General features: G+C 40.1%; 2 protein-coding genes across 4 annotated transcripts; one reads left to right on the top strand and one right to left on the bottom strand.

The window, feature by feature from the left end:
- Positions 1-9,587: 9,587 nt before the first annotated feature.
- GPALPP1 (GPALPP motifs containing 1) lies at positions 9,588-55,757 on the bottom strand. Of its 3 annotated transcripts, none has more exons than XM_030813351.1 (9): positions 55,545-55,757; positions 39,436-39,568; positions 37,584-37,682; positions 35,012-35,096; positions 28,786-28,917; positions 28,273-28,437; positions 23,219-23,317; positions 15,773-15,991; positions 9,588-9,965 (listed from the first exon to the last, which is right to left on the bottom strand). In XM_030813351.1, the coding sequence occupies exons 1-8, from the start codon at positions 55,630-55,632 to the stop codon at positions 15,773-15,775; spliced, it is 1,020 nt and encodes a 339-aa protein (XP_030669211.1). In that variant the 5' UTR covers positions 55,633-55,757; the 3' UTR covers positions 9,588-9,965. The 3 variants fall into 3 exon arrangements, 2 of the variants coding, with proteins under 2 accessions (XP_030669211.1, XP_030669213.1); XM_030813353.1 differs by lacking the exon at positions 9,588-9,965 and adding an exon at positions 14,350-14,535; XR_004030164.1 differs by lacking the exon at positions 9,588-9,965 and adding an exon at positions 16,219-16,321 and having other exon boundaries at positions 15,902-15,991.
- Positions 55,758-55,803: 46 nt separating this feature from the next.
- Positions 55,804-106,145, top strand: NUFIP1 (nuclear FMR1 interacting protein 1). Its single transcript, XM_030813350.1, has 10 exons — positions 55,804-56,263; positions 63,100-63,170; positions 64,939-65,037; positions 65,807-65,869; positions 66,491-66,567; positions 79,686-79,778; positions 86,379-86,572; positions 95,883-95,999; positions 101,725-101,957; positions 104,080-106,145. Exons 1-10 carry the CDS (start codon positions 55,852-55,854, stop codon positions 104,194-104,196), a joined length of 1,476 nt encoding a protein of 491 aa, XP_030669210.1. The 5' UTR covers positions 55,804-55,851; the 3' UTR covers positions 104,197-106,145.
- The last annotated feature ends 20,455 nt before the right edge of the window (positions 106,146-126,600 follow it).

Raw genomic sequence — 126,600 nt, 5'->3', positions numbered from 1 at the left:
GATTTGACACTGCACTCTACCTTTTCACCACACTGGTGTTCAAAACACACAACAAAGCAGCTCCCCCGACAAACTGTCATCAAGGCCTTTGAACCTGTGGTTGTGGGAGGAGTGATGGGGTTGTAATGCACACAGGGAAAGAAGAAAAGAAATGGGATGGAGAGAATGGTCTGACTTTATGAAGGACTTCTATGACATTGGAATAATGAACATATCCTTCAAAATGAAAGAAATCTAGTTCTCATCTCACTTACTGAAAGCACAAACCCAAATTCTGACAGATTCTGGTAAAGAAGCCTTTTGATAAATGGACCCTTTTATTCAAGATTTGCCTGGGCATTAAAGCTGCTAGGACAGACAATGTATATGAACTGGGATATATACAGATAATGCATATATCTGTATATACACCATATTATATAATGTATATGATGGGATCCAGTAGTGCCCAGCACACCAAGGTGATTACAAGGTAATTAGCATGTGTCTGCTGAATGAATGACTGATTAAGTCATGACTCTGGAGGTGTGGTAAGAGGGTTGGGGAGAAAGATGTGGAGGATCCTTCAGAAATTAGTCTAACATAGGAAGCCCTATGAAAAGGCCTTCTCTTGAACATTTTAAAGCATTGGCAGTACCCAGAAATTACTTAAATGTCTGTAAAACACTCACCTAAACAATCGACATCACTTGACCATATTAACTAGGGCTAACAGTCCTTCTAATTGCCACAGCCCCACCAGCTTCTAGATGGTAATGGCCCAGCCGGTTTCAATGGGTCTCCATGGTTACACTCATGCTCTGGTTTCCATGGTTACATTTCCAGGTCTCTCATAGGAGTTTGATATATATTTGAAATTTAAAAGGATTTTTTTTCCTTTCTTGTCAGCCTACACAGAAATCTAGGGTTCAGAGGTCCAGGATGAAAGTTTCAGTGACCTCTTGGGAGGTTACCAAGGAGGAAATGGTAAGATTTGTGACAGCTGTGATCTATCATGGAATAAGGAAGAGAGCACTCAATTGGGAAATACTGTGGAGCTAGAATGATAACCCAATATTTTATGAGCCTTAGTGTTTTGCTTAATTAGAGGAGGCGGAAAAACTGGGCTGAGAAAACAATACCTATTGTTTGGATACGTGGCTCCCAGCGCTAGGAGTAGGATGTTGTGCAGCGGTGGGGGTGGGGGGGCTCTCTATTGAATTCCCTTTAAAATGATCATTTCTTTACCATAACAGTGTTGTGGCCTCCCTGCACTCATTCCTCCCTCAGTCCTCATTCAAATCATCTTTCTTGGCTTACTCGGCTAAAGCAGGCATCTGCTGCAAAGTACCAGCCGGAGCAAGACTTAGTTGGCTCCGGCTTTTCTCGGCGGAGGGAGACAGGTGGAACTCTAGTGCCTCCTTGTGGAATCGCTAACATTTCCAGGTCTACCTCACCTGGAAAAGAACTCAAGTTTGTACTGTTAGGATTTAAGAAATCTTTCTCCATTTCTTTTGATGTATCCATCCCTCCCTCCCTCCTACAAAGTTCACTGAGTATCTATTATATTTCAGCTAGGCCCTAGAAATAATACTAATAGAAAAGATAGGATATTGCCTTCACACATTTCATAATCCGTTGCAAAACAAGTAAACAGCTCGTAACAGTCCCAAGAGCTAATGGAAGAATGACAGTGGGGTGACCTACTGGCTGGGAAAGCTGTGTAAGCTATCGAGCTAGAGGACTTTTTTTTTTTTTTTTTTTTTTGAGATGGAGTCTCGCTCTGTCGCCCGGAGTGCAGTCGCGCGATCTCGGCTCACTGCAAGCTCCGCCTCCTGGGTTCAGGCCATTCTCCTGCCTCAGCCTCCCTAATAGTTGGGACTACAGGCCCGCGCCCGCCAGCACGCCTGGCTATTTTTTTGTATTTTTAGTAGAGTCGGGGTTTCACCGTGTTAGCCAGGATGGTCTCGATCTCCTGACCTCGTGATCTGCCCGCCTCGGCCTCCCAAAGTGTTAGGATTACAGGCGTGACCCACCGCGCCCGGCGCTAGAGAACATTTTTGAGCTGGGTGTTCAAGGATTCTGTCCTTCAAGGTTGAAAGATGAAATAATGCAATGTTTTATCAGTAGGGGGACTTTGTCATCAAAATAAACCAGAGAATAACATGTAGTAATTCCTGTCTTCATTTGGGTTCATATGCTTGCTACCTTCCAAACAGCTCTTCAGGCAGAAGCAGGTACACAGGCAGTGCTGGTGGAAAAACCTGAGAAGCAGCTATCAGTATTAGACCACATACGAAAGCCTCTTCAGGACATTTGCAAGCATCCAGAGCAGAGATGGTAGGCACCTCCTTGCAGAAACAGGCCCTGCACTGGGCAGGGGGAGGGAGGGAAGCGGTGTGAGGAGGGTGGCAGAAATGAATGACTTTAAGTAGGTGAGTAATGTCATCAAATTTGAATTTTACAGATTTGTTTCTACGGCATTACATTCATAACCAAGTTCCAGAATGACTCTCCAGCCCTGGATTGGGCGACTTCGTTGTCTGTGCTTCTGATTCATAGAAAGAGGGAATATTAGGGGAAGAGGTTGGAACATGACAGCTACACTTACTGGTTTCTTGCGCCTTCTGCCAGAGATATTCTTTGCTTCTATAGGCAGATTTTGATTTAAAGCAAATTATTGAATTCTCCTTTGGTCCTGCTGTGTGTGTTTGAAGTGCTCGTGGATCATCCAAGTGGAGAGAGCACTGAGTAGGCCCTCCTTACTTTTTTTTTTTTTGGTAACAGATGATTCTACACTTCAGTATTCTTATTATATCTTGGAGATGGATATATAGAACTGACTCATTCTTTTAAATAGCAGTGTAGAGTAGAGGTAGAATGGAGGTAACAATGTATTTAACCAGGCCCCTTTTAATGGGCTTTAAAAGGCCACACCACTGGGCGTGGTGGCTCACGCCTGTAATCCTAGCACTTTGGAAGGCCAAGATGGGCAGATCACGAAGTCAGGAGTTCGAGACCAGCCTGGCCAATGTGGTAAAACCCCGTCTCTACTAAAAATACAAAAATTAGCTGGGCGCGGTGGCGCGTGCTGTAGTCCCAGCTACTCAGGCGGCTGAGACAGGAGAATTGCTTGAACCTGGGAGGCAGAGGTTGTGGTGAGCCGAGATCGCGCCACTGTAGGGAGACAGAGCAAGACTCCATCTAAAAAAGAAAAAAAAAAAAAAAAGCCACATATTTGACCAGCAATGCATGAGAGAGCCAATTTCCCACACCTGCTTCTGTGAATCGTGTTCAGATTCTTTGCCCACTTATCTATTAGCTTGCTGGTTCTTTTTTATTTTCTTATTTTTATCAGCTGTTTACATGCTAAGAACTTAGGCTTTTGTCTGTGATGTGAGTTGCAAATATTCGTGTCTTTTGATTATGCTTCCTATGCAGAATTTTTCTTTAATATATACCAATTTATCAATGTTTTATTTTTAAATTTATTTTTATTTTTTGAGACAGAGTTTTGCTCTTGTTGCCCAGGCTGGAGTGCAATGGCGGGATCTTGGCTCACTGCAACCTCTGCCTCCTGGGTTCAAGCGATTCTCCTGCCTCAGCCTCCTGAGTAGCTGGTATTACAGGCATGCGCCACCATGCCCTGCTAATTTTGTATTTTTAAAAGACAGGGTTTCTCCATGTTGGTCAGGCTGGTCTCGAACTCCTGACCTCAGGTGATCCACCTACCTTGGCCTCCCAAAGTGCTGGGATTACAAGCGCGAGCCTCCCTGCCCAGCCTATCGATGTTTTATTTTAGGGCTTCTGGATGTTATGTTATTCTTAGAAAGTTCTTGCCAATTTCAACATTACCAAAAAGACTTTTATTTTGTATCATATATATATGATACAGTTGCGGTGGCTCCCCCTGTAAACCCAGCACTTTGGGAGGCCAATGCAGGTGGATCACTTGAGGTCAGGAGTTCGAGACCAGCCTGGGCAACATGGTGAAACTCTGTCCCTACTAAAAATACAAACATTAGCCAGGTGTGGTGGTGTGTGCCTGTGATTCCAGCTGCTGGGGAGGCTGAAGCAGGAGAATTGCTTGAACCCGGGAGGTGGAGGTTGCAGTGAGTTGATATGGTGCCACTGCACTCCAGCCTGGGAAACAGAGTGAGACTCTGCCCCAGGGGAAAGAAAGGTTTACTCTATCTGGAGCTTATTTTGATTTACAGAGATCTAATGTATTTTTTTCCCCCACATGTCTACCCAGTAGTCTCAACACCATTTATTGAGTAATCTATTTTTTTTCCCACTGATTTGAAATGCTATCTTTATATATATGTCTGTTTCAGAATTTGCTATGGCAGATGAGTTTTCTGTTTGTTTGTTTGTTTTTGGGTAGAGTTTTGCTCTTTTTGCCCAGACTAGAGTGCAATGGCATGATCTTGGCTCACTGCAACCTCCGCCTCCTGGATTCAAGTGATTCTCGTGCCCAGCCTCCTGAATAGTTGCGATACAGGCGCCCACCACCATGCCCGGCTAATTTTGTGTTTTTAGTAGAGATGGTGTTTCACCATGTTGGTCAGGCTGGTCTTGAACTCCTGACCTTAGGTGATCCACCTGCCTCTGCCTCCCAAAGTACTGGGATTACAGGCATGAGCCATTGTGCCTGGCCAGCAGATGAGCTTTAATTCCATCTAACCTTGTCCTTGAAGGAAGGTTCATTGTTTCTGTTGTTTTGTTTTTGAATGTGGGAAAGCCTTGAGCATGTTTGTATGTGGAGGGAGAAGAGCAAGTGGTCAGGGAGAGGTGCAGAGGAGACCCAGATGGGACCATGAAGGGAAGATGGGTTATGACAATTAGTGACAGATCCAAAGAGCTGACAGGTGTGCCTACCTCAGCAAGGGAGGAGGTAGGAGCTCTGCATTTTTCCAGGAGTTTTTGGTATGATGTGAGGTAGCATCCCTTCCAGCTCACAAAGCCGTCTCTCCCAGTTTGTCAGTCCCCTCCTGGGCTGTCTTCTTCCCTACCTGCTCTGGAATTCATGTTAATCACTTAGATGTTCCTAATGGGCATTCTACTCTCTTAAGTTCCCAGCCTGGATCAATGCTGCAATTCACCTTGGCACAGTTGTGCTGACAGACATGTCACACTACTGTTTCTAACCCAGGCCAGGAACTTTAGCTCTGTCGTCTGCTTGTCTTTGTTTTGGTCCCTCTTACTTGGGCTGCAGTGTTTATTCCAAACCTTTAAGCACCCCCGTCCCCCCAATTCCTTACTATCAGCAAATGACGTGTCTTACCTGGGTAGAATGCAGGCTCTCCGCCTGGTGTCTGTGGTTGGGATTCAGCAGGTTGAGAAACTGAAATTATATGTTAAAATTTGGGTAATGTTCTTTTTTTTTTGAGAGAGGATCTTGCTCTGTTGTCCAGGCTGGAGTGCAGTAGCATGATCTTGGCTCACTGCAGCCTCTGGTTCTGGGTCTCAAGTGATCCTTTCACCTCAGCTTCCCAAGTACCTGGGACCACAGGCATGCACCACCACCCTCAGCTAGTTTTATTTTATTTTATTTTTTTGTACAGACGAGGGCTCACTATATTGCCCAGGCTGGTCTCGAACTCCCAGGCTCAAGTGATCCTCCTGTCTTGGCCTCCCAAAGTGCTGGGATTATAGGCGTGAGCCATGGCTCCTGGCCTAATGTGCCTTTTTGAGAGAAAAACATCTGTAATTTTCATCAGATTCTCAACATCCTGAAAGGTTAAAAGCCTCTGCTCCAACAAATTGAATATACCAGGTCTGATCTCCCTTAACTTTATGGCCCTCTACCTCCAAGTTTATCACTGCCCATAACCATCTTTATCTGCTCTTCTCTGGGTTTGGAGGGGGTTGGGCCCCTCTCCCTGTTTATTCTGGGCCAACCCACTATACATCATCCCATAACTCTAGCCTTCCCGTCGGATCTGTTTTCTCTCTTAGTTACTCCAGCTCTCCCCTTCCATTGCTTCTTCTTTTCAAACTGGCTTCTCTCACTCCTAAATGTACCATAACAACAGCAGCAACAACACCCACAGGACACTTTGTATTCCTCTCTCGTTCTGTCTGTTTTCAGCTCATCCCTAGCCATTCCTAGTGCCTCCCCTCTGTGACCTCAATCAGTGTCCTTCGCATATCTCTGTTCTCTGCTCACCACATTGCATAATTAGAGCTATTTCTGTGTCTCTGTCTCTCCCATTAGACTGTGAAGCTGAGGACCATGTCTTTTATATTTATCTCCAGACCAGTCTCACACATTGAGGAAGCTCGATAAATATTTGTAGACAAGAACTACTAATCAATTTAGTTGTTCTTCTCTAGATCTTCTTTTCTTACCATGTTTTTTCTTGAGGTATCAAAACTAGAATAAGAAACAGGTTTTTGTTTTTGTTTTTTGAGACGGAGTCTCATTCTGTTGCCCAGGCTGGAGTGCAATGACAACGATCTCAGCTCACTGCAACCTCCACCTCCTGGGTTCAAGTGATTCTCATGCCTCAGCCTCCTGAGTAGCTGCGATTACAGGCGTGAGCCACCATGCCCAGCTAATTTTGTATTTTAGTAGAGATGAGGGTTTCACCATGTTGGCTAGACTGGTCTCAAACTCCTGACTTCAGGCGATCTACCCGCCTTGGCCTCCCAAAGTGCTGGGATTACAGGCATGAGCCACTGCATCTGGCCAAGAAACAGTTTTTTAGATAGATCCACCATAGGTTTGTCCAAGTGTAGCACATTTTTTTTTCTTTTGTATTTCTTTTCTCTCTTCTATTATCCAATATTCTACTAGCTTTTTTTTGGCTATAGCTACCCACCCCCCCTTTTCTTTTGCATTATTACTGAGAACTCAAAGCTCACACTCTAATAGGTATAATTTGTATTATTAAATGCCTAAATTAATGTCATTGCTCATACTGAAGTTCAACTGCTTACTAGGCAGTATAAACAAAGCTCATTTAGGAATATTTACCTATGTAAGAAAAAAAATACCTTCGCCTTTTTTTTTTTTTTTTTTTGGGACAGAGTCTTGCTCTGCCACCCAGGCTGGAGTGCAGTGGCGTGATCTTGGCTCACTGCAACCTCCGCCTCCTGGGTTCAAGTGATCCTCCTACCTCAGCCTCCTGAATAGCTGGGACTACAGGCACGTGTTACCATGTTTGGCTAATTTTTGTATTTTTGGTAGAGATGGGGTTTTGCTATGTTGGCCAGGCTGGTCTTGGACTCCTGACCTCAAGTGGTCCCCCCGCCTCTGTCTCCCAAAGTGCTGAGATTACAGGTGGGAGCCACCATGCTTGCCCTTCTATTCTCTTTAGAATAATATATTTACAAGTTATCTAATGGCCATGTATGGGAGGCCAGCAGGATTATAGCATCATATCTGATTGCTAATTATAAACAACCATTTATTAAATACCTACCTCTCTACAATGCTTTAAGAATTCCTTTTCGAACTACTCTATGTCTGGCTTTTTACTGATTGTAGTTTCTTTCTTCCTCTTTATGTTTTTGCCTACCCAGAATACATTATCTTCTTTTGGTAACAGTACCTCCAGTTTCCTTTAGGGAACCATTACGGTGCACAGAGGCTAGAGAACTGCAGAGCAAGCTGAGGAATGCAGTGGCCTACCAGTGCCCTCAACCAATGATAATGGTTAGCTGGGAGCTGCTAACTCTAGGCCCCTTGGGGGTGAATCTGGTTTCGACTATGGCTAACCTCTCTCCAAGCCTCCTGTCATTGGACATCTCATATCCAAGAGACACGATTAATTGGCAGAGTCAGGCAGGCTTCCTTGCTATTGTTTGGGTTGGAGCTGGTAATCCTTCATATTTTTTTTCATTTCCCTTTCTTCTTTTTTAGATGGAAAGGCTAAATAAATCATTTTGAATTGTACTGTGATTTATAAATTGCAGCAGAATGTGGTGAATAAACTGACAGCTCATTTCTCATCTACCTTGTTTGTGCTAAATGTACTTCTTGATGTCAGAGGATGTGATGGAAGCAAATCAGGAGGGAGGAGCAGGCATTTTAGAAACAATGCCATCTTACTGGGCGGCACCCACCCTGGCTGAGTCATCTCTGAAGCATGTTGATGTGTGCATGTGCCCCATCCCCTCTGCACGTGAAAATTCATAACCATGAGACGGGACTAGCAGATATCTAATGAAAAGGGGGTTCACAATGGCCAGGTGCTAACATTGGTAGACCTGAGATGAATGGACAGGTTAGGTGGATGAGACCTCAATTTGATAAACACAATGTCGGTATTCTCATTAGAAAACTAATGGGAATCAAAGGTGAGACGGAGCCATAGCATCAGATGTTTTTGCCTTTATAGTATGTGTAATCTTTGTTTCCAATGATAACATTTCCACTTTCTTTTAGGGAACTACCCTGCCAAGTCTTTGTTCTAGGTTGTTTAGATAGAGTTTAACCCATCCTTTGGCTCCATGGGTGGAGATAGGAACTAGCCTGGGCTATTGGGTGTTTTATCTCCTGTCCGTGTGATTGATTTTGGGTGAACAAGTGACCAAAGGTGGGCCAATCAGCATCAGTTCTTGGACTTTGGCAGGAACTACTGGGAAAGAGCAGCTTTCTTTTCACTGGTTGGTTAAACTGGCAGAACGTCACTTTAGACATACTGCTATCCAGCTTGTCACCAAAGAACTAAAGCTTCAGGGCATTTGCATATGTGATCAGTCACTTTTCACACTGCTAGCTTTTCATTTTTTTAGGTTTCAGCTTAAATGACACATCTTCAGAGACTTCTTATCACCCTAACTAGATAGAATTCCCATCCTCAACTACTTGTTCTAGTCTCTCACTACCCTGTTTTCTTTGTAACACCTATCAACAATGTGCAATTACTTGATCTTTTTTTACTCAGATCTTTTTCTGCTCTCCCACTAGAATATAAAATCACAAATCAAGGAATCTGCTTTACTTATCTGTGAATACCCTATAAGGGACCAGCACAGAATCTTCTCCCAGGGAGGAAGACTATGCCTGCCTGGTTCACCATTGTGTTCTTAGCACCTAGCATACACTGAGGCATTTAATAAATGTTTATTGAATAAATGAACAAACATATAAGTTCCTCAAGAAATACTTATTATAGGGAAATGATCTGAGAAAGCAAAGGCTCTCTTTTTGACCCTACATGTTCAGATTCCTATCATTCAATGCTTAGCTTTGATGTTGCAAAGCATCTCTTTTGGTCACTTTCAATTTGGGAGGTAGAGAGACCAAACCAAACCAAAGAAACTCATACTCAAACAATCCAGATAAAACCTACCCACTGTTACAGGTCCTGTGATATGAAGAATAATAGAATCGTGGTTATAACCCAGTGTCACAATGCTCTCAAGAACATTTCCAGTTTGTCTGTGTTTCTAAATAAACAGATAATATCTGTATAGTTACATCAGGATAATGAAAACCTGGCAAGCGAGTTGGAGTTAAAGTTGTTGTTGTTTTTTACAATAGCCTATAATGATCTGGTTGGCTGGAATAAACCTTTACAGAATATTCTCTTTACCAATACTGCCTGCTTCAGAAAAGCTAACAATGTTAAAACAAAAATAAATACTACAACTTCTCAGATATAGATAAAACTTTATTTATACATAAAAAATTACACTTTAGGAATTCTGTTCCTAAAAACATTCTCTTAGTAAAGCTCAAAATGAAAAGGTTGAAAGGGGCAGTGAACAGCTTTTTAACTGTGTACATACTGCAGTCACAAGCAATTTTTTAAGCTGCAAAAATCACCTCTTCTAAGTAGCATGAGCTTTTGAAACTGCAGACTTAAATCTCACGATGGCATCAAAAGCCAAAGCAAAATAAATCAATATTCTGAAATAGAAGACTTGGCTGTCGATGTTAATTGGGTGCTATCTCCAACCACTTTCCATCATGTTACTTCTTCCTCTTAGGTGTAACTCAACAAATAACTTTTTTCTAATAATACCTATCACTGCATGGAAAAAATGAAAAGAGAAGTGATAAGGGCCTCCTATTAGTAGTTTAATATTAACATTATCTACCCTCAATAAGAAACAAAAAATGTCATAATGTTTTAGGATAAAATTATTTATACAATAACCACTGATCTATTCTAAAGCATGTAAGCCTTGGTACCATGCAAATCTCAACCTCACTTTTTTTTTTTTTGGAGATGGAGTCTCGCTCTGTGGCCCAGGCTGGAGTGCAGTGGCGCGATCTTGGCTCACTGCAACCTCTGCCTCCCGGGTTCACGCCATTCTCCTGCCTCAGCCTCCCGAGTAGCTGGGACTACACGCGCACGCTGCCATGCCCAGCTAATTTTTTGTATTTTAGTAGAGACAGGGTTTCACTGTGTTGCCCAGGCTGGTCTCGAACTCCTGAGCTCAGGCAATCCACCTGCCTCGGCCACCCAAAGTGCTAGAATTACAGGCGTGAGCCACCGCACCTGGCCAATCTCAACTTCACTTCTAAATAAATCGTTAATTCAAAGAATCATTCAGGCCAGGCGCGGTGGCTCATGCCTGTAATCCCAGCACTTTGGGAGGCCGAGGTGGGTGGATCACCTGAGGTCAGGGGTTCGAGACCAGCCTGACTAACATGTTGAAACCCCGTCTCTACTAAAAATACAAAAATTAGCCGGGCACGGTGGCAGGCGCCTGTAGTCCCAGCTACTCGGGAGGCTGAGGCAGAAGAATCGCTTGAACCCGGGAGGTGGAGGTTGCAGTGAGCCGAGATCATACCACTGCACTCCAGCCTGGGCAGCAAGAGTGAGACTCCATCTCAAAAACAAAAAACAAAACAAAGAATCATTCAATGTTAAGATGATAAATGTTAAGTGGTTGCTATATCTAAACAAGATTAAAAACTCTTAGATCAGGGCTTTTTTCTTTTTTTTGAGCAAGACTTAATTTACTATGTTGTGCCTAATACAAAAAGGATTTTTTTTTTTAGACGGAGTCTCGCTCTGTTGCCCAGGCTGGAGTGCAATGGCACCATCTCGGCTCACTGCAAGCTCCGCCTCCCGGGTTCATGCCATTCTCCTGCCTCAGCCTCCCGAGTAGCTGGGACTTCAGGCGCCCGCCACCACACCCGGCTAATTTTTTGTATTTTTTTAGTAGAGATAGTAGACCACCGTGTTAGCCAGGATGGTCTCGGTCTCGATCTCCTGACCTCATGATCTGCCTGCCTCAGCCTCCCAAGGTGCTGGGATTACAGAGGTGAGCCATTGAGCCTGGCCAAGGATTTCATTTATCTGGTAAGGCAGTCTTACTAGGGGTGTAGCCACCATCTCTCGTGTTTTGTTCACCTCTCCTTACTTCCCCACTTGCTAAACCCAATAACCCCACCATTTACTTACCAGTAATGTGGTTACTATTTGAAGCATCTAAATCTATTGGAGATGACAATTTAGAGAGCTGGACAAAAATCATATAATTTCAAGTATAACAAACTTAAATGGCGCATTCAATGGTTAGAACATTAAAAGTATCTGCTCCATTATATGAACTTAGTGTTGCTCTTTTTTTCTTCTTCATTTTTAAATTTCAAAAGAGGCCACACTCCTATGACACTTGGCCAAGAAATGTAGGAAATTAAAAAGTCCTTATTAAAATGTCTCCTGCCAGATGGAAAGGAGACTTGATTCAGTTAGGCCTTTTGCATCTTTGGAAGTGGGGAGGGGATGAAATAAAGACACCTTTCCATCCTGTGCAATAACTACTTTGTCCTTTTGTTGTCAATATTCTTGTATTGGGATTAGTCTCTCTGTGGGGCAAAACAACCTCTGAAACTGGCCTTACATTTTGTTAAAATTATCCTCAGGTTGGCATAAAAGAGCATTAGCTCCAAGACCAGTAAGGTAGTAACTCCTGCAAGCATTAGGCGGAAAGCAGAGGTTTCTCTCCTTCATGCCAAGGTCATGGTCACCCCAAAGGTGAGGGATGAAACAGTAAATATATAATACAGAAATATCCCTATTCTCTTTAAATGAGGAAAACAAAGAAAAGTAAGTATCCAAAGATAACAATTTTACTTTAAAAAATACAAATTTCTCAAAAATATATGTTAAGAATTTACATAAGGAAGAGGAGCTAGAAAATACTTTTTCCTTTCATTGGGAAAAAATTATAACAAAATTAAATTAATGCAATGGAGACACTCTTGTACAAAATTTTGTGTTCAGAAAATACTGCTCATTAAAAGTGACATTTTTAGTCAAAAGGTAGCTCTGTTCAATTTTGAGTACACAAGAAGCTTTTTCAATTTGCTTAGGAGAATAATTCATCTATTTATTTATTTCTTTCTTTATTTAGAGATGGAGTTTCACTCTTGTTGCCCAGGCTGGAGTGCAATGGTGTGATCTTGGCTCACTGCAACCTCTGCCTCCCAGGTTCAAGCGATTCTCCTGCTTCAGCCTCCTGAGTAGCTGGGATTACAGGCACCCGCCACCAGGCCCAACTAATTTTTATATTTTTAATAGAGACAGGATTTCACCATGTTGGTCAGGCTGGTCTTGAACTCCTGACCTCAGGTGATCCACCCACCTCGGCCTCCCAAAGCACTGGGATTATAGGTGTGAGCCACTGCGCCCAGCTAATTCATCTTTTTAATAGCAATGCTCCTTTAGTTTGCTATGGTTTACACTGACGCTATGGAAAAAATATATTGTACTGCTATTATTAGACGAAGAATAATTTGTACCATCATATAAACAGTATACTGTTTTCATAAAGCTTACACGAACTGGGAATCAGAATCTTTTTCCATTAAAAATTTGTGTCTTGGCCAGGCGTGGTGGCTCATGCCTGTAATCCCAGCACTTTGGGAGGCCGAGGCAGGTAGATTACCTGAGGTCTGGAGTTCGAGACCAGCCTGGAACAATATATAGTGAAACCCTATCTCTACTAAAAAATACAAAAATTAGCTGAGCGTGGTGGTGCATGCCTGTAGTCCCAGCTACTTGGGACACTGAAGCAGGAGAATTGCTTGAACCCAGGAGGCGGAGGTTGCAGTAAGCCGAGATCACGCCACTCTACTCCAGCCTGGGTGACAAAGCAAGATTCTATCTCTCAAAAAAACAAAAATAAACAACAACAAAAATTTGTGTCTCATCAAAACTAGAATACTAGTGGAACAATTGGGATTAATCTGCAAGAAAATATAACTTATAGAATTGGCATTTATTTAACAATAGTTTAACAGTTTAAATAGAATTTCTCATCTTATAAATTTATCATCTTAAGAGGCAGTGCTTAAAGCATTAGAAACTTATTTATTTATTTATTTTTTTGAGACAGAGTCTCGCTGTCGCCCAAGCTGGAGTGCAGTGGCGCAATCTCGGCTCACTGCAGGCTCCGCCCCCCGGGGGTTCACGCCATTCTCCCGCCTCAGCCTCCCGAGTAGCTGGGACTACAGGCGCCCGCCACCTCGCCTGGCTAATTTTTTGTATTTTTAGTAGAGACGGGGTTTCACTGTGTTAGCCAGGATGGTCTCGATCTCCTGACCTCGTGATCCACCCGCCTCGGCCTCCCAAAGTGCTGGGATTACAGGCGTGAGCCACTGCGCCCAGCCTACAAACTTATAATACTCCCAATTAGAGGGGTTATGATTATAAATTTTCCATTTCCATTTTTGTATTCAGGGATTATTAAATTTTTTAAAAAGGCTATTCATGATTGATATGACTCCCGTAAATTAGCTAAAAAAAAAGACATGACCCCGTAAATTAGCTACAAACTGTTAAGTACAGTATTTAAATGAGTAAAGTAAAGTTGTCCCAAAGCAAAGTTCCAGGACTCAGAAAGCTTTGGTTGAGATCATAGAGATTGAGTCTTACAGACTTCACACTGCTAACAGTTAATGGCATATCTTATCCTGATTGCCTCCCCTAGAAATACTAACTATTAAAGTTGGAAAAACCAAAATAGTTTTTCCTTAGCACATGAGATAACCCAGAGATCTTTCTGACTTAAAAACAATTAAAAAAATTAAATAACAAATAAAAAGCCCTGAGTGCTAAAACAAGCAAACTGATTACAAAACAGGCAAAACCCCATACCCTCTATTTTCAAGTAAATTTGTATTCACTGGCTGCAGTTTAAAGGGAAAAAACAACAAATTTCAAAGTCATGGATTTACAGGAAGGACTTGACACACTGACTCTAGGGCAGGTTAGGTATATTTCACGAGGAGGTCCAGGCTGTGGTAGAGATTTGGTGGTCAGTCCTGACCAGACCTTAGAGGGTACTTGTGAGACACCACAAAAATCAGGGGGAATGGAAGCCTCTTAAAATAATTATTTGAAGAAAAGCCCATAATTCCCCATACTTCCACAGAAGCTAAAGGCACATAGAATATTCTGTTCTACATAAAAAACATTCGTTTTATGTTTCCACATGACCTTAAAAGGACACACAGAACAAGGTAAATTTGTATGTTTGTTAAGATTAAAGTAATCTCTAATCTTAAGAAGCCAAAAACAAAGAAATAAAGATGGACAAAGAGTATTCTTCAACTTTTCTTCATTTCACAGGGAAATCCCCCTGAGGTAAGAATAAGAAAACTCAGTAAGTTGGAAAAATTTCTAAATTTAACTATATTTTCCTCAAAAATCACATTTGAATATTGATATAGGTTTCATACAATTAAAAATCATAAAGATTTTAAGAAGCAACCTCAGCTTTTATGTAATTTCTTTTCTTCTCTTTTTCTTTCTTTTTTGAGACAGAGTCTCTCAATCTTGTCACCTAGGCTACAGTGCAGTAGCAGGATCTCGGCTCACTGTAACCTCCGCCTCCTGGGCTCAAGCAATTCTCCTGCCTCAGACTCCCAAGTAGCTGGGATTACAGGCGCGTGCCACCACACCTGGCTAATTTTTTATATATATATATATATTTTTAATAGAGATGGGGTTTCACCATGTTGTTCAGGCTGGTCTTGAACTCCTGACCTCAGGTGATCCACCCGCCTCAGCCTCCCAAAGTGCTAGGATTACAGGTGTGAGCCACTGGCCTCTTTTTTTTTAAAGAGACGAGGTCTCACTTTGTTGTCCAGGCTGGAGTGCAATGGCACAATCACAGCTCACTGCTGCCTCGAATTCCTGGGCTCGAGGGATCCTCCTACCTCAGCCTGCCGAGTAGCTGGGACTATAGGTGTGCTCCACTGCACCTGGCTAGTTTTTTGTAGATATGGGGTCTCACCATCTTAAGCAGGCTGGTCGCAAACTATTGGGCTCAAGTGATCCTCTCACATTGGCTTCCCAAAGTGTTGGGATTACAGGCGTGAGCCACTGCACCCAGCTTTATGTAATTTCTTAATCACCATTCTGAACCCTTGTCAGATTGGGCTATGGGTGAATATTGAAATAGTTTTGAACCTTAACTTATAGGGGACCTTTCTAAGCAACAAACATTTCCTAGTTGGGATTTTGTTTAACATACAAACTACCAGCAAGCCTTTCTTCATCTTTAATAAAGCATGCATATTTACTCAAGTATCAAACCACACCTTCCTTTGCCATTTCTCATAAGCTGAATTTTTATTTTAGCATTTTTAATAGCAATGCCCTATCAGGTTATTATGAGGGATTTTTCCAGTAAGCCATATTTTTCATCCCACAAGGCTGACTTTTCAAAAATCACTGTTTACTTATAAAAAATATATAATTTTTAATCTATTATAAAAGGAAATAGATTTCAGCACAATTACTAAAGACAACAGAGTATTTAGAAAAGTTCACATTGATCAGTATTAAAATATACCTCACTGAAATATACTTACTTATAAAAACATATTGCCTTTGCCATGTGAAAATCTCGTGTTTAGTTCTCTAGATTTTTTTATTAGGGCTTTTTTCTGAGCTTCATCAAACCGATTAACCTTGAGATCTTTATCACGGTCAAATGGTATTCTCTCTTGAGGCTTATTTTTGTCTTCAGCAGCCTTACTCTTTAACTTTTTATGATGTATGTCCATAAGAGATTCTGACCTTTTTGATTCCTGGAGAGAGCAGGAGAGCAGAAATAAAAACTATAGTTTGTATAGATTATTGACAGAATATGACCATGAAACGGAATAATTAGATAGTAATGGTGCACATTAAGGAGGGCTATTTAGAAACCCCAATAGTTTTTTTTTTTTTTTCCAAATCCAAGACAGCATTTGTAAAGAAAATATGTAATGAAAATCATTATGGTTATTTAAATACTAAACATCAGAGTACAAACCAAGAACAGGGGTGTGAAAGAAAGAGCAATCATATTGTCACTTCATAGATGTGCTGGTCTTTGAAGGCTAAATGGATGGATAGGAAGGCAAGGCACTGTCAGGCTGAAGCAAAAACAAAGGTAAAAGAAAAGTAGTAAGAACACGGATGTGGCAAAATTCAAGGCCTGTGCAGCGTATTTTGGCATGTTCCATAAGCTAGGATAATTTTTGTTCCTTTCAGTTTTCTGTCTTTCTCTTTTTCCCTTAATTCCCTCATTTTTTTTTTCTTCTTAGCTAGGGTAGGTGTTCACATTTTCAGATGTATCTAGCAAGACAAGGTCTGAGCAAAAACAATTGATTTAATAAACTAGGGATTGATTACACTGAGTAAGATTACACTGATTGATTACTGAGACCACTGAGTATTGACTAAGGTAAAGGATGGAACAGTCCTGGATGGAAGGAGCAGGGAAGGAGATGGAAAAGGAGATGCAGGTAGTACAGACCAGCAGCCTTCAATCTGGGGTATACGTATCCCTGGGGGCTACATAGAGTAGAGTCTATGGAGTATGAAGGCATGGGTAATTTTAAGGTTATTTTTCCATGATTCTCTACTTCTTCATGTAGTCTTTCTTACAATTGATTTGGCCTAGATTACCTCTTGTGAAGATGCCATCCCTTTCATTATAGCCCTTTCTCACTTAACAAAGGAGACTATAGAATATTGTTTAGGAAAGCAAAAGTCTTCAGGGTATGAGACAAAAAATCTGAAATACCGGTATGATTGAAACTTCCTTTAATCAAGAAACTGTAAACACAGGAGGGTTCTGTGTCCTTCTGGGTCTGAAACACATTTCTCCTAAGAGTGTAGTGTCCTTTAGAAATGGATATTTTACCTTTTATTGAAATGTTCTGAATTCAGATATATTGAAGAGTGGGTAATGGAAGAAAAGACAATTTTTGCTTAACAACCATATCTCTTCCAGGCCCCTCCTACTGCCAAAGAATGTATTTGAGGGGGAAGGGGTGAAGAAAGCTCAGTAAAAGCAAAATAACAAGGCACTAGTAAAAAATGCTGAAAGTGACAGTATCTTATTTTATCCAGAAGGTAAAATGGCACCTAGATCAGAATTCAAAGTGTCATATGAATGGTCATTAACACATTTATTTGAATGGCAAAAGTGAATCAGAAAGTAAGTCTGGTCTGGCTGATCTGACAACCAGAAATGACTCTGTCAATTAGATTATGTGACAGACATGTCTCATAAATTAACTGAACTCAGTCTGGAGCCATAAGGTTTTAGCAGAATGTCCAAAAGATACATTAGTAAATATGTATTTAAGTTGACACTATTCACATTTTCCTATTTCTGCTCAATATACTGGGTTAAGCAAAGTACTTCTTAAGTATTTTATAAATATTGATAAAGTCTTTAGAAACAAACTGATTAGCAAATCAAGTGCTTTCCAATTCTTTATGTTCAACAAAATTGAAGGAGGTAAAAAAAAAAAAATTCTCAAATATTGCTAAGAAAAAATAGGTAATCAAGGCTGGGCGTGGTGGCTCACGCCTGTAATCCCAGCACTTTGGGAGGCCGAGGTGGGTGGATCACCTGAGGTCGGGAGTTCGAGATCAGCCGGACCAACATGGAGAAACCCCGTCTCTACTAAAAATACAAAATTAGCCAGGCATGGTGGCGAATGCCTGTAAACCCAGCTACTCAGAGGCTGAGGCAGGAGAATCGCCTGAACCCAGGAGGTGGAGGTTGTGGTAAGCCGAGATCGTGCCATTGCACTCTAGCCTGGGCAACAAGAGCAAAACTCTAAAAAAAAAAAAAAAAAAATAGATAATACATGGAGCATGGAGAAATAAAACTTAAAACTTAAATTCCAAATTCAGAAAAATCTGCATTGCAATAATGGTCCTGCTGCTTTCAACACTGGTAACAATGGGCAAGTAATTTAAGTCTCATTTCCCCAGCTGTAAAATGGTAGTAGTCATAATAATAATTTCTAAATATTTGAGGGAGGGAAGGAGGAGTTAAATGATCTAATGAATACAAAGGATTTAGTACGGTGTTGGCTATATAAGAAACAATGAATAAATGCTAAATGTTAGATATATTGAGCATTTACTATATCCTCACAACATCTCTGTAAATTAAATGTTGTTATTCTCATTATACAGACTTGGAAAGAATGAGAAAACTTATTAATAGGATCAATGTGGAAAAAAAATCAAAGGAGATCCTAATGACTTGACAGTTAAGAGGCTATTAATAGTAGTTTTTGTAAATAGATCAATATGAGGTTTAAGAGAATAACTCAAATTGTTCAAAGAACTGAATGACATCGCTATAACAAAATGGGTTCATTCTCATTTACTTCTTTATAAAAACCTGGTTTCTTAACTCTTAGAAGTATAAAAAAACACAATTGATGGTAAAATCTGTCTTAATTTTTTTTTCTTTCTATTTTTATTTCAATAGCTTTAGGGGTACAAGTGGTTTCTGGTTACATGGATGAATTGTACAGTGGTGAAGTCTGAAGTTTCAGTGTACCAGTCAACCGAGTAGTATACATTGTATGAAACCTGTCTTATTCTTGCAATAAGTAATATTCATCCAAAGACCAGGAACTAACTAGAAAAAAAGTCTTTCACTAAAAGAGTAAATTAAATTTACATTTTACTTTTTACAGAGTCTTGCTCTGTCACCAGGCTGGAGGGCAATGGCGGGATCTCGGTTCACTGCAAGCCTCCTGAGTTCAAGTGATTCTCCTGCCTCAGCCTCCTGAGTAGCTGGGATGACAGGTGCCTGCCACCACGCCCAGCTAATTTTTGTATTTTTAGTAGAGAGGGGGTTTCACCATGTTGGCCAGGCTGGTCTTGAACTCCTGACCTCATGATCTGCCCGCCTCGGCCTCCCAAAATGCTGGGATTACAGGCATAAGCCACTATGCCCAGCCCTTATGATGAAAAATTTTAGATGTCAAATTTAAAAATACAGTTTTAGGGCCAGGTGCCGTGGCTCACACCTGTAATCCCAGCACTTTGGAAGGCCAAGGCGGGCAGATGACCTGAGGTCAGGAGTTCAAGACCAGCCTGACTAACATAGTGAAACCCCATCTCTACTAAAAATACAAAAATTAGCTAGTATGGTGGCATGTGCCTGTAGTCTCAGCTATTCGGGAGTCTGAGGTAGGAGAATCACTTAAACCCAGGAGGTGGAGACTGCAGTAAGCCGAGATCACACCACTGCACTCCAGCCTGGGCAATGGAGCAGAGCAAGACTCAGTCTCAAAACACACACAGACACACACACACACACACACACACACACAGAGTTTTAGGGGATACCAAGCAAAAACACTTGAAGACTGCTGGTCTCCGGCACTGATGGGTTGAAAAGAAATATAGATTGCCTGTCCTATCATAAATTTAGTTAATCAAAACTGCCAACTGTGGGTCTCAGAAACCTTGCTTTTACCACCCAAGTTCTGATAGAGGTGATCCACAGGATGTGGAACCTACTTGTGGTTCATTCTTTCTAGTAGTTTGGTATTAATAGGAGATAGGATGCCAATACAAAGGAGTGTAGTAAGGTGAATTTTAGGATGGAGAACCATATATGTAGCATTATATGTATGTATAAATGTAAAAAAGCTACACTATCAAAACTTGATCTTTTAGCTCCATTTCTCCACATTTCTCCTCCCTTCCCTTGCTTTCACATCTTTCCTTGCTAGCGAGATAATAACTCCTTAGTGAGGTAGTAATGATGAAGGTTGACAGGCTAACAAGAGTTGGAAGGGGAAGGCCTAAATATATAACAAAGACCTGGAGAAAACAGAGAACAAAGTTTGAGCAGATGTGTGGAGATGTGAGAAAGAATGGAGTTGTAGGGATCTTACTACTTTACCTAAAGCCACTACTGAGGAAAATGATTTATAATGATGAGCAAAATTGTATGTAAGGTAACAAAAAGCAAACAAAAATGGAGAAAATGGAGAAAGATGTCAGGTTTCAATGTACTGATTCCTTATATTAGTAAATTAAACATCAATAGAGACAGAGGAATACATTAAATCACTGGACTATTATTATACAATCAATCCAAACAATTCAAGTGCTCAAATTCATGATGATGAAAGAAATAAACTTTTATATCAGTTGTTTCAGGTGTACTACTGTTGGTCTGATTTAGGATAATTTGCACATTGTGACACACAGGACCAGACTAGTGCTAAAATATAATAAAATAATAAATAACACCTAGAAGCAGTTAATTCACTGAAAATGAAAAGCTGAAAGCCAGCTGATGTAAGAGATTAATCTGCTAAATGACTAATTTGCTGACTTCCACATTTAATCATTTAACACAAATGTTTGCATTTGCTAACAATATACAATATTTAGAGCATTTTTTATTTATTAAAAAAAAAAGTTTTTTAGAGACAGGTCTTGCTCTGTGTAGACCCTGCAGTGGAGTGCAGTGGTGTGGTCATAGCTCACTGTAACCTCAAACTCCTAGGCTCAGGTGATCTTCCAACCTCAGCCTCCCAAGTAGCTGGGACTTTGAGTGTGTGCCACCACACCTGGCTAATTTTTCACCTTTTTATTTTGGTAGAGATGGGGTCTTGCTATACTACCCAGGCTGGTCTCTATCTCTTGGCCTCAGAAGATCCTCCCGTCTCAGTTTCCCCCGAAGTGCTAGGATTACATGTGTGAGCCACCATGGTTGGCCAAGAGCAATTCATTTTTGAATAAGATGGGTTTGTAACAGCTTTTGAAAACTGTCAAACTTCTACTTGATTGGTTTTTGTCTTCATTAAAGTATTTTAAAGACTGCTCAATTTATCAAAAGCTAAGGTTTCTAGAGTGGCTTAGTTTTAAGACTATATTAACACTTTGAATAGAAAGTATCTGGAATTTCAGCTTTCAGGGTTCAGATTAGAACCCTAATTTTTTGGATGCATTTTAAAGTAAACTGTAAACATCACTACATGTCCCCCTAAATACCTAAGCATGCAATTGAGTTCAATATTTGTTTTATATATATATATTTAAGATAAATATACATATGATAAAAACTCCAATCAAGATCTGGAACCTTTCTGCCACTTCAGGCATATGCTGTTTCCTAGTCAAATTCCATATCCCTATTCCGACTATTAGCATTCTGATTTTTTTCCCACCATAGATGCATTTTGCTTATTGTACAGCTCCATATAAACATAATAAGAAGTATGTACTTGCTTGTGTAAGATTTCTTTCACTCAGTATGACTATGAGATTCATCTATGTTGTATTTATTTGTAATGTGTTCCTTTTTATTGGTGAGTAGTTTCATTTATACCACAGTTTGGTTTTCTTTCTCTTACTGATCAACATTTGAGCTGCTTACAGTATTTAACTATTATGAATAAAGCATCTATGAACATTCTTGGATAAGTTTTTTTGAGGCTATTAAGAATAACATGTTCAACTCTTCGTGTGCATATGTTTTCATTTGTCTTAGGTAAATACCCAGGAGGAAAATAGCAGGGTACGTGTCTGTTTAGTTTGATAAGAAATGCCAGTTTGGAAAAAGGCTTAGCTTATTTATCTTCAGCCATTGGTCTTTTCGTACATAACTCATTATAGCTCTAAATTTTCCCTCTAAATACCGCTTCATATGGCATCCCACACATTGTGATATGTTGTATTTTTGTCATTCAGGTCTACATTTTTCTAACTTCCATTATCATTTTTTCTTTGATGCAAAGTTTAAATTTTGAGTTTTTCTGATTTCCAGTTTTTTTTTGTCTTTTTTTTCAGACAAGGTTTCGCTCTGCCATCCAGATTGGAGTGCGGTGGCACAGCCATGGCTTGACTCAACCTATCTGTCCGCCTCAGCATCCCAAAGTGCTGGGATTATAGACATTGGCCACTACTACTGGCCATAGTGAGTTTTTAAGTTATTCTGAATCCAAACTTCAATTCTTTGTGGTCAGATAATTTGGGCTGAATGATAGTAATTCCTTCGATTTTGTTGATATTTGACTTCTGAGCTGGTCAGTTTTCATAAATACTTCAAGTGGCTAAGTTTTTGGTCAATTTCCCAAAATGTTTTAAGCATGCTTCACTGTGGTACTGGTCAATATATATAAAATAAATCAAGCTAACTATATTTTAGAGCTTATGGAATTTTCTTTAATACACTGGGAACAGAAAATAATTTTCCTAAACACCTTTCAGGGACCAATGGGTTCAATAATTTACATTTATTCTTTGAGCAAGGACATTTATCGTTTTTTCTTTTTGGGCAGGCACCAACCAACATTTACCATTTTTTTTTTAAGACAGAAGATAACTAAATAATATGCCAAATGAATACTGACTGTTTAGTCTATAAATTTAGATTGAACTACATTCAAAAAACATTTTTTCTCCCATATTTAAATATTTACATCCAACATTCCAAATCTGTTTATAATTTAAACATTTATAAATGGAAGATCTCCATGAGTGTGTAGGGGTCTTGCTTTCTCTCATCAAGTGTTACCTATCTGTAATAATTAGATTTCTGCTAATTTAATACGTAAAATGTGAATTAGAAATATTCATGAAAAACAAGAATTTTATAAAAAAATATATACATATGCAACATAGTTTATTTCAGGATAGATGTATAAAAAGTGCATGGTAAAGAGGTAGGCATATAAAAGAAAGAGAAATAAGTAAAAGAGAAAAAAATAAACAGAGAACTAAAAGATGGGGAAAAAAGGCTATATATTTTGTTTCTGGCTTCTTTTTTTTTTTTTTTTTGAGACATTAGGCAGGGAGGCCTTCAAGTGATCCTCCCAACTCAGTTGGCTAATTAAAAAAAATTGTTTTTAGAAACAAGGTCTTGCTATGTTGCCCAAGCTGGCCTTGAACTCTTGGCCTCAAGTGATCCTCCTGCCTCAGCCTCCCAAGTAGCTGGGATTACAGGCAAGAGCCATCACACCTGGCTCTATATATCTTATTTTCTTACTTACATTGTATGAAGATACCTGCTCAGCCAGTCTCTTATCTCTTCCTGATAATATATGTTCTTCATCTTTCTTACTGGATGACTTCCTTGCTTCTTGTGTTTCCTAAGGAATGAACACAGATAACACATCACTGAATCATAAAATTAAGATAAAACAAAAAATAAATGTTATTTTTACTTAGATTAAGTAACAAGAGACACAACTAAGCCAGGTTTGTGAAATCCCTTCTGATTAGAAATATTAACATACTTGGCCGGGTATAGTGACTCACGCCTGTAATCCTAGCACTTTGGGAGGCCAAGGTGGGTGAATCACCTGAAGTGAGGAGTTTGAGACCAGCCTGGGCAACATGGTGAAACCTTATCTCTACTAAAAATATAAAAGTTAGCCGGGCATGGTGGCGGGCGCCTGTAATCCCAGCTACTGGGGAGGGTCAGGCAGGAGAATCGCTTGAATCTGGTAGGCAGAGGTTGCAGTGAGCCGAAATTGTTCCACTGCACCCCAGCCTGGGAGACAGACTGAGACTTGGTCTCAAAAAAAAAAAAAAAACAAAAAAAAATCAAAATATTAACATACTTGATAAGGGATCAGTTACTGCTCTAGGCTATGATTTTCTTGAAAACAAGGAAAAAAAAAACCCCACCCCACTCAATCGACCTATTTATTGAACTTAGTATGTTTGACTAACAGTGGTGAGATGTAGAAGTGAAAATAAGGCTTAAAAAGATATCCTACATTACTGTTTTCAAAAATAATAAAATCACCCTGGAGGGGGAAAAAAAACAAAGAAAAGGAAATAAAAGGTGTACATTTTGAAAAAAAAAAAAGAAAAATTGTGTTTATTCACAGATCCTAGCACTGTGTAGCAAACTGTGGACTGCGTAGCAAACTCCAGAGAATTTACCAAAAAAACTCCTGGAACTACTAAGCAAGTATAGCAAAGTTGCAGGATACAAGATCAATATACAAAATATATGTAGCAAACTCCAGAGAATTTACCAAAAAAACTCCTGGAACTACTAAGCAAGTATAGCAAAGTTGCAGGATACAAGATCAATATACAAAATATATGTAGCAAACTCCAGAGAATTTACCAAAAAAACTCCTGGAACTACTAAGCAAGTATAGCAAAGTTGCAGGATACAAGATCAATATACAAAATATAACAGCAAGAGGCCGGGCGTGGTAGCTCACACCTGCAATCCAGAGGCAGGCAGATTGCCTGAGTTCAGGAGTTCAAGACCATCCTGGGCAACATGGCGAAACCCTGTCTCTACTAAAATACAAAAAATTAGCTGGGCATGGTGGTGAGTGTCTGTGGTCCCAGCTATTCAGGAGGCTGAGGCACAAGAATTGCTTGAACCTGGAAGGCAAAGGTTGCATTGAGCTGAGATGGTGCCACTGCACTCCAGCCTGGGCAACAGAGCAAGATTCTGTCTCAAAAAAAAAATATATATATATATATATTTTGTTTCAAATTCCAGAAACAACTGGAATTTGAAAGAAAACTATCATTTATATTAGCACGCGCGTGCGCGCGCGCGCGCACACACACACACACACACGAAGTGCCTAGTCTAACACATTTTAATTTGAAAAAATGTTACAGTAATACTCTAGAGCATATGCTCCCAAACAGGAAAGGGGAAGGCCCATATAAAAACTACTGAAAGGCGGGCGGATCACGAGGTCAGGTGATCGAGACCACACTGAAACCCCGTCTCTACTAAAAATACAAAAAAATTAGCCGGGCGTGGTGGCAGGCGCCTGTAGTCCCAGCTACTCGGAGAGGCTGAGGCAGGAGAATGGCGTGAACCCGGGAGGCGGAGCTTGCAGTGAGCCGAGATCGCGCCACTGCACTCCAGCCTGGGTGCCTGGGTGACAGAGCGAGACTCTGTCTCAAAAAAAAAAAACAAAAAAACAAAAAAACAAAACTACTGAAAACCACTGGTCTCTAAGCATATTCTTATATTGTTTTTATTTGCTTAGGAGGCCTCATGGACTAAAACAACACTGTATTTAATAAAGTAAGTTAAAAACATAGAAATAGCTCATTTCTACATTTTCCCAGAAAATAGATGTTTTACTTATGAAAAAAGAAAAGTGATGTTATGGTACAATGGAGATAAAACCCTAACCATTTAATATTAAGAGGTAGTAGATATCGTCAAGACTGGAAAGTGAGGACATAACTGATCTCATTCAATTAATGTATGTAAAACGTTTTCATTACTTTCTAAAGAGCAATCTTCTTTTTTTTTTTTTTTTTAGACGGAGTCTCGCTCTGTCACCCAGGCTGGAGTGCAGTGGCACAATCTCGGCTCACTGCAAGCTCTGCCTCCTGGGTTCACGCCATTCTCCTGTCTCAGCCTCCCGAGTAGCTGTGACTACCAGCGCCTGCCACCACGCCTGGCTCATTTTTTGTATTTTTAGTAGAGACAGGGTTTCACCATGTTAGCCAGGATGGTCTTGATCTCCTGACCTTGTGATCTGCCCACCTCAGCCTCCCAAAGTGTTAGGATTACAGGCGTGAGCCACTGCTCCCAGACAAGAGCAATCTTCTTTTAGGCCATATTGGCTAAATTAATGTGAGAACAGTAGAGGTATGAGAGGTATGCTGGAAAATCAAATATAAGTAGGATGGAGTGGAGGGAACCTATCAAGAAGGAAATATGGCTAAGATCTGTTATAAAAATTAGTCATGAACTTTACACAGGATCAAAGACAACAGAAAATGAATAGCTCTGTGATACTATATAGTTTGTGACATAAATATATGTCTGTGGTACTATATTCTGTAATGTAGTATTATATAAAATTTAAGACTTATTAATCCCTTTATGAGTCCACTGTAAATACTAAACAAAACATTTCAGCACAGCAAAGAATGACCAGGTCTAAAGAACTCAGTCATAGGGATTAAAATCTCTTAGGTTCAAACAATATAGCCTGGTTTCCATGTGTTCCATTATTCCATGATATTTTCCTCCAAGGAAGACTCCTTACATATCTGGCTGTAAGCTAGACATCTATTCATCTACAATGAGAAACAGGATACAAAAAAGAACAAATAAATATGGACACAAATAAAAAGGCATGTAAGCAAGGGAATTAATTGTATTTTTGGAGATAATCTTAAAGGCTAAATTATAAAAACTCCAATAAATAATTATTATTTCAAAACCAGCTAAGAAATAATAGGCATTCCAACACCACCCTTTCAAGGTTTTTGTGGCTCTCTTGGATCCACATCCTTTGCTGCCTGTCTTGCCCCTATGTGTGTTGGTTCACCTCACCTTCCTATTATAACTCTCAGATTCTCTTTAATCTTAGGACAAAAAAGAAATTATGTATAATGTTGCCCAATATGCAGGCAGGGTGCTCAAGTGTGGAGACTGAAGCATGCCCTCCACACTTTAAGGGTACCACTGTTTATTTCACAGGCAATTCTCCACTAAAATGGAAAGTCCTTAAGGAGCTCTTGACTCTTTCTATCACCTGCAACCAAATACAATTCCTAACAAAACAGGGAAATCGATCATTACAGATTGAAAACAGAAATCCTGACAATTCTAGGTACTTATGAGTAATATAAACAGAGCTAGTGGAATGAACTAAGTGTGGAACTGCTTTGGTCAGAACTGATGAATTTATAATCATAAGGTGACAATTAGTCAAGCATTTGAGAATTGAATGGGATGTCTTACAGAAATTAAAACCTTTAAAGAGAGGCTGCGCACAGCGGCTCATGCCTGTAATCCCAGCACTTTGGGAGGATTGCTTAAGCCCAGGAGTTTGAGACTAGCCTGGACAACATAGCAAGGCCTTGTCTCTACAAAAATAAAAGATAAAAAAATTAGTTGTGTGCCTGTAGTCTCACCTCCTCAGGAGGCTGAGGCAGGAGGATCACCTGAGCCCAGGAGGGTTGATCCTTTGAGGCTGCAGTGAGCTATGATTGTGCCACTGCAGTCCAACCTGGGTGACAGAGAGACCTTGTCTCTTAAAAAACAAACAACCAAACAACAAAAAAAAAAACAAAAAGAAAAAACCAAAAACCCACAGGTGGATTAAATTGAAAGAGTAGTACTGGGGATACTGGTTTAATTCCTAATACAAAATGAAATATTTTGTAATAAACAGAAAAAGATTCAAGAAGAGAAAATTAAAAATAATGTATTTTATGGATACAGATTTTTGTTTTTTTGTTTTTTTTGAGATGGAGTCTCGCTCTGTTGCCCAGGCTGGAGTGCAGTGGCGCAATCTTGGCTCACTGCAACCTCTGCCTCCTGGGTTTGAGCGATTCTCCTGCCTCAGCTTCCCAAGTAGCTGGGATTATAGGCTTATGCCACCGTGCCTGGCTAATTTTTTTATTTTTAGTAGAGACAGGGTTTCACCATGTTGGCCAGGCTGGTCTCAAACTCCTGACTTCAGGTGATCCGCCCTGCCTTGGCCTTGGAAAGTGCTGGGATTACAGGCGTGAGCCACTGCGGCTGGCTGGATAACTTAATGTATTAATGACAGTGGTTCTTGTCTATCTTGACAGTAACATGAAGCTTTGTGCACCTGAGATATGGTGATTTTGAGAGAGATTCTCTAGGCACCATTTAATTTGCTAGGTTAATCTGCAGCTTTTTTTTTTTCTAAAATATTTTAAAAGATACATGTTCATAAAGATAGTATGGTATAAAAAGACCAGGGAATCTGGAGCTAGAAAGGTCTAAAAGGAAATTGTTTTTCATCACTTACTAGCTTTGTGACCCTAGAAACATTGACCTCATAGAGGATAGTTTCTCCATCTATAAAATAAGGTCATCATACCTATGTCTCAGAGTTTTCTTGAGGTTTAAATGAGACCGTTTATTGGGAAATAGTACGTAAACAGTAAGCAACTGGTGTCACTTTCCTTCCTCATACTCTTCCTCCAGAGGAAAATCTGCATTATCCTTTTGGAATCATAATTTTAAAAAATAGTACCCTTGAATAATTTTGCATTGTATCTTTTCAAAATCCAGCCAACATGAACAGAAATACATGAACAAACAAACAAAACCTCTCACCTTAGCTTTCCTTTCCCTATCAGCTGGAGTATCTGTCCAGATTGATCGATCTCCAGATGTGTCATCAGCTCTTCTCTTAAAAGTCCTTGGCCCAAGACCAAAGTCTTTCATTTCTGGAGGAAGTTCAGTCATCCATGACTCTCTTACAATGGGTTTAGATGAATCCTTTAAGAGAAAAAAAATAACGCAGCATGGAAAATATATATCGTGTATAAGATGAGTACATATATATGTACAAGCAACTGTGTCATGCAATTGAAGTTTTAAAGTTACTCAACAAACTCTAATATAAAGGATTGATGTTTTTGTCACATATATTTGTCATATACGTTACAAAGACTTTCATCCAATTTGTTATTTTTCGTTTAGAGTTTCTGGGTTCTAACTCCTAAATTAAAAAAAATGTTATACATAAAAACAAAATATATTAAAAGTTATATAGTTTAGTGTTTATTTCTAAAATCTAGATTTTTAATCTATTTAGTGTATTTCTTAAAGTGCTTTTAAACTTACATCATCTCCTTTGGTCAGTTTTTCTTTCATTCTCTGGGCCCTTTTTTCAAACTCTGTCGTTACATTATAGTTAACTGGTCCTTTTGCAGGCATTGGTCCAATAACATCCTCATCTTCACTGCTGTCCGTTTCCTTTTAAAACAAGACATTACTTTTAAACCAAGAGCAGAGCTACAGGTTATAAAAATAATTCTAAATTACCTGCATTTAACTGAAACTTATTATCCATAAAAACTAAAAAAGTAAACAATGCATTGCTGGCTCATCACTGAACCACGAGGACTTTTTCCTCACCTTCCTCAAGTGCCTAGCACAGAGATGACAAATCCATGGTATGCAGACTCTCTCCCACCTCCTACCTCTCTTCCTGTGTCCATGACAGACCTCACTCTCTTCCTGAAGGACGTAGACTTAGAGCTCTTCTCAACATAGTACAATAATTAGACAATTATATGCTATCCTGTGGCTTACTCTAATACACACACACACACACACACACACACACACACACACACACACAAACACACTCTTAATAACTATGGATTTTGTCATACACCTCATTTGATCCTTGTAACAAAACTGTAAAATGGCACTATTTCTGATTTCTTTTTTTTTGGAGGAAACTTAGGCTTAGAGTGTAATAAAACTATTATCTAAGAATCAAATATTCCAAGATCAAGGCCAGTATATTTTTTCTATGTATACAACAGCAGCCTCTCTATTATTTTATCTCAACTGTTAGTGATTTAGCTTTAAGTGTTTCTAGCTTATATCTACAATAGTAAGCTTTCTGATGTTACAGACATTATGTTAAATGTATTTATAACCCCCTACAGATATAAATATTTGGTGATGCAAAATGTTCAGATGTAAAAGCTATAATGAAATTTTAAAACTATGAGACATGAAAACAAAATAAAACACAAACTCTAAGAGTCATGGTACCAATACAGTATTAGTGGAATAAGCTAATGATAGTCTCACTTCCATCTTAATAAGAGATGGTTTAATAAAGGTAGAATTTCAGCATGTCCTGGTAGGATGATGCCTGCAATTTTTTAGAAATAAGTATCACTTATGTTCAGGGGCAAATGAAAGCGGGGATGGAGAAGCAAACAGAAAATTAGGCCAAACACACTAAACTGAAAATCAGAAACAGAATAATATGCCCAATTCCTATCTATGGGTATTAAATTATTTTGGTGTCCTGGATGAGTTATTTCTTTTAATAAAAAAAATGGTGCACATTTTATCCAGAATTACAACAGAAACTAGGTACCCTACTGGTTTATACTCTGCGCTGACTTTGTTGAAGGCCTCATTTGCCATTGTACTAGCCCTGTGACTTCAGGCATGTTATTTAACCTTTCTAAGCCCTGGTTTTCCTCTCTTTGACATGGGAATTATAACAGCTTCTACCAATAACTACTCTATTGCCAAGAGAAGCCTGCATTTTCTTTATCCTCTTTAAAGCCATACCCTTCTTAGGGAACTGGGGCCTTCTTTAACACCTGGGGAAAAATATTGGTCATTCTAGGCCAGTCACTAAAAAAAAGTAGTAACTATTGTATGGACATGTTTACAAAATACTACAAAGTAGTCATTTCGGTCTTATTCTTCTTGCTCAGCTGACTGGTTTAGGCATGGACACATGACACAATTCTTGTGAAATAAACACAAAAGGTCTGTAGGAAACTGGTAGAGGTTTTCCTTTCTCTACAAAAGAGGCACAGGGAAAGGACCATTCCTCTTCTGTGTCTGGACACTGCCAGCTGCTTGCAAGTCTTAGAACTTTGGCAGGCTTCTTGAATGATGAAGGCAGTCAGCCTAAGTCTTAGAACTTTGGCAGGCTGCTTGGTACGATGAAGGCAGGATTAACATACTGTTAATTCTCTTACAGAGCAGGAAGGTAGAAAAACTGGAGCCTTTGATGGTATCATGAGGCGAATGAATTAATCAAGCCTGGGATGATCTTACCTCTTGACCTCTTATTATGTATGAAACATATTTTCCTTATTTTGAGAATACAGAACATACATCACCAAGCAAATTAATCCATTTGCTAACTAAGTAGGTTAAGATAAAGTTCCATTTTGAGTTGGATTTTCTGTTATTTGTAGCTGAAGGCATTCAGCTGATACACTACCTCCCTGGATTGTTGTTTGGATTAAGTTAAGTTTATGCTGCTGTTGCAGTGTCTGGCTTGTGGTAAGTGCTCAAGAAAGGTCAACCATTAGTATTATTGTGTATGTCTTAATTTGGGGGTATATGCCGGGAATGAGGCTAAGAAAAGCCCATCTTTGAGAAACGAAAATCTCAAAACTGAAAAAGAAAGGTCTTTTGAAAAAAGGTTCAATTAAAGGGAAATTATAAGGCAAACAATCAGAGCAAGAATACCTCACATATGGACCTACAGTGTAATCTCTGTCCCAGCCTGACCCTCGCCTTCTACCAAAAGAAGCTAGGGAATGTAGAATGTGTACCACCTAGGAAATGATGTAAGCTACTCATTTGCTAACTAGGTAGGTTAGGACAAAATTCCAAGTGTGAATTATGCTACTCCTTTGAAAATTTTTTTCCCCAATTTTTTATTTTGAAAAATTTTGAACCTATATAAAAGTGCTAAGATGAGTGCAATAAACACCAGTATGTCCTCACTCAGATTGACCAACTGAGTGGCACATTACATTTTAACACATTCATTTTTTTGGTTTGTTTTCTGTCCCTCTCCCCATGAGATAGACACAAACACACTTTTTTTCAGAACCATTTGAAATTAGATTACAGATAGAATGACAAGGCTCTAGGCAGAAGCAAATTTCCTTGCCACCTTCCTAGGGACAGTGGGTTACGTTTCTCTAGTCCTCTAGTCCCCTTGTCCTCCTTTTACAGACAGAGCAGAACTTTGAGGCTGCAGGTTTTATGCACGGTGCTCAATTCAATTTCCTCTGGCTGAGTGAGCCAGAAGCCAAGGCTCCTGTTCTCAGATTCTCTAGGGTTTATGACTGGGTTCTCTAAAACGACTGTGGTCCCCTGCTACATAAACCTGTGTCTGGCTTTGAATTCCCTCAATGTTGTTCGTATGTGTGGATTTTCCTTTCTACCTTTTGAGCTTTGCTGTGTTTTAAACTAGTTGTTATTTTATTTCTTCCCCTAGCACTCCTTTGTGTTCACGGCAGGGAAAGCCTAGCCTGACGATGTCATCTCAGTCTTCCATATGGCTGGAAGTCCTTCCTCTGGTAATTTTTTCTTCAATGCCCTTGTTAGAAAGGAGTCCTCATACTTAGCCTAAATTCTTCAGTTATGCTCATGGCATCCATAGTGGAGGCAATAAGAACAATGGTAATAATGAGAACTATTTTAAGTTGAATACTTGCTGATATGGTTTGGCTGTGCCCCCACCCAAATCTCATCTTGAATTGAAGTTCTCATAATCCCCATGTGTCGTGGGAGGGACCAGGTGGAGATAATTCAATCATGGGGTGATTTCCCCCATCCTGTTCTTGTGATAGTGAGTTTGTTCTCACAAGATCTGATGGCTTCATCAGGGGCTTCCCCCTTCGCTGGGCACTCATTCTCCTTGGTGCTGCCATGTGAAGACGGACGTGTTTGCTTCCCCTTCCACTGTGATTGTAGGTTTCCTGAGGCCCCCCAAGCCATGCTAAACTGTGAGTCAATTAAACCTCTTTCCTTATAAATTACCCAGTCTTGGGTATGTCTTTATTAGCAGTGTGAAAACGGACTAATACAACTACTATTCTGATTTAATCCTTACAACAACCCTATGAGGTAAGTGTAATGACCTGCATCTTACTGATCATGAAGCTAAGCTTACCCAAGCTAGGCTCAATGCAAAGCTTTGAACAGCTCTTACCTACTTTCCTCACCTTCTCTCTCACCATTCTCCCTGCATTCTCCATTCTAACCATATTGAACTTCTTTAACCCTAACTTTCATCCTCTCCACACCCTCTTTTGCCTTCAAATAAACCATTTGCTCTCTCTGGAACAATGTTCCTTGCCTTCTTTGCTGAGCTAGCTCCAGTTCATCAAACTTCAGGTTAGTAGACATTCACTCAGATAAAAAGACCTTTTCTTTTTTTTTTTTTTCTTTTTGAGACAGGGTCTCGCTCTGTCACCCAGGCTGGAGTGCAGTGGCATGATCTCAGCTCACTGCAACCTCCACCTCCTGAGCTCAAGCCATCCTCCACCTCAGCTCCCAGGTAGCTGGCACCACAGGCATGTGCCACCGTGCCTAGCTAATTTTTTTGTATTTTTGGTAGAGATGCGGTTTTGCTATGTTGCCCCGGGTGGTCTTGAACTTCCGAGCTCAAGCAATCCACCCGCCTTGGCCTTCCAAATTGTGGGATTACAGGCATGAACCACTGAGCCTGGCTGAAAAAGACTTTTTCTCATTTTCAGATTAGATTCCCCCATCATGGTTCCATTTATATTTTGTCTCATCTTTTGAATAATTGACAATGTTAGAAACTGATGTATGTATTCCCCACTACCTTGTAAGTGTGATGAGGTCAGGCACTGTGTTTGATTCATTCATTCATTCAACAAATACTTCTGAATATCTACTATGTATAAGGCACTGGTGATAAGATAAAAAATATCTCTGTTCTTATGGAGCCACATTCTAGCGGAAAGAGGCCAACAATAAACAAAAAGAAGCAGTAAAATTAATGGTATCTTAGGTGGTAATAAATACTATGGCGAAAATTAAAGAAGGGAAGAGGAGGTTAGCATAGGTTTAATTTGGAGGCCAGAGATGACTGTATTGGAAAGATAATATTCCAACAAAAAACTGAAGGTCTAGGAGGCCAGCCACTTAGATATGTAGGAGAAGACCATTTTGCATAGGCTTGGACAGCAGGCCTAAAGGCTCAGGAGTAGGAACTGGCCTGCTGTACTTGAGGAGGAACAGCAAGGAGCCCAGTGTGGTCACATCAAAGCAAAAGATAAAATCAGAGTGCTAATGGAGGCCAGACTGTATAGGGCCCTAAAAGGACTTTGGTTTTGACTTAGGGAGAGGAGGAGTAATTTGGTGGTTTTGAGTGTTAGTGACATGATCTGACTTTGATCTGCCTGTTTCATTTGGACCCCTTCAGCTGTTGTGTTGAAAAGGGGTAGTAGAGGAGGAAGGGCTACATAAAGCATGAAGACCAATAAAAGGGGTGAAATTTGATGGTTACTTGGACCAGGGTGGGAGCAGAAGTGGCTGAGTCCTGGATGTCTTATGAAGATAGGAACAAAATAATTTGTTGACAGATTCATTTCTGTGACTATGTGCCTGCCACACTGTGGGTATTCTATGAGCATTTGTTGAAAGAATAAGTAAATGACTCTGAAATTCATAATTTTAACCACTGCATTATACATCCTTTGAGTAACAACCTCAGTGTAACTGTTGAATTCTTAGTGGAGATAAACAGGATTCTCTGGAATATATGAATTCATATATAGGAAGGCACTGCAGTATAACAGATTGAACAGTGATTTAAAGTCATAAGAACTGGGTTTGTGCCATGGCTTTGATCAGTAAAAATTGTGTAATCTTGGATAAGGTACCCAATTTTTTTGGTCTTTAGCATTTGTAAGGTGTAGATAATATCTATTTCATGAAACTGTGAAGAAGATAAAATAAGGTCCACATACAGGGAAAATGCATTACAAATTATAAAGTACTCCACAAATCTCAACTCTTGTTAAGGAGAAAAACAGCCTTTATACTTTACTCCAAAGTCATTTGGTCTATCTTTTCCTAAAATCATTTACCCACCAGTGCATTTTTTTATACACAGGTACCAGCGCTTGGTTAGGAGAAAGTAAATTTCAAGGTAAAGACCATTGTTAAAAAGCTCTTCAACCTTCTCTCCTAAAGGCCAAATCACAATCATTCCTTAAACTTTTCTTCATGTTCCATCCTTCTAACACCTTAAAGTCCCCCCTTCTAACACCTTAAAGATAAGAAGTATGAATAGGTAACACCCCGTCCACTCTGTTATTTTCCTAACAGAATCTCAGGTTTGTGAACAGCTTTTTATTTCATCTACTTATGTTACAATCTTAAATTAATCTGAATATAACTGAGTCTTACATTACAGTTGAGTCCAGTGGTTGTAGTAACTGCATGCATAAAGTTTGGAGTTTGTTACAATACATCTTATTCTTTCAATGAAAACTTTCCAAACCTTAGACTTGAAATGGGATGATGATACCTGTTGTCCTGGATCATCTCTGCCCTTGTCACTTTTCTGTGTAGATTTAATGAAACCAGGTGGCAATGCAGGACCTATTATGGGCCTAAAAAATCAAATGTACTTTTATCATTCTCCCTGACTTTAAAAAGCAGTTTTCAGAATAAAAGTTCACAAAAATAATAAAGCCAAATAGTGACAAATGTTGAAAATAAGAATTTTATTTAACACTTTATTTTTACTAGTATTACCTAGTATCTTTCTGCTAGATGTCTTTTAAAAACCTAATTTTCACATTTGAATTTTCTACTTGTTAGTCAATAATTAGAGACTAAGCCAATAATTCTCAATCTTTGTGACACTGGCATATGCACGATTCCTAAAAAGAACTATATTAAATAAAAATGGCAATGTTTTAAAAAAATTGATGTACTGAAATCTGTGATGGTCTTTTTTTGTTTTGTGCCTTGGCTTTCCTTCAGTTTTGAGATTCATTATCCCATGAAAGATACCTTAGGGGCATTATAATTATGGTCAGAACTACCAAAGTAGAAATTGAGTTCTTCTAAGGACATATATAGCATATGCAGACAATGCCAGCAATCTGCAGTCTATATAACATGGCAGTATTAAAAATCTATACATTGTCCTCATAATGATGTGGAACTGTAGAAGAATGCAGCTAGTTCATTAAGACCCACAGAAAGGGAAAAGGGTACTGTGCTAACCACATTTCAAGCAGTGCATCTGTTTCCTTAAAACAATCCTGGTCAGTGTAAGTCACTCCACTTTTAAGATGAGCAAAATCATGTCCAAGATTAACACAATTAGTAAGTGGCTGAGCTAGAGTTTAAACCCTGGTCTACTCGATGTCAAAGTGCATTTTCTTTCCAGCTGCCCTACTGCCACATAATGAGGCAACTGTCATCACTTCAAAAGAGAGACTTGCCTTAATACTGGGTCTTAAAAGGAGACAGCCTTACTTTATGAAGGAAAAAATTAAAAAGATAAAAATAAAAAATAAAAAAATGCTCTCTTTCACACTTTTAAGATTCCTCATCCTTGCTTTTGTACAAATGTTTTCTCCATAGTTATCACTGTGCCAGTGTTACCAACCCAGATGGCACTGAAGTCCTGAGCTAAAATTTCCAGGTTGCACCATGTTCTATCAGAACCTCACAGACAGGCATCCTGGCAGGGGAAAAAACAGTACTGACAGTCAGAAAGTCTGGGTTCCCATCCTGACCATTTAATAATTTCTTGTCTTGATTCATGAAACTGCTTTGAGCAGAACAATTTGCTTATGAAAGACAGGGAAGTTTGGCACTGTTAAAAAGATAAAATTAGGTATCATTTATAAGCTATGAGTACAGCATAGGATTTTTCTGAGTACAATTTTTAGTAATCTACAAATGCAATTATAGCTTAACTTTCTGGCCTCAGGGGATTGGTGGTGATAGAATTACTGGTATATAAAATCATAAAACATAGTAAAGGAATAAAACCATGGCATGTTATGATACTATAAAAGGTTTCTAACTCCAATATATAATGCCAGCTGTTTATTTTACACATATATTTTATTATTGCCAAAATAATATTCTCAAAAAAACTGCTATACATTTAAGTAATGTGTTTTCTTAAAAGGAATGTTACATCCTAGGGGTCAGCAAACTTTCTATAAAGGGCTAGATAGTAACTCTCAGGCTTTGAGAGCCACAGGTGGGTCTCTGTGGCATATCTGTCTTTGTTTTTTTAGCTACTCTCAAAAATACAAAAATCATTTTTAGTTTGGGGACTGTAGATTGCCTATCCCTGTATATCTAAAACAACTAAAGTTAATGGAAGTTAGGAGCTGCTAAATGTGATTATAAACTTTGAATATAAAATAAAAAGCCTTTTCTGCTTGTTCTTGCATATTGGTATACCGTATTATGAATTATAAACAATTTGATGTGCGATCTTATATTTGGCATTTAAAAATTTTACAATGCTGGGAAGAAGACAGGAATAAATATTTACTATATACTTACTCTGTGCCAGGCTCCATATAAATTAAACACACACACACAAAGTCTAGGTATATAACTATGAAACCTCAATCATCACAATTCTGTAAAGTACATGCTGTTATCCTAGCTTACAGATAACAAATTTAAGATTCAGAGAAGTTAGTCCAATTGTCTAATATGGCACATGGGGATTTGTTTCTTCTGTTGATAAATAATTAAGAAAACAACTGAATTAAAAGTCAGAACATCAAGATTCTAGCTCTAGGTCTGCTACTGTGTGTGTGACCTTGTCTGTTTATAAAGTAGGGAGAGGGATGATCCACCTCGTTTACCACAAAACACTTTTGTGAATATCAAATAACAGATGTGGAAGTTTTTTGTAAACTATGAAAGTGTCATAAACATGTAAATAATTATTTTTATTCTAGGAAACAACTTCTTTTCCCGATGAATGACCCATTTCAAAATGTTATATAAATACTTCAGTTAAAACATAATTTCAGACAATTCTTTAATTCATCAAAGATTCATTAGTTAAAATATTTAAAGAAAGACTAGCCTAAAATATTACACATTATCACCTTGGAGGAGAATCATCCTGCTTTTTAAATCCAGGAGGAAGGGCTGGTCCAAAAAACCCATCATCATCATTGTCATCATCCTGATTTCTCCTCTGTTTTCTGAAAACACAGTAGTATAACTTTATGCATACATGTCAAAATTTTTTTCACAAAAACACATTTTAATTTTTTTTTTAAAAAAGCATTAAATCTAGTTGTATAAACACTGCAGTAAATTAATCTTGCCAAATAAAAACTGGATACTATGATAGTTCTTTTTTTTTTTTTTTTTTTTTTTGAGAGGAAGTCTTGCCCTGTTGCCCAGGCTGGAGTGCAGTGGCGTGATGTTGGCTCAATGGAACCTCCCACTCCTAGGTTCAAGCAATTTTCCTGCCTCAGCCTCCCAAGTAGCTGGGATTACAGGCAAGTGCCACCACGCCCAGCTAATTTTTATATTTTTTAGTAGAGACGGGGTTTCACCATGTTGGCCAGGCTGGTCTCGAACTCCTGACCTCAAGTGATCTCCCTACCTTGGCTTTCCAAAGTGCTGGATTACAGGCGTGAGCCACTGCACCTGGCCTATGACAATAGTTCGTAACTAGTCTTTTCCTGGAATTTATTTTTGGCCTAAAATACAGATTGGTTATTTCTTTACAGCAGTAATATATCACTATTCTATATTTTCTGTGGTATTAAAGATTCCCCTCAATGAAGTTTCAAAGTCTATTGGTCAGATGTTTCTCAGTAAAAAGTTTATGACTGTGACTTTTATTCTCATTTAAGGAAGGGTTTTAAGTTGCTATTTCCACTTGATAATATTTAAAAGGAATCAAAAAACCTTGTTACTCAATAATAAACAAAAATTTGACTTCTCATTTACATAGACGCACAGTGGGTAACGCCAGATTAGAAGAAAATCATTCAGCTGGGCACAGTGGCTCACGCCTGTAATCCCAGCACCTTAGGAGGTGGAGGCGGGTGGATCACTTGGGGTCAGGAGTTCAAGACCAGCCTGGCCAACATGGTGAAACCCTGTCTCTACTAAAAAATCCAAAAATTAGCCAGGTATGGTGGCACACACCTGTAGTTCCAACTAGCTACTTGGGAGACTGAGACAGGAGAACCATTTGAACTTAGGAGGCAGAGGCTACAGTGAGCCGAGATCGCGCCACCGGATTCCAGTCTGGGCTACAGAGTGACTTCGTCTCAAAAAAAAAAAAAAAAAAGAAAACCATTAGTTTATTTAAAGAAAACATACACTGCACATATAATTTTAAGAAGAAATTCTATGGTTTATGTAGCCTATTTTGTCACTTCAATGACATCTTAACAAAAATCATTTATGTAAGAGTTTATTGGCTGGTGTGGTGGCTCATGCTTGTAATCCCAGCACTTTGTAAGGCTGAGGCGGGCAGATCACTTGAGTCCAGGAGTTTGAGACCAGCCTGGGCAACATGATGAAACCCCATCTCTACAAAAAATACCAAAAAATCTACAAAAAATACAAAAATTTCCTGGGCGCCTGTGGTTCCAGCTTCTCAGAAGACTGAGGTGGGAGGATCGCTTGAGCTTGGGAGGCAGAGGCTGCAGTGAGCCAAGATCGTGCCACTTCACTCCAGCGTGTGCGCCAGAGTGAGCCCGTCTCAGGAAAAAAAATATATATATATTGAAATTCTAGATATCTCTATAGCTGCAAACTACTAGAATAAATTTCTTTGTAAAAGGTATAGTTCAGGATGAAATGCCACACAAAATGATTTCTCCTTGTGCTGTATAAATGGAAATATGATATTCCTTTACTAGCTATCTGTTCCAGCCAACTTATACTAGCTCTGAAGTTTGGTCTATCATTTAATTTAATTAAATGACTGACCTTGCAGTTGGACCAATGTCATCTTCTTCAGATTCTTGATTTCCTTCTTCGTACAAAGAACTACTGTCTTCATCACTGTCTGATGAATCTGAATTACTGCTTTTATAATTAGGGGGCAGAGCTGGTCCTGCAACTAAAGAAGACTTGTTGTTTGTCATCACTAGCCACTACTGTTTCAATGAACCCTTCTAGCTGATATTTTCACTTTCTTTTCTGAAATAAACAGCACTGGCTGTCTGTCATTTATTATTCACTTTAATCTCACTTGCTGTTGTTTGTGTACAGTGGTTTTGTCTTTCCAGCTCTAGGAAGGCAGAAATCATGTCTTACACAATCTCTTTCATGAGATTCACAAAAGCTTTGTTAATATCTGAACTTATAAACCTGAACTTATAGATATAGCAATAGCATGTAATTTCCTTGATAATGTGCAGTTTTTGCCCTGGTTGGTGCACCTGCCAAAAAAAAAAAACAAAAAACAAAAAAACAAACAAACAAAAAACCCCAACAGCTTCATGATTTTTTTTTTCTTACACTTTACGGTAGAACCACTACTTTAAAAAAAAAAAATCTTTCCTGGCATTTTCTTGGTTAGTTTTCTTTTTGAGATGATTTTCCAAGCAGAAATAAAAGTAGAGTCACTCTAAGTTTTACTGCTTGCCAACAGAGATACAGAGAAGAGAATGAGGCTGCACTGTAATGGGGATGTTAGAGAGAGTGCTAAGGGTCTTCTAGGTCCACTTATCAGAATGATTTGCTCTCACTTTACATCTCAGCAAAATTACAAATTACTACATGGTGTCACTGCAGTGTCATGATGTCAATGATGATGTCACACAGACACAACTGTCCAGGTTGATCCTAAATAGTGATGATAAAAGGCTACTGTCATAGTTCCTAAGGTTGGATATTTATCAGACTCCCTAATATATATATATATATATATTTTTAAAAGATTCATGGGCCCTTTTCTCAGATATTCTAACCCAGTTGGCCTGGAGGAGGGCCTGGAAACATGATTTTCCAAAGAGTATTCTGGGTATGCCATTCATTCAATATTGTAGTAATAGTAATATTTGTTACTACAAAAACTTAAGTGTAATAAGTAAAAAACAAATAACATGGTTTGAGTTCTTAGGTGTTATGAATTGTTTTAAGAGACATACACATTATTCTATTTAATTCTGATAAAAATCCTATAAGGGAGGTATTATTTCTATTTTACAGATGAAGAAACTGAGGCAGAGAATTGTCAAGTGACTTGCCTAACTTCATATAACTAAATAGTGGGGCTGGTATAAGAACCCAGGAGTCTGATTTCAAAGCCTATATCCTTAACCACTATACTAGCCAATATTCAATAGTCAGCAACCATCCATCCAACAACAGTTATTAAGTAAATACTTCTAGAGAAACAAACATTAAAAGAATTAAGATCAATTCAGATAGTGTAAATGCTGCTATGAAAATAGGAAAAAGGTGATACTGTATATGTGGGAGGGTAATTTTAAAGACAGCGGTAAGGCAAAAATCTCTCTGAGAAAAAGACATTTGAATGGAGACTTAAATGATGAGATGACAGAGGCCATGGATGGAGGAACAGCCAGTGCAAAACTCCTATGCAGGAAGCAAGCCTGATGTGCTTGATGGACAAAAAGGCCAGTGTGGCTAAAGAAAAGCAAAATGACGAGATCAAGTTGGATGGTATAAAGGGGCCAGACTCTTGCTTTGGAGTCAGACTCTGTGCTTTGAATTCCAGGTTGGCCACTTACTAGCTGTGTGATTTGGATAAGTTACTTAACCTTCCTATTACACTCTTGCTTTGTAAAATGAGGTTAATAATAGTTTCAACCTCACAGGACTGTTGTGAAGATTACATCAGTTAATATATGCAAAGCACCTAACAAAGTCTTTGGCATATAGCAAGTGCTCAATAAATGCTAGTACAGGCTACAATAAGGAGTTTGGACTTCTCTTTCCCTTTCCCTTTTCTGTTCCCTTTCCCTAAGAGGCAAGATCTCACTGTGTTGTCCAGGTTGTAGTGCAGTGGCTATTCACAGGTGCGATCCCACTGCTGATCAGCATGAGAGTTTTCACATGCTTTGTTTCCGACCTGGGCTGGTTCACCCCTTCTTAGGGCAATCTGGTGGTCCTTCACTCCCGGAGGTCACCATACTGATGTTGAACTTAGTGTGGACGCCAGATTGCATAGCACACTATAGCCCAGAACTCCTGGACTCAAGCGATCCTCTTGCCTCAGCTTCCTGAGTACCTGGGACTACAGGCATGCACCACCACATCCAGCAGGAGTTGGGATTTTAATTACAACAGGCAGTCATTGGGAGGTTGTGGGTCAGGAGAGACATGATATGAATTACCAAACAAACAAACAAACAAAAAACTGTCTGCTTGTGGACAACGGACAAGAGAGATCAGCAACAGGGGATATGCATTAGAAAGCTGATAAAAAACGGTTTGGGCCAGGTGTTGTGGCTCATGCCTGTAATCCCAGCACTTTGGGAGGCCGAGGTGGGTGGATCACCCGAGGTCAGGAGTTCAGGACCAGCCTGGGCAACATGGTGAAACCCTATCTCTACTAAAAATACAAAATTGGCTGGGCGTGGTGGCGTGCGTCTGTAATCCCAGCTACTTGGGAGGCTGAGGCAGGTGAATTGCTTGAATCCTGGCAGTGGAGGTTGCAGTGAGCCGAGATCATGCCATTGCACTGCAGCCTGGGCGACAGAGCAAGACTCCATCTAAAAAAAAAAAAAAGAAAAAAAAAAAGGTTTGATTTGCAACATACTCTGATGGAAGGGCAAAGAGGACTGCTAATGGTTTGGATGTTAGAGGTGAGAAGGAAAAAAAAAAGGAACCAAGGATAGGTCTTAGGTTTTGCGCCTGACTAGCTAGGCAGGTGAATGGCAATGCTATTCTCTAACATGGAGAAGGCTGGGAAGAAAATAGGCTGGGAGGGGAGAGTTGAGAGTTCATTTTTCACATTTTAAGTTTCATACAGCCTTAAAAATTTAGGTGGTGCTATCAGTGGTACTTGGGCATACTAGGGTGTATAGGGTGTGTAAGTCCGTTCTCAGGCTGCTATGAAGAAATACCTGAGACTGAGTAATTTATAAAGGAAAGAGGTTTAATTGAGCCACAGTTCAGCATGGTTGTGGAGGCCTCAGGAAACTTACAATTATGGTGTAAGGGGAAGCAAACACATCAAACACATCCTTTTTCACATGGCAGGAGGAAGGAGAAGTGCAGAGAGAAAGGGGGAAAAGCCCCTTATAAAACTATCAGATCTCATGAGAACTCACTCACTATCACAAGAACAGCATGAGGGTAACCACCATGACTCAGTTACCTCCCACTGGGTCCCTCCCACAACATGTAGGGATTATGGAAACTATAATTCAAGATGAGATTTGGGTGGGGACACAGCCAAACATTATCACAGTGTAAAGCTCAGGGGAGAAACTAAGGCTAGTTTTGGAATCGTTGGCCTATTTCAAAAAAACTTTTCCTATCTCTCTTGGTGCATTACTATAGAACAGACTCATAACATGCCTTAGAAAAGAATAACTAAGGCATGATGCATTACAGCAAAAAGAGGAAAACATCAAGCATCATGGATGGGATTCCTATCTCCAACTGCTGTTTAGGGTTTACTGAAAAAGACTTAATGTCTTAGTACGTAAGTGTTCCCCAATTATAAATAGAGACTATATGTGACCTCTAACCTCATGTGTGACCCCATAGGAGTGATTGGCTCTTTTCATCTTCTTGATTCTAAGTACATTAAAGAGGGAAGATGTTTTTTCCTCTTCTGCTTCTTTCTCTTCTTATATGTGACTGCTATCAATGTAATTTATCAATTGTATACTATTGGTCAATTTTGGATAGGTTTGTATCAAGAAAAATTTTTATTATTCTTTTATATATTTTAAGCAATTAGTTGTGTAATATGCTCTAAATATGTGCTGTTCTTGGTATTATAATATACATACATAACATTTTATTTATTTATGTATTCATTCACTCATTTATTTATTTCGTGATGGGGTCTTGCTCTGTTGCCTGAGTTAGAAAGCAGTGATCATGGCTCACTGTAACCTTGAACTCCTGGACTCAAGCAATCCTCCCATCTCAGCCTCCTGCGTGGCTAGGACTACAGGTGTTTGCCACCATGCACAGATAATTTTTAAATTTATTTTATTTATTTTTTTGAGACCAGGGTCTCACTATGCTGTCCAGCTTGGTCTTGAACTCTTGGTCTCAAGTGATCTTCCTGCCTTGGCCTCCCAAAGCACTGGGATTACAGGCATGGGCCACCCCACCTGGTGCTATTACAACTAAAAAAATTGCTTTGGATTTTTAAAGAAACAAATGGGATATACATTTTTTAAAAAGATAATAAGCAGATGAAGATAAAACTCATCTAAGAAATCCTGGCCTTTTAAAAATAATCACAGGAAAAATAGTATAAAAAAGTAACATTCAGCACATAGTACCATTGATTTCTATTTGAGTTGTGTCAAAATAAACAACTATTTCATCATGAAATGACAGAATATTGAGATGGCAATATAAAAAAGAAAAAAGAGGCCAGGCGCGGTGGCTCATGCCTGTAATCCCAGAACTTTGGGAGGCCAAGGCAGGCGGATCATGAGGTCAAGAGATCGAGACCATCCTGGCCAACATGGTGAAACCCCATCTCTACTAAAAATACAAAAATTGGCTGGGCGTGGTGGCATGTGCTTGTAGTCCCACCTATTCAGGAGGCTGAGGCAGGAGAATCACTTGAACCCGGGAGGTGGAGGTTGCTTTGAGCCAAGATCACGCCACTGCACTCCAGTCTGGTGACAGAGCGAGACTCTGTCTCAAAAAAGAAAAAGAAAAAAAAAGAAAAAAGAGAAGAATATTAAAAGTATCAGTCAGTATACGCCACAATACAGACCTCCTAACAAAAGTAAGGACATGTCTGGCTTCACTTTTTTATAGATATCCTTCTTAACTATGAATAATCTCAAAAAATTATTTTGGGAACATGTAATGAACTATTCCGTATCTCTCCTAAGGCAGTGATGCTTGTCGTAATTAAGGAGGCTCTCCTATTGCAATGATAATTTTCCAAACAGATTATAAATTCCATGAGAACAGGAGTTATGCCTTCCTTATATTTCACTTTATTTCCCTTTTCATATCACACAGAATTATGCATACAAAAAAATGAACTCAGTATAATACACAAAATCTCATTACAGATCGGCATTAACAGATGAACATCCACAACTGATTTTGATGACTAGGAACGCTAACTTGAACCCCGATGAAATGAAATGTTACTCCCCCAAACCAATTCTATTCTTCTCATTAGTAGACCTATATTACAAAAAAATTATATGGTATTATATTTAAGATTGCAACAATAAAATTTTGTGAAGTTTGCTTCCTTGTTATACACATACTTTCACAACAATCTTGATTTTGCCTACTGACCTGCAAGGTCAAAAGTACAGTTGTCCCTCGGTATTCTTGGGAGATTAGTTCCAGGACCAACTCCCCAGTTTGCAGCTACCAAAATCTGTGGCTATGGCCTTGGTTCCACATCCCTTGAACATTGTACTTGCAATCTAGAGTTGGTTGAACCTGAAGACTCAGAACCTGCAGACAGGGTCAACTGTATTTACTATCTGGTCCTTTACAAGAAAAGTTTGCTGACCCCATGACATAGTTAAGTCATGCAAATATAAAGAAGGGGCACCCAACCCATCTTTTACAGGCAGTAGATAGTTAACATCAAAGAATGTTTCCTAGAAGCAGTGATGTAGGGGTGGACCTGAGTTAGCTGGGCAAAGAAGGTGGGGACTGGAGGAAGAGTAGTACAGGCAGAAAGAAAAGCACCTGCAAAAGCCTGAAAGCAAAAGAATCATCACATTTAGAAAACTGAAAGGTGTTCAGGATGGTTGTAACCAAGAGAGGATAGAAAGAGGGGCCAGATGTTGCTGTGAGGTCAAGGAAGACTAGGACTGAAAAGGGAGCCTTGAATTGGTGAGGGTCTCAGTGGACTGGTGAGGGCAGAAATGCAATGGGTTAAGGAGAAAATGGAAGACCCACAGACAGTGAGAAAGAAAAAGCGGCAGCTAGAGGGGGATATGAAGTAGAGTTTTCTTCAAAGATGGGAAAGATTTGAATGTTTTGGTTAAATGCTAAGGGCAGGTGGCCCTAAGGACAGGGAAGGGAGTCAGAGTAAAAATGGAAGGATTAGCTTTAGAAGGAAGCAGTATACCTCTTCCATTGTTACCAAAGGGCAGACAAAAAGCTTGGCATGGGTTCAGGAAAGTTTTTAGATATAGTAACAGAAAATTGAGGAAGTTATCTCATGATGGCATCTACTTGTTCAATGAAGTAGATGGAAAAATAAAAGTTTTAGAAAGAAAGGGAAAGTTTTAAAAAGCCATGGTTGCAGATTGGGGAACAGAAGGGAGGAGAAGCCTGTGAGGATTACTGGACAGACCTATGGACCCAGTTAGGGAACAGGCTAACTTTTAGTAGCATTAGCTTGTTGAGGCATGAGGTTTCTTCTAGCAGCATTAGGCAGCCTGGCTGTAGGCTCACGAGGGGTAAACACTTGGACTGATCCAGGGCTGGGCTTTTGTTAGATGGGTTTGGCAGAATACCCAATGGGATAAAGCAGTTGAGAGCACCAGCAAGGGAGTGGATGAATGGATGGACCATGGAGTCTAACAGGAGTAGGGATGCAAGCACTCCTCTCAGATGGAAGTACTTAGGGATAGAAGTACTTAGGGATGGAAGGCTCAATGAGGTTAAAAAACAAAAATAAAAAGCAAATGAAATGGGAGTAACTTGAGTGGGAACAATGAATGAATAAGGGGTTCTTGCTGAGAATGAGATTTGAATTTGAGTTTTTGGAGCTGGAGTAGGGTAGACCCCCTATTCCAGCTTAAAATGTAGGTGAAATTAGTGGAGGTGAAGGTCACTGCAGATAAGGAGACTGGAGTTATGAGTCAAAATGGCCAAGGCTCCACTCAGCTTCCATAGAACAGCATATGGAGTGTGTGGACTGCTGTTGTGAAAATATTTGCACCCCAGGGTTTCTAATGACATGACTTCGGGGGACATTTCCCAGCAGTCAATTTTCAGAGTATTCAAATGAAGTTAACTAGTTCCATCTCAGACCTGTGTGCTCCCTCTCCTGTTTACTCTGGTCATGCTTGTCAGATCTCTTTCTGGGACAGGAGAGTGTGAGGAACACAGGGCAGATAACAGACTGGATTCAGGAGTCTTCACTTGAAGGTAATCCTGACACCTGCTACCACATGGAAGAACCTTAAGGACATTATGCTAAGTGAAATAAGCCAGTCCAAAAAAAAAAAAAAAAGACAAATACTGTATGATTCCACTCAAATGACGTACTTACAGTAGTCTAGAACAAGACCTTGTCTCAAAAAAAAAAAATATTCCTTAAGAGGGGCCCAGGATTTATGGGGGTTGGGGAAGCCAGGACCTGCATGAATGCAGCTAACCATAACCCCAAAGTGCTGGGATTATAGGCATGAGCCACTGCGCCTGACCAGGAATTTTTACTCTGTCCTCTAGATCATTCCACTCAAATGATGTACTTACAGCAGTGACCTTCACCTCCACTAATTTCACCTACATTTTAAGCTGGAATAGGGGGTCTACCCTACTCCAGCTCCAAAAACTCAAAATCAAATCTCATTCTCAGCAAGAAGACTACTACTTACAGTAGTCAAATTCATAGAGACAAAGTAGAATGGTGCTTGTCAGGAGCTGGAGGGGGGAATGAGGAGTTATTATTTAATGAGTAGAGTTTCTGTTTTACAAGATGAAAAGAGATGTGAATATGGTGGTAATAGTTGCTCAGTCATCTGAATGTATTTAATGCCACTGAACTGTACATTTAAAGATGGTTAAGATGGTACATTTCATGTTATGTGTATTTTATCACAATTTTTAAAAACTGAAAAAAAAAAAAAAAAAAAAAAAAAAAGAGGCCGGGTACAGTGGCTCATGCCTGTAATCCCAGCACTTTGGGAGGCTGAGGTGGATGGATCACTTGAGCCCAGGAGTTCGAGACCAGTCTGGCCAACATGGTGAAACCCCATCTCTAATAAAAATACAAAAATTAGCCAGGTATGGTGATGCATCCCCGTAATTTCAGCTAGTCAGGAGGCTGAGGCAAGAGAATCACTTGAATCAGGAGGCAGAGGCTGCAGTGAGCTGAGATTGTGCCACTGCACTCCAGCCTGGGTGACAGTGAGACGCTGTTTAAAAAAAAAAAAAAATCCCCTTCCCAACCATTAGATTTCTTCCAGATTCCATACAAAGGATTATGGTTAGCTGCATTCATGCAGGTCCTGGCTTCCCCAACCCCCATAAATCCTGGGCCCCTCTTAAGGAATTTTTTTTTTTTTGAGACAAGGTCTTGTTCTAACACTCAGGCTGGAGTGCAGTGGTGTGATCACACAGCTCACTGCAACCTCAAACTCCTGAGCTCAAGCAATGCTCTTGCCTCAGCCCCCCGAGTAGTTGAGACTGCATGTGCACGCTGCCATGCCTGGCTAATTTTTAAATTTTTAGTAGAGATGAGGTCTTACTATGTTGCCTAGGCTGTTCTTGAAGTCCTGGGCTCAAGTGATCCTCCCACCTTAGCCTCCCAAAGTGCTGGGATTACAGGCATGAGCCACTGTGCCTGACCAGGAATTTTTACTCTGTCCTCTAGTCGGCCAAAAGGAATCTACTGAGTACCCACTTTGTGCTGGGTACCCTGCCAGTATTGGGGATTACAGAGGCTTAGGACGTGGTTCCTTTCCTCATGGTTTAGTGGGGCAAACCAGCAAACAATCCAGCACAATAACTACAGATAGAGAAAGCCACGTGTGCTCCCATCCCTCACCACAAACACTGTGGTCTTGGCACCAGCAGGACCAGCAGCAACTGGGAGCTTGTCAGAAATGCAGAATCTCAGGTCTCACCCAGATCACCTGAATCAGAGTTGGCATCTTAACAAGATCTCTGGGTAATCCATGTACATGTTCAAGTTTAAGGTGCACTGCTACAGAAGACAGAAATAGGGTGACCAATTGTGCTGGTTTGCTTGGGATTGAAGGGCTTCTTGGGATGTGGGATTTTTAGTGCTAAAACTGGGACAGTCCCAGGGACTGAGGGGGTAATTTAGTCTTTGCTCCTGAACTTATAATACATTAAAATCCTGTCAGGGGAGGAAAGAAGAGACTGACTAGAACATTGAAAGACTTTTTTTAGAAGTTCATATCATTTTTTAAAGAATCTGATAGGAACTCTCATTGGGAATCATTAAACAAAGACGTTAGATAAGCATCTAAGTTCTTATATAAAAACCTTCACCCCATGGGTGGGAATATCATCACTTAAAAGAAAGAATAGAGTATAAAAAAAAAAAGAGGGCTTAGGAGTCAGCTTTCAGAATCTTTAACACCTGAAGGTTTAATCGAAGATAAACTATTTGAGATGAAGAAGAGCTGCCCAAAGAGAAGACAAAAATGAGGGGAGTATGGTATCACAGAAACTGAAAGAAGAGGGGGTGTGTGTGTGTGTGTGTGTGTGTGTGTGTGTATGTATAAAGATAGGGGCTTGAGTCGGGGTGCGGTTGCTCACGCCTGTAATCCCAGCACTTTGGGAGGCCAAGGCAGGAGGATCACCTGAGGTCGGGAGTTCAAGACCAGCCTGACCAACATGGAGAAACCTCCTCTTTACTAAAAATACAAAATTAGTCAGGTGTGGTGGTGCATGCCTGTATCCCAGCTACTTAGGAGGCTGACGCAGAAGAATAGCTTGAACTTAAGGCAGAGGTTGCGGTGAGCCGAGATCGCAACATTGCACTCCAGCCTGGGCAACAAGAGCAAAACTCCATCTCAAAAAAAAAAAAAAAAAAAAAAAATGCTCTCTCTCCAATGCCTCACATTTCCAATTATCTAACGATATATATGATGTGATATTCTGAACAATGAACCTAAATCAACAACAACAACAAAAAATCACGAATAAATAATTTCAAGAATACTTTTATTAAGAAAACCATGTATATTGGAAAACTGTGTGACTTTATATTTATCATGTGAGGAGGCCCATAATACCTGAATCCCAAGATTAAATTTTGTACTGAGCTCTGAAAACTAGCAAAATGAATGAAACTAAGGGATGGGAGGGAGCACTCAAACCTGAGGGAACAACATGAAGACTTTAAGGTAGGATGGGACACGGTGGGCAGCAGGAACAGAGAAGACCAGGTAATCCAATTCTCCTGCCTCAGCCCCCTGAGTAGCTGGGATTACAGGCATGCAGCAGCACACCTGGCTAATTTTTGTATTTTTTAAGTAGAGATGGGGTTTCTCCATGTTGAGGCTGGTCTCGAACTCCTGACTTCAGGTGATCCACCCACCTCGGCCTCCCAAAGTGCTGGGATTACAGGCATGAGCCACCGCGCCCGGCCGCGAGACAGCATTTTTTTTTAGAAATTAGACTCTAAATTCAAGTTACTTTCTCTCTCTCTCTTTTTTTTTTTTTTCTTTTTTTTGAGACAGGGTCTCACTCTATCACCCAGGCTGGAGTGCAGTGGCATGATCGTAGCTTACTACAACCTCCAACTCCTGGGCTCATGTGATCCTCCCACCTCAGCCTCCCAAGTAGCTGGGACTACAGGCATGCACTACCTGTATTTTTTGTAGAGATGGGGTTTTGCCATGTTGCCCGGGCTGGTCTTGAACTCATGGGTTCAAGAATGCCTGCCTCAGCTTCCCGAAGTGCTGGGATTACAAGCATAAACAACCATGCCTGACCCAAGTTTCTTAAACCTAGATGCACAAGCCAATAAGCATATGAAAAGGTGCTCAACATCACTAATCGTTAAGGAAATGCAAATCAAAGCAATGAGATACCACTTCACACCCATTAGGATGACTATTATAAAAAAAAACAAAACAAAGACAAACAGAAATTAACAAGCACTGGGAGGATGTGGAGAAACTGAGACCCTTGTACAGTGCTAGTGGGAATGTAAAATGGTGCAGCTGCTGTAGACAACAGTATGCTAGTTCCTCAAATTGTTTTTTTTTGTTTTTGAGACGGAGTCTCGCTCTGTCGCCCAGGCTGGAGTGCAGTGGCGCGATCTTGGCTCACTGCAACCTCTACCTCCCAGGTACAAGTGATTCTTATGCCTCAGCCTCCCCAGTAGCTGGGACTACAGGTCCCAGATCACCTGAATCAGAGTTGGCATCTTAACAAGATCTCTGGGTAATCCACCACGCCTGGCTAATTTTTGTATTTTTAGTAGAGACGAGGTTTCACCATGTTGGCCAGGCTGGTCTTGACCTCTTGACCTCAGGTGAGGTCACCTGCCTCGGCCTCTCAAAGTGCTGGGATTACAGGTGTGAGTCACCGTGCCCGGCCTCTCAAAATGTTGTAGAATTACCACATGGTCCAGCAATCCCATTTCTGGGTATACGACCAAAAGAAATGAAAGCAGGGATTTGAAGAGATTATTTGTACACCCATGTTCATAACAGCATTATTCACAATAGCATACATAGCAACTCAAGGGTCCAGCAAAAGATGAATAAACAAAATGTAGTCTATACAGTATATACATACATGGAATATTGTTGAGTCTTAAAAAGAAAGGAAATTCTAACGTGCTACAATAAGTGAAGCTTGAAAAAATTATGCTAAGTGAAATAAGCCAGTAACCAAAGGACAAGTACTGTATGATTCCATTAAATGAAGTACCTAGAATAGTCCAATTAACAGAAAAAGAAAGTAGATGGTAGTTACCAGGGACTGGGTCAGAGGGGAGAATGGGGAGTTATTGTTTAATGGGTATAGGTTTCAGTTTTACAAGATGAAAATAGTTCTAGAGATGGATAGTGGTGATGACTGCACAACAATGTGACTGTTCCTAAGTGCCACTGAACTATATGCTTACAAATGGTTAATATGACAGATGTGTATATTTTACCAGAATAAACGAAAAAAAACTAGATGCATATATATGGTTGCCTGATTTATAAGGAAGGTGACAGTGGAGAAAGGATGGTCTGTTCAATAAATGGTGCCAGGATGCCCTTACAGGGGCAAAAAATTTTCATCCCTATCTCACACCACACACAAACATTAATTCCAGATGAATTGCAAATATAAATGTGAAAGCTGAAACAATAATGCTTTTAGAAGAAAACACAGAACAGCTTTATAACCTTGGGGTGGGCAAAGATACCTTAAATAGGATGCAAAAAATTCTACAATAAAAGAAAAAAATTAAAAGTCAGAATATATTAAAATTAAAAACTTATGTTAATCAAAAAATACCAACATGAGTGAAAAAACAACCACAGAATTAGAGAAGATATTTCTGATACACCTATCTGGAAAATGACTCATATCCAGACTATAAAAAGAACTCTATAAATCAATATGAAGACAGACAACTCAATGGAAAAATAAGCAAATGATTGAACACAGCATGTATTCACATGGTCAAATCACACATGAAAAGCTGGTCAATTTCATTTGTCATCAGGGAAATACAAATTAAAACTACCATGAGATATTGCTACAAACTACCAGATTTAAAAGAAAAAAACTAAGTATTAGAATGTGGAACAACTAGAATTCTCATACATGCTGAGAACTTTGGTGACTTTAGAAGCTGGGAGTATCTACCATAAGACATATACTACAATGCATAGCAGCACGTTTTATAACAGCCTCCAAATGGAAATTACTCAAATGTCCATCCAATGTAAAATGGGTAAACTGCAGAACATTCATCCAATGGATGACTATATAGCAATGTAAAAAAACAACCTATAATAATTCTATTTGTTTAAAGACCAGATTATGAACTTCAACAATCTATAATAATGCTAATCTACATAAATGAATCTCACAAAGTAATGTAGTACCAAGATAGGAAGCCAGCTACGAAAGAGAAAACATGCAAAAAGAATCTGTGATGTTATAAATCAAGACAGCAGTTACCCTTTGGTTGTAGGAGGGGTGGTGATGCAGGTAGTAACTGGAAGATGGTCCAAGTGCAGCTTCTATGGTGTGATATAGTGGATGTGAAGGCCATTGGTACTGGCAAACTTCTTAAAAATCCAGATAGATGAAATAAAAATGATATATGAAGATTTTTTGGCAACTGTTTTAGGTTCAGCCATCTAGGCGGTTATGAAGGGAATGGAATTACAGCAGGGGAGATTATGTGTTAAAAATGACACACTACGTTTAAGATATTGTGCTTGACGAAAAGAAGTCATTCAACAAATACATACGAAGAATCTTTCTTTTTCTTTTTTTTTTTTTTTGAGACGGAGTCTCACTCTGTCGCCAGGCTGGAGTGCAGTGGCGCGATCTCGGCTCACTGCAACCTCCGCCTCCCAGGTTCAAGCAATTCTCCTGCCTCAGCCTCTCAAGTAGCTGGGACTACAGGTACGTGCCACCATGCCTGGCTAATTTTTGTATTTTTAGTAGAGACAGGGTTTCAACATGTTGGCCAGAATGGTCTCGATCTCTTGACCTCGTGATCCGCCTGCCTCGGCCGCCCAAAGTGCTGGGATTACAGGTGTGAGCCACCGCACCCGGCCCCAAGAATCTTTTATGTGCCAGGCAGGTTGTAATACAACTCCTTCAAGTAGAGGGCAATATACACATTACACATGCACAGCCTTAAGTGCTGGGGGGAATGGAGGAAGAACACGTAAAAGAAACAAACAGAAGAGAGTAGACAAAGAAAGATGTACTTGACATAAAGCTGGTAGAATGATGGAAGCAAACTGTAACAGAATTATCTATGCAGGAGATGGTGGTTGCTTATCTGCAAATCCTGCGTTGGTTTAAAATCAGGGAATATGGGCCGGGTGCAGCGGCTCGCGCCTATCATCCCAGCACTTTGGGAAGCTGAGGTGGGCAGATCACCTGAGGTCGGGAGTTGGAGATCAGCCTGGCCAACATGGGGAAACCCCGTCTCTACTAAAAATACAAAATTAGTAGGGCACAGTGGCATGCGCCTGTAATCTCAGCTACTCAGGAGGCTGAGGCAGGAGAATTGCTTGAACCCGGGAGGTGGAGGTTGCAGTGAGCTGAGATTGCGCCACTGCACTCCAGCCTGGGCGACAGAGTGACACTCCGGCTCAAAAAAAAAAAAAAAAATAAATAAATAAATAAAATAAAATAAAAAATAAAATCAGGGAATATGGTGAACCAGGAACAACATACACATAGGAACCCAACTAGCTAAACTGGTTAAGCACACCTTTCTTCAACCTTGGTCGAATGGAACCTTTCTTGCTAAAATAAAGTCATTATTTTTTATTTTATTTTTTTGGGACGGAGTCTCACTCTGTTTCCCAGGCTGGAGTGCAATGGCACGATCTCAGCTCATTGCAACATCCACCTCCTGGGTTCAAGCGATTCTCCTGCCTCAGCCTCCTAAGTAGCTGGGATTATAGGCGCGTGCCACCACGCCCCGCTAATTTTTGTATTTCTAGTAGAGATGGGTGTTTCAACATGTTGGCCAGGCTGGTCTCGAACTCCTAAACTCGTGATCCGCCCACCTCGGCCTCCCAAAGCGTTGGGTTCACAGGCGTGAGCCACCGCACCTGGCCTTATTTTATTTTTTTAAAGCTATCTCCTACAGGAAGGAAAGCATAATTTTTTATATTTACTTTTATTTATTTATTTTTTTGAGACTAACTCTCGCTCCGTCGCCCAGGCTGGAGCGCAGTGGCACTCTCGGCTCACTGCAACCTCCGCCTCCTGGGTTCAAGCGATTCTCCTGCCTCAGCCTCCAGAGCAGATGGGATTACAGGGGCCCGCCACCACGTTCGGCTAATTTTTGTATTTTTAGTAGAGATGGGGTTTCAACATGTTGGCCAGGCAGGTCTCGAACTCCTGACCTCAAGTGATCCGCCCGTCTCGGCCTCTCAAAGTGCTGAGATTACAGGCTTGTGCCACCTCGCCCGGCTGGAAAGCATAATTTTTAAAGTGGTTATGACAGAAACTAGATTGGAAAGGGGCCTGTAGTAGAAACATGGCCTCCGGGTAGACCAGGAAGAAAAATTACATTCAGAAATGGCAGGGTTACTCTTTCAGCTTTCTCGTCTCCAACTGGGTTCTCGGTGCTAGTTTACAGATGTGAAGAAACATTAAAGCAGATAGGTATGCATGCCGGAATCCGAGAAGCATTTGTTTCGTATATGCCAAGTGCCTGTTGCATGTTCAGGTAGAAGACCATAGTGCAATGGTGAAGGCAGATTATGTCGACAAATTATTCAAATACAGTGTACTAAATATGCAATGTAATTAGGAAAAAACCCGAGGGCAAAAAGAAAGGCATGACAATGCTTCGGGGAATTTGGAAAGGTTTTATTGGTGTGACATTTAAGTTGGGCCTTGAAGGACGGGGAGAAGTTTGTCAGTCATGTTTAGAAATGCAACCAGAGGAAGCCCAGAAGCCTAGAGCGTTAAGGAACTGCGCAGCAACTCAGACTGGATTGAGTATTGGGCTGCGTTTGTCAGATGCACTAACAGAATGAGAGACTAGGAAGGCAGGTAGGGGGCTGGAGAGAACAGGATCTGCAAGGTTCTTGTAATCAGAAGGCAATATGGCACAGAGGTTAGGAGAACCGCTTCCTTCTAAGTCGCGCTCCATGATCTAACAGTATGATCTAGACACTGGCATGGGCTTGGGCGTACCCATTTGCAACATCGGAAAATAGTTTTTTTCTTATACGGCTTAAATGACTGAATGGGTATCAGTCAGTTAGGGCAGCGTGCAGCTCATATTAAGGCTAAATGAGAATGTATTGTCATCACGAAGCCAAACCACGCCAAAGCTCGGTTTCTAGGAGGGTCCCCCAGCCTCCTCCCCACTGCTACTGTTTGGGAAGAGAAAAGTTCTCTCGGGTCGGGCCGCGCCCACTCCCCACTCCTGCGCCCTCCTAGGCCTCCGACTTTCTTCAGCTAGCAGGGCCCGGCCAGGGAGGGGGTAGATGGGCCTGGTGGGCAGCGGAGACGCCGCCGCTTACCAGGGCTCGGGTCCCGCTCTTCGTCCTCTGCTGTTCCGTGGGCCTTGAAGCCGGGCGGCAGGGCCGGTCCGATCAGGTCTCTTGCCATCCGCGGTGGCGGACACCGGTCACAGATACGAGTCTATCCACGAACGTCAAACCTATCCAAAAAGAATCCCGCGATCAGCAGCGAAGAATGGCAGGTTTCCCGGCGCCGACCAATGACGTAAAGCCTGTGGTTGGCTGAGCCGTGTGGTTCACTGTAAAGGAAGTGACGGCTAATGCTTGCTCCACAGTCGCGTGCTAGACTCCTGACCCTGCTGGTGGTATGGCTGAGCCGACTAGTGATTTCGCGACTCCTACCGGGTGGCGTGCGTCTCCCGAGCTGACTCCCACGGTAGGGCCCCTGAGCGACACTGCCCCGCCGCGGGACCGCTGGATGTTCTGGGCAATGCTGCCGCCACCGCCACCACCGCTTACGTCCTCGCTTCCCGCAGCCGGGTCAAAGCCTTCCTCTGAGCCGCAGCCCCCCATGGAGGCCCAGTCTCTCCCCGGGGCGCCGCCCCCCTTCGACGCCCAGATTCTTCCCGGGGCGCAACCCCCCTTCGACGCCCAATCCCCTCTTGATTCTCAGCCTCAACCCAGCGGCCAGCCTTGGAATTTCCATGCTTCCACATCGTGGTATTGGAGACAGTCTTCTGATAGGTTTCCTCGGCATCAGAAGTCCTTCAACCCTTCAGGTAGGCTATTTTTCCACGTGGTCGACCCCTTTACCTTTTTCCCCCGTTCTTTCCTCTCCCCTTTCTCCGTTTCCTCTCTCCACTCTGCCCTGCCTCTGCACTCTTGGAGTCTGGTCATCAGTATCTCAAAACAAAGTGAGACCCCCATCTCTACAAAAAAAATAAAATTAGCCAGGCATGGTGGCATGCCTGTGGTCCCAGATGCATGGGAGGCTGAGGCAGGAGGATTCCTTGAGCCCAGGAAGTCGAGGCTGCTTTATCAACTAAGTTTATATAATATTGTAAATCCTTTATTCTCAAAATATGTCTGACTAGAATGTTTTCCTGTTGCCTGTTAATTCCATTTAGCAGTTATTTATTGAATTCCGACTGTGTACCAGAATCTGGGTATATAGCAGTGAGCAGAACATACAAAAAATATTATGGAGCTTAATATTAATATCTCTCGTGTAGGAAGACAGACAATAAGCAAAATAAAATATTGTGCATTAGAAGGTTATGAGTGCTGTGGAGAGAGATAAAACAAAGAAGAATGGTAAGTAGTGCAGGGTTTTCTTTTTTTCTTTTTTTTTGGAGACAGTGTCACTCTGTCTCCCAGGCTGGAGTGAAGAGTAGCGCGATCTGCTTCACTCCAGCCTATGCAGTCTCTGCAGAGAGGCTCACTGCAACCTCTGCCTCCCGAGTTCAAGCAATTCTCATGCCTCAAACTCCCGAGTAGCTGGGACTACAGGCCCGTGCCACCACACTCGGCTAATTTTTTATATTTTTAGTCGAGAGGGGGTTGCCCCGTTTTGGCCAGGCCTGTCTTGAACTCCTGAGCTCAGGCATCCGCCCGCCTCGGCCTCCCAAAGTGTTGAGATTACAGGCATGAGCCGCCGCGCCCGGCCAGGTAGTGCAGTTTTAAATGTCATTGTTAGTCATAAGGAAGGTGACATATGAGCGAAGACTTCAGGGAGGTGAGGGATCACAGCCATGCATACAACTGGGAGAATAGGGGTACAGGGGTACAGGCAGAAGGAACTGCAAGTGCAAAGGTCTTGAGGCTTAGAAGCTATACATCAGAATGGGAACCAGTGTGGCTACAGAGAACTGAGTCTGGAGTATAATTGTAGAAGATGGGGGAAGAGGATAAGACCTGGTATGTCCTTGTAGATCGTGGGACTTTGACTTTTACTGTTGTGAGGTGGGTAGTACAGGGGATTGACATGATCTGATTTGTGTTTTAAGAGGATTAATGTGTCTGTTGGTGGGAACTGACTGAAAGGGAAACCGGTTAGGAAGCTATTGTAGTTACTTTTCTAAACAAGAGATATTGGAGACTTGGACCAGGGTGAGGCCCAAGGGATGGTGAGAAGTAGTCGGATTCTAGATCTAGGGATACCTTGGAGCTCTTGTGGGTTCAGTTACAGACCACTGCAGTAAAGCAAGTCACACAATTTTTTTTTTTTTTTTGGTTTTCCAGTGCATGTAGAAGTTATGTTTTCCTGCAGATCATATAGGGCAAAAAAGTTATTTTTACATTATACCATAGTCTAGTAAGTGTGCAATACCATTATGTCTTAAAAAACAACTTACATACCTTGATTAAAAAATACTTTAGGCTGAGCAGGGTAGCTCACACCTATAATCTCGGCACTTTATTTATTTATTTATTTTAATTTGTTGAGACAGAGTCTCTGTTGCTCAGGCTGGAGTGCAATGGCGCAATCTTGGCTCACTGCAACCTCCACCTCCCAGGTTGAGGTGATTCTCCTGCCTCAGCCTCCTGAGTAGCTGGTATTACAGGTGCCCGCCACTACGCCTGGCTAATTTTTGTATTTTTAGTAGAGACGAGGTTTCACCATGTTGGCCAGGCTGATCTCGAACTCCTAACGTCAAGTGATCCGCCCTCCTTGGCCTCTGAAAGTGCTGGGATTACAGGCGTAAGCCACTGCACCCAGCCTAATCTCAGCATTTTGAGAGGCAGAGGCAAGAGGATTGCTTGAGCCCAGGAGTCTGAGACGTGCCTGGGCAACAAAGTGAGACCCCCGACTACAAAAAAAATAAAATTAGCCAGGCATGGTGGCATGCCTGTGGTCCTAGATGCATGGGAGGCTGAGGCAGGAGGATTCCCTTGAGCCCAGGAAGTCGAGGCTACTTTATCAACTAAGTTTATATAATATTATAAATCCTTTGTTGTCATTTCAATAGGGTTCACAGCATCTTCACCAGGAGTAGATTCCTTCTCAAAAAAGCACTTTCTTTCCTCATCCATAAGAAGCCACTCCTCATCCATTAAAGTTTTACCATGAGATTGCAGCAAATCAGTCACATCTTGTGGCTCCACTTCTTTTTTTTTTGAGACAGAGTCTCGCTCTGTTGCCCAGGCTGGAGTGCAGTGGCGTGATCTTGCCTCATTGCAAGCTCCGCCTCCCAGGTTCACGCCATTCTCCTCCCTCAGCCTCCCTAGTAGCTGGGACTACAGGCGCCCACTACCACGCCCAGCTGATTTTTTTGTATTTTTAGTAGAGATGGGGTTTCACCATGTTAGCCAGGATGGTCTCGATTGCCTGACCTCGTGATCCACCCGCCTCAGCCTCCCAAAGTGTTGAGATTATAGGCATGAGCCACTGCGCCTGGCCTCTCCACTTCTAATTCTAGTTCTCTTGCTGTTTCTACTCCCTCTGAGGTGACTTCCTCCACTGAAGTCTTGAACTCCTCAAAATCATCTATGAGGGTTGGAATTTCTTCTTTCAAATTCCTGTTAATGTTGATCTTTTGACCTCCTTCCATAAATCATGAATGTTCTTAATGGTAACTTGAATAGTGAATCAAAACCTCCTTTCTAGAAGGTTTTTAATCTACTTTGCTCAGATCCATTGGAGGAATCACTATCTATGAATCACTGTGGATTTCTTTCAGGAACCTTTCAGCCAGACACGATGGCTCGCAACTGTAATCCCAGCACTTCAGGAGGCCAGAGCAGGAGGATACCTTGAACCCAGGAGTTTGAGGCTGCAATGAGCTATGACTGCACCTTTATATTCCAGCCTGGCTGACAGAGTGAGACCCTTTCTCAGTAGTTGCATTCACAACTTGGCTAGCCGTTTGGCACAAGAGGCCTGGCTTTTGGCTTGTATCAGCTTTCAACATGTCTTCCTCACTAAGCTTAATCATTTCTGACTTTCTTTTTTTTTTTTTTTTGAGAAGGAGTCTTGCTCTGTTGCCCAGGCTGGAGTGCAGTGGCGCAGTCTCGGCTCACTGCAAGCTCCGCCTCCCGGGTTCACGCCATTCTCCTGCCTCAGCCTCTCCGAGTAGCTGGGACTACAGGCGCCCGCCACCATGCCTGGCTAATTTTTTGTATTTTTAGTAGAGATGGGGTTTCACTGTGGTCTCGATCTCCTGACCTCGTGATCCGCCCGCCTTGGCCTCCCAAAGTGCTGGGATTACAAGCGTGAGCCACCGCGCCCAGCCTCATTTCTGGCTTTCGATTTAAAATGAGAGACATGCGACTCTTCCTTTTGCTTGAACACTTAGAGGCCATGATAGGGTTATTAATTGGCCTACTTTTGAATATTGTGTCTCAGAGGATAGGGAGGCCTGAGGAGAGGGAGAGGAGAACCACCGGTTGGTAGAGCACTTAGAACATACACAGCATTTATAAAGTTCACCATCTCATATGGCCATGATTCATGGTGTCTCAAAACAATTACAGCAGTAACATCAAAGATCACTGATCACAGATCAGCATAACAGATGTAATAAAAATGAAAAAGTTTGAAATATTTCGAGAATTGCCAAAATGTGACACAGAGACAGCACATTGTTGTTGGAAAAATGGTGCTGATAGACCTGCTTGATGTAGGGTTGCCACAGACCCTTAGCTTGCAAAAAGCTGTGTAAAACGAAGTGCAGTGAAATGAGGTGTGCTTTTATACCTTAAAGGTGATTTACTGCATGATTTACTGAAAAACAAGATATATGGGATGCAAGATAAAGAGGAGAGAAGGATAATTTAAAGTTTTTTTGCCAAACAATTGGAAGGATGGAGTTGCTATTAACTGAGATAGGTAACAATGTGGATGGTGCAGATTTGGAAGGAAGTCCAGGAATTAAAGTTGGAATACATTTGTGTCAGGTAGAGATATTGAATAGGCTTTTAGCTATTAGTCTATACTTTCAGGGGAGATTTGTGGCTGGAGCTACAAATTTGGGTGTTGACACCATACAGATCATATTTCAAGCTGCAAGATTATTCATTTAAAACCATTCTCCAACTTTGCGTAAAATTCAATTCTGCGTTAAACTGAATCCAAACAATTAGTGTTTTGTTTATTTTTATTTTATTTATTTATTTTTTTAAATAGAGTCTCTCTCTATCACCCAGAGACTCTATTTTTTAAATAGAGTCTCTCTCTGTCACCCAGAGTGTCACCATCTTGGCTCACTGCAAGCTCCACCTCCTGGGTTCAAGGGATCCTTCTGCCTCAGCCTCCTGAGTAGCTGGGACTACAGGCACGCACTACCACGCCTGGCTAATTTTTTGTATTTTTGGTAGAGACTGGGTTTCACCATGTTGGCCAGGCTGGTCTCAAGCTCCTGACCTCAAGTGATCTGCCTGCCTTGGCCTCCCAAAGCACTGGGAATACAGGAATGAGCCATCACACCTGGCCCAAACAGTTAGTGTTTATTGTATAGCAGATGCTGATAATACAGACTTGGCTAAGTCAGATGAGATGTTCATAAGTATGAATCAAAATACAGTGTGACTGATGATAGAGGCATATAATAGCTGATTTCAGAATGTAGAGGAAATTGAGAAAAGCTTTTGGAAGAAGTGTCTTAGGAGATGTATAGAATTTGGGAAGAGATGTTTCCTAGGTAGAGAAAGAGGTGTCAGTACAAGGCAAGTTCTGGAGATTGCAGGGTTCTGGTATGACTGAAGCAGAGTATGTGAAAGGTATGGGGGAAGGGTAGGGTAAGAAAATAAATTAGAATCTCATGGAAGGTCTCTAGGAAGCTGTCTTAGTTCCTATTGTGCTGCCATAACAGAGTATGACCTGCTGGGTAATATATAATGAACAGAAATTTATTTGGCTCATAGTTCTGGAGGTTAAGTCCAAGATCAAGGGGCTGTTGAGGACCTTCTTGCTGCTGCATTGTGACATCAAGAAAGGCATCACATGGTGAGAGAGAGTGAGAGAAGGTCAAACTCATCCTTTATTATTATTACTTTTTGAGACAGGGTCTTGCCCAGGCTGGAGTGCAGTGGCACATATATGGCTCACTGCAGCCTCAACCTGCTGGGCTCAAGTGATTCTCCCATCTCAGCCTCACAAGTAGCTGGGACTATAGGCACACACCACCAAGCTTGGCTAATTTTTGTATTTTTTGTAGAGACAGTTTTGCCAGGCTGCTCAGGTTGATCTCAAACTCCTGGGCTCAAGTGGTCGGCCCGCCTTGGCCTCCCAAAGTGTTGGAATTATAGACATCATGCCAGCCCCTCCCTCAACTTTTTTTTTTTTTTGAGACGGGGGAGCCAGGTGCAGTGGCTCACGCCTGTAATCCCAGCACTTTGGGAGGCCGAGGCAGGTGGATCACTTGAGGTCAGGAGTTCGAGACCAGCCTGGCCAACATAGTGAAACCCTGTCTCTACTAAAAAATACAAAAATTACCTGAGTGTGGTGGCACATGCCTGTAATCCCAGCTACTTGGGAGGCTGAGGCAGGAGAACCACTTGAACCTGGGAAGCAGAGGTTGCAGTGAGCCAAGATTGTGCTACTGCACTCTAGGCTGGGCAACAGGAGCGAAACTCCATCTCCCCCGCCAAAAATAAATGAGTAAATAAATAAGAGACAGGGTCAGCTGGGCATGGTGGCTCACGCCTGTAGTCCCAGGACTTTGGGAGGCTGAGGCAGGCAGATCGGTTGAGCCCAGGAGTGTGAGATCAGCCTGGGCAACATAGTGAGACCCCATCTCTATAAAAAGAATAATTTTTTAAAAAGAGACAGAGACAGGGTCTTGTGCTGTTGCCCAGGCTAGAGTGTAGTGGCATGATCATAGCTTACTGCAGCCTCAAACTCCTGAGCTCAAGTGATCCTCCCACCTCAGCCTCCACAGTAGCTAGGACTACAGGTACATGCCATCATGCCAAGCTAATTTTTAAATTTTTTTGTAGAGATGCGGTCATGTGAGGTTACCTAGGCTGGTCCTGAACTCCTGGCCTTGAGCAGTCCTCCTGCCTCAGCCTCCCAAAGTGCTAGGATTATAGGCATGAGCCACCACACCTGGCCCATATGCAAATTTTTGAGCCAAGTTGTGACAGGATTGAAGAATTTTTTTTTTTTTTGGTGTCAGTATACAAGGTTTGTTGGAAGAGGGGGCTTAGGAACTGGAAGACAATATAGGAGTAATCTGGTGGAAGATCAGAATTTCTGACTTGGGGCATGGTAATAAGAATGGAAAAGTGCAGTGGGATTTGAGAGGAGATATATTTCACAAGGTTCTGTTTTCCTGGTGTGAAATTGATGCTGAAGGAGCAGTGTTGGGGATTTTACTGGTTACATTTCTAATATTTGAAATAACAGGAATTTCATCAGGTTAGGTTGTCCATTTCTGCACTTTGATGCCTAAAGTTTCTGTGGACATATAATCACACCAGTCTTTCTTTGTTTGAAAAATAGTCATTTGGTAGACTAATCTTCATCTTTATTATTTTGTTTGAACTACTATTCTTCCTAGAAGGGTAGTTTACTAGTGTTTTTACTGAAATATTTGTAACATGCTATAGTAGATAAAATTTAATTATAATTTAAATAATTGTTGCAAACATTTATGGATCTTTTTTTTTTTTTTAGTTAAAAATTCTTATTATCCACGAAAGTATGATGACTTCAGCTTACCTCCCAGTAGGAAACAGAAAAAAAAGGTATTTGAAAGATGTTCTTGAATTTGACCCCTTGCTCCCTATGTTAATGTTTCATATCTTGCATTTCTGTCATAACTGTCTTCAGTGTTTTGCTTCCATTATTGATACAGTGGAGCCTTGCTATAAAAAGGAATTTTATGGTTAAACATGAATATAGCAAATTGGGATTCAAAAATAATATTTACCTAAATTTTTTTTCTTTTCTGTGGTTTTAAAAATAGATGTATATTTGATACTTTTATTTTATCTTATTTTTTTTTGAGATGGAGTTTCACTCTGTCGCCCAGGCTGGAGTGCAGTGGTATGATCTTGGCTCACTGCAACCTCCGCCTCCTGGGTTCAAGCAGTTCTCCTGCCTCAGCCTCCCAGAGTAGCTGGGACTGCAGGCGTGCACCACCACACCTGGCTAATTTTTGTAGTTTTAGTAGGGTTGGGGTTTTACTATGTTGGCCAGGCTGGTCTCGAACTCCTGACCTCAAGTGATCTGCCCACCTCCGCTTCCCAAAGTGCTGGGATTACAGGCGTGAGCCACCATGCCTGGCCATATAGTTGATACTTGAACAACGCAACAGTTAGGGGTGCAGTCAAAAGGTTGTGTGTAACTTTTGACTCCTCCAAAACTTAACTACTAATGGCCTACTGTTGACTGGAAGTTTTACCAATAATATAAATAGTCGGTTAATATATAAATAGAATGGTGTCCACATATATTTTATACTTTCATGACATACTTAACTTTTTTTTTTTGATATTTCTAAGGCTATGTGGTTTATCTGTGAGTTTTTCCAAATTGTCACAAATCTCCAAAAAAATTTTCCAATATATTTATTGAAAAAATTCCTTTTATAAGTGGACCCTTGCAGTTCAAACCTGTGTTGTTCAAGGGTCAGCTGTAGTTATTTTTTTCTAAAAGATGAGCTGCTGTTTTTATTCTATTTATTTTCAGATCATTTCATCATATTCTGTACTGAGTCTTAATTAGATAACCAATTTGCAATCTGCTCATAATTTATATTAGCACTATTTGGATAAAAAAATTTAAAATTATGCCTGGGTTTCACCTATATATATATATAGATATCTATAGATATATATATATCTAGATATATATAGATATATATATCTAGATATATATTATAGATTTATATATTATATTTTTATATTTATTTATATTATTATATCTATATATATCTATATATATATATATATATATATATCTAGATATATATATATATTTATTATTTTTTTTTTATATTTTTATATATATATATATATTTTTTTTTTTTTTTTTTTTTTTGAGATGGAGTCTTGCTCTGTCGCCCAGGCTGGAGTGCAGTGGCGCAATCTCGGCTCACTGCAAGCTCCGCCTACCGGGTTCACGCCATTCTCCTGCCTCAGCCTCTCCGAGTAGCTGGGACTACAGGCGCCCGCCACCACACCCGGCTAATTTTTTGTATTTTTTAGTAGAGACGGGGTTTCACCGTGGTCTTGATCTCCTGACCTCGTGATCCGCCCGCCTCGGCCTCCCAAAGTGCTGGGATTACAAGCGTGAGCTACCACGCCCGGCCTCACTAATATATTTGTTAAAAACAAAATGAAAGAAAGAAAGAGAGTAATCTCTTCATTGGAAATATACTCACAAGCTTCTCCCACATGAAAGGGTTATTGGAAACATCAAACTGTGTATTACTACAAAGATAGTTATGTTTTTGTTATTGATTAGAGATTTTTCACCAAAAGCCTAATTCCTCTCTGTTTTTGTTTGCAGAAAAGAAAGGAACCAGTTTTTCACTTTTTTTGTGATACCTGTGATCGTGGTTTTAAAAATCAAGAAAAGTATGACAAACACATGTCTGAACATACAAAAGTAGGTTTTCTTAGTTGTCCTGAAACTGATGTAGCAAAGTGGCCTTCTTCTATCTGTATATTTGGTAGAAATTCCAAGCTTGTTTTCCTTTAAAGTTTATAGTTTCCATAGAAGTATAGTTAGACAACTTGACAGATAGGGGCAGTGACCCTGGAGTTTGAAAGTGGGGATCCCACTGCTTCAGGGACGAGGTAAGGTGGTAGCAAAAAAGGGTGCTCTGGCGGCTTTTTGTATGTGTGTACCTCTACTGCTTGGGAAGAGGCTGTCCTCCCCTCTAGTTACCTTGTGCATCTTGATGAGTTCTTTCCCCTTTAAGTCTGCCCTTGACCATTAAACCATACTGTGTAATGTGGCCGTGCCTATCACCCTCAAAGGCTGGTCCACACCTTGTCAGGTACTATCTAGAAAACTTTAACCAAAATGTTTAAAAGGTTAAAAAGGAAGCCTTTGGTTTTGAAAGGTTCTTTTTCTGTTTTTGGGAATGCCCCTCAACTTTAGGAATTAAGAACTTTTCACAGGTTTATTGATGTATGCCTTTGTTCAAATGGAGAAGTAAATAAGATATATTATTGTGCCATGTACTCTGAGAATGTCATTCCTTTGCCTAAAGGCAGCCCTGTTTTGGAGTCATTTTTGTATGCAAAGATAATACTATATAGATGGGATAACTATGTAATACAGCCAGAATATGTCTGTGTATGTATAGTGGGGTAAATTTAACATGGAAAACATTTATTAAATAGTTTTTTTTTCTTTTAAAAACTCATAGTGCCCTGAAGTAGATTGCTCTTTTACTGCACACGAGAAGATTGTCCAGTTCCATTGGAGAAATGTAAGTTCTGTTTTTTTATCCTATTTTTAAATACATGCTCTTTTTATTGATCTGTTATCTTCACATCTGTTCATTATATACCTAATAATAGGTAACACTAATGGCGTGCTTTGTAAGGATTTTGACATCATTTATTCAACTTTTTCCTCACAAACAACTATGGTTGTTTATATTGGCCCCATTTAAAATATTTTTAAAAATGAATTGCCCAAGGCCTGAGAATTGATTCTTGGACCTCAGTTTCTTGACTCCAGATTGTATACTGCTTTACTACACCATGCTGCTAAGATTGTCACGTCTACTCGTATCTTTAGTGGCCTCTCTAGGTTTTGATTGGTAAGTCATTCATTTGGGTGTTCAATGTCGTTGGAGAGAATGGGTGACATATCTACTTTGTAATCAAAATTATGTTACCCCTTTTCCCTCTATTAATAGCACTAATTAAATACATGATAGATTCTTCTTCTTCCTTTAAAGGAAAAGTTATAATACAGATAGATACAACCTGCTTAGTTTTAAAATTGTATCCAACGTTAAGTTTACTTGTAGAAACAAAGTCTCCAAATTAGTCAAAAGCATATGATGTTGCCTCCTGATGTTCAGCAGGCTTTTTCCCCCTAGATGCATGCTCCTGGCATGAAGAAGATCAAGTTAGACACTCCAGAGGAAATTGCACGGTGGAGGGAAGAAAGAAGGAAGTGAGTAGAGTTCAGAACTGGTGAAATAACTATTTTACTCTGACAAGGCTTATTAATGTAGTTAAATTCATTGAATTCCCTTAGAATGTTGGAACTAGGGAACAGGACCATAAGGCATATTATATAAGACTATTATTGAATGTAGTTTTAGGAAGACCTAATAAGAACTCTTCATTTAAGTAGCAAATTGCTCTCCGGGGGGGGCTACTGCATGTCACCTGTTATATGTTCAGTGGTTGCGGCAATAATGGGTGGGTACTCTTACCAAAAAGTGTATTATACAGAAGTGTATTATCACAGAACAGTACATCTGGCACATCACCACCCATGTCAGTGGATTTAAACTGAAACCTTAAACTAAGGTGAGCTAAGTACAAATGTAACCTGCTGCTCACAAGAGTTTGAAGTATCTTTCTTGATCTTTAAGGATAGTTCTTCTTGTTTTCATGCCAGGCTTACGTCTAAATAAGATCTACAGGTGCTAAGAATAAGAGATACAGGTGCTTGTTCTTAACAATGAGAAGATCAGGAATTCATTCCTATAATTAAAGAAATTTGAGCATCACCATGTAACTTGTGGTTTCACACTTACTAAGGAAGAAAGTTTAGTTGATGTTTAGCTGTAATATACTTAAAATTCCACTAGGGCACTGTTATACTGCCTTCTCAGAAAAGACTAGAACACTTCATCCTCAAGCAGAAGACTATGCAGAACTACTGTAATGATCAGTTGCACTTTTAAAGTCAACTGCCCTTTTCCTGGAATTAAAAAATGAAGACAGCCTGGGATGAAAACAAGAAGAACTATCCTTAAAGGTCAAGAAAGATACTTCAGACTCTTATGAGCAGCAGGTTACATTTGTACTTGGCTCACCTTAGTTTAAGGTTCAGTTTAAATCCACTGTCATGGGTGGTGATGTGCCAGATGTACTCTTCTGTGAAAAAGTTAGATGCTGCCCTTTAAGGCTTTAGAGGTAATTCTGAGGGAGACCAGCAGAAGCACGAAGATTCAGAACTAACTGAGAATAAATATAATTCAACAAAAGTGTATCAGGTATTAATACTACGTGCAAAGGAAAGAGTTGGATAAGGGTGAAGGGACAATTAGAGAAATTCAATTTTTTTGTCACTAGGCTGGAGTGCAGTGGCACAATCTCAGCTCACTGCAACCTCCACCTCCTGGGTTCAAGTGATTCTCCTGCCTCAGCCTCCCAAGTAGCTGGGATAACAGGCGTGCGCCCCTACACCTGGCTAATTTTCGTATTTTTAGTGGAGATGGGGTTTCGCCATGTTGGCCAGGCTGGTCTCGAACTTCTGACCTCAAGTGATCTCCCTGTCTTGGCCTCCCAAAGCGCTGGGATTACAGGCGTGAGCCATCACACCCAGCTGAGGAATTCAATTTTTAAACAAGTCGGGTCCAACCAGTCAACGGGGACTTGGTGGACATAATATAGCATTTCAAGAGCATCTGTGGCTAACAAATGAAGGAATCTAGGCCACCTGTAGTAGAGTATATTAGAATGCCTTTTTCCTTTGATCTCTTTGGCAAAATCTTACTTATCTTCTAGGCCTGTTTTAAAGGTTGCCTGACTTACCACTCTCTCCTTACTTTTCACTTCCTCTATGTTAGTGCTACCAGAGTGCCAGTCTATAACAAAAGAGCTTGTACCAGAATGTAAATCAGTATATTACTTCCTTTATTGATAAGAAAAAATGAAAAAATACCAGCTGAACTAAATATCATGTTTAGTGACGTAGTTGATTTCTACTCTGGTGTGTGTGGATTGGCTGGTTGCCAGTCCCTGAAACACACTACCCTAAAGCATTATTTACTACCTCCTTTGCAAATACATAGCTTATTTATACAACCATAGTACGTTTGTCACATTACATTGTAGTTGGCCCTGGTCTTATACATCTTTGATTTTGCTGTGCTTTGCACAGTGCCTAGAATTTAGTATGTGAGAAATACATATTTGTTGACTGAAGTACTTTAATAGTGTAGTGTGGGAATACTTAACCTTGGCAGTGATAAGGGAGCCTTACCCAATTGCAAGGTCAAACTTAGAAGTTGAAGGAGTGTGGACCATGCTGTGGTTTAAATGTGTCCCCCAAAAGTTCATTTGTTGGAAACTTGGTCCCCAGTGTGGCAGTGTTGAGAGGTGGGAACATTTGGGAGGTGATTGGGTCATGAAGGCAGAACCCTCATAAATGGATTAATTCATTCATGGATTGGTGGATTAATGGATTAAAGGAGTAGTGAATTATCAAGGGAGTGGGCTTGTTATCATCAGAGTGAGTCAATTATAAAGATCAGTTTGCCTGTCTCCTCTGAGCCCCCTTGCCCCTCTGCTGCCTTGGGCCTCTACAGAGAGTTCCCACCCAGCCTCCAAAACTGTAAGAAATAAATTTCTTTTCTTTATAAATTATCCAATCTTATGATGTATTCAGTTATAGCAACATAAAATGGACTGAGACCATGAAGTAGTTTGACATAGGAATTTTGAAGCACAGTATCTGAGGTTCCTTGGCTTCTGTAGGTAGCTTCTTTATAGATACAAGGTTTTCTCCTCATGACGCCACTCCCCAAGTAGCTGGACTTTTTAAAAAATGTTTTGTTTGTTCTGCTTGTTTCTTTTCTACCTGTTGGTTGTTTCTTCTTCCTCCTCCTCTTGTTGTTGTTGTTTTTCTTCTTCCTCTTCTTCCTCTTCCTCCTCTTCCTCCTCCTCCTCCTCCTCCTCCTCCCCTTCACCTTCACCTCCTCCTCCTCCTTCTCCTCCTCCTCCTTCTCCTCCTCCTTTCTTCTCCTTCCTTCTTTCTTCTTCATTTTTTGCATAGAGCAGTAATCAAACAAGAAGTTAACTCCACTTCCTTTCTGATATGTACATTATAAAGAGCTGATGACGATGGTATGGAAGATTGTATCCTGCTGGATGGGATGGAAATGGCCTAACTGCTAAGACACTAGGTTTTTTTCCCCTACTGCTGAGCCTGGACTTTGATCAGTTAGAGGTTGGTTCAACTCATTGGTGTCAGTCCCTTTTATAAATGTTTAATTCTCTGGAGGGGAATGGTAGCGGTTACTAGTCAGCATTGATTGTAAAGCAACTTAAAAGTTATCTAACTAAACTGTTAAATTTCTGAAGCATTGAGATTACTGAAGGGCATAGGGAAGGTCTGAAGTGACTTCCTGATTTGCCAACTTTGGTTCTTCTATCTTGTGGTTGTATAAATTAAATCATTTAAACTGGGAAATGTGGAACCGCTATTAAATTAATGGTAACCAACTTTACTCTTTTCTACGATGTCTATAGCACTTTCACTCTCCCACTATCCTCGGCTATTCCCTCGCTCAGCATATAATAGGAAGGGGACTTCATCTAGTCTGGAAGATTAGGGTGTTTCATGACAAAGGCAGGGGTAGCTGAATTCAGAACTAACTAGGAAAAGATAAGGGGAGGCAGGGATTAGTGGTCAGACAGAGGTTAGCATGTTTAAGGAACTGTAAGTATAGGTAAGAGAAAATAGAAGCTTTACAAAGATGGCAGTTGTGGGGATGGAGAGAACCAGGTGGATGTAGAACATTTGGGAGGTGAAAATGGGCAGTGTTTGGGGATTAAATGATTGTGAGGTTGAAGAGGAGAGAGGTTTTAGGAGACTTCCAGGTTTCTAGGCTGAGCACCTCTATGAAAGGGGGTTCCTATTACTGAGGCGGTGAACACTGGAAGAGGATGGGGTTTGGAGGTATTGGGTTGGACATTGTTGAGTCTGAGGAGATCCTGAGGCATCTATTTGAAGATGTTGTGTAGGCACTGGGACTTGGACCAGACTAGACTGGAGATAGTCTTTTGAGTCATGAAACTGGGAATATGGAAGAGATTCCCCACAGAGACAGGGTAGAGTGAAAAGAGAAGGTAGCCTCATATTGAACCTTGATCCCTTCCAACATCTGAAGGTCTAATAGAGAATAAAATCCAACAAGCCTGCTGAGTGGGAACCAGAGAGGTAGAAGAAAACTTCCTCTGGAAGCCGGTGGAGGGGAAAATTTTGAGAAGGAAGATATGGTTAGCAGTGCAGATTACAATGGAAAGGTCAAATAAAACAAAAACAAAAAGTGAGTGATGTTGTGACATACACAGGGCCTCCTTGATGAGGATTCCAGATGATTACTCCTTGGCCCTTCTTCTTTGAGCTCTGTGCCATCTGTCTTCAATTCTCACGCCCTCCCCAGGGATTGATTGCCTTTGTCACTTGCCGTTGGCAGTGACAACACAATTCCATGCAGTGGAATTGTGTATATTTTGAATTCATTCAGTACCTTTTCACTTTCAGGTTTCTAATGGCCAAGCCTGAGCAACCAAGTGATACCCTGTATCTACAAAAATAAAAAATTAGCCAGGTGCAGTGGTGGGCAGCTGTAGTCCAAGCCGCTCAGGAGGCTGAGGCAGGAGGATCCCTTGAGCCCAGGAGTTTGAGGTTGCAGTGGGCTATGATCATGCCACTGCGCTGCGGCTTCGGTAACAGAGCGAGACCTTGTCTCAAAAAAACAAAAGAAAATAAATTTCCAGTGCCCTTCACCTTCATGCGGTTTCAGCCACTTACTTTCATGGCCACATCCTGGATTCTAAAGTTGGACATACTCCTCTTTCCATCCGTCCGGCTCACTGTCACCTCTACCAGGGCTTGGAATAGTTGAGGCTTCCATCCACTTTACCTTGTTTTTCTTTCATCTTCCTTCTTCCTTCACTTCCCTTCCCAGCCTAGTTCACTTCAGCTGCTCTAGTCGATATCTCAGCTTCCTTCTTCCGTCATCCTCTGTTGCACTCGTCTGGCAAAATCCCAGCTCTGGCTCAGTTGCTACATCCTGTTCAAGAAAACCACACAATTGAAATGTAGTCTGCAAGTGAACACTTGGCAGTGCTATCTGACTTAAGGAGTTGACTTGACCAAAGAGAAGTTTAGGGTATTTTCTTTGTATTTGTTGTTTTGTGGTGCAAAATTAGATGTTCAATATGCATATGTCTCTTAGTTATGTAGATGACTGTGTAGTGTAAAACTTAAAAGTTTGTTAAACTGATTTTATTTTTAATTGGCTAAAATGCCCGTGAAAATAAAACTCCATAGAACTGGCAACCAGAATCCTATAATGTGGGCTTAACTTGTCTTTTCTGGTTATTTCCACATTATTTGCTTATAGGGGCTTTTTGTCTCAGTCAAACTTGTTATTTATCATATCTCATACCGGGTTTGTGAACTTTCGCCCGTTTAGTTTTGTTCATGGTGCCGCTTCTAGAAGATCTTACCTTCTCCATCTTTAAAGTTCTGCTCATTGCTCTTAGCTCATCTGAAATCCATCCACTTTTGGGGATATTTTTTCTTATCTGCCTAGAGAAATGTCTTGCCCTTCTTTGAATATGGTATCTCCTTTCTGCCTCTTTAGCACAGATATCCTTTATTATGACCCTGTTGGTGAACTTCTTTGCATATGTGTCTTTTATTCTTGAATTAAGTGTGAGCTCTGAAATGTAAGAACCAACTTTTACCTGGCTGCTTCTATCCCATAGTGCCATAGTTATAGGGAATGCTTGTAAATGTTAGTGTGTGTAAATGGCGCTTGAAGATATTTTTCTTATGGGTATAATTCTGTTTTGATACACACAAGTAAGTGGTTGGAGAAATCTTACTGAGACTTGTATTTATAAGTCATGTTTGAGCTATATCTTTGTTGTTTTTAGAGAAATTAGGCAGAAATGTTTTGATATGATTAATAATTATGCTTGGAAATTATAGTGTAACTAATAGTACTTAAACTGCTGTGGTTTTGAACATTTAAATTCTCACTACATAGGGTAGACCATCACCGGGACAAACCAAATACATCCATATTTTAAAGTATTAATGGCTTTTCCCTACACGAGTGTGAACTATGCCCCCTTGTGGTTTTGTGAACAAATGATTAAAGGAAAAAATTTCCACTGGCTACAGAAACTTGAGGAATGTTAATATTTGAAGATGGAAACTAGCTCAGGCAGCATGTATTTATATAAAGTTCCTGGTAGAAGACTAGTTTAGTTTTCTAATGTTAGCAAGAAATCTCACCAACCTTTCAATATATGTTAACAGACATTTTGCTTATCTTTGAATAACTTCTTGACAATAGTTTAGTTTGCAAATTAGAGGTAAACATTCAGTATTTGAAAGGACAGAGATTTTGCTATATGTGGCTGAGTTCACCAAAAACAGACACAAGTAACTTCTTGCCTTTAGGGTTCTCACTGTAGTGTGAAATGAATAAATATACATGAGGTGGCCATAAGACCACAAGTAACTGAAGCATTAATTTTAGCTATGTAGGGATAATCCTGACTGGTCAAGGGATATTTGAGTTTTTGGAGGGGAGGGGCATCAATTTGTTTTTCAAGACTTCCTATAAGAGGTGATGTGCCTCCCTTCCCCAATTTATCTTAATGTATATTGTACATATAGTGAAATTCACCCTTTTTAGTGGATAGTTCTGACAAATATATACTGTCATATAAATACCACCAGAATCAAGATATAGAACAGTGTTTCTTCACCTGGAAAAATTGCCTTATGCCCTGATGGCAGCCTCCCCTCCACCCACTGGCAACCACTGATTTATTTTTTGTTCTTATATTCATACTTTTGCAGAAACATCACATAAATGGAATCAAACAGTGTGTGGCATTTTTAGTCTGACTCACTTATTTTTAGTCTGCATTTGAGAGTTATCCATGTTGTTCCATGTAGCAGTTGTTTGTTTTTTATTGCTGAGTATTACTCTTTTCCATTGTATGGATGTATCTCAGTTTGTTTATCCATTCTCAGTTGTGTGTTGTTTCCAGTATTTAGCCTTTATATAAAGTCTTCATAAACATTCATGTGTAGGGTTTTGTTTTGAATATAGGGTTTTATTTGGCTTGGATAAATATCCAGGAGTGGGATTGGTTGGTCATGTGGTAAGCATATGTTTAACTTTATGAGAAACTGCCAAACTGTTTAGGAGGATAGTTTTAAATCAAGATATGCCTATTTGAGCATGGAAAGTATTCAGATAAAAGGAGATGGTAGAGTGCAGTGGTGCTTGCATCAGCTAGTCATGCTCTAGGAAATGGAATGGCAACCTTACTACCATGGCTTAGTGCAAAGAGGTGTCGTTTTCCCAAGGTTAAAAAAAAAAAAATCCAGGGCTGCTGTTGCTTCATGACAGTACCATGGACGTAGGGTGTCTCTTGTTGCACCGGAGTAGGTGGCTCTCCTCTTGTCTGTCACCAGAATGTTCTTGCATATGCAAATATTAAGCCACAGAATAGGCAGAAAGAAGAGAAAAAGACAAAAGGTACATGTAGCCTAGTTTCCCCCCTTTTCATTGGGAAAACAGTAGCTTTGTTTTTAGTTCCAACCAGGAGATAATTTATATGGATCTCATTGGCTAGAAGTGGGCTGCTTGACCACCTTCAGTGGCAGTGGAGTTGATGGGATGGATGCCCGAAACAAAATTGTTAAGGAATGGGGGAGAATAGGCAATTAGCAGTGTTTGCTTTAGTTCTTGGTGGCACAGTGGAATTTCAAAACTATAAGTGAATTTTGGAAGCAGCTCTGTCCTTCTGAATAAAGGATTGGCTTGAGCAAGCATTTAATAGGCTTGTTGGTGACTCTTTTTATGTAGGACAGGTGGGGGCTGAGGGGATAGAGTTTAGCTCTGGTTTCCAGAGGTAATGCTATGACAGCAGGCAGAAGTGCCTTGGAAGAGGAATGGGCAAAATCTGTTGAGGGAATAAGTGAGGTTATAGGTTTGTGAAATTTAGAGGTGTTTAAAGAGAATGAGGAAATGAGGTGAAGATGGCAATTTTGGATGAAGTTATTTGTACCTGTGATGTTGCTTTGTTTAGTAAGTGCTCTGAAAATTCTCTGGGCACTGGCTGAGTTCATCTGAGGTTCTTCCATAGTTTCTCAGGTTCTTGCTCTTTAACATATTCTGAAGAGTTCATATATATTTTTTCTGTATGTATATTTTATTAGAGGATATGGGAAATACTGCTCTTCTTTTGGTTTGTTTGATGGATTTCTCAAAAATACACAAATACTATCCCCACTAGCAATTTTTAAAAAACCTATTATGGGCCGGGCGCGGTGGCTCACACCTGTAATCCCAGCACTTTGGGAGGCCAAGGTGGGCGGATCACTTGGGGTCAGGAGTTCGAGACCAGCCTGGCCAACATGGCGAAACCCTGTCTCTACTAAAAATACAAAAATTAGCTGGGCATCATGGCACGCACCTGTAATCCCAGATACTTGGGAGGCTGAGGCAGGAGAACTGCTTGAACCCGGGAGGCAGAGGTTGCAGTGAGCCAGGATCGCGCCGCTGTACTCCAGCTTGGGCAACAGAGTGAGACTGTCTCAATAAAAAAACAACAAACAAAAAAAACCTGTTACAAAAATATACTTACTTTCTACATTCCTGTCATTCTCAATTTTTAAAAAATATTACTTGAACTCCTAAAAAGAGGAAGTTCCACACTGGTGTGACAGAGTAGTCCTCATTTCATGAATTTAATCTTTGTGTGATAGCTACATTCTTTCTGATGAAGCCACTATATTCTTTGACGTGCAGGAAAAATAAGGTCTTTATGTAGTTGCTCTACTAGGAAAACTTGTGAAAGATTTCACAGAATAAGAATTTTAAAGCTTAAAGAAAACTGAAGGTTTGATTGGCATATGGCTTCCTTATCTTTGACAAAAGTACATCTTTGTCTTTACTTCTACATCTCTGTATTTTTCAGGTTAGTCAGACTCAGAGGTACCGAGTGTATTTAATTTAATAACTTTTAAGGCTTTCCATTAATAACCTTTCCCCTACCTCCCCCAAAAAGCCACCAAAAAAAATGATTTTTTCTTAATTCCTGTCCTATGCAGTACCAATGCTGTATGATTTGGCTTTAGGGAAAATGAGTGGTAGACGTTTGTTTCCAAAACCTTGCTTTTATTATAGAAACAGTGGAACATTTTTCACAGCAGACTGGGAGTCCACTAGGTGGAGTAGTTTTACAATTTATTTCAACGCTTACTGTGGCTTTGAGGAAATCCTTTTGTTTCCCTGGTTCATACAGAATTCCAACACAGGAGATCTGCTCCTAAAGAATGCTATATCTTTTTGATGTTCAGAAAGAAATAAAAGTACAATAGTGTAGCTTGTGTGGAAGCAGCTGTGGTTCAATGACAGTGGGAAGAGTAACTGTGTTTTATAGAACAGGCAGAGGGGAAAGGCCAATATATGGGTTGTGATTTGAGCATGAGGAAAAAAATTGGAGAGAATAATGTGACCAGAATGGTCTGTGCTAAGATAGTGGTCAGCACAGTTTGCCCATGTGTTGGCTCTGTAGTGCTTAAAGATTGTCACTGGAGGCATAAGGTATAGGCAATGGGGAAGGTAAAGAAGAGGTAAAAAATGAAAGAAGAGAGGAAGGAAAAGAGCATAGTTTCAGGACCATTTCCTCTTAGTGAACTGAGGAAAGATAGAAGTACAGGTAGAAAATGATGTTAGTAGATAAAAATATAGAAAAACCAACTGTGAAAATTTCCCTTGTCACGGTCTTTATAACTTCATATTATCCATTCTCTAACAGGAGATATTGGACTAAGCTTTACATGTATGTAACTGCAATGTAAGACATAATTTATATTTTTTTCAATAGTCTTTGGATTTGTTATTTCTTGTACTTTAGGAACCTGAACTCCTTCATCAGAACTCCTTTTTTTTCGTTATTCATTTATCTCAGCTTCATGTTGGTGGAGTGGGGCTTCCTACTGTTGTTTGTGTGTGTAATTAGGTCTTGTGTTTCTGATTTTTCTTTTTTGGGATAATTTGCTTTCTAGCAACCGTTTTTCCCTCTAGTTTTAAATATCTGGATTCTGTGTAAATAAGAATGTAAAAATTTTGGAAGAGGATTTTACTGATTTCAGCACCAAGAAAAATAAAATCTTACAACTTTTTAAAACTCTAATCTTACTTTTAGGAAAGTGATACTTAATTTTAGGAAGACAAGTTTCCTTACCTTTAGGAACATGATACTGCACTCTGCCCGAAAGAGAAAATTAGCTGTTTTGAAAGGCTTCCATCAAAGGAGTTTCTACACATCACATCTTTGGTGATTCACTTAGGGAACTCTTTCTTATATCTTACCTAAAATCCACTTGCTATAACAAGTTTAAATTCTTTACCAATGAAAAGGAGTTACGTAGCATCTGCTCTCTGGTACGTAGTACACTGTAGTGCCAAATTTTATCATGTAACATATCGCCCAACATGGTAAGAGTCTGCAATACTCTGCAAAAATGTTGAAGAAACTTAAGTAATAAGTAAATTTGAGAATTGTGGAGGGTGCTGAGTAGCTGTGAGTTACGTGTCTCACCACTGTGAGGCCTGTGAAAGTCATCACTGTTTTTCTCATTTCTACTTCTGCATATTCTCTTCAGTTTGAGAACAACTGGACCATCCTCTCTGTAAAACTATTTTTATTGTCGCTTCTCATCTTCTTTTAAAGGCTGCAAATAGTTCCTTTCATCTTTCTTTGGAGGTTTTATTTTTCATCCTATTAATCATCTTTGAGTCTCTTCTGAATCCCTTCCAAGTCTTTTTTTTTTTTTTTTCTCAGTGTTCCTTTAGTTTAGAAGTACAGAATCTGACTGCTTTTGAGTATCCTGGAGGAAGATTTCACACTCGTGCAAGTGCCAGAGTCTACTTCATATAACCTTAGATTATGTTTGCTTTCTAAAAATGTAGTCATGTATTGCTTGCTGACTGTCAGATTTTTGTCTCCTATGACCTTGATCTTTTCCTTTTATGTTTATTTATAGTTTGTACATTAATCATCTTTTTTTTTATGGAGTCTATTTTTCTTGACTGGGTATATATTGCTTCACACTGTCCTCATTGAAATTCATTGCGTTTTTCTCTGATTACTTAACCATTCACTCAGTGTCATTTCCATTCCTGTCTTTCAGTATGGCCCACCCATAGGCTTTATATATTGTCTGTGCTATTCAAGTCAGTAATGCAAATGTTAAAAAAAAAGGCAGAAGGTAGAGAAGTGTCCTAGAAGCAATGGCAGAACACATTGGTTGATGTTTCTCCAGACTTACTCTGATCAGCAGCCAGACGGGGTAGTAGAGAGCTGTGTTCCCTTCCTTCTGTGTTTTTTATACTCCTAGAATCTATTACCCTCATCCTGAAAGTTTGGTGTCTGCATCTCCACACAGCTGTGCAGAGAAACAAAGAAAGCAATTCATCTTGCACACTTCTGTCAGATTTCATCTTAATCACTGCTTTGTACATATCTCTCCCTGTTTATAACTTTCTGTGGCTCTCTATCACCTGCTGAATTAAAATATAAACTTTCTAGTTTGGTATTCAAGACACATTTTGGCCTGAGTCTCCCTTTCCAGTCTGATTGCCTGTAACTGTGTTTCATACCACATTAACTACTTGTCATTCTCCAGATAACTCTTTCATTTTTTTTTTTTTTTTTTTTTTGTGAGACAGAGTCTTTCTCTGTCGCCCAGGCTGGAGTGCAGTGGCGCGATCTCAGCTCACTGCAACCTCCGCCTCCTGGGTTCAAGCAATTCTCCTGTCTCAGCCTCCTGAGTAGCTGGGATTACAGGCATCCGCCACCACGCCCAGCTAATTTTTTGTATTTTTAACAGGATGGGGTTTCACTGTGTTGGCCAGGCTGGTCTCGAACTCCTGACCTCCCAAAGTGCTGGGATTACAGGCGTGAGCCACCATACCCGGCCTGTTTCACTTTCTGAAGTCTTGGTTTGTTTGCATTGTTTGGCCTACTTGACACACTCTGATTTCTGTTACCATTTAAGACCAATTTCTTTCATTTCTTTTCTTTATGGATTTTTCCAATTAGATATAGTCTTTCCATTCCACCCCCACCCCCCAATCTTTATACCCTCTTGGGTACTTTTGTCTTATGTTATCACTATTTGTGTGCTTTTCTTATCTTCCTGTAGTATTTATTTTTATTTATTTATTTATTTATTTATTTATTTTTTGAGAGGGAGTCTTGCTCTGTCACCCAGGCTGGAGTGCAGTGGCACGATCTCAGGTCACTGCAACCTCCACCTCCTGGTTTCAAGAGATTCTCCTGCCTCAGCCTCCCAAGTAGCTGCGATTACAGGCGCCTGCCACCACACTTGGCTAATTTTTGTATTTTAGTAGAGATGGTATTTCACTACGCAGGTCAAGCTGGTCTCGAACTCCTGACCTCTAATGATCTGCCCACCTCAGCCTCCCAAAATGCTGGGATTACAAGCGTGAGCCACCGTGTATATTTTTTGAGAGCTGTCTCCTCCTCATCTTGGTAACTTCGATATACTTAGCATGTATTTGCATAAGAAATTGAATAGACTTGGCCGGGCATGATGGTTCACGCCTGTAATCCCAGCATTTGGGGAGGCTGAGGCAGGTGGATCACCTGAGGTCAGGAGTTCAAGACCAGTTTGGCCAACATGGTGAAAACCCATCTCTACAAAAAATACAAAAATTAGCCGGGCGTGATGGCAGGTGTCTGTAATCCCAGCTACTTGGGAGGCTGAGGCAGGAGAATTGCCTGAACCTGGGAGGCCGAGGTTGCAGTGAGCTGAGATCACGCCATTGCACTCCAGCCTGGGTGACAGAGCGAGACTCCGACTCAAAAATAAATAAATAAATAAGAAAGAAATAAAAGGTAATGCCTAGAATAAATTGAATAGATTTACAAATTTTTTTTTACAGTATTTATAGGTACATGCCATATAGGTGAATTAGATCAGTTTGAGCACATTGTATGATATATTTGATTTAAATTCCAGTGTACACTTACCTAGTTGCAGACTGCTGGCAAAGTTTGTGGATCAGCAGGTGGTCCACACTTTGAGTAACATTGTTATAAGTACTTTTTTCCCTCTTAAAAAATTGTAGAAGCAGTTAAAGGTTTATAATTTGCTGTGTTAGTTGTTAAACAAAATTGCTAAATTCAGCAATTGCTTGATTGCTTATTTAAAGTTGTACTCTAAAAGCCCTATTATAATTAACTTTTATTATTTTCTAGAAACTATCCAACTCTGGCCAATATTGAAAGGAAGAAGAAGTTAAAACTTGAAAAGGAAAAGAGAGGAGCAGTATTGACAACAACACAATATGGGTAAGTTCCTTATGCTTATGAATAATGAAAAGGAGCACAAAACAAAATCTTAAAACCCTTATGTACTCAATTCTGAAATCTTTGCTTTTGTAACTTATTTACTTAAAAAGATAAATTTATTTATTTTTATTTTTATTTATTTATTTTTTTGAGACGGAGTCTCGCTCTGTTGCCCAGGCTGGAGTGCAGTGGTGCCATCTCGGCTCATTGCAAGCTCCACCTCCCGGGTTTGCGCCATTCTCCTGCCTTAGCCTTCCGAGTAGCTGGGACTACAGGCGTGTGCCACCATGCCCAGCTAATTTTTGTATTTTTAGTGGAGATGGGGTTTCACCATGTTGGCCAGGATAGTCTCGATCTCTTGACCTCGTGATCTGCCCACCTTGGCCTCCCAAAGTGATGGGATTACCGCACCTGGCCCCATGCCTGGTAATTTTTGATTGGATACTTGACACTGGAAATTTTACATTATTGGGTGCTGTATTAGTCCATTTTCATGGTGCTGATAAAGACATACCCGAGACTGGGCAGTTTACCAAAGAAAGAGGTTTAACTGGACTTAACAGTTCCACGTGGCTGGGGAAGCCTCACAATTGTGGAGGAAGGCAAGGAGGGGCAAGTCATATCTTCTATGGATGGCAGCAGGCAGAGAGAGGAGAGCTTGTGCAGGGAAACTCCCCTTTTTAAAACCATCAGATCTCATGAGACTCATTCACTCACTGTCACAAGAACAGCTCAGGAAAGACCCATTCCCATATTTCAGTCACCTCCCACCTGGTTCCTCCCATGACATGTGGGATTGTGGGAGTTACAATTCAAGATGAGATTTGGGTGAGGACACAGCCAAACCACACCAGGTGCTGTATATTTTTGTGTTTCTATAAATGTTCTTGAACTTTTTTCTGGGAACACACCTGAGTTACTTAGAAACAGTTTGATCCTTCTGGATCTTGCTTTTAAGATTTGTTAGATGAAACCAGAGCAGTGTTTAGTCTGAAACTAACTACTCACTACTGATGTAAGATCTTACTGGGTATCTTACCCCATGCCCTATGAAATATGAGGTACAAACAGGTCCTAGTTATGACTCCGAGTGAAGATGAGGTGCTGATAACTCTGATCCTTTTGGGTGGTTTTTTTTTCCCAATCTTGGGTAGTTTCCTGACAAATACATGCCAATCAGTCTTCTGTTAAATAGTCCAGGGTAAATCCTCTGCAAATCTCTAGAGTTCTCTCTCTCTCTCTAGTTTTTTCCTCTCAGGTACGTCCTGAAGCTCTAGATGTCTTGCTCTCTCTGGTGTCTCAACTCCAGTTCCTCAACTCAGGGATTCTGCCAGGTCCCATCTGGATTCCTCTTCTCTGCAGTCTGGAAACTCTTTAAGGCTGTAAGCAAGGGCAGTTGCAGGGTTCACTATTCATTTATTTTCTGTCTTTCAGGGCTCACTGCTCTTGTTGCTTGATGCCCTGTGTCATAGAGACTGTTGTTTATTCATTTTGGCTAGTTTTTTGGTTATTTCAGGTAGGAGGATAAATTCAGTCCCTGTTACTTTATTTTGGCCAGAAACAGAAGTTCTTAATGGTAGGCCGGGCGCAGTGGCTCACGCCTGTAATCCCAGCACTTTGGGAGGCGGAGGCGGGCGGATCACGAGGTCAGGAGATCGAGACCATCCTGGCTAACACGGTGAAACCCTGTCTCTATTAAAAATACAAAAAATCAGCCGGGCGAGGTGGCGGGCGCCTGTAGTCCCCGCTACATGGGAGGCTGAGGCAGGAGAATGGCGTGAACCCCGGGGGGTGGAGCCTGCAGTGAGCCGAGATCGCGCCACTGCACTCCAGCCTGGGTGAAAGAGCGAGACTTCTCAAAAAAAAAAAAAAAGAGTTCTTAATGGTATCTTTTATAAATAAAAATTTCAATTTTCGTGAAGTCTGACTTATTAGTCTTTTATTTTTATGGTCAGTGCTGTGTGTGTTCTGCCTTAAAAAAAAGTTTTGCTTATTTGGAGATCATGAAACTATTTATGTTTTCTTTTAGAAGATTTATTGCTTTGCCTTTCTGGTATATGTCTAGAATTAATTATTGTACATAGTGTAGGGTTTAAGGACCTTTAAAATTTTTTCACATATGAATTACAGTTGATCCAGCACTAATTGTTATACCATGCAAACCCCAACCAAAAGTAACCTGGTATAACAATATTAATGTCAGACCAAATAGATGTTAAAGCAAGATGTGTTATTAGGGATAAATAGGAATATTTTGTAATGTTAAAAGAGTCAGTGCAACAAGAAGACATACCAATTCTAAATCTGTATGTGTCTAGAACATAGCTTTAAAATATGTAAAGTGAAAATTTTGAAACAAACACAACTCTTGAGCAGAGAGACAAAAATCCTATACAAAATGTTAGCAAATCAAATCTGGCAATATGTTAAAAGGATATAACATCATGACTAAATGGGATTTATTCCAGGAGCGTGTTTATTTATCACATTAACACGGTGAAGGAGGAAAATGCTATTAACTTAATGAGTAAGGAAAACAGTTTGATAAAATGTACCACCTGTTCATATAAAAGACATATCAGCAAACTAGTAATAGAAAATGATTTCTTTACTCTAATAAAGAGTAATATCTATCAATACTCTGTAGCCACATCGTACTTAATGGTGCAGTAGTGATCACTCCCCCACCTCCCCTAAGATTAGAAGCAAGATGAGGATGTCCAGTGTTACCACTTTTATAAATGAATTTAGCAAGGTTGCCAAATACATGTAAGATCAATATTTTTAAAATCAACTCTATTTCTATAAAGTAGCAACAAACAACTAAAAAGTGAAAATTTGAAAGATACCATTTAGAATAGCATCAAATGCCTAGGAATAAACCTAACAAAAGATTTGCAAGATTCTATGCTCAAAACTACAAAACATTGCTCAGAAAAATTCAAGGCCTGTATAAATGGAGCAATATATAATATTCATGGACTGGAGAACAATATAATTATCTTAATTCTCCCCCAAATACAATTAATTACAGTCAAAATTCCAGGAAGTTTTTTTTTTTTGTTGTTGTTGTTTTTTTCGGTGGAGGAGGGATAGGGGAGATTGATAAGCTTTAAAATTACAGTGTGTTACTTAATGACAGGGATACATTCTGAGAAACGGGTTAGGCAATTTTGTCGTTATGAACATCATAGAGTATACTTAAACAAACTTAGGTAATACAGCCTACTACACATCTAGGCTGTGCAGTAAAGCCTATTGCTCTTAGGCTGCATCCCCATATCGTGTGTTACTGTATCCAGTTGTAACACAATGCTAAGTATTTGTGTATCTAAATATAGAAAAGTTTCATTAAAATGCACCATTAAAGGCAAAAAATGGTATACCTGAATGGGACACTTACCATGAATAGAACGTGCAGGACTGGAAGTTGCCTTGGGTGAGTCAGTGAGTGAGTGGTGAGTGAATGTGAAGGCCCAGGACGCTACTATACACTACTGTAGACATTACAAACATTGTACACATAGGCTACACTAAATTGTTTTAAGTAATTTTTTACTTTATGATGTTATGACATTACTGGGAATTATTTAGCTCTGCTATAATCTTATAGGACTGCTGTCATATATGTGGTCCATTGTTGATCAAAATGTCATTATGTGGCGCATGATTGCATATGAAAATACAAAGGATCTAGAACAACAACTAAGAAAGCTAGAGTAATGAAGATAGTGTGGTGTTGTCCAAGGATAAATAGATAAATAGAGCAGAATAGAGCCCACAAACAGGTCCACTGAGAAACAATCACCTAACTTATGATAAATCTGGCAATATAATGCAGTAGAGAAAGGATTGTGTTTTCAACAACCTATTCCTTTTAAACTTTTTGTGTCTCCATATTTAAAGTGTGTCTCCTATATATTATGTAATTGTCTTAGTAATCCAAACTGAAAATCTTTGCCTTTTAACTAGTGCTTAGTTCATTTACATTTAATGTAATTCCTAATATAGTTGGGTTTTTAATTTGTTCTTCCTTTCTTGCCTTCTTTTGGATGGAATCTTTTTTTTATTAATCTCTCCATTTTATGTATATCTACATTTTTATTTACATTATGCCTTTGTAACTATTTTTAGATGGTTGATTAAGTAAACTTTTCTTTTCAAATGATTGTCAAGTCGTGGTATAACAGAACTACTCCCTTGAAGGTGAAATAGAGTGCAAATAACAGATATACTACTTTCTCAATTAAGTCTTATGGATGTCATTAGTGAAGGATCTTCTTAACTCATTACTTATTAGTGAATACCTTAATGATGATCATTCAGAAGCTAGCTGTGGTCAGATGCTATAAGAGAAAAGATACAGGGAAGGCACCTGTGAATGGGAGCTCAAAGAAGGTGGCATCTCTTCATTATCCTTATGGGGCCAGTGGGCCGGAGGCAGAAACTAGACCTGTTTTCTTTGCAGTGACACTGTTAGGTTCTTAGACTGACATCTGTGGATGGACATTGGAGATTGGTCCATGGCTTTCTGCAAAATTTGGACTATACATATATATTAATTTTTGTTATGAGATCCTCCAAGGGTTGTTATGACCCTAAAGGGATTAAAAATCTCTGGATTGCAGATATATAAATTAAACATGTTGATTTAACAAATTATTTCAAAAATGTTATGATAGTAAACTACCATTTATTAAGGGCTTAATGTGTTATCTTGTTCTGTGAAGTACTGTATTTATATTATCTTAATTCTATGTCCCTATAATTCCCATTCTATTTAAAGGAGTAAATAGGCTTAGGCATACAAATATTTGTACAACAGACACAGCCTATAAGTGACAAAGTTGAGATTTAGATGCAGATTTCTAATTATTTACTGCATCCTCAATTATCAATGAAAAATGAATTTTGGCTAATAAATAGCAAACTGTCAAAAGCCTATCTTTGCAAAAACTCAGTCCCACCAATGAATACCTTGTGTTATTGTCTACTATAAAGGAACTTTTTTTTAACTGTCTTCCCCGCCCCCGCACACACACACACACACACACACACATAGTTTAAGTTAGAAGATGCTCACATAAATACTTTCTTTCTTTCTTTTTTTTTTTTTTTCTGGAGAGAGAGTCTTACTTTGCCCGGGCTGGAGTACAGTGGCACAATCTCGGCTCACTGACTTCCACCTCCCGAGTTTAAGCAATTCTTGTGCTTCAGCCTCCCGAGGAGGTGGGACTGCAGGCGCCTGCTACCACGCCCAGCTTATTTTTTGTATTTTAGTAGAGACGAGGTTGCCCAGGGTGGTTTCGAACTCCTGAGCTCAAGTGATCCACCCACCTTGGCCTCCCAAAGTGCTGAAATTAAAGGCGTGAGCCACCGCACCTGGCCAATACTTGCTTTCTTTCTAAAAGTGGTTGTAGCTGTTGAGAGGGCACTTGATTTGAGCTGGCTGTGAAATTGCAATAGGCTTATGTGTTGTGATAGGCCTATAAAGCAGAGAAAATAGTACCTGTCTTACCTATTTCAGAGGGTTCATGAAGGTCCAACAAGTCATATTTGTAAATGCTTCAGAAACTTTAACTCCTCAAAAATGAGTGGACAAGGCCAGGTGTAGTGGCTCACGCCTGTAATCCCAGCACTGTGGGAGGCTGAGGTGGGTGGATCACCTGAGGTCGGGAGTTCGAGACCATCCTGGCCAACATGGTGAAACCTTGTCTCTACAAAAATACAAAAATTAGCCAGGCTGATGGTGGGTGCCTGTAATCCCAGCTACTTGGGAGGCTGAGGCAGGAGAATCGCTTGAACCCAGGAGGTGGAAGTTGCAGTGAGCCAAGATCATGCCATTGCACTCCAGCCTGGGCGACAGAGTGAGATTCCGTCTCAAAAGAAAATAAAATGAGTAGACAAGAGTGAACATACTTTATAAACTCTAAGAAACACTTTCAGCTGGGCGTGGTGGCTCACACCTGTAACCCCAGCACTTTGTGAGGCCAAGGTGGGCAGATCACGAGGTCATAAGATCGAGATCATCCTGGCCAACATGGTGAAATCTTGTCTCCACTAAAATTACAAAAATTAGCTGGGTGTGGTGGCACGTACCTGTAATCCCAGCTACTTGGGAAGCTAAGGCAGGAAAATCGCTTGAACCTGGGAGGTGGAGGTTGCAGTGAGCCAAGATCACGCCACTGCACTCCAGCCTGGCGACAGAGCAAGACTCTGTCTCAAAAAAAAAAAAAAAAGAAAAGAAAAAAGAAACTTTCATGTACGATAGAAGAATGAAATAATGCTGCCAGTTAAATTGGCCTTTAATGATAATACGACGCAGCCCAATTTCAGAGGGATAACAATATGGGTAGAAATTTGCAACATAGAATCAATAAGGTGTGGTATATTGTGGGGTGCTGTCCTTCTAAAGTTCTATCATAGGCTTGCCTGTCCTTGAAAGTCACTGGAATTTCTTTTATTTTGGTCTCTTTAATGTACTAGGCTACAAGTGATCAATTTTACAACTAGGTTTCTTTTGTATCTAGTAGTCCTTTTCAAAATTTTCTTGGAAGGTCCGTGCCTTTTATATTAAAAATTGCAATTTTCTTACTCCAGCAAGATGAAGGGGATGTCCAGACATTCACAAATGGCAAAGATCAGAAGTCCTGGCAAGAATCACAAATGGAAAAACGACAATTCTAGACAGAGAGCAGTCACTGGATCAGGCAATCACTTGTGTGATTTGAAGCCAGAAGGTCGACCTGAGGCAAATGCAGATCCTCTTGGTGTTTTGATAAACAGTGATTCTGGTAAGCTAAACAGGAAAGTAACGTATTTGTAAGTGTATAGACACTGATGCTGAAGTTGAGGATTCACAGCCTTGTTTGTGGAAAGTTGAATATCGAATGTAGAACAATGCAGAATGATGCTTTTGTGTTTGTTTTTAATAGGAGCATCTTGTTTAAAACGCCATTTCAGAACATCTTTTCTGAGTCTTGGGTGGGTACATGGGGCAGGGAGGCTATAGGAGAAAGACTATATTTGCTGGATAATTTTCATTAGTATGATGTAATCTTAGAAATTTCTTAAGATTGTTTTGAATGTATTATTACAGGCTGTACATTCAAATTGGCCCACATATGTGGATTTTCCCTTTACCTATACAGCAGCAATTCTAATGGAAGTCAGTATACTTTATGCTACTGAGCATGAGCATGATCTCTGGGCAGAAGATACTAATTCATTATGTTTGATTAGTACTGTCTTCTTCAGAGCATAGATTATATTTATATATATTTGTTCTTGAATTTCCTCTAAAACATATAGGACAAGTTAACTTGCTTATTAGTTGAAAAATAAAAGCGTTAAAATGCTGCTGTCACATACAGGTATCATTTAGCCTTTGAGACTCCATTTCTCTTCCTGAAAAATGAGATGTATATGTAAATATTTTTACTACCTTTTTCTCCAGTAACATTGTGAGGCTTTATCTAATTGCATATGCTTTGTACTGCAAAGGAATACCCAAAGATTATTAGTGATGAACTGACATTAGTGACATTGTAGATTTGATTGTAGGCTGTTTAGCTTGGATGATGTTGGCTTCTATAATAATCACATGGCAAGTTTTTGAACTTATGAATGGCAAGAAAAGAGAGGATAACTAATTCGTTGACTGAATTAGGATGGAAAAAGATCATTGCATAAGGGAACATTAGGCTAAGTAGAAGATAAAATTTAATAACATTAATGATAAATTAATATCAACACATTGAATAAGGCACTTACTGAGCTCTATATGCTTTATATAGATGAAGTCTTCTTATGACAGCCTTTTACACATATACCGTTACTGTTTCCATTTTAGAAATGAGGAACATAGAGACTAAGTATGTTTATGCCATTGAAAGTAATAGTAAAAAATGCAGTTACTTTTGCATCAACCTAATAGTTTATCTTAGTCATTCTGCTCATTAGTGGCAGAATGAGAATTTGGACATATGAGTCTCACTCCGCCAGTACACTACACATCCTCTAAATATGAAGTCTGAATTTGTGTAAAAAAATATCGTTTGAATCTAGGATAGTTGAGACGTGAGAGAGAGCAAGAAAAAGGCAGATGATGTTTTGAGCCAGTGCTGAGTTTACTCTTGGGCACTGATTTTTTGTTTGTTTGTTTTCTTTCAAAAAATTTTAGAGAGAGCTCACATGCTTCTTCAGACTTGTAATGTGTGGCCTTGATGACAAAAGACCATCTGTACTTAAATATAAGCTTTTATGTCATTAAAACACTTAAAACACAAATGTGAAGACTACCATTATAATCAGTAAGTTACTAATTTGAAAATTATGTAATTCTTTTACTTTGTGCAATTTTCTAAATGAACACTTGAAGGACTCTAAGACTGATATTGGATAGTCTTTGTTGTTCTTCATTTTGTTAACTTAGCTTTGGTAGATGGTTAATTCTGTTTTCCCTTTTTTTAAAAAAAAAAAAAAGTATTTCAGTATATACTAATCTGGTAAAACACCAACTAAAAGATGATTGTATCTGGCTTCTATTTAAGCTTGTCTTAGTCCTCAGTAGATGCCTTAGACGTGAGAAACAGTGGTAAATCCTGTCATCCTTATTGGTAGAAATAATTCAGTTGGATTCTGAGGAGCAGTTGAAAGAGAGATCTCAGGCTGGGCACGGTGGCTCATGCCTGTAATTGCAGCACTTTGGGAAGCTGAGGCAGGTGGATCAACTGAAGTCAGGAGTTCAAGACCAACCTGGCCAACATGATGAAACCCCGTCTCTACTAAAAATACAAAAATTAGCCGGCTGTGATGGCGCATGCCTGTAATCCCAGCTACTCGGGAGGCTGAGGCAGGAGAATCGCTTGAACCCACAAGGTGGAGGTTGCAGTGAGCTGAGATCGCACCATTGCTCTCCAGCCTGGGCAACAAGAGCAAAACTCGGTCTCAAAAAAAAAAAAAAGAGAAATCTCAAATAATTTTGTTTTGGTTTAAGTGTTGAAACCCTTACCTGTAATGAGGGTCAAGGATGGGAACATGCCTGTTTCGAGTGTCAAAGATGAGAACATATATCTTGAATATAAAAATTACCCATATAAACTACAAATTTATAATTTTGAATATTTAAAAATTTATTGATTTTTATAATATTGTATTATAACCAAGGAAATCACAATGCCTAATGATCAAATTATGGTAGCTTAAGTTTGTAGGAAAGCTGTCATTTAAATTCACCTTATCCTTTACCTGGGATTTCCTCTGGACTTTGACATTTTCCGAATCTGTTTTAGACCAGGGGTTCTTAACCCCTGGGCCACAGACTGGTACCTGGTACAGTTCCTTAGCCTCTTAGGAACCCCAGTGGGGAGCAGGGATGGGGAGGCGGGGAGCAGCGAGCAAGCATGGCTTCATCTGTATTTACACCCATTCCCTATTGCCTGCCTTACTAACTGTGAGCTCCGCCTCCTGTCAGATCAGCAGCAGAATTAGATTCTCATAGGAGCATGAATCCTATTGTGAACTGTGTACGTGAGGGATTTAGGTTGTGTGCTCCTTATGAGAATCTAATGCCTGATTATCTGTCACTGTCTCCCATCATCCCAAGATGGGACTGTCTAGTTGCAGGAAAACAAGCTCAGGGCTCCCACTGATTCTACATTATGGTGCATTGTACAATTATTTTATATATTACAATGTAATAGTAATATAAAGTACACAGTAAATGTAATGTGCTGAATCATCCCAAAACCATCTCCAATCCACCCCCTATCCTCTGTCCTTGGAAAAATTGTCTTCTGCAAAACTGGTCCCTCATGCCAGAAAGGCTGGGGACCGTTGATTTAGGCCATAGGTTCTTTAACTTTTCACTGCAGGTATAGCTACAGACAATCTATTCCCCTGTTTTCATATGTCCTAAGTCAGGCTTGTCCAAACGATGGCCCACGGGCCACATGCAGCCAAGGATGGCTTTGAATGCAGCCCATTAAAAATTTGTAAACTTTCTTAAAATATGAGATTCTTTTGTGTGATTTTTTTTTTAAGCTCATTAGCTATTCTTAGTGTATTTTATGTGTGGCCCAAGACAATTCTTCCAATGTGGCCCAGGGAGGCCAAAAGATTGGATACCCCTGCCCTAAATATTCTCCACTCTCCAATATATGTTTTCCACTTGTTTGGAGGCAGCTTCTCTTACGTTGGGCAAGAGCCAGCCAACCTTAAAATCTGGTTATTCAAGTTGTCAGTGGCAGGCTAGCAGCCAGCATTGTGATAACATAACCCACTGTTCTCATATGGCAGTTGATACTTTTCAGCACTAAGCTCACTTTAATAATAAAGTTCTCCCTATTGCTTCCATTTTTTTGCCTTTTTCTGGCTCAGAACTTAATCCAGACATCAGCACTCACATTTTAAACAAGACTCAAGTTCCAGAGGATCTTCATAACTTTCAGATCATGCTTGGAAAATCATTGCCTGGGTTCACCTTTTCTTTATTGTATTTGGTGCCATATGTACTCTCAGTAATCGTGCAGCTACTTTGAATTAAGAATTGATGTTGTTTTGATGGGAAAGCCTTTTATTTAAAGAAGTCTCTCAATTTATCAGTTTTGAGTGTGGCTTATTGTCTGTCATTAGATTTCCTTACTAGCATATTTTTTTTATTTCCTTGTGTATTCTGCTGACTGGCCTAACTTAAGGATTGTTTTTTCTTTGTTTATTTTGGTATCTCATTAGTTAGCATCCAGTTCATTTTGTTGCCATTGTTTAAATATATATGCAACAAGTTTATGGCTTTCCTAGCTTGTAGTTTGAAACAGTAAGTCGGTTGTCTCAGCTAGGAAGAAAGTGGGTCAGTAAGGTGGCATTGAGCATCTGTGACTGAAGTGCCTCAGCATCCACAAGACAAAGGCAACCCAACTTATTAGTCATTTGTTGAAATATAGCTATTGTCGTAGAACACTGGGACATAAGTCTAACTATGCACTCACATTAACCTAGGTTGTTTTAAAGGTAGGCATTAAAATAAGAAAATAAGCTGGCCCAGCACATCAGGTGTCATGGATACCCATTGGTAACTGTCTTCTTTGAGAGTTGGAGACTATAAAGCAAAGTCCCTATTTTTGAAGGTGACTTTGAAAATATATTGCAATTTTTAAAGAATACTTAATTACAAATCTTGGGCTAGAGCATATAATTGTGCTTTGCTCCATAAAGGCAATAGGAAATCGTGGGATGGGGGGTTGGTGGGTGGGGGGTATGGATAAGTAAGTAAAGAAATAAGTTACAGAAAGAAACCAGATAGGAAGCTTTTACAGGTGGTGTTTAGAGTGGACAAGACATTCAAAGGGCAATGTTATTTTGCTACTTTCCTTTCAGTGGGGATTTATAAGGTCCTGCGTTTGGCTTACCCAGCACTGTAATTCACTATAATGCCGAAGATTTCAAAGGAGTCTCCCTGCCTTCCAGAAACTCATAGTCTAAGGATAATTTTTAGATCATTGCATTAGATTTTTTTGGGGGGGGATGGTGGGAACAAGATGTGTATATACGAGAGAGAGAGGTGAGATTTACCCTAAGAAAAGTGTTGCTAACGTTTTAATGGTAAGAGAAATTGTTTGAGCTCGTATTTTATAAAAATGCTAAAGTCTGGTTTTATCAGATCAATTGCTGCTATCTCTATACTGGTATTTTCAGTTTAGAAAGATGTTTTAGCTGTTTTTATAAAATGAAGTTTCTTGAGTATTATTTTGTCAGCCAGTACAATGCCTTCAGCATAGTCTTTACTGATAGGTGCTAAAAATGCCTGCATTAGAACTACTAGGTAGATCCCAGGGACCTACCTTCCTTCCTTCCTTCCTTTCTTTCTTTCTTTCTTTCTTTCTTTCTTTCTTTCTTTCTTTCTTTCTTTCTTTCTTTCTTTCTTTCTGATGAAAAGTTACTGTAGAAGATGTTCTGAGAGTGCCAAAAGGACAGTATTTTTCAAAGTGTTATTACATGTGGTTTGTCCCTTAAACATTTAACTGAGTGGAGAAGAAAAAATAGGGAAAGAGTTGTTTATTTGTGTGAATTTGTAACTTACCCTTTAGGTAAGTCAAGTATAGTGAGCTTTGACACTCCTAGGAGCAAGTACACCTAGCACTCTAATTGTGGTTTCCAAATACTATTCTCCAGGTAAAGGAACCAGAGCCTGTTGGAGAAATGGCTGATTCTGGGGTTGGAACAGGGAAAATATAAGCTGAACCTAGAGCATCTCATAGCACCAGAAAGTAAGAAAATGCTCAAAAAATGTGAAGATGTGGGTATGTCAGAAGGATACTAGAAAGAGTTCCCAAGGGCCAAAGTTGGAACAATTGGTGCCACAAAATAAATAATAATAAATTATAACCCTCAGAATAGAATAAATACCCATGAGTCTATACTGATATGAGTGCCTAAATAAATAAATAAATAAATGTGGGGGAGGAGGGACAGGTCTTTCTTACAAAATAATTCTAATTATTAAATGTAGAAGAAATGAGAGAAATAGCAAGTCAGCATTAGAGCACCACAGTAATCATTGTTTTGGGCAAGATCCACTGATGAATGGTAAAATTAGTGGTGAAACGTTAAAATGAAATAATATTTGTTATAGCCTCAAAATATCTCCCCCCAAAATATTTATTAATTACAATAATTATTAATTACCATGGTTTTAATATATGTCCAAAATTCTTTGATATTCCTTACTTGAGTTGAAGCTTAATTCTTCTTCCCTGGAGTGTGAGCTAAACTTAGTAACTCATTTCAAGAAATAGAATAATGAAAGAGAAAAATAGTAACTTTGTGGTAGAGAAAGCAGGCAGACCATCAAGTGGTCAAGGTCAACATTATCAGTAATAAGTCCTACTGATATCATGGACCTGGGTTGTGATGAGAAGGGCACATCTCTGTGGTATTCCTCCCCAAAATCTATAGCCTCAGTCTAATCTTCAAAAATGTCAGACAGACCCAAACTGAGGGACATTCTAAAAATACCTGACAATAATCTTCAAAGTATCAAGTTCATGAAAAACAAGGAAAGACTGAGAAACTGTCACAGATTTAGAGAAGATTAAGGAGTCATGACAACTGAATGCAATGTAGTATTGCAGATTGTATCCTGGAACAGAAAAAAGGACGTTAGTGGAAAAGCTGGTGAAATTACATTACAGTCTGTAGTTTAAATACTAGTGTGGTACCAGTGTTAACTTCTTAGCTATCATAAAGTACTTTGGTTATGTCAGATGGTAACATTAGGGAAGCTGGATGAAGGATATATGGAGACTCTGTACTATCCTTGCAACATTTGTATAAATCCAAAATTGTTTCAAAATACAAAGTTTAAAAAAGAAGGGAGGAGGGAAAGGACATTAAAGCCTTGCACTCTGCTTCATGAATTGGATTGTGAAGAATACAGTTTTCCAGAGTCAATTTCCCTTTGTTTTTATTTTTTTCTGTTATTTTCTGATTATAAAAGTAATACAGAAAATGTGGGAGCTGGGCATAGTGGCTCACGCCTGTAATCCCAGCAGTTTGGGAGGCCAAGGTGGGCAGATTACTTGAGGTAAGGAGTTCGAGACCAGCCTGGCCAACATGGTGAAACTCCGTCTCTACTAAAAATACAAAAATTAGCCTGATGTGGTGGCAAGTGCCTATAATTCCAGCTACTCAGGAGGCTAAGGGGAGAATCGCTTGAACTCAGAAGGTAGAATGCACTGCACTCCAGCCTGGGCAGCAGAGTGAAACTCTGTCTCAAACAAAAACAAAAACAAAAAAACAGAATTATAAAGATGATTGAAGCTGAGTAAAATAATAGAGAATGGTGGTCAGAAAAGGGGATATGCGCTTTTATCTGAAGTGATCAGTAAAGGCATCTCTGATAAGGTGACATTAAGACATCTGAATGAAATGCGGGGCTGATACCTAAGGGAATAGCAGTCAAGGCAGAGAGACTGCCACAGTCATCCCAGCCTTTAGTGCCCACAACCCTGATCAGTCAGCAGCCAGCAACATCAAGACAATACCCTCCATCAGCAAAAATATCACAACCTCCTGAAGTCTCAGATGAGTTTTAGCATTTTTTAGCAATGAAATATTTTTAAATTAAGGTACATTTTTTAAGACATAATGCTATTGCACACTTCATATGCCACAGTGTAGTGTAAACATAACTTTTATATGCCCTGAGAAACCAGAAAATTTGTGTGACTTGCTTTATTGCCATATTCACTTCATTGCAGTGGTCTGGAACCAAATCCACAGTATCTCCAAGGTATGATTGCATATCAAATAACTGTTTGGAGTTTTACTATAAAAGGGAGGAAAGAAATGGAGCTATGGGTGGGAGACATTATTAGCATTATTGTGGACCATAAAAACACTTTGATAGGATGGCTTCATTTTAAGAAGACTTTATTTGTCTGTGGGAAGCATTCTATCTCACTGATAACAATTTGGATTTGGAGTCAGATAGCCAGGCTTTAAATTTGACCCAACTGATTTATAGTTATCTTAAGGAAAAGTTACTCAAATTCTCTGGATTTTTGTTTCATCACTCATCACATACCTCATAAGGATTAGGTCAGATCATGCTTTTGAAGAGCATAATATTCAACTATTACTGTACTTTTTGTTACCTCTCTTTGAGTCTTGGAAATAAATGCTACAGTTTGGTCTTTCATCATTCAACCAATGAATGGAAAGTCTCCATATTAACACGGTGGTGGATTTCTGCTTAATCTACTACTAATTCACATAAACTTCATACTTTCCTTTCCCTTTATTAATCAAGGAGAAAAGGTAATTTAGCTTAAAATTGACAAGGAGTACTTTTATAGGTGTGATGATGCGTAGTGAGGAGAGAGGATTTAGCTTCATCCAGCAGAAGGTGGCAGTTGAACATTCACATAGAAAAATATTCCCATTTACTACTGGCATGCTTTGGTTTCCCCTAGACTGGCTTGGTGAACATTAAATGCTTAGTCTTGAAACATGTTATATTGGTTTTGGGTTGAGTTGGTTAATTAAATAGACAAATTACTTATTGTCTTCAATGAGGCCTTATTTTTATTGGTTGTCTAGAATAGAGTTAATAGATTGTTAGAGCTGCCAAAAAGAAATGTAATAGGTGGTGTCCTGGGGCTACAACTAGGCTTGCTGGGCCTGGATCAAACACTTTACATTTGGCAGGCACTTTAGTATTATGCTTGGTAAATTCTCATGGTTGCCTTGTTTATTTAAGTACTTAGAAGTTTTAAATAATAAAAACTTTGGGTGGGCTGGTCACAGTGGCTCACACCTGTAATCCCAGCACTTTGGGAGGCCAAGGCAAGCTGATCAACTTGAGGCCAGGAGTTTGAGATCAGCCTGGCCAACATGGTGAAACCCCATCTCTACTAAAAATACAAAAAATTAGCTGGGCATAGTGGCACACGCCTGTGATCTCAGCTACTCAGGAGGCCGAGGTAAGATAATTGCTTGGGTCTGGCAGGCAGAGGTTATGGTGAGCCGAGATTATGCCACTGCACTCCAGCCCGTGTGACAGAGCAAGACTCTGTCTCTAAAAACAACTTTGGGTGGATTAATTTCAGCATTACTGTTTGACTAAGCCTATAGAATGCTTTGAATATTATTTGGATCCCAAAAAACAGTCTTAAAAACAGTTAAAAGCATAGGTATTTTAATACTTCATTTATTTCTAAATCTAATTTTCAGAGGCAGTGATCCCAATCCAGTGAAGTTAAATAAAGTTTGGGCCTTCCTACTACCTGTAAATGAACAGCAAAGACTATGTAATTAAGTTAATTTAGAGTATACTCAGATTGTATAACCTGTGAAGCATGCTAAGTAACTGAGCTCTATATAGCTTCCTTTTCCCCCACTGTCTTCTCTGGGGCAAATGGTTTCTTGGCCCATGAAAATGTCTAAACCAAGGGGAAGTGTATCTGGCCCCCTAGAATTAGTTTTTTGGAAAAATTAAGGAAATGATCAGAAATTACTTAATTTTCACTAACAAATGAGGGAGTGGGGGATGGTCCGCTTTTTTATGGTGGTAGATGTTTTGAATCTGACTTCTTTTCCCTTCAGAGTCTGATAAGGAGGAGAAACCACAACGTTCTGTGATACCCAAGGAAGTGACACCAGCCCTATGCTCACTAATGAGTAGCTATGGCAGTCTTTCAGGGTCAGAGAGTGAGCCAGAAGGTAAGTCATGGTGTGTGTTGTTAAAGGGTTTTGTTTTGTTGCTTTTTGCCTTTGGTGCATGCTGCGCATTAATAACATTCAGGATGTGCATTCTTCATTTGGTTTTCAAATTCCTTTTCCATTTGAATCAGAAGTAAAGTTAACATGGGTTAAAGGAACTCTGGAGTAATAAAGAAATGTGTTGCTACTCTGGGAATAAAAAAGCAAAAAATACAATATAATGAAAGAATAGGAAGGAAAAGAGAAAATACCCACTAACAGAATTGAAGAAAATGCTAAAAGAAATGGCAAAAAGAAAATTCATTTTTTTCTCTCTGCTCTCAAGAACCCTTGTTATAACGTGTTTATAGCATCTTTGGTAGATGGAGAGAGATCCTTTATGACAAAAAGTGTGATACAATTTTTTTAATGCATATAGGGCATTGTTCTTCCTAGAGCATATTTACATAAATTATCTCATTTGGAAAACACAGCAACCTTATACTTGTGTCTTCATTAGCTTGTGCATTTTAAAGGTCGGAAGAAATTGAATCTTTTCAAGAGTCTTTCTGAGAAGTCAGTAACGTTCAGGATACATGTCTTACCTTTAAAGATGATGTTACAGATGGTAACATGTGAGGCTTCATTGTGAAATTTAATTGTGATAAACCAGTTTAATTTCCTTCAGCATCTCTTTCAGGGCTACCTGAAAGAGCCGTGAATAGGCTCTTGATCTGATGCAGTGTAGCAGTTTTTAATCCAAGGTTTATATCAATAATCCAGCATATGTTTAATGAATAAATCTATGTTCCACTATTGTGGATACCTGGCTCTGTGTGGTCGTTTTATTTAGACTTTACCGGCCGTGAGAGAATTCATGTGTATGTCTCAGGACAAGATGTGTAATCAAAGTAGGAGCTGTACTGAGGATAAGAATACAGGTCTAAAAGTGTTTATATAGAATGAAGAGAAGATTCAAATGTAATTGGATGGGCCGGGCACGGTGGCTCACGCCTGTAATCCCAACACTTTGGGAGGCTGAGGAGGGTGGATCACCTGAGGTCAGGAGTTCGAGACCAGCCTGGCCAACATGGTGAAACCCCATCTCTAGAAAAAATACAAAAGTTAGCCGGGCATGGCAGTGCGTGCCTGTAGTCCCAGGACCCAGGAGGCTGAGGCAGGACAATTGCTTGAACCCAGGAGGCAGAGGTTGCAGTGAGGTGAGATTGTGCCACTGTACTCCAGCCTGGGCGACAGTGAGACTCCAGCTCAAAAAAAAAAAAAAAAAAGGAAATGTAGTTTGATGGAGATGGCAGCACTTTTAATGTTGACTAGGCTAGAGATAATCAATGTTTATGTATTTGGAAGATGTTGAATAAGGAGCCGTTAGGCTTTAATATGAAAAATGATGTTTATATGTATCTGTAACATGGGAAGTTTTTTCTTTTTTAAGTAGGCCATGGCTTACTATGGTAGCTTCTTAATAGCCACTTGAATTTTGAAATATAAGCTACTTTGGCTTTATCTGAGTATTCCTTAACAGATGGTTGCCTCATTTTAATTTTAAGAAAAACAGCATTTTTTTGTGCTCTTGTTTCTCATACATTGGTATGAAGATGGAGTTATTCTTTAAACACATACTACATTTCCTACTTATCAGTTGTATTCTTAACAGGTGATAGCAAAGAAAACTATTACCAGAATTACAGAATCCCATAAAAACAGGCGAGACTAATGCTTGCTTCTGTGTTTCTTAAGATGGAACAGTATTTTTATACTCATGTCTTAATTTTGAGACTGCCATCATTTTAAATTGGAAGAAAGGAAACTGGAAGGGATCTTTGAGATCACCTCTTTATTTTATAGAACCTTAAGCATAGAAAGGATAAGCTTGGTTGGGCACAGTGGCTTATGCCTGCAATCCCAGCACTTTGGGAGGCCGAGGCAGGTGGATCACCTGAGGTCAGGAGTTCAAGATCAGTCTGATCAACATGATGAAACCCCATCTCTACTAAAAATACAAAAATTAGCCTGGCGTGGTGGTGTGTGCCTGTAATCCCAGCTACTCGGGAGGCTGAGGCAGGAGAATTGCTTGAACCCAGAAGGCGGAGGTTGCAGTGAACCAAGATTGCACCACTGCGCTCCAGCCTGGGCGACAGAGTGAAACTCCATCTCAAAAAAAAAAAAAAAAAAAGGAATAAGGTTGGCAAACTGGTATGTAGCAGACCTGACATATAGGTTTAGAGACTTAAAAGTCCAAAGAAACCAACTTTCATTGCTTTCCATTATAGTCTTTCTCTCTTTGGCATTTACTGTCATCCTGCACAGTAATGCGCAGACTTTTCTTTTGTAGATAACAAAGGATATTATCTGTTAAACTATATATATGATTTTGTATGAATATATTTGACCAATTGTTAAAATGTCCTGCTTTAAGGAAAAAACCCTTGCTTCACATTCCTGTCTTAAGAATTATTTTATATAGTTTGAATTCAGCTTTATTAAGCCATCCAGGTCACTAGCAAATTTCTAGCTTTCAGTATTAATTCTGGGCTCTAGGACGGGATATTGACACATAGGGAGTTTTAAATAAATAAACCAAGGAAACAAAGTGGTCTTTTAACCATGAAATAGTATCTAGAAGGCTGCTTATTTACCTGGATTCTAAGTATATAGGAACAATCTGTTTCTTCCTAACAGAGTTTAACAATTGTGTCTTCATAATTAAGATCTGTCTTGACTTAAGAATTTGCATGAAAGTGTTTGGAATCTTAAACATAGATAGCATTTTTCTGGAAAGATATTTAAACAAGGAAAGGGTCCCTCAAGTAAGACTGAAGCAAAGGAAGAGGTAATACTCACATCAGGGTCTGTAAGAATCACTAGGATACAAATTTAATAAGAAATACTTCCAAATGGGTTGGTTTAATAGCTATTCTGCATGTTAGCATTTTAGCATTTTTTAAACTGTATTAGAATTTAAGCAGTTTTACAACTCCCCAAAATTATGTTTCCTCAAACTGATTTAGCTATGATGGGGAGATTTCCAAATTAAAGACTATTTCAGAAGGCCACAAACCAAAAAGGGTGTTAAATGTTTGGTAGAACTGAATGAGCTATATTTAAAATTTAATGGTGAACATTACATTAATATATGATACTTAGCTGGGAAATGTAAATCTCAAGAAAGTGGAAAATATAAATGTTAGTCCCCGTCCTCATTTCTTAGCAGAAAATTGACAATTATAAGTTCTGATTCATTTGACTTTGTGTTCCTGAATTGAGTGATCGATACTTGAGGGGAAGGAAATAATAGAAAATAGTGTCCTGGTTTTTCTTATTTATCAACTCTATTTTATAGATGAAGAGATTTAGGTAGAGATAAGTAGCTTGCCCAAAGGTCATACAGCTAGTAAATGATGGAACCAGGATTTGAACCTAACAGTCTGGCACCAGAGTCTGCTTTTAACACTTGTCCCTATACTTCTTTTCAAATATAATTTCTACATTCAGTCCTATGTAATGTTTGAGTATTATGGGTTTTGCCACTCTTGTCTAGGCAATTGAACCCTGTCTCCCAACTTCTAGAATAGAATTCTTTATATCATATCACACTGATTCATAGTAAGTAAATAGTATAACCATTGGGGAGTGGGGAGAGGTGAAGATTCTGAGCTTAAAATTTGTGATTTTTCAACTGTTCATATGGTTTTTCTCCTTTATTCTGTTAATAATGGTGAAACGTCAATTGATTTTCAAATGTCAAACCAGCCTGTATTCCCAGGATAAAATCTACTTGGTCATGGTCTATTACCCTTTTAATACATTGATGGATTTGATCTAATATTTTATTAAGGAGTTTTGCATACATGTTCATGAGGGATATTGGTCTATGGTTTTCTTTTATTGTAATAGATTTGGTATGAGTAGGGATCTATTTCCTCCTTTTTTTTTTAAGGGTTTGTATAGGATTTCTACCAGTTTTTCTTTTTGTTTCTTGTTTGTAAAATTCAGTAGTGAAGCCATCTGGACCTGGCATTTTGTTTTTGGGAAAGTTTTAAATTATGAATTAAATTTCCTTAATAGATCCAGAACTATTCATATTTTCCTATTTCTTCTTGAGTGGGTTTTGATGATTTGTGTTTTTCAAAAGAATTTGCTTCACCTAAGTTGTTAATTTATTGGTATATAGTTCATAATATTTCCTGTGATATCTGTAGCATCTATAATGATGTCCTCTTTTATTTCTCAAGTTGTTAATTGATTTTTTTTCTCTTTTTCTCAAAAAGTCTTGGTGCATTTATTAATTTTATTAATCTTTTCAAAGAACCAACTTCTGGCTTTGTTGGTTTTTCTCTGTTGTCATTGATTTTCACTCTAATCCACTGATTTTCACTTTTTAGTATTTCCTCTTTCCTCAGACCCTACCACAATACAGTAGAAGCTTAGATAATTGACTTTAGACTTTTCTCATTTCTAATTTAAGCATTGAAAGCCATAAATGTACCTTCATGAACTGCTTTAGCTGTAGTCCACAAATATGATACATTATGTTTTCATTTTTATTTATTTCAAAATATTTCCTAATCTTATGATTTGTTCTTTAACTCATGGTTTATTTAGAAGTGTGTTGTTTAGTTTCTAAATATTTGGGGATTTTCTAGCTAGTTTTCTGTTAATGATTTTAGTTTAATTCTGTTACAGTCAGAAAGCATACCTCTATACTTTCAATTTCTTCAATTTATTGATACTTATTTTATGGCCCAACACAAGGTGAATGTTCATATGAACTCATCAAGAAAATATATTAGGTCAGGTGTTCTTTGTCAACTTGAGTTAATTGTTAGCGGTATTCTGTATCCCTACGAATTTTCTGTCCAATTTTTCTTTAATTACTGAGATTGGAATGTTCAAGTATTCAATCATAATAATGGATTTGTCTACTTCTCAGTTCCATCAGTTTTTGCTGCAATGCATATTGAAAATCTGTTCTTAGGTGTTATTCTTTGTCTTATTGACGAATTGACCCCTTTAGCATTATGAACTGTTCCTCTTTACCCCTGGTGATGCTCACTGTTCTGAAGTCTTTTTTTGTCTGACATTAATACAGCCTTTCCAGCGTTCATGCGATTGGTATATGCTTGGTATCTTCTTTCATCCTTGTAACTTCTTTGTTTTACTTTTTAGGAGTTGGTCTGCAGTTTATAGTATGCAGCTTAACTTTTCATAGTGTACTTTCAAATGATATTATCTACTTCACGTGTAATTTAAGAATTTTACAGTGTACACTACTTACATATTCCTTCTGCCTTCCTTTTTACTATTGTTGTCATAGATTTTATTTCTATAGATGTTATAAATTCCACATACACTTAATATTTTTGCTTTAGTTTTAAAATTTTTCCAATGGGGAAAAAAAGTCTTTTATATTTATTCACATATTTACTTTTCCCAGCACTTATCCTTCCGTTGTATAGATCCAAGTTTCCGTCTGGCATTATTTCCTTCAGAGAGATCACTTTCTGTAGCTCTTCATGGTAGTCTCCTCAATTTTTGGTAGTTACAGCTTCCAATTTGAAAAATACTAGAATACATTATAAATGCCTTGCAAAAATCTTTCATAGTTTTAAATTATTAAGTGAACAATATTATGGCTAGGAGGATTATTATGGATTTGTTGGTTGCTTTTGAAAGGTCTACCTGTTTTGTTTTGTTTATTTTTGTGTTTGTTTTTCATCACTCTCAGAAACTCCCATCAAGACTGAAGCAGACGTTTTGGCAGAAAACCAGGTTCTTGATAGCAGTGCTCCTAAAAGTCCAAGTCAAGATGTTAAAGCAACTGTTAGAAATTTTTCAGAAGCCAAGAGTGAGAACCGAAAGAAAAGTTTTAAAAAGACAAACCCTAAGAGGAAAAAAGATTATCACAACTATCAAACGTTATTCGAACCAAGAACACACCATCCATATCTCTTGGAAATGGTAAATTATTTTTCTTTAGGTTCTAATCTTTGTGTTCTCACGTCATAAAGATAGAGCCACTGGGGTGTGTGTGTGTGTGTGTGTGTGTGTGTGTGTGTGTGTTTTAAGGTTACCAGAGACACATTGACCTTGGAGACTTTGTATCTTAATTCTGCAGCTACATTTGGCATATAGCTGGTATATTCAGTGAATGTGGAATAATGTAATTTTTACAACCACTTAAAATAAATTTAGGTTTCACTAGTTGGTAAGGAAGTATCTATTGAGGTTTATTGACTTTCTTTTAAGTTTCCAGTGAAAGCACAGCTAAAAGTACAAAGGCAAGCTGAAGGGAAAAAAAGATTTTTAGTACAAATGTCTATTGAGAACCACACCATAACAAAATGGAAAGGCCTAAGGTTTTCTGACAATTCTCATTTGTTATCTTCTGGGATTGTCTTCCTTCCCTCCCTCCTCCCCCTTTTTTTTTTTTTTTTTAGAGTTGAGGTCTTGCTTTGTCACCCAAGCTGGAGTGTAGTGGCGTGATCATAGCTCACTACTACCTCGAATTCCTGGGCTCAAGTGATCCTGCTGCCCCAGCCTCCCAAGTAGCTGGGACTATGGGCATGCACTACCATGCTAATTTTTTTTCTTTGTATACCTTTATTTATTTGTGTTTATTCTGTGCATTCGTGGCTTTATTCTCAGCATTATGTGCTCAAAAATCTAATAGCTGTCTTCAAATTATAAAGAGGAGGCAATGCGTGTTCGAGTTCTCAGTAGTGGACATGAAGCTGTTCGAAGATCAAAGATTTTCATGTCTAAGCGATAAAAGTATTTTACATTTTTTAGTGGAGTTATAAAACTGTTGACATTCTATGAAAAGTCTGTTTGGTTTTGACTTACAAGTTAAGTACTTATTTTGTAGCTAAAGTGTTCAGTGGCTACACTCTTGAGGTACCTCATGTAGCACAGTTGCTTCCTATTAAAATGGGTCTGAAATATGCGCTCCATTTTGTATATATAGTAAATTACATTTAAAAAAGTTACCTTATAATTGGTAAATTAAGTGAGCTTTCCACTGAAAGTTTCTGTATGATGTTTCTGAACTCTATCAATAACATCAGAAAATAAAATAAATTCCTTTTTGGCAAACTACATGTGATTCCTTGATTATGTGCTTGTTCTAAATACCAGGGATTTTTAGCTTTCTTTTAATTACAATAAGCACAAAAATGGAAAGTTATAAAAGTCAAGGAATGTTGGAATTTTTTACTGCTATTTTCATTGTTACATGTAAATAGATGTACTTATCAATTTCTAGACTGCTTATGAATTTGGGTTAAAGAATTGCAGACTTTTTAGCCGGGCATAGTGGCACACGCCTGTAATCCCAGCTACTCGGGAGGCTGAGGCAGGATAATTGCTTGAACCCGGAAGGCAGAGGTTGCGGTGAGCTGAGATTGCACGATTGCACTCCAGCCTAGGCAACAAGAGTGGAACTCCGTCTCAAAAAAAAAAAAAAAAAAAAAAGAATTGCAGATGTTTAAACCTATTTTCCTGTTCTATGCTAGATCCTCTTAGAGAGGACTCCAAATATAAGCATTAGTACTGTTTAAAAAGCTAGATAGTCTTGGCCGGGCACGGTGGCTCATGCCTGTAATCCCAGCACTTTGGGAGGCTGAGGCAGGTGGATCACGAGGTCAGGAGATCAAGACCATCCTGGCTAACATGGTGAAACCCTGTCTCTACTAAAAATACAAAAAATTAGCCGGGTGTGGTGGCAGGCGCCTGTAGTACCAGCTGCTCGGGAGGCTGAGGCAGGAGAATGGCGTGAACCCAGGAGGCGGAGCTTGCAGTGAGCCGAGATCCCGCCACTGCACTCCAGCCTGGGCGACAGAGCGAGACTCCATCTCAAAATAAATAAATAAATAAATAAATAAATAAATAAATAAATAGCTAGATAGTCTTGATGTAAATTAAAAGGACATGTTCTTGCATTGTTTTTTAGCAAAATAGTGAATATAATACATATCTCTTATTGTTCTGTCTTCTTTATGGAGAGGGTACATGCAATATTTTAGATTGTATTTCCCAGATATAATTTATTTACCAGCTCATCTTCTTTTAAATTGTGTTTTAGCTTCTAGCTCCGGACATTCGACATGAAAGAAATGTGATTTTGCAGTGTGTTCGATACATCATCAAAAAAGACTTTTTTGGACTGGATACTAATTCTGCGAAAAGTAAAGATGTATAGGTGTCTGGTGTTTCAGCATACATAACTGAAGCATGTGAAACAGTATCATCCTCGTTAGTAGAGGAAAATCAAAACCTTTTTTCCCTCAAAACTGGATTTGTAATTAAATTGTAAGCCTCGTAGGATGTATGTTGGATTTTAAGTCTTTCCTTTGGTTCTATGCAAATAAATACATAACTGATTTTTAAGACTGTGTCTGTATTGTTGGGATTGAATCTAGTATTTGCGGGGAGAATTTTTTCTTTGTATTTATTTTAATGTATTGTTCTCATGTAAGAATGACTGATGTTGTGTCAGTTAAGAATTGAAGATAGGTTTAGCAGTAAAGAAGAAAGCTTTTAAAAGGATTGATTCAGCTAAGCAAAGTTGGGCAGAGAAATACAGCCATTTTGTTTTTAATGCAGAAAAGGAAGATGTTCTGTAGCAAGGGGGAATATTTTAAAAATAAACCAGATCAAATTAATGCAATCAGAAGGTTTCGAAATGTAAATATTCCTTAAGACATGTTTAAATTCACCTACTAGCATGACTTACATAGCTCAAATATTGAATGTTTAAAATATTAATACAGATGGGGCCTCTGTTTATGTTTAGATACAATTGAAGTACTTAATTGAAGCTTTTTAAAAATTGTAAAGTAAGTGAAAGCTACTGAGATCTTTTTGTCTTCTGTAATACCAGGGAATTTGAGCTTGTGTTCTAGTCATTGTACTAGCTGTAGCTATTGGTCTGCCCTTTTGACATACAGCTAAAAGGGACTAAATTTTAAAAAAATTAGTCTGTTATAGTTGAAGATTAATTTTTCCTAACATTGTGATTATTGAAGTTCATGAATCTTGCTGTCAAGGAAGAAGGGTAAGAAAGCTGATAGCTCCTCCATGTTGGTAAAATCCTCTCGAGAATCTTGGAACACCTGGCATGTGACCCTAGTGACATCACAGACCTGAGATGAAGATTCATGTTTAGCCAGTGTTTTCCAGCCTTGTAGCCACCATACAGATCTGTTTATTCTGTTTCACCCTACTCCTCCAGTGAGCCCCATATTTTGGGAAATTATCTGCCTCGTACATTAACTAATTCAATTCATATTAACACTGTTGAGTGCTTACTCTATGTACCTCTATTGTGCCTATATTAAAGGTATACAAATAAATAAGGCCATGTCTGACTTCAAGGAACTCAGTTTAATTTTGATATATTCAAAGATGTGATTCCCAACCAACTCATCAGGATGAAGTAACTAGTGTTACAACTGAGTTGATATTCTAAAATATAACACAGTTTGTATTTTTATTACTAGTTAGCATACACATTTTATAGGCTTATGGTTAATAAATGAATTCACAGACTCCTGGACTACTTTCATTGATGACCATATCTCCAGGGATGTTGTTGATCCCCACACTGCCTTAAGGTGTATTATATAAACAGTTTTATTTTCCATTTTTCATGTTTCCTGATAATAAATGTATTTAGGACTGAAAATACTCCTGAGTACTCCCTTGGCTGTATGTCTGACAGTCTTTAGCTATAGTGACTATTGTTTATTTTTAATGGGTATTTCAGATTCCAAGTGTATTTAAAATTTCTAAGGAGATATAGCCTGTATGGTTTCTACTTTATGGAATTATATGGTCAATATTTGTAAATATTCTATGAGTTTTGGGTGGGTAGAGGGGTGCTTTGCCTGTTTTGGTTACAGGTTTTTTTGGATTTAGCTTGTTAATTTTCAGACTTTCTGCTTTCTACATGCCTATCTTATTGTTCATTTAATCAATTTCTGAAATGTAAGCATTACATGACTATTGGTGAGTTGTGCCTTTTATAACTGAAATACTTTACTTTTTCTCATATCCTCTATAATTGACTTCTATTTTCCTTAATCAAACCAGCTCTGGGAAATTTAATACATTTATATTAATTGAGATTATTAAAACATTTGGACTATTCCTGGCTGTCTTTGTATTTTCTATATATCATGCTTTCTTGTTTTTATTTTGTCATCTTACTGGTTTGTTATTTTTTTTCTCCTTGTTTTTCCTCCAGTGGTTTGGAAGTAATTAAACCTATTGCTATTTCTTTAGTGATTACCTTTTTTCTTTAAGTTTAGTGTTAATTAGTAGCCATATCTTCCATTTCCCAATTAAGTCAGTAACCTTAGCATTGTTTCACTTCTCCACCTCAGCCTCTTTTGGTGATGTAATCAGATACGATTTTAGTTTTAGATTAATCTCTAGGATCTTGGTGTGTATGTGTAAATAGTTATTAGGCCACTATGAGTTTTACTGTTTTCTTCTGATTGCTTTCACTTGCATCCCAGGATTAGTTTTCTGGTGTGCTGCTGCATATCTTCAAGTAATTAAATGTTGAATCTTCAATTTAAAATTTTTTAAACTGAGTTATGGTTTAGACTCAAAATCATTTTCCTTTGGAGTTTTGAAGCTATAACACAATCATTTACTATTATCCAGTATTGCTGATTAAAGTCACACCAATCTGATTACCTCTCTTTATTTATTGATAAGTAACCTATTTTTTCCTCATGAAAAACTTTTGGGGTTTTCTTTTTATGCTTGGAGTCCTAAAATTTCACCAATTTGTGTCTAGATCTCTGGGACATTTGTCATTCATGCTGCTTACCCCACAGTCCTTTCATCTGAGTCATTGTACCATTCTTGTACTAAAAGGCAATTTTAAATAAGATTTTTAAAATTATTTTTCTTAGGTGGATGTCAGACCTATTAACTTACCCTCTTCACTATACTTCTGTATTTTGTCTTGATCTATTTATTCTGACCACTAATTCACTCTTTGAACATATCCATTACCTTATTATTCAGCTCTTCTATCTCATTTTAAATTTAGTAATTATTTTTTAGAGACAGGGTCTCACTCTGTTGCCCAGGCTGGAGTGCAGTGGCATGACCATAGCTCACTGTAATCTCAAACTCTGGTGCTCCAGTGATCCTCCCACTTCAGCCTCCTGATTAGCTGGAACCACAGGCATGCACACCACTATTAGCCTGGCTACTTTTTAAATTTAAGTTTAAATTTTTTGTAGAGATGGAGTCTCACTATGTTGCCCAGGCTGGTCTCGAATTCCTGGCCCGAAGTGATCTTCCTGCCTTGGCCTCCCAAAGTGCTGGGATTACAGGTGTGAGCCACCTCGCCTTGCTAGTAATTTGTATTTACGTATTAAAGATTGCTGTCTCTTTCTAATTCTTTTTTCTTTTCTTTTTCTTTCTTTCTTTTTTTCTTTTTTGAGACAGAGTTTCACTCTTGTTGCCCAGGCTGGAGTGCAATGGTGCGATCTCAGGTCACCACAACCTCTGCCTCCTGGATTCAAGCGATTCTCCTGCCTCAGCCTCCTGAGTAGCTGGGATTACAGGCATGCACCACCATGCCTGACTAATTTTGTATATTTAGTAGAGACGGGGTTTCTCCCTGTTGGTTAGGCTGGTCTCGAACTCCAGACCTCAGGTGATCTGCTCACCTCGGTGCTGGGATTACAGGCGTGAACCACCATGGCCAGCTCCCTCCCGCCCTTCTTTTTTTTTTTTTTTTTTTGAGACAGGGTCTTGCCCTGTCACCTAGGCTGGAGTGCAGTGGCAGTATCTCGGCTCATTGCAACCTCCACCTCCCGGGTTCAAGCGATTCTTCTGCCTCAGCCTCCAGAGTAGCTAGAGTTACAGGTACACACCACCTCGTCCAGCTAATTTTTGTATTTTTAGTAGAGATGGTGTTTCACCATATTGGCCAGGCTGGTCTCAAACTCCCGGCCTCAGGTAATCCACCTGCTTCGGCTTCTCAAAGTCTGGGATTACAGACGTGAGCCATCACGCCCATCCTCTAATTCTTGTTTCATACGTGTAGTACCCTTACATCTCGGAGGAGATCAATCAGAATTTTCACATTTTCTGTTCCTTGTTTTCCCCTTTGATTATCATTGGCTCTGTGTGCTATCTTTTGTCCTTAAATGTTCCCTCTTAGTTAGGAAAGAGGGATTCCCTCTTGGTAGTTGGTGTATGTTTTCCCTGCATTTGTATAAGCTGTCTTTCTGCATTTAACCTTGACTGAGAAGGAGCTTGTTAACTGGCTGAAGATTTAGAGCAGTGGTCCCCAACCTCTTTGGCAGCAGGGACCAGTTTCATAGAAGACAGGTTTTCCATGCACATGGCAGGGGGATGGTTTTGGGATGAAACTGTTTAACCTCAGATCATCAGGCATTAGATTCTCATAAGGAGCACACCTAGACTCCTCACATGTACAGTTCATAATAGGATTTGCACTCCTATAAGAATCTATTGCTGCACTTAGATTCATGTACAATCTAATGGCGAAACCTGTCTTTACTAAAAATATAAAAGTTAGCTGGGCATGGTGCATGCCTGTGATCCCAGCTATGCCAGAGGCTGAGGTATGAGAACCACTTGAACCCAGGAGGCAGAGGTTTCAATGAGCTAAGATTGTGCCACTGCACTCTAGCCTGGGTGACAGAGTGAGACTGTCTCAAAGAAAAATTAACAACAACAAAAAAGTTTGAGAAACAGTGTACTAGAGCATTGTCAAACAAATTCACCTAATGGGTAATTGACATATTGTGACTATGATTTCCTGTTGTTAAGGCCCAGACCCTAGAGCTAGACTCTAGAGCTAGATGTTAACTTGTACATCGTTTGATAAGCCTCAAACGATGATCTGGTAGAGTGGTACGTTATTTTTCTGTGATAGAAAAGAGGTCACAGTTTTTTAGCCTTGTAGAACATTAACCACATTAGCATTTAACTATGAGATCTTATTCCAGCATTCTTGTGTGACATTCTCTTTTGTCATCTTGCGGGGTCCTTTGGTAATAAATTTAATCAGTTTTTTGACCTGTGCTTACTTTGTTATGTTTTTTACTTTCTGAAAATTATTATTTGACTAGTACATGAGAATTTTTCTTTTTACCCATGTTCTTACCAATGTATTACACATCTTTTTACTAGTTTTGCCAATGCGTGAAATGTGCCAGTGTGTAAGATGTATCCTAATTTAGAAAAAAAATTTAAATTTTCCTCTGAGTTCAGCTGGGGCTTATCATTCAGGTGCTTCAGGAGAGTGTGAGACTGGAAAAAGGACCAGGTAGTGTCCAGGCCTCCTTTTTCATACCCCACATGGCTTTTGGTTGGGGAGTTGTGCCTTTCCTTCTGGAGCACCCTCTACCCTGAGGACTGATCCAGTCAGTCAGCAGCCCCCAGCCCAGAACAGTAGTGCAGGGATCCCAGCGTTGGACTTTTCAAACGCAACACAGGTTACATTTAGATGACCTTACTGAGAGTCAAGAACATCCCACAACAGCGAATATGGTAATGTTACTCTGTCAGGTGAGAATGCCTTTTTTTTTCTTGCATTTCCCTGACACTAGTGAAGCCATGCATTTTTTCAAATATGTATATTTTTGGCCCTTGTATTCTGTGACTTGTCTGTTCTTATCCTTTCTTTATTTTCCTGTTGTTTTGCCTTTTATTCTTGATTTGTACAAATACTTTATTATAGATTTCAATCTTTTCATAAATATTTCAATTTCTTGCTAGTGTTTTAACTTTTGCAGAGGTTGGATCTATTACATTGGCTTTGGGGCTTTGTGTCATCCCCAAATACATATTTTTTTTCTATTACTTTTGTGAAACTACATATCAGTCTTTAATCTGTTTTCCATATGGTATGAGATAGGGATCTGTCAGGTTTTTCTTTTAAATTCTCTATTTTATAGAAGTAGAGAAGAGGACCTTCAACTTTTTTTGTTTGTTTTTGCTCTAATCCCCTTACTTTTACACGTAACATGGACTATCTTCTTGATAATGCCTTCTAGGTTTTGTAGGGTTTTTTTCCTTTGAACATGATAATACCATATACCACAGCAAACAGTTCATTATTATTACACAATTTTACAGTTAGTGGTTTTTTTTTTTTCTATCTTCAGGGGCAGAGTAATTTACTCAAGCCTACCTTTTCTTCCTATGCTCTTTTCCATTTTCTTAAAACTATTAAATTGCTTCCTTGTTTTATTAGAGTCATAGCAGCAGCCACTTCATAAATTCTGATTTTATGTACTCAAAGGTTGCTGCCTGTAACCACTAAACTTTCTGAAACTATCCTAACCAATAATTAGACACTTTTTACATGTTAAGGTGACTACTCATTTTTTTTTTTTTTCATTTCTTACCAGGGCTGTGGCCTTCTTAAATCTTGTGGGAAGTGAGTCACGTGTCATTGTCTTGCTTAAGAGCTTTTGAGAAATGTAAAATTACCTCTAAGAGACCAGTCAATATTATTTGTAGATCAGCTGCATAAATTTCAGCATATGGGAAAATTCTTGAAAATGCTGATACTTGAAAATGAATCTATGATATTATCTGTTCTTTCAGCTCTGGAAGGTTTTTTGTTTGTAAACATAATATTGTCTTAATTCATCCCATATTTATTTGTATGTTTATTTAAAACAGTGCTGAGGCTGGGTGTGGTGGCTCACGCCTGAAATCCCAGCACTTTGGGAAGCCAAGCTGGGCGGATCACTTGAGGTCAGTGATGGTGAAAACCCATCTCCACTAAAAATACAAAAATTAGCCGGGCATGGTGGCAGGCACCTGTAATTCCAGCTACTCCGGAGGCTGAGGCATGAGAATCACTTGAACCTAGGAGGTAGAGGTTGCAGTGAGCTGAGATCATACCACTGCACTCCAGCCTGGGCAACAGAGTGAGACTCTGTCTCATAAATAAATAAATAAAAAATACTGAGTCACAATAGTAGAAAATCCATTTCCTCGCAGAGGCAGAGAAAAGAAAAAGTTCTGAATCGGGTGCCTATTTGTATTACAAGGCTGGATGATTTTCTTTTTGATGTTTTGAAACAGACATTTTCCAGAACAGATTTTTAGACTGCAGCTAAAAGCATAATGCTTGAATTTGGTAAGCACTTATTAAGTCTCATACAGTTTGTGGTGGCTGTGATGATATGAGACTGAGAGACAAGGATAAATTTCTCAATAAATGTCAAAATTGGAAGTGTCTTATGTTGTTTTAAAATTGGGAAGAGCTAAGGAGATGGAAGATATCAATCAAATAATGTACTGAGTTGGACTGGCAGAGCCTGAGGTACTTACTACCCTTAATTACTTGGCAAGGACAAATGACACTTGAAATTAATTTCTCACTGTGTCAGACGATGTGTTACTTTGATATAGACCAGTGGTTCTCAAACCAGGATGATCATCTCAATATAGATTCCCAAGCCTTGCCCTGAGATTTCAATTTTTGTAGGTATTGGGGTGTGGCCCAGGAATATTTTAACAAGCTCCCAGTTGCTTCAGATGATCAGACAGGTTTGGGAAGCACTGATTTAGACTATTGTCTGTGCAACAGGAGCCCTTTTTGTGGGGCTTTTTGCTTGTTAAAATTCAGATTGCTGAGCCCCACCTCCCATATTTCTGATTCATAGGTTTTGAGTGGGGCCTGTGAATTTGCTTTTCTAATAAGTGTTTAGGAGATGCTGATGTGGCTGGTCCTGGGACCACACTTTGAATATCACTGACATAGACCATCCCCAAGACTCCTGGGCACACTCAATAAAGAAAAATTCCATAGCGAGGTCTCCAGTTTTTGTGGCTCAAGTTTTTGCATTTCCTTTTCATGTTCTACTTAGTGATTTCGTTTTTACTCTGGAATGAGCATTAACTGATGGACCTCTGTCCCAGGGGAAGGTTTGGAGAGGAAAGAAAATGATGTCTGTTGACTAGGAAGGTGGTAGTATAAGGAAAATATCCCAGAAGTTGTGCGGCTGTGGGCAAAATCCTCGTTCTGTGACCTTGGTTTTACTCTGATCTGGCAGGTTTCCTCATCTTTCTGAGCGCCAGCCATGCTTCCTCAGTGTGCTTCCGCCTGCCAGGAGGTGTTTGCTCTTCTCTAAGTCTGGAAAGCTCTTCCGGTTTCCCTATTGTCTTATTGCTTGCTTAAACTTGAGTCTCTGCTTGGTCATCGCTTCCTCAGGAAGCCTTTGCTGACCTCCCTCAGTGGGTCAGGTCCTCCTTTTATACACACTCAGCACCATGTACTTGCCTATCTCAGCAGTTACCACAGTGGCAGTTTTTTATTTCCTTGCGTGATAATTTGATTTGTCTCTCTCCACTAGACTGTAACCTCTGTGCTTTACAATGTAAAAAACCGTATCTGTTTGTGTTCCTATTGTGTTCCGGCCTCAGGCACTGTGCCTGGCACATAGTAGCTGAATAAGCAGCAATGAATGGGGTCACACTGTACAAACAGAGTGGCAAGGGCAGGGTAGGTATTCCAAACTTGGCTGCATTTCTGCCTGCGTGTTTCTAGAAGATACTGCTATTCTTATAATTTCCTATTTTTTGCTCAGATTCATTTCTCTTATTTTCCAGAGTCCTGACAGTACGACTACTATTTATTGAGTTCTGACTACATAGGCCAGGCATCAGCTATGATCTCACATTTGACACTGATTTAGGAGGTCAAGAATCTTAGTCTACTAACATTTAAGATTGGATTTTTTCCCTGAGATTCTAAAAACCACAATGTGTGTTGTAAAGATATAATCTATAGATAAAAGTAAATTTTTTTAGTTTTATATTAAGGAAAAACAGCAGAAAGCAATTTTATTTTTAAACTAAGTCTTTTTATGGAATTGGGGATAGGTGGTGCCAAAGGATAGATAGTAAGGTAGTTTCCAACGAATTGCAAATAGGACTGCCCTCTAAATCTCATAATTGGTAATGTGCAGAAAACACACGCAATTTATAGAGACAGGGTAGTTTAGTTACTGGCTAGAACAAGGCTTGACTAACAATACTTAAATATCCAAACCATATCTATGTCAATAAGAAAGGGATTAGGGCGTGGTGGCTCATGCCTGTAATCCCAGCACTTTGGGAAGCCGAGGGGTGGGCAGATCACCTGAGGTCAGGAGTTTGAGACTAGCCTGGCCAACGTGGTAAAACCGCGTCTCTACTAAAAATACAAAAGTTAGCCAGGTGTTGTGGTGCACACTTGTAATCCCAGCTCCTGGGGAGGCTAGGCCAGGAGAATCACTTGAACCCGGGAGGTAGAGGTTACAGTGAGCCAAGATCGCGCCACTGCACTCCAGCCTAGGCAAAAGTGCAAGACTGTCTCAAAAAAAAAAAAAAAAAAAAAAAAATTGGGGGGAGTTGATATGCTGTAAATAAAAAAAAAATCTAGATTCATAGAGTCACAATGGCACTAAATAAGAAAGGATCGGGGGGATCCTGACCCAAAGACTCAATTACTCTAGTTCCTGTAGATAGATCTTTGCTATGGAAACCAATTGAATTATCCAACTAATTACCCTCACTGCAAGTCCATGTTTACTTGCAAGCTCTAGATGAGTGTTGGGAGATAGTTCTCCAAGGGTCCCTCACGCTTCCTTTGTGCTGGACTATCTTTTCAAGGATGTTTGTGTAGCACACAGCCTTGGAAAAGAGACATGATGGCTCTCTATGGAGCACAGGACAGGCAGGCTTACTGCCCATTATAAAATATATGAGTTTCCTAAGAGCAGGGCTCCCTATGTAACTTGATCCACTGCATATGCAGATGTCACCTAGTCCTCTTCACGGTGTCATGTGGCAATTGGGGCTTGAGGAACCAGTACAAATACTGACACTCTGGCTACTGCTAAGGCCATGAATAGAAAGCCCTTTGTCTCTGACTCAGGGGTTTTGTGCCTTCCAGCATCCATGAAATTGTGGCAGGCTAATTGTGGTCATGCTGGCCCAGATGCCTCTCTCCTCATGACAGTGACATGAGGGACAGATTTCCTTTTGTTTTTTGCTGACACAGCCAATTTCTGAGCCTAACAAGTTGAGGACCAGCCCCTGGAACAAGAATTAATAAAGATAAAGACCTCCTGGGAGATTGCAACAACAGCTGTGTTCTTAATTGTTCATAAGAAGGCAGATGGAAAGAGTTCCTATAAGGGACTTGTATCGGTCTGAGTCCAGTCAGGAGACAGAAACCACGACAGGAATTTCAACAGATAACTTATAGAAAGGATTGTTAGCCAGGTATTAGGGAAGAGAAAGGCAAAGTGGGGATACTCAGGTATCACAGAGGTAAGAATAATAGGAAACAGGCTGGGTGCGGTGCAGTGGCTCACACCTGTAATCCCAGCACTTTGGGGGGTGGAGGCGGGTAGATCACTTGAGCCCAGGAGTTCGAGACCAGCTTGGTCAGCAAGGTGAAACCCCGTCTCTACTAGAAATACAAAATTTAGCTGGGCCTGGTGGTGCACGCCTGTAATCCCAGCTACTTGGGAGGCTGAGGCAGGAGAATCACTAGAACCGGGGAGGCGGAGGTTACAGTGAGCCGAGATCATGCCGCTGTACTTCAGCCAGAGTGACAGTGTGAGACTCTGTCTCAAAAAATAAAAAAAAAAAAAAAAGAAGAAGAATAGGAAACAGCAATCACCCTTGGGGCTGGGTGAACAAAAGTCAGAAAAAAGATTTTTTGAAACTTAGGGGCTTGGAGCAGGGCCCTGCAGGGTGAGGACTCAGCCCTCTGTGCTAGGAAGGTCCCGCTTGGCTGGCCCCGATGCCTCATGCTGAGGAGGGGATGCCAGCCAGTAGGTGCTGGTGTGTCTGAGCAGAGAGAGATGGGGAGGAGGTAGCGAGGCTGATTCTGGAAATGTTGGAAAAACTGGAAGCAACTGCTGCTGCTGGGATGAGGTGTTGTGATCATGGCCACTCTTAGGAACAGGAAGCCAACAGCTCCCTTCCTCTAGTACCCCTCCTGGCAGAGCCAAACAGAGACAGCCAGTTGCCAAAAGAAGCCTGGGCTGCAGGGTCCCAGTCCCAGTACCCCAAAGGATAAAAGATAATCAGCACAGGATTTTAAAAGGCTGTTTGACTACAGGTTAGAAAGTGGGAGGAGGGAATAGCCTGGGAGGGAGTTGGGCAGTTGCCTAGGGGTCTCCAGCATTAACTTGAACTTGAATTTTTCTTTAGGTCGGGGAAGGGAGCAGCCATGGACAGCTGACTTGGTAACATGGGCGATTACCAGGACTATTTTGTAGAGCATGCTGGAAGGAGGCAGAAAGAAACATGTTCATATGCTGCAGGGAAGAAGGCCCCACTGGCTACTTTTTAGGATTGCATACAGTTTTATGGGCTTTGCAGAGAACTGCGCAAATTCCTGTGTCTGTCCCCCACCCTGATAATGACTGCCATATTGTAAGAGAAAGAACTCAGCAGATGTTTGATTATGCCTCACCCACCATTTGTGGCCCACATGACTTTCACATGAACTGATTTGTAAACTATAAAGCAGGATGCAAATGAGAAGTGGTATTTATTATTTGTATCCTTTCTGGCCATTGGCTGAGTTCCAGGCAGATGATGGGTTTCTGTCCTCAACAGAGAATTTCAGAGGAGATCAAGATTACAGAGCGTAAACACTCAGAACTTACAAATGTTTTTGTTGTTGTTTTGCTTTGTTTTCTGATTTGTTTGAGATGGAGTCTAGCTCTGTCACCCAGGCCGGAGTGCAGTGGCCTGATCTCGGCTCACTGCAACCTCCACCTCCTGGATTCAAGCGATTCTCCTGCCTGAGCCTCCCAATTAGCTGGGATTACAGGTGCCTGCCACCATACCCAGCTAATTTTTGTATTTTTAGTAGAGACAGGGTTTCACTGTGTTGGCCAGCTGGTCTCGAACTCCTGGCCTCGTGATCCGCCTGCCTTGGCCTCCCAAAGTGCTGGGATTACAAGTGTGAGCCACTGTGCCCGGCCAGAACTTATAAAATTACCAGGATAGTTTTACACTCTTTAGTTCGGTGTTTAACAGGATAGTTTTACACTCTTTAGATTCGGTGTTTACACATGATGACCCTCCTGACCCTTCTTTTGGAATCTAGAATTTGAACCCAGATAAACTGGGTGGATATCTTAAAAAAGAGCAGTAGTGCATGTATTGTTGCAGTTTTAAAATACCTGTGAACTGATTTTGACCATGTATGTATTTGAAAGCTTTATAATGGATGGTTTAAAAATTTATTTATTTTACTTTTTTAAAATTTTTTTTACTTTTTGAGATAGAGTTTCACTCTTGTCACCCAGGCTGGAGTGCAGTGGCACCATCTCGGCTCACTGCAACCTCCACTTCCTGGGTTCAGGCGATACTCCTGCCTCAGCCTCCCCAGTAGCTGGGATTACAGGCATGCGCCACCATGCCTGGCTAATTTTTGTATTTTTAGTAGAGGTGGGGTTTTGCCATGTTGGCCAGGCTGGTCTTGAATTCCTGAACTCAGGTGATCTACCTGCCTTGGCCTCCCAAAGTGCTGGGATTACAGACGTGAGCCACCATGCCCGGCCATATATTTATTTTAGTTGAATAGAACTTATTATAGTGCTGGTACTGAGTATTGGACAGAAGCTCAGGCCACATCAGGCTTTCCTGGTGGATGATCCAAGGTGTTTCAGGAGCCAATCTGAATCTAGGTAAAGGGCATTGTCATATTGCGATGCTGTTATGTTCGTCTTTATTATACTTACTCAATTTATTTTGTAGTTATGATTGTAAATGTGGAAGGCTGATTTCATTCTTGTTATTGCCATGTGGCTTCAGTTTAATAGCTATCATAGGTGAAAATTTAATTAAATCAGTACCTGGATTTCATTTACAGATCCAGATACTGATTTAATTAAATTCTCACCTATGATAACCATTAAATGTTATTTAATATTTATATGCATATAATATCGGGTGTTATATATAATTTTACCACTCCTCAAACAGAGCTGGGAAACTGTTTTTCCAAATGTAGAGGATGCACACAGTTCTGAAATGCCTCTGGTGTGTTTCTGAATTTAAAATAAAAGAAGGTCTGAGGAGAAAAGCTATCACCCAGGGTCAAGCAGATGATGTGAAACTCTTCTGTCTGGTTGACTGGCATTGCTCTCGGTTTTTCCAAGGCGTAGCTCTGTCTTTTATCCTTCAGAACCATTTACTAAGCACACCTCTGGCACTATCCCAGGCTCTGAGCAGTCTTGGGAAACAAACATAGCCACTGTTACTTATGTTAATACCCCGTGATAAGTATGTGTACCTGTAAATAAATAATGGACCCATAAACACTCTAGAAAGAAAAGGGGAACCGGAGTTTTTTGGGAGGGGGCTGGTATCGGAGACTGCATGAAGGTGATTTTCTTTCCTTCTTTCTTTTTTTTGAGATAGAGTCTTGCTCTGTCGCCCAGGCTGGAGTGCAGTGGCGTGATCTGGCTTACTGCAACCTCCGCCTCCCAGGGTTCAAGCGATTCTCCTGCCTCAGCCTCCCTTGTAGCTGGGATTACAGGCGCCCGCCACCACACCCGACCAATTTTGTGTTTTTGGTAGAGATGGGATTTCACCATGTTAGCCAGGCTGGTCTCAAACTGCAGACCTCAGGTGATCCGCCCACCTCGGCCTCCCAAAGTGCTGGGATTACAGGCGTGAACCACTGCACCCGGCTGAAGGTGATTTTCAAAAGGATTTTAAATATAAAAGAGATATCTTGCTCAAACAGGTGAGGTAGGAGAGATGCTACAGTGAGGAAAAAACGAAGGGAAGATTAAGCATTGTTGGGCCTTAGGAGAGGGGCGCGGACTGGTAAGTGGAAGGAAGAAGTGAGGGGACGCTGGATTATATCTTGTCATGCAGAGGAGTTTTGAAGCTGCAGGGAGACTGCTGACCCTCTTGGAAATTAGAGACTGTGTACACAGATGGGCAATGGCTGGACCACATGTAAAAATGGAGCTCTGGCCCGCAACCTGCAGCAACCTGCCCAGGAAACAGCCCCGTCTCCATAATAAACAGCCCAGGAAACCAGCCTGCTGTAAGTCAGACTTGGAGGAAGTCACGCTGCTATCTCTAGAACAATCCGGGAAGCGAAACAGTAGCTTCTGTAATAAGAAGCCCCAGGACTTGATTAATAACTTACAGCTCCTTAAATTTTTTGAAATAGGGTCTTTTTTTTGAGACAAGGTCTCCCTCCGTCACTCAGGCTGGAGTGCAGTGGCGTGATCTCAGTTCACTGCAACCTCTGCCTCCCGGGTTCAAGCGATTCTCCTGCCTCAGCCTCCTGAATAGCTGGGACTACAGGCACGCACCACCACAGCCAGGCTAATTTTTGTATTTTTAGTAGAGACGGGGTTTCACCATATTGGTCAGACTGGTCTCAAACACCCGACCTCAGTTAATCCTCCCGCCTCAGCCTCCTAAAGTGCTGGGATTACAGGCGTGAGCCACCGCGCCCGGCCTGATATAGGATCTTGCTCTGTCGTCCAGGCTGGAGTGCAGCGGCACAATCTCGGCTCACTGCAGCCTACGCCTCCCATGTTCAAGCGATTCTTGTGCCTCAGCCTCCTGAGTAGCTGGATGTATAGGCATGCGCCACTGCTCCCAGCTATTTAAATTTTTAGTAGAGATGGGGTTTCGTCATGTTGGCCAAGCTGGTTTTGAACTCCTGGCCTCAAATGATCTGCTCGCCTCGGCCTCCCAAAGTGCTGGGATTACAGGGCGTGAGCCACCGTGCCCAGCCTCTAATTTTTGTTCTTACTCTTAATTTAGGACCAACCAGAGAAAGCCAGATATGCCCCCACTAACCAATCCCATAAGATGTTCCTGTTCTAGTTAGCCTGCCCCCATGCAGACAGCCTCCAATCAGGGCACACCTGAAACCTTCCCTGTTTCTCACTTTAAAGCATTCCAGCTCCTCTGCCTGCCTTGGAGTCTCACCAAAACACAAGCGATGGTGGCTGGCTCCCTTGCTATGGCAAGTTCTGAATAAACCACTTTTAACTTCTCTCATTTAGTTGTCTTTGTTTATTTCCATAGGAATATTGCTGCTGGTGGTTCTGATTCATCTGCTGCATAGCTTCTCTCTTGCATTTCTGCTTCTACTTTGACAAGCACTGTTCATTGCTCAACGTTTTGTCCAGGGAAATAGGGGAAAAGATTAACAGCAATGCAGATGGGTGTTTGCAGGATCACTAGGAAATGCTGTTTATTAAACGTTTACTTGTAGGTAGAGTGGAAAGACTCTGAGCTTTAACAGAACAGGAAATGGAAGACAGTGCTGTTCTGATGTAGTCTGAATAGCCTTTTAATTTTAAAGGATTGCTAAGAGGAGATTCAGGTCCTCTTGCGCCAGTTATCAGCAGCTGACTTAATCTGTACTCAGTAGTACATCCCAGTCCCCTTTATAAAATTATTATCCTCAGAAGAACTCCAAAGAAAGATATTATTGTTCAACAGTTTCTCATGGTAGGGAACTGTCTATCAACTGCTCGGAAATTAACTACATGTTCTAATGAACGGCCCCTCTCCAAATCTGCTTCTGAGTTATGCTCATGTTACATCCCTCATGCTAGGTTCTGTCCACCACCTAGAGTCCTACCTTCTTTTTGACATTTCTGTGACTGCCCTCACCAGAAGTGATCTTAATTCTTATGGAGAGAATTAAGAATTAATGCTTCTTAATTCTCATGGTGGTCATTATCGCTCAGCATAACCTTGAATGCTGTCATCTGTGTTACTGTCCTCATTCATTCATTTGTTCAACAAATATTTATTGAATGTCTACTAAATTTCAAGTTTTGTTCCAGGCAGGGGATATAGTAGTGGACGAAACAGCAAAAATGTTTGTGCCATGGTAGAAAAGACAGACAACAAGCAAGATAAATGTAGCACACACACAGTATGTCAAATATCAGTATACGCTAGTGAGAAAGTGAAAAGCAGGAAAACTGCAGGACATTTGCTGAAGCTTCAGATAGGGTAAACAGAGAAGATCTCACTGAGAAGACAATTTGTAAAGGACCTGGGGAAGGTGAGGGAGCAAGCCATGCAGGTGGCTGGAAAGCGCTTTCCTCCCCACACAGGTGCAAAGGCCTTGAGGTGAGGACGTATCTAGAGGATTAGAAGAATGGCAAGCGGAGCCTCGGTGCATGGGGAGGGAGGAGAATGAATGGGTGGGGTGGTTGTCACGCAGGACCTTGTAGATTATAGTCAGGATTTTGGTTTTTATTCTGAGTGAGATGGAAAGCCACTGGAGGATTTTGAAAAGTGGCATGAGCTGATTTAAGATTCCTTCTGCTTGCCTTGTTGAGAACAGGCTGCAGAGGTGGGAAGGTGGTGCACAGTCTAACCCAGGTGAGAGAGGATGGTGGCTCAGACCGGGGAATGGGAGAAGGGATCCAATTCTGGGTCTATTTTCATGATGGAGCCAATAGGATTTTCTGAGGGGTTGGAGGTAGGCTGAGAGAGAGTGGAATCAAGGGTGATTCCAGGGTTCTGGCTTGGAGGAACAGGGAGAATAAAGCTGCTATTAACTGGGATGGAGAAGATGCAGAGGGAGCTGGTTGGGGAGTGGGGTTGGGGATGGACTCTCAGGAGCTCAGCTTTAGCTATATGAGTCCTGAGGTCCTCATTAATTGCCCATGTGTAGATGCCAAGAAGGTTGCAGCTTTAGAGGGATAGGATGTTTTATGCCTCATGAATCTTCCAGCCTGGTTTGTTGATTGCATGAATCAATCAATTAACCAATCAGTGAACAATAGTGAAGCTCTTTCTGAGCAGAGGTTGCAGGAGGAAATGATGAGATTTCTATCTCTAGACTGGGTTGAGAGAGAGAAACATCAGTTTATTTTTGAACAGCCATAAATGAGGTGATATTTCTGAAAATGGATAGATGAGGAGGGAAGAAGGGACCAGGGACAGACATCTTCTCCGTTCCAATGTTAGCATCTATGAAGTCTTAGATCACAAAATGTTTATTTTTATTGGTTTAAGAAGAGCCCATAACCTCTTCCTCATTCTCCTTTGAAGATGCCATCAGGCTTCAGAATGTGTGCTGCCATTGTTGCTGAAGGCATTATCATTATGATTATTTATGACAGTGCCCTGTTTTATGCAATATGCTTATAATAGTAGGGGTAGATTTATTAAGGTATATGAAGATACATTAAGACTCCAGAGATGAAATGACTGGGTTTGAATCCCGCATCTACTATTTATAAGTTGTCAGACTTTGGGCAAGTTACTTAACCTCCTTATGTTTCAGTTTTCTAATCTGTAAAATGGGAATAATATTGGTACCTATCTCATTAGGTCAGTGTGAGAATTAAATTGTTAATTATTAAAGTGTTTAGAATTATCTGGCACATAGTGAATCCTATATGTCATAGCTATTGTTTTTATATCAACCACTGTCAAATATATATCGGGTGTCATGATGAACATTAAACTTGGCATAATCCCTGGCCATGGACCTATTGAAGATTATTGAGATAGATCATCTCACGAGGAAAGAAGAAACTGAGTTTAGAAAGCTCACTCCACTCTGAACTACTGCTGAGAAGTCCAGAAATGAACCAGAAATACCTTTAACCTCCAATACAAGGTCCAACTTGATTTCTACCTAGCACCTAAGGAGCAAAGCAAATTAACTGAGGGTCTCAGCGGGCCATAATTTCAATATTTGAGCAACTGCAACATGGAACAAGAAACTACAATGGTGGGCAAGTTTTCCAGATGCCAGGCCATGAAGTGCTTGGACTCACAATTCCTAAGTGCGTTCTTGAAGAAAAACAAGAAAAGCACGTGTCATCCCAGGTCGAGCCCTGGTAGGAGCACACTAATGAGGGTGAGTATGATGATGGGCTGGTAAAGCTCTTCCTGCCTTGTGCTATCAGATTAGGTGAAGGGAAGGTGGGGGAAGAAAGAGAGTGTGTGCCAGCGATATTAGGAGACAGGGATGTAGTTTCTTGTTCTATGTTGTTGTTACTTAAATATTAAAATTATGGCCTTCTGAGACTCTCAATTAGTTTGCTTTGCCACTTAGGTGCTAGGTAGAAACCCAGACTATTTCTCTGAGATGGATTGATTCATTATTGGATGAATGAATGAAGCAAGCGATCAATCATGCAAACATGCACTGAGTGCTGATGATGTGTAAAGAAAGATGCTGTGGAGATACTTTCACCTAGCTGAGGAATAGTCCTCTCTTGTTATACGCTGATTTAAGGGAAAAAGTTACTTTTATAGGAGGATCCCCAAAGAAACCAAGATATTATAAGAGACTCATTAAGTTGGTGCAGGAAGTCTCACATTAAACAAAATATATATTAAAAAAAGATTAATTAATTATGCCCGGATGAAATGCCTGAATTTGAATCCTGCTTCTGTAACTTACTTAATCTCCTATGTTTCTGTTTTCTAATTTGTAAAATGGGAAGACTATTGGTACCTATCTCATTGCGCCACTGTGAGAATTGTTACTATATTAAAATGCTGATTCATTAAGTCATTATGTGTGCCAAGTACTGTGCTGGAAGCTGGGAATACAACAGAGTAAGACCTAGACTCTGCCATGAGGGAGCTTACTGTCTACCACAGGGAGGGAAACAGGGAACTCCATCCAGCCTAATGATAATCCAGAATGAGCACCTCACCCAGCACTGAGAGTTCAAGGATGTTTGTCCTGAGTCATAGAACAAGTAGGAGTTGCTAGATTTGGCACAGAGGGAAGGGGCAGAATTCTATGATCTAAACAAGCCCTCGAGGAAGCTCTGTCATTCCAGTGGCCTCCTGAGATCAAACCCTATTTTAGAAACTGAACCTAGTGTTAGGCCATGAAGATTAATTCACACTGGTCAGCAGGGGCAGGTGCTGTTACTCAAGAGAGCTTTGAGGTTAACCTTATGCCATAGGCTGAGTTTGTGCTGGCCAGAGCTGTTCTTGGGAGAGTGGAATTTAATTGGCGCTTATTTGTGATGGCCTTATAAAGGATGACTCCTGGGCCTACTAAAGTGGAAACCATTCTAACTCCTAAATGACTGGCAAACACAAGCCTGAATCACACCCCAGATTGCTTTGGCTAATGGAGATGCCTGGCAAGTACAATGTGTTTGGGGCTTTTTTCCCGTATCAAATGGTGGATAAAATGGGACAGTTGCCCAGTGAAAATCAGACCTAGATGCATGGGAACAGGAATAACTGTTTCTTGTGTCAACAAGAAGGCTTTTTTGTGTGTGTGTGGAACTAAAGAAATGCAGCTCACTTACTGGTCTGGCCAAACTTCAAAAATTCATGTTTTTTTTTCCTCCTCCCAGAAACATTTTGTTCCTGCTGGTGGTTAAAAGGTGGCAGCTTTCATATAGAAGTACAGCAGGAAGTATTTAAGTTAGATAAAAGGAAGGACTATGTGACAGAATGATTGAGTGCAGGACTGGGTTCCCAGGGGGATTACAAAATCTGATTTTTATTCATGGACTTTCCCATTAAATAACTGAAATAATAAGGGTGGCAAGACGTAAGATTATATCACCATTTTTTAAAGGTCTGTGCTTTGGGATTCAGAGGAAGCGGGAGGGAGTGCCTTGTGAACAAGAGGACCTGAGGTGACTTCAAAGGCTGAGCTGGCCTTGGGATTGAGGTCGGGCTTGGAAAGAAGAGTGGGAGGGTGGTGTGGAGCAAGGTGGAACAAAGCGACGGGAAAGACAGAGCAGGTGGGAGCAAGGTGGAACAAAGGAATGGGAAGGACAGAGCAGGTGGGGTGATCTGGAATGTGGCCCCTCTGAAGAGGGCCGCGGCGGGATAGTATTAGCAGGCTATGTCAGGGCTGGATTATGGAGAGCCTGGAAAGCTTGCCCAGAGAATTTAGATTTTACTCAACAAGCAACGAGATGCCATTTTTCCATGCTTTTGAGCAGGAACAGGAAATGATAGAAACTGTGCTTCAGGGATCATGGGCTTTTAGCGACTGAAGGGGATTTATTGTCGTGTGGTTCAGTGTTTCTCAAACTCTACTGGCATCAGAATCATTTGGAGGGGAAGTCCTTGTGAAAATTCAGATTCTCATTTGTAAGTCCTGGGTGGGTGGGGCTGGGAATCTGCAGGTGAACAAAGCCACTGACGATCCTAATACCAGTGATCTGAGGCCTACACTGGGCAAACACTGCTATCCCCTTCTGTGAGGCCCTGTCCAAGAGGCCCAGGGAAGCCTTTGAGAAACCCACGGAGTACCACTGAGAAAAGGAGTCAGCCCTAAAACAAGTTTAGGCCCAGAGAGCTGGAAGCTGACATTGGACAATGCCAGTTGAATAGGAACTTCTGAGCCCCACCCCCACTTTTTTTTTTAGACAAGGTCTTACTCTGTTGCCCAGGCTGGAGTGCAGTGGCACGATCTCGGCTCACTGCAACCTCCGCCTCCCCAGTTCAATTATCCTGCCTCAGCCTCCCAAGTAGCTGGGATTACAGGCACCTGCCACTGTGCCTGGATAAATTTTGTATTTTTAGTAGAGACAGCGTTTCACCATGTTGGCCAGGCTGGTCTTGAACTGCTGATCTCGGGTGATCCACCCGCCTCGGCCTCCCAAAGTGCTTGGATTACAGGCGTGAGCCACCACACCTGGCCCTGTGCCCCTTTTCCTTCCCCACCCCACACTCCTATGTTGGAGGACCCCAGAGCCTCGAAAGGCAGAAGGCCAAAGAAAGAAAGCAGTGGATCACACCTGGTGTGACATTTAACCAGCACATCGCTATTTTTTGACCAGCACACTGGCTTTTCAAGGAAAAAGCCCTGCCTTGTAGCATTTACCTGTTTCCATGGGGTAAATACTCCCAGTGTGGCCATCTCAGGCTACCAATGCGATGTCACTGAACACAGAGTTAGGAAGAGAAGCCCACCATGGGCTCCTGTGAGGCAGTAGGAGCCTGCTCCAGCAAACCACCACTTCGAGCTGGAAATCATGCCCAAGTTGGGCTGGGGCGAACTATTTGAGAATGAGGACTGAGCTGTTAAACAGTGTATTGTGCTGGATTGTGTTTTATTACTTAAAGTGGCCACAGGCTCCCAGCACTTTGGGAGGCTAAAGTGGGCCTTCTGAGCCCAGGAGTTCGATACCAGCCTTGGCAACGTGGTGGAGCCCCATCTCTACAAAAAAGACAAGAATTAGCTGGGCTTGGTGGTGAGTGCCACCAGCAGTCCCAGCTACTTGGGAGGCTGAGATGGGAGGATCACTTGAGCTTGGGAAGTCAAGGCTGCAGTAAGATGAGATCAAGCCACTGCACTCCAGCCTGGGTCACTGAGTGAGACCCTGTCTCAAAATAAACAATAAAAATAAAGTGACCATAGGGCTTTCTGCTACTGCGTGAGTTTTCATCCACTGGTAAAGAGAAAAATGGAACAAATTTCAGTTTAGGGATCGTGAGAAACCAAAAGTAAATTCACATTTTGGTTACATCCTAAGGATGGTGCCCGTCCAATGGATGGGTTACTGTGAGAAATTAGATCTTGAAAACCAGTAAGATGTCTTTTTTAAAAAGAATTATCATCAAAGGGAAATATAAAACTGAAAAGTATTTATGAAATCTGAGCCCTCAAATTGAGAACCACAGATGTCAGGTATTCCGTAGTTGAGGGCGTTTGTTTTGGAGAGTTTTCTTTGGTGTTCCAAAGCAAACACCTCAAAAGGAAAGCAGCTGTCTGATTAAGAAACTCTGTACTCTGTTCAAAGATAGCACAGGAAGAACCAACTAAAATGTGGGTAAGACCTACCTCATAGGTACACTATGAGGATTAAATAAACACATCTGAATGTGTCTGATACACAGAGTAGGTTTGCTGTCAATGCTTCTGTTTTTTTTCAGAGCCACATTCCCATTTTTTTTTTCTTTTTTCTTTTTTTTAGACAGAGTCTTACTCTGTTGCCCAGGCTGGAGTACAGTGGTATGACCTCAGCTCACTACAACCTCCACCTCCCCAGTTCAAGCAATTCTCCCTGCCTCGGCCTCCCAAGTAGCTGAGATTACAGGCGTGCACCACCACGCCCGGCTAATTTTTGCATTTTTAATAGAGATGGGGGCTTCACCATATTGACCAGGCTGGTCTCGAACTCCTGACCTCAGATATGAGCAACTCTTCTCAGCCTCTCAAAGTGTTGGGACTACAGGCGTGAGCCACCGCAGCCAGCCCATATTCACTTTTAATTATGTTGGGTTACATTCATTCCCTGTTGGGGAGCTTCATCGTGGTAATGAGTGCAAGGCAGAACAATTTCTATTTCCAGTCTATTCTCGCCCCTCCTCTGTTGAAGATGAATGTCACAGATGAACCTTAGCCTCAGAGGGAGAAGGAGGACCTTCTAAGTCCCTGCGGCAGTTGGGGGAGTGAGGAGTGATCTTAGCTTTTAAATGGGCTTCAAAGTGTCCTCTGCTAGTTGAACTCTTTGAAACTTCCACAATTTGTCTCCAGACTTCCATTAACACAGTTTCTGCTAGTAAACACAACTTATGTGTAGCTTAAGCCACTGAGGACACCAGAGCCACAGCTCCCCTCTGCCGGCTATCC

The sequence above is a fragment of the Nomascus leucogenys genome, chromosome 5, assembly GCF_006542625.1.
Source record: "Nomascus leucogenys isolate Asia chromosome 5, Asia_NLE_v1, whole genome shotgun sequence".
In the NCBI taxonomy this organism is placed as follows: domain Eukaryota; kingdom Metazoa; phylum Chordata; class Mammalia; order Primates; family Hylobatidae; genus Nomascus; species Nomascus leucogenys.
Note: the sequence above shows the minus strand (reverse complement) of the source record. Positions and strands in the feature narration are given on the sequence as shown.

Coding starts and splice junctions, on each gene's coding strand:
- GPALPP1 (XM_030813351.1), bottom strand. CDS start 55,632: ATGGCAAGAGACCTGATCGGACCGGCCCTGCCGCCCGGCTTCAAGGCC. Junction 39,569..55,544: donor AGAGCGGGACCCGAGCCCTG/GTAAGCGGCGGC, acceptor AGTCTTCTTTAG/TTGCAGGACCAGCTCTGCCC. Junction 23,318..28,272: donor ATAGGGAAAGGAAAGCTAAG/GTGAGAGGTTTT, acceptor TTCATTCCTTAG/GAAACACAAGAAGCAAGGAA.
- NUFIP1 (XM_030813350.1), top strand. CDS start 55,852: ATGGCTGAGCCGACTAGTGATTTCGCGACTCCTACCGGGTGGCGTGCG. Junction 65,870..66,490: donor TCCAGTTCCATTGGAGAAAT/GTAAGTTCTGTT, acceptor TTTTCCCCCTAG/ATGCATGCTCCTGGCATGAA. Junction 101,958..104,079: donor ATCCATATCTCTTGGAAATG/GTAAATTATTTT, acceptor ATTGTGTTTTAG/CTTCTAGCTCCGGACATTCG.